At 38.4% G+C, this 144,179-nt stretch overlaps 1 protein-coding gene across 1 annotated transcript; it reads left to right on the plus strand.

The window, feature by feature from the left end:
- Nucleotides 1-18,193: 18,193 nt before the first annotated feature.
- CD109 (CD109 molecule) lies at nucleotides 18,194-105,976 on the plus strand. Its single transcript, XM_085316050.1, has 33 exons — nucleotides 18,194-18,349; nucleotides 18,773-18,933; nucleotides 37,953-37,981; nucleotides 42,421-42,651; nucleotides 42,801-42,926; nucleotides 52,711-52,750; nucleotides 53,680-53,764; nucleotides 56,034-56,130; nucleotides 57,185-57,320; nucleotides 58,202-58,311; nucleotides 59,939-60,178; nucleotides 60,579-60,680; nucleotides 60,776-60,838; nucleotides 62,925-63,098; nucleotides 65,853-66,005; nucleotides 66,752-66,826; nucleotides 67,251-67,311; nucleotides 67,773-67,908; nucleotides 68,755-68,872; nucleotides 71,593-71,706; nucleotides 72,743-72,961; nucleotides 75,172-75,316; nucleotides 76,655-76,831; nucleotides 81,757-81,838; nucleotides 83,043-83,271; nucleotides 83,807-83,972; nucleotides 85,116-85,306; nucleotides 88,123-88,278; nucleotides 88,357-88,422; nucleotides 95,586-95,722; nucleotides 99,848-100,004; nucleotides 100,427-100,529; nucleotides 102,133-105,976. Exons 1-33 carry the CDS (start codon nucleotides 18,264-18,266, stop codon nucleotides 102,321-102,323), a joined length of 4,356 nt encoding a protein of 1,451 aa, XP_085172176.1. The 5' UTR covers nucleotides 18,194-18,263; the 3' UTR covers nucleotides 102,324-105,976.
- The last annotated feature ends 38,203 nt before the right edge of the window (nucleotides 105,977-144,179 follow it).

The following is a 144,179-nucleotide window of genomic DNA, read 5'->3' on the forward strand; positions in this document are numbered from 1 at the left end:
GTGCTGCTTCTGCGGTAGCTGTTGGTGAATGTTTGGCTATGTTTTGTCTTTYGAATTTGCCTTTAATAAAAACGCCTATTGCTGCTTGAAGCAAAGGAGCAGCGATACAAAAAAGCATCAGGGAGGCCAATGTGAAGGATTCCTCTGTGCAGTGTCATGTTCTTATGGTATAAAGGCTTCACATGATCATATGTGTGCATGATCCGCCATATGATTATCCTATRAAGCGTTGCTTTATCTCGGCGAATGCCTGAGAGCTTCTCGGTGGCTGCAGACTGTGGAATCCTCTCTMAATTAGGGAAAACTCAAGTATTGTGCAAGTGTTTGGTTTCTCTGTAACTAAAAATCCTGATTTGTGTGGACAGCATCATAATTGTAATGTCTTAAGAGAAGAACCTTTTCTTCTCTGAAGAGAGGACTTTTCCTCTCTGAATTTCTGAAGTGGTGGTTTTTGRCCTGTTTTGAATTCTCATGAGTATTCCAGTAACATTTTTTTCAGTTCTTGTACATGAAATATAAGCTGACTCACAACAAGCAGTTAAAGTTGCCTTTACAAACTTCCATATTCATTAAGACTGTCCATGACTTCAGGTTGTTACCTGATGGAATTATGGAGATGCACGTCATGCATGTATTTCAGACGTGTGTGTGTGTATGTATGTATGTATGTATGTATATATATGTTTCATGCATCATGCATATACTTCAGAGCTATGTTGAACTTGCTGTGTATGTGCTACATTGCTGATGTGCACGTGCACAGTAAACTTGGCATCTTTGGTATACATTGAATTGAACATGTTTGCAGATCAAGTAGGTGTGGGAGGAAAGTTGGACACTGTCAGAGTCATGAGGCTTTAATAGGCTTTAAGTGGCCTCCACCCATACTCCTTGCCTGTGGGTCCAGGAGCCCATTTAAGCTCAGCTGTGGGCCTTGAGGCCCTGCTCTAGCCATGTCAGAGGTGTACTGTTCTCCAGTTCAGCCACAGCTATGGCTTGCTATGGACCCAGCTGAACTGARCACTGACCAGCTTGACCTCTGATCTGTTTTGTCACTGTGGGACCTTCCCAGCAATCACTAGGCCTAATCCTGACCTGTGCACTGATTTCCCAGCTAGCCTTAGACCTGCCTCATCACTGTGAACTTGCCGAATGATCTTGACTTTTGCTTTCTGACATATATCACTGCAGTAATGAGAGAATACAAAACTGTTATTTTTTTAGATTTCTGTTGAAAGAGCCATTGCAGAATAGCCAAGAACTGCAAAGACAAAGTGTGAGTCTTTGAATCTATGAATCTATATGTTAATTCAGTGAGACTAACCATGGCCTACTTTCTTTCATGAGTTTCAAAAATAGAGCCCCAGTATCCTATCTCTGCTTCATCATAAATTCTCCATRCCTGTACTTCTGTACTCCAAAAAGTACATGCTAGTGTTCAAGGTAGAGTAAAGAATGCGTCATGTATGTTCCTCATACCTTATCTGGCCTATTCGGTGCGAAAGATCCTCCTGCTTGACTTTCTCAGTGCAAAAGTCCTCCAATATCCTTCAAGATCACCTTGATGTCATTATGAAGAAAAACATAGCTGCCAGCTTTAAAACCTGTATGTACAAGAAGTTCCAGTCTGTCTTAGTTTAATCATGGAAGAAATCCATGAACCCATTTCTCCTCCCTTAGAAAGTTATTTTGCAAATGGAAAGAAATGTCAATTGGTCATTTTTTTTAATATTTCTAATCTTACCTCCTTATTTGGATATGCAGTTCCAATGAAAGATCAGATTATTTTTCCTGAGAGTTTGTTTGAAGGGCTTTTTTTATCTCTTTCAGATTAGCTCTTGAATATTGAGCTTCATATTTTTATGCTTCTTTTCACCCTATGATGGCTGGTTATATAGATAAAGGGTAAGCTTCCTATATAGATATAGGAAAGACTGAGAGAGCTGGGACTCTTTAGCCTGGAAAAGATAAGAGTGAGGGCTCAAGGAGGATGGGGCTGGACTCTTTTCAGGGGTGCCCAGTGACAGGATGAGAGGCAGTGGGCACAAACTGAAACACAGGAAGGTCCAACTGAACATAAGGAAACCCTTTTTTCTTGTGAGCACTGGAACAGGTTGCCCAGAGGTGTCGTGGAGTCTCCATCCTTGAAGATATTCAAAAAGCCATCTAGACGGGGTCTTGTGCAACATACTTTAGGTGACTCTGCTTGAGCAGGGGAGTTGAGCTAGATAATCTCCAGAGGTTCCTTCCAACCTCAGCCGTTCTGTGATTGTATGATAAAAGGAGGCTGTTCAGTGAGTTGCTCGTTGTCTCTGTGCTTTGTACATAAAGGCTTAATTCACGCATCCAGTGCAAATGAGTGTTAGGTCATACATATTTCAAAGGTAACACATATTTATGCCAGAAAGGTAAAAAAAAAAAAAGGTTTATCTTAATGAAGGCTAATTTGAGAGTCCATTTTCCTTTTACATGTAATTGTATTTACAGTTGGGTAAACAGCATGGTTCCTGCTCAGCCAAAAGTCTAAGTAAAATGTGACAAAGTCTTTGAGACTGTGTACTATTTAGGAACTTGTTATTTCATTTTAAATGAATTTGGGCAGGTTTTTATAGAGAGCTGTTCTTTCTTCACACATTAAATATGCCTGTCTCATATGATTTCAGTCTTTCACAATTTGAAGATGATCTGGCTGGCTATGTCACAAGACAGCAATGGCATCAGTCAAGCTAATATGCACCTTCATCCTCAGTAGCTGCAACAAAGCCATTTTGTTAAATGAATGCAGGGATGTTAAAATGATGCAGAATGACAACTGTTACAGGACAAATGGTGTTAGAGAATCAAAAGATAATAGATGCAGACAGCTTGAGTTGTATCAAAACAGGACTGAAGTATTTGAATATCCATGTAAGGGACAGGAGAGAAAGTCTGGAAAAGAAAAAAAGACAGATTGAAAGAATGACTTTCTGACTGCCATTACTTAAAAGCAGTGCCTAAGGGAGACAAGGAGCCTGCCTTAGAAAGCAACTCCTTCTTTAGTTCCAGCCTTCAATGCTGAATTACTCTTTGCCACTGGCAGTTTTATGCATCTAAAGRCTTATGTGATTAATCATCTCTAACTTTCTATGCAATGCAGGGCATAAAACCTGACCTGCTTCTGCAGGATGTACTCTGCCAGCTGCTCTGTATTCTGTTTTTATTGGAAACTGAGATGGAAAATTATTTAACAATCCAAATGYTGTTTTTTTAATAGCAGATTTTGTGTCTGTAAGGTTGTAAAATAAGTTAGGAAAAAGCAACAAGGCTTGAGAGCAGGACATGAGTATCATTATTATTCTATTATTATTATTATTATCTATTTATTTTAGAATAAATGAATAAACAAGAAAAAATATTCTTGGAATCAGAAGACAGCAGGAAAAAGATCCTTTCCTTRAAATGTTCTCTCATCCTTCTATGAGAACTAGAAGAAAATTTAATATTTGCAGAAGAAACTTCTGGAGACAGCAAAGAATATTTTAATAATGCTTTTATATGCTTTTTTAGAACATCCATCCTAAATGAAGTATCAGAAGGATGAGACCCAAAATAGCCCCTATACTGCAGACAGGACTAGTACTCCCTTGGGATGTTCTGTATGAGATGGTGTCTGCCACTGATTTTCAGTGAGTGCTAGTAGCAAAAAGCTAGAAGCAATATTGCAAATTCTTGCTGAAAAAGGTACTTTTTGCAGGTGCAGTCTTTCTGTGTTGGCTGCTTAACATTTGAAGCAGCTGTCAACAAAGTAAAACTTTACAACAAAGCAAAACTTTGTACTACTTGTACTACATTAAAACCTGGTGTTCTGTGCATTGCAATTTTATTGCCTCTACATGCCGAAAATGTATTGCTCCTCATAAGGGTAAAAATCTGCTGCCTAGCTTTCGGTTAAATGACAATATTATAGCTCCTTTTAAGATTGTTGTTCTTTTCTTTATAATCACACTTGCTCTGTCTGTCCCCATGCACCTTTTGAACGTTTGGCCTATGTCAGTCAAAGGTAACAACAGGGTAGAGGTCTTAATTAAAGTTTYACAGGCTCTTACATATGAACCTACATCTGTTCTCCTGTGCACTTGTCAAAGCTGGAGTGCTGAGTCATTTTGATAATCCCATTGGTCATCCTTCAAAAATTTCTACTTTACTAAATGCCTGTGTCATCAAAGAGATGTGTAAATAACTGTCTGGAAAATTTGTCACATTGGAAAAAGAATTTAAAAGAAGAAGAATTTAAAAGATTCTGACAGCATTTTTAGCTGCATCATTTTGCATAAGGTAGATACACTGAATTTGCAAATAGCAATACAGTGACTATAGCTGTGTTCCAGTGGCATAGTATTAAATTGATCTGAACATGAAAAGCGAACCAGGATTTCTGTTCTGATTTTGAAATTTAGCCCAAGAATGCCTTACATGAATGAACTCACCTAAGGCATTCTTGGGCTAAATCTAGAAGTCTGTTTTATAACCAAAATTACAGGATGAATATAATTTGCTTTATTCCAACAAAACACACATTAAACACATTTTGCAGCATTTGTGAAAAAATGGCAATTTTTTAATACTACTTGAAGACTTTAGGTTTGTATTTCATATGTGCTACAGATACTGGTACAGTGAACTAACAGCATACAAAGAAAGAAGTTTGTGGGAATTCAGGATAGGACTAATGGGCTGAAGAGCATCATAGATATCACCATTTCCATTCACAGGTTGAACCTCAAGCTCTCAGTGGCCTCCCTTCATCATAACACAGGAAAGACAGGAGACTTTAGTGATTGAAGCTGCAAAGCTTTTGTTAGGCTTCCTTTTTTTTACCRCTCCTTTATTCATTTCTTCTCCCCAGACATGTTGTATCTTAAATCTATGTACGATCTTGCTACTAGACAACACCAGCAAACCTGTAAATCATCCCTTTCCTGCAGTAGCAAGGAGTGTGGATTTTTCTGCCCTGCCGCCTCTTTCTCTGGTCTTGTGGACACTCACAGGTGAGTGAGTGAAAATTCCTTGCTTAGAGACACTGCACCTAAGCAACTTGCTTGGAGGCTGCAGCAATAGAGTCACAAGATGACACACATACATACAGACTTAGGAGTGTGACCTAGTCTGTCAAGTCTGACCTTGACCACAATATATAAGAACATAATCCCTCATTCCCTGTGGTTAACTTTGTGTTTAGCTGTAGGTAAACATGTTTGGTTTGCCTGAATCCAGCTTACCACTCAATACACTTTCCTCTGCCACGCTTTGTGTTTTGTTGCTACTTGTGTTGTAATCCTGATGTGAAGGATTTGAAGTATTTTCTGTCTTTATTTCTTTTTATATATAAAAAGAATGGTTCTTTGTATTTAACCACTTAAGCCCTGATTACCTTACCTTTAGTCCTGGATGCAGCTGTGCTCTGTCTTGAGCTGAGGAGGTTAGTGATAGCACTGCTCAGCAGCATGCTTCCCTTGTCATCTGGTTCCACAGCATGAGAAAGGAGGACAACAAAGGTTTGCCTTCCTTCCCTAAATTCTCCCTCTCATATTTGACATAATGAAGCTAAAAAGCCATGCTGTGGCATGTCTCCTGTAGAACAGCAGATGGCCCTCTTTCCTCTGAAGTCTAGCTGGGAGAAGAGACACCAGATGGTGCCTGTCTCTTAAGAGAAACCCAGAAGAAAGACAGGAAGAAAGCCAGGGAGAATTATCAGTAGTGCTGAGTCACAGCATCTCTTCATGGAGCAAGACAATGTCTGTTGTGTCAGGTTAGGAAGCTTTATGAGGCTACAACAAAACATTTGCCTGTTTTTGGGTTCCCACATCTTTTTCCAGTCTTTTGCTATCAATATTACAAGATGCCTGTACTTAAGTATGCCCTTTGAAATAACCTGACTTTTGAAGTCTTGCTTTATCAAGATAAACAAAAGAAAGGAACAGACAAATATAGCTCAGACTTGCGAGAATCAACTAGTTATTTTTAGGTAACTAGAAGTAATGTAAGCAGATTTCAGTGAGAGATGATGGAAATATCTGCTTTTAAATTTGTTTGAGTTTCCTTATATTCAGATAAATACAGTATTTTTATGCTATAAATGCCTAACGAGGATATTTGTTTTAGATAATATAGAAAATAGAAGAAAACAAAGTCAAGATATCAGGTCCTTAAGACAAGAAGAGCAGGTCTGAAATATATCTCTCCAAGCAAAAGATTTCTCAGGTTTCCCACAAAAGAGAATGTTACAGTCAGTCAAAAGGGAAAAGATTTAGGATTGCTTGAGCTGTGCAGTGCTTCTACTACAAAAGAGAATACCAAATCATTACTAAATCATGCATAAGATGATGCTGACCAAAACAGAATTAGTTTATATGACTCTGGCAGTACAATGTGTTTTCATCTGTCTGGAAATTCTCTGTCTGCTGCAAATGCTTCAGGGCTCTTGTCACCATGGATATTTTTGCCTGGGGTTTTGTGATGGGGAGGGAGACATACATCATGTCCGCTCTTCTTATCGTTTTGTTAGCAGAGACACTCCATGCAGTTCAATTTTTGGCATTGGCCATAACAACAGAAAAATTKGGACTTTCCATAAGTCAGCAACACTATTTTCCTATGGAGGAAAGGAAGTGCATATTGCATCCTCTTTGAAGTGTTCTTCTGGATTTTGCGGCAACAGTAAGCTAGTTTCCGACCAGTGACTTAAGCCTTACATTGTCTAAATTTTAGTGGTGTTGTTGCCAGTGGAATTCACAGCCCCAGTTGAAAGTACAGGCAATCTCAGTGTCTAGAGTCCTTTAAAATGTACAAAAGAATTAGAAGCAATTCAGAAAATTCTGAGTATGCTGAGCCATGGGCCCATCTAGATTAGCCAAAAGGAAATGTTGGAGTCTTAGATTTGTTTCTGTTCTCAGAGTTCACAATCATGATCTCTATAAGAGGAAATAGAAACTTAAAGGTATTCTTCCCAAATGCAGTGGGGGTGACAGTGTTGCATTTCCTATTAAAGAGCTCCCCTGAGTTTGGGATATTCATCTGTGCGTGGAAAGAAAGATTCATATTTCTTCTCTGTTGGTGGAATTTGATTCTACCTCTGAAGTGACTGCTGAACCTCAGGCAAGACAATGTATTGGGGTTTTGTGGAGTTCTCTTTTTAGCTTTAGTTGCTTCCTGGTATATAGAAGCCTTGAATGTCCTTAGGAAGAGGAATAAATTCCCCATCAGCTCAGCCCCGCGATGGGTTCTGTATCTGCTAGATGAGTGGCTTTAAATGCTGAGCTGTGGATATATGACTACCAAAAGATATGCAAAAGCTCACYAAGAAGAGCAATTCTATAGTCAATTATAAAATCGTAGGAATGGTTATACTGAGTCAGACCAATGGCCTGATTTCCTCAGTATCCTGTCTCTCACAGCAGTCAATAGCAAATGCTGGGGACCAAACACAGGGTGATACTTCCTCTGAACAGTCTCTGCATGTTTGAATAAACTGTTTAGTGGCTAGGCCCTTCCTGAACTGGAAGTGGTACCTCTTTAATAGTGCTTGATAGATTTTTCTTTCATGAATTTACCTCATTCATTTTTAAACCCAAGTAAAATTCAGTATCCATGTGTCTTATGACAAGGAGTTCCACAGCTTAATTGCATCTATGGGAAAGGGCATGCTATTTTGTTAGACATGCTCTGAAAAGAAATGCTTGTTCTCTGAAACCTTTGGAAAAATTACCTCTTCTTGTGCACATGCCTAGCCCTAAAAATGCTAGCTTTTAAAACATTCTACTCATGAGAGTCAGATGCTGAAATAGTAGGCATTTACAGATTTGGGGTGGATTTTATGAATTCCAGTGGTATGCATAAATATTGGACTTATGCTTGCAGCCGCATGTCTGTGAAACAGACAGCTGCTCTGTCTTGTGAAACCATGTCCTTGTACCTGCCTGGTGCCAAGTTAGAATGATTCTTTTATAAGTTATTATGCCATGATGTGGTGCATTATAATACTTCAGTATTGATGCTATTCAGGTCTGTGGCAAAACAAAATAAATCTGAGTTATCCTGTCATAAAAAAATGGAAAGATGAGGATAAAAGGGGCAGGTATCCCCTATGGTATCTCAATAGTTTTGTTCTGTTCTTGCTAGGAAAGTCTTAAGGGAACTCAATGGGTAACCAAACTTGCCAAAGCCTGAAAATGCCCACAAACATGCTGCAGATGTCACTTAAATATTTTATAGCTTCTTTTTTTCAGATGTAGACTCTATAATGAAGGCTGATGATAAAACTTTTTAATGTGTTTCCAGTGGAGCAGAAACAAGTGCTGGTATATACAACACTGGCATTATACATAATAGCTGAGAGATCCTGAAAACCCTTTTTCTGTTGTCAGTAACTAAGCAAATAATGTTTCCAGAAATTTCAGAAAGCTGGATGATACTTGTCCCACAGGACATGATGGAGTGCTTTGTTATGCTCAAGGAACACAAAACGCCAAATGAGAGAAGAATCCATAAATTAAGTACTTAATAACTGATAGTTTCTTGGATAATGGTGAATCCAGGAGACTTGAAAATGTGTGTGATGATGTGGGATCCCTTAGACTGGTTAAGGAAATAGAGAATGGCTTTTCTAGTTTTTACCAGCAAGAAGACTGCAGATTCTCAGAACAAGTTTGGTTGTCTAGATGTGCCTAGCAATGAGAAATCAAGCTTTTTTTCCAACAATAAAGAATTTTCTCCTTTGGCGTTTATTTGCAGACAGAAATATGTTAAATTTTGAAAGAATGTCTTTTTGCTAAAGCAATTTGTCAGATCATGACTCCAATTTGTCATAATGTGCTCCAAAATTATGCCTGAATTAATGGTGTTAATAATACTTTCATAGTAGAATCATCCCCCTATTTCTTTTGTAAATATTGGCAGCTCTCCCCATTTTACATTTGGGGAAGCAGCCACAAAGAAATCTTATACTTGTGAGAGATTTGGGAATAAAATACAATAGGACTATTCCAAAAAAAAGAACAAAAAGAGGAAAAAAGATGGGTCCCACTCAGTCAGCTCCTAAAAACCTGAACTTAGTAGCTCCTAAAAATCTGAACTTAGTTGTATAGCAATGGTCATACTATCTCAGTTGAGTCATATGTGATGAACAGCTTGTATGTAGCTTGTTGTGTGTGCTGCATGGTGAGTGCTGCAGGAGTTGCTAGATAATGCAAGTCTGTGCGTGTGGGAAGAAGACAGCCCACAGAAGTGCAACACCAGTGGGGTCTCTGGCACACTCTACAAGTCTAGCTTCACCCTGGTATGGAGTGGTGGAGAGCCTGCAAAGCCGCTGTCATTTCTCTCCTGCAAACTGGTCCCTTGTTTTCTCTCTCTACAGGACATATCTGTGGGACATCTCTCCAGGATATTCTGCAGTTGTTAATCTCATGAAGATTTCAGTGTATATCTTATGGTTGTCACTCTCTCCATCTCARGATTTTGTAAGTAATATAAATGTTTACATTCAGACTTAAATATTCTCAGTCCTCTAAGCTCAGTAGTCCAACACTCACCTCATGAATTCTGAATCTCTTCCTGAGTTTTATTTTTTTTTTCTTATTCTAAAGTTCAGGTAGATTCAGACAAACTATTCTTTTTAACAATCACAGAAAGGTACATCTATACCTTGCTTGTGATCCATGCCAGAGAGTAAGCCTTGGACGTTGGTTCAGTTGTTACTAACACTTCCACCTTGCTCAGTATCACGCTCAGAACAGTCATGCCCACACTGAGTATCAATTGGATTGATGGCCTGATGCCTATCACATAATTCTTTGTACCTGCTCCCTCAGAGTTCTTTATAGTGTGCAACATATATCATGTGTCCAAGCAGGCAAATCATCTGCCCCATGCACCACAGATGGCCATGCCATTGCAGTGGGTCTACTTTTTGCTATGCATCTGAAGTTAAGATAACTTTTCAGAAGGCATAGAGCCATATTTGGGGCTCTCTCATTGGAACTGATCTCTGCCCTGCAGAAGTGGCTTATCATTCTGAGAACACATTGCTGTCAAGAAGAGCCGGAGGTCACCCTGTGAAGTTTGAGAAACTCCTGCCAGTGGATCAGCTAGCAGCTTTTTGTGGTGAGTAAGTCTACTGTGCGCATACTGAGTGTAAAGGACTGCCATACTGCATCTGCTCTTTCTGTGTGATCTGCACACAGACATACACCCTTGAGCCATGAGATCCTTTCTCATTCAGGGTACCCTACCTTCAAAGAGGCCACTGATAAAAACTGAATCCCTCTGTCCTGCCCCCTTAGGCAATTTAGAAATCCTTTGGGGAGAGTAAGCCAGCGTGCTCTTCTCTACAGAAGACATCAGAACAAAAGGAGTCAGGGTTCTGATCTGTATTATAACTGATGCCTCTTACTGCTGCTAGAAGGTCAATCACTTTCTTATGAGAGTTCACACATGCTTCAGTGCAAGGCTGTTTGTTTGGGACAGTTCCTCACCTCACCCAGACAAACCATCATCTGATCCAGGGATCTGGCTACTTAGTAGTCACTTAAAGTCACATTATGTTGTTTATGCTTTGGAAACATTACTGAATGTTTGTTTATTTATTGTGTACTGCTTTGAGTTTTCCTATGTTTTCTCTCCAATGCTTACTGTCATATAGATAAATATTATGTTTTCATGCTATCTTTGCTTCATAAAACCTTAAAAGAAGCTAGGATACTACATATGTAATACTATGTGTACATAGTCTKACTATGATACTGCTTATGCCAGTRCTCTTCTTGAAAAGCTCCAGGGAAGCTGTAGAAGCTAGTCCAAGAGAAGTGTAAGAGCATAAGCAGGCCTGTAACGTTTTTGATGAAGTAAATTAAAAGACTCAATAAATGAGTGGCATTTCAGTTACACAATATTGTTTCTACTGTATGAAAGTTAGTATTTTTGTATTGTAACTGGAAGTACTTTATATTTGTTTTGGTAATGTTGGCCATTATTAGATTTATCCCATAAAGACAGCCTGTCTTTGACTGCTGAGCCCTCTCATGTAGATTTACAAGACTTACTTGACTATAAGAAAAGTAATAAAGAATAGGATGATAGTAGTTTTCTTGTTTATGATATACAGCACTGTTACTGTAAATCTTTTTTTCCTGGAATATAATAGTACACTTTAGTGCCTCCAGATACATGAGTGAAGCTTTCATAAATTTAATATGCACTGTTTTCTTCTCCCTTCCTCCAGTTTGGATTACGCTGTTAAATAATTAATTCTAAGCAGCATATAGCAATGGAAAACGGTGTTTTTATTTCATGTGATAATCTGGAAAGGGGAAGTCTGTATTGTGTTTTGAATTCTTAAAAATCTAAATTCCTAGGTGCAGATGTGTATGCCAAGCCCAAAATCTTTTGAAATGGATTATTTGCTTCGAGAGTTCATTAAAGTAAGGATTTCTATTATCAGCTTTTGGGCTTCTGGTATCCAGAGCCAAAACAGTAATATCATGGTATATACACATGACTCTGTGCTTCCTTATCACTAATTCTCATTTTGATTGTATTTCACACTGGTGCATAATGCAGAAAAACTGATTATCCTACAGTCAAAATGTCTGGTCACTAGAGAAGGGGAGAAGAAAAGGCAATAATAGCTACTGCAATCATTCGAATAGCAACCTGGTCATTATTTACACGATTTTAATTAAGATGAAAATATATAACCATTGCAACAAAGCAGAAGTAAATGAAGTGCAGTCAGAAAATTATAACAACTCCATTTCAGAAATAGTAAGGAACATAACTGCAAACTCTTGAGCTCTGTATCATTGAATCACATAAAGCCTGATTAAAGCCCAAGTAACTTGGTCTGACCTCATGGCTCACCATACTTTGAACAGGAGGTTGGATTAGATGCTCTCCTGAGGTCTCTTCCAACATGAATTTTCCTGTGATCCTGTAACCCCTTTCAGGAGGAAAAAAATCCTGTGCACTAGATATTTTTAATKTTTTTTTTTWAATATCAGAAGTAAACTATTGCTAAGAAAAAATGAGAAGAAAAGAAGAAACTCCCAGAAGTGTTGTTAGTGGTCAGAAAAAATCATAGGGTGAATCTTTAGCCTAGAAGCATGACTAGGAGGCCTCACAGTAGTCCAATATAGAACACATTTCAGTGGTATTACAACAGTTTCCAAACATTCTGTTCCTACAGTAAGTTTTGGAAAGATGTAGCTGTTGGGTCCACACCCTCTTCATTTGAATAAACATGACTGCTGCTTTGGGTCGTTGGCAATGGAACAAGAAGTTGCCTTTTGAATGCTGTGAATGAATTTCCTATAGTTGGACTAAGTTTATTTAGACATTGGCTTATATGGCGATTTGAAACATGAGACCTTTACTCAGGTCCTTAATCATCAAGATCTGACTCCTCTTTTCCTGTTGGCAGTATGTGGTGAGAGCTAGTCCTCAGGGAGAGACAACTGGTATTTACCAGTGTCTAAAATAAAATAAACGGCAAGTTTTATAAATAGTTTGAGTGTGTGTTTTTTTCTTAAATAAATCTTTAATCAAATTCTCTCTGTAGAACTCATTTTAGCCACTACAGAAACTGATTCGGGAAGAGACAATTTGAGTAATAGGAGGTTGACTGTCATGTGATTGTCAAGATGGATGGTATCTTTACTTTAAACAATTGTTGCTTCTTGATGCCATGGTAGAGATGATTGGAAAGTGAAGAGCTTTTTTCTCCTCAAAAGGTTTCCATTTTATTAAAAACAAGCAAACAAACAAACAAACCAGCCTTAAACACAGTCAGAATTTTATCTGTTTCAATTTCCAATTTGCAGCCAGAAAATTTGTTTTTCAGCTTTAAAAAAAGACGAAAGAAAAGAAAAAGAACTTTGTCTTGCAAAGGGATCATCTCCTGAAAAGTCTTCCATTTTAACAACTACTTCTAATTTTGTCTTCCTCTTTAATTTTTACTGTTATTGTTTACTGTTATTGTTGACCTCTCCCGGAGATGCTGAGATGGAGGAAACTGGTACTGAAATAGTATGTTCTCCACCATTGTCAAGTTCTTTTTTTTTCTCTCTTGCCAATTCTATTTAATTTCCTTGGGAGCAGACCCCTGCTCAGTGTTTTCTAGGAAACATTCCTCTCTGTGTATGATTTTGGCCCTTTGGCTCAACCGGTACCTAACATTTTTTGTTGTATTTCTTGTAGATCACATAGTCTGTTCTTATGTGTATCATGCAACATCATAGAATTTCAGCAAGTTGTACCTCTATTTAGCCTAGTTATTTGTTCAGACTTTCAAAAAGACATTCAGGTTTGATAGGAACACATAAAAAGAAGAAGCTACTGCTTCCACTGGTAGTGTGTTCCCATGGCTAATCTATCTCACTGTTAATAGTGTGTCTTATTTTTAACTTGAATTTGCTTGGCTTTAACTTCTGACCTTCGTTCTTTTTACACTTTTCTCCACTAGATTAGTACCTGTTATTTTCTTCCTATGGAAGTGTTCCTACCTGTCAGGAAGTCCCTTTTCAGTCTTCTCTCTGATAAATTAAAATATGGATCTCTCTAGTCCATTGGTTTAAGACATTGTTTCCATGTCTTGAATTACTTTTGCGCAAGATGTGGGAAATGAAGTCTGTCTACCCTATGAGTTGGTTTCGGATTAGTCTACTTTGAAAGGAAAGCTGTCAGTCGCTATATGGATAGACTAATTTATAAAACAAGCTGCTGTACTAACATCCCTTTTTTGGATAGCTGAATTTAGTAAATAACTATTATAGAAGTACATATGCCTTAAAAAAGGCAGTTTTTATGTACCTAATTGAAAGTGGAGTTATAACATATGAATGTACTTTAGAAAGCAGTAATATACTGCTTCATTACATTATGGAAACACTGGTTTTAGAAATTCTTTTTTTAAACACTATAATTTAAATTTACAGTTTAATTGTAGGCTATAGTTTAACATAATTGAATCCTTAGGGAATTTTACCTTCTTTAAAATGAGGCAGTGTTAACACACACTACATTGTTTAATAAAAATGAGTTTTTCTTGGCTGATTCAGCAGTATTTACAATGAAGGAGGAGTGGGCCTGACCTTTAGAAACTCTCAAAGAGCAAAGGGAATGAGAGGTGCTAAAATAAGAATGTTAGTGCAATTTGGTAAATGGGATTTCATGGCATACAAATGTAACAAGTACTKCCCAGGAAAAAAAGATTTTTGAGGACACCTTGATATCATTTGTAAGCTTTTAYTTTCTCTCACTTTCATAAAACCTGCATGGTTGTACAGGTTTTAACATATCCCCACTGTATGACTGAACATTTTACAGAGCAAAATACTAAAATGAAATAAAATGAAGACATAACTTTACTTTGCAATAAAAACACATTATATGAATCTGCTTCCTAAAACATATTCTACTCATATGTACCAGATAAGATACAGTATACCATGTACAGTAAAGCTCTTGCTGGAATTAGACAACCCAACCATAAATTATTTTGTGTGAAAGATTTTGTCCATTTGACATGATTTTCAAAGTTTCTGTTTTAAGGGGAAACATATTCCAAAAATGCTTATTAAAAATCAACAATTATTTTAATGATTTTAATTTTGTAGAACTCATATTGCCCCAAGTCCTGTTATAATATTAATGTTTTTCCAGGCAACTAGAACCTTCTCTATTTTCCAGGATTTATTAAAACTCAACACAAATAGTTCAGATAGTGCCTTCTAATATTCTTGAGTAGAAGATGGAGGATCCTGCAGATTTTAAAATGTTCAGTTTTAACAGCTGTAGTGTAGCAAATTGCTTTTGATGTTTTGGTGCTCAGCCGTATGACCTGGTATAATTTAACTTTGAAGAAAACTCCAGAAGAAAGGTTAAAATTTTCTTTTTCAAGAGTAGTATCTACCTTTCTTTGATGACTTTCTCTTGTAACGGTAAATAATCATTTGTAAATTTTCTCATTAGACTTCCACATTTCCTGTAATATTATTCCTTTAATTCCCCTTTTGGAACCTCATTTCTAAAAGTGAATCTCTCAAAACCTTGTGAAGTCTTAACCATGACATCCTTACACATTTGATACACTTCCTGAAAGAAAGAGTTTTACTTTCTCTAGGCATCTCAGAGCAGACGCTTACTGTAGTGCAATAAAAAAATACATACACAGCTTTTATTACACTAAATTTTCAGAGACATAAGTTAAAATTAAAATTGTATATAGGCATTTTAATAATAAAAAGTTGAATATATATATTTTTACGCTTTAATAACAAAGAAAAAGTTTCTGTCTTATTCAGACACTATTATTGCTTACTTGTTCTCATGCCAACCTTTGAACAGACAGAAACAAAATCTGATACCTTCAAACAGACCCTGATCCAAAGCTTGTCAAAATAATGTCTATCTTTGGGTTTGATTCTTTGATTTCTCAATTAGGACAATTCAGGTCATTATCTCAAATGCTCTGAAGATCAACAACATGTATTTCAGCTACCTGCCTCGAATCCCTTTGTAATTATCTAATAGACTAATATAAATTGKTACTTTTAGGTGGGATTCACTTGATTAATTTAGAGGGCCACTGTTGAATGCCTGCTTGTTCAAATGTAGATATCTTAATGAGTCATGTGGCTCTTATCTGAAAAGTGCCTATTTCTCTCCCTTGTCTATCCAATGAATTTAAATAACTAGTTATAGGTGATAGCAGAGTCCCCATTTGGCCAGGTGAAATCTATTCATTATGTCTAGAGTGACAGTTTAAGTTGGAAGAAAACTTGCAAATAACTGTGTTTATCAAGAGAGATGATTTCAACTGCTAGGGAAAAAAATGTCTTAATTTTAATGCAGACGAGTTTCTCATGAAACTCCACCCAATGGCTCAGGGCAAGTTTCACTCAGAGGCATTCCCTCTGTCAGCATAAAGTGTTTCGATGCATTCCATCATCAGAACCAGCATCTGAAGTGTTATTATTGAACATTTCTGTGACAGCTTTATATCCTATGTTCCTTTAAGTATTTGCAAGCAAATGCAAATTCTTCAGACTTACATCTAAGCAAGGAATCTGCCCTCCTAATACCACAGAATGATCTTCCATCTACCTATTTTTAGTATTCATTATAATTCTTGGCCATTTACTCCGAGTAATAAAGCAGATTTTTGCTTATTTCCTAGTTCCATGAGTTGCTGAATCACAGTTTCTTCTAGGACCTTATCCAAAGCCTAYTGAGATTAATTAAAGATTTACCCATCACCTAAGTGAGCTTTGTTGCAGGCCTTGAGTTCAGTGATGCATAAGGCAACTGGCTAAGCTTTTCAAAAGACAGAATATTGGCCGGGAGGGACTACTGTGGTCTTCCAGTTCAAATAGCTGCATAACATAGCTCTTCAGATATCCCTGAATTTGACTCATTTTATAGAAACATCCTTTATTTGCACCAGAGTCCAGCTGAATCCTGCTGAATCCAGCTGAATGCCTGACCAGCCCAATTTACCTTTTAATGCTGAAAGCAGGACAAGGCATTGACCATTCAAGTCTCACTGAGGTAACTGTTGTTGAGATTTTCCCCGATATTTTAACTACTGTAGTGATTTGGTTTGCACATTTACCATACAGTACTATTTTATTTGTGTGATGTTAGAGAAAAGTAAACCTTGCTGCKCCTGTGTTCTTAGGACTGGGTGTTGATTGACTCCGCTGTCAAGCTGCTTCTCCTTGGCACAGTTTTGGCCTGCTCAGCTCTCTTGAACAATTCCTGGAGTGGTTTGGGAATTAGCATGGTCTGTGGTCCTAACCAGTAGGAAGTTTGTAGGTGGCCACCTCAATTTTGAAGGCTGAGAGAGCTGACTGGTACTGACAGGCATGGTACAGTGTCAGCTAGCTTCTGTGTCAGAGGCTGGAAGAATGTGTTCCAGGACCCAAGTAGCTTTATCAACCAAGCCTTGGGTGTTTGAGATGGGGCACTAGTTTCTTACAGGCAGTGAGTTAAGGGCTTATGAATAGCAACAGCAAAACATCTTCCCAATTTCCATTTGCCTCAGCTCACATCTTTTCTAGGTGAGGGGCTGCCAAGACTGACTTTCCAGGTGTCACCTGTGGTTGCTGTAATCTCACCTCTTCCCTCAACCTATCCTCCTTCCTGTGACTACAAAGACTGGCACRCTAGAGAGAATCAGCAGAGCTACTAAAACTTATAAAAGCAAATTTAAAAGAAATGAAAACATGGCATGAGTACTTAGGATACTGGTAGAACATGGTATTTTATGCACACTTGCTGTTCATGACTGACTTCCATAAGAACAAAACATGATCAAGAAATATTTAGGGCTRTAATTGTGACAATTTTTTATGTTTACTTAACAGAATGTAGAATACGCTACTTCAGCATTTCTAAAGAGACTGACCTCAAGTACTGGCAGGAATTTCTAAATGTATTAGACTTGTGCAGGGTTGGAAGGATTCAGGTTAATCAAAATGCTGTTAAATGTGCCTGGTCTACAGAGCTACACTGTGTATGCTGAGAGGAATCTCACCCAAGCTGTTTTATTGCACTTTTTGGGAGTCTGAGTGCATATACGTGTATGACCTTATTTTCCACATTTTGGGCATAAAAGTCGTTCCAGACAGAGTTACATTACCGATTGGTTCACGCTGAAGTAGCTAAGAGACTCCTGGAGTTTCTGCCAGTGCTTGTTGTCCTATTTGCCGCTTGCCTCCAGCCCTGACTGAGCGCCGTGCCAGCTATCTCAGGCTCAACAAGCCTCTCCAAGTCTCTGTAACACAAAGCCGCACTATAAGCCGGCAGTTTCCAAAAACAGCCATGAAGTTGCCACTCTGCTCGATACTAAGGACACAAAACACTGCTCTCCGGTGCTTATTTTTATGAATTGGCATACACGTGAGAATCCCATCTGCCTGAAGACGTCGGGCTCCGGGGCTGCTGCGCAGCGGCCGGCGGAGGGCAGAAACGCGCCCGTGGACGTGGGTATCCATCTCTGTCCGTGTAATACTGCGTACTCGCCCAGCTGCCCCACGCCTCTCCCTGCCCAGGCCGGCGTCGGGAACGCCCCTGCGGGATGCTCCCGCGGCCGCCGCCGGAGCGTGACTCACGCTCGGGGCCGGCTGCCTTCGCCTTCCCTCCCCCGCTCGGGAAAGCGCCTCGCAGCGCCGCCGCCGCCGAGCGGGCACGGCGGAGCCCCCGCGGGCGCGGAGCAGCGCGCACGGAGCGCCATGGTGCCGGGCCGCGGCGCCCCCGGCCGCCTCCTCTTCCTCCTCCAACTCCTCCTCCTCCTCCTGTGCAGCTCCGCGGCAGCCGGGTATGTGGCGCCAGGGACGGGGTGCGGGCGGGCGGTGCCGTGGGGCGCCGCGCTTCCCCCGCCGGCGCGGAGCCTGCGCGGGGCAGCCCGCGGCCTCCCGGCGCCCKAGCGCTTCCCCGAAGGCTTCTGTGTCCGTGTCCGTGCCCGCCCGCGGTTTCTGCCTGCCAGCGTTCAGCTAGGCTGTGCGTGGGCACCCGCTTCCCGGTCAGGAGAGCGCGCTGAGCGTTGCTTCCCTCCAGTTTTCCTGGGTGCTCTCAGTGGTGCTTGATGAGCATCACCTCCCGCCTTCAAAATGCCGTTAGGGGAGTGCAGATGAGCTTCAGCATATATATTATATGTTATTACTTGTACATTGCTACTTTTTTTTTGATTATATTTCTCTCCCTGACCCTTTTTTTTCTTCTGCCTGTCTGTATTTTCTAGACCTACATTTCTGGTGATGGTTCCCTGGAACATCAGGCCTGGGGCAAACGTGACTATTGGGGTAGCTCTGCTGCCAGACAGCCCAGCACAGGTCACCGTAAGGGGAGAAGTGATCAAAGATAACAAGACCCTTTTGAGCAGGGAAATGGTCTTTGAGAAAGGTAAGATAATTGCATTGCCCTTGAAAGATTTAGGTTTGCCCCCTCCTGCAAAAGTTTTWCTTGCTCCCAAAATATCATTGCTATTAAACTATGTTAAAAAAAAAAAAAACTTTGTTTTACTGAGAGTCAGGTTTGGAAGAATAATCTTGGACTCTGCTTGTTCTGTGTATGGGTGGACTGTTGGGCTGGATAGTGAGTGGTTTGCTTGTCGGTGTTGATAACTCCTTGCAAACTCTAAAAATAATCCAGCATTAGTGAAGTATGATGTGATACGGGAATTCTGAGGAGCCTAAAAGTACTCTGGACAAGGGAATGGGGCCACTGAGAAAGAAGCAGATGGTTACTCTTGAAGGCTTATTCTTAAGATTCAGGGTCTAAGCAAGAGAGAAAATCATGAAAGCAACAAGTTGACAAAGCATTTAGTCCCAGCTGCTTCTTATGCCCTCGGAAAGGCAGTACTCGAGGCCAGACAAAAGCGGAGCTCACCRTATGAGACACTGTTTCTTGCAAGTTCTGTGCACATGAGGAAGCAGAAAGTTTTAAGGATCAAGAACTGAATCTTGAAACAGGTTGAGGATTGAAACTGTAGATGGAAGAGCAGCCTGATTAATTTATGCCCGTTGAACACTGAAATAGCTTGATCACTCCTCAGCTCCTTTTCATAAAGGCCAGTGGAGAGCAGAAGTCTAGATGTGCTTTACTGTCTCTGTCCCATCTGAGAATTCCCCTTATGGGAAAGAAAAGCCTTTGTATGAATAATCCTTTCATATGCTTTCAGACTGCATAACAGGCAGATATGAAGCAATATAAATGAGTTTTGTCTAGTTTGTTCTAGTTTTGTATGAAGTAGAGAATCCTAATGGGAGCAGTGTGAGATCTTAGAAATTTCTACCCTACTGTATTGAATTTCTTCCTTATTGCTGTTGACTGATATTTCTATTAATATAAATGCCTTATTTGGAAGGCTCATACCTTCATTTCAAAGTCTTCAGGAAAGCCCACCTTTCTCCACTATCTGCATAGGAGACTGAAGCTTTGAGTGTGATGGAGTACGTTTGACCATACCAGAAGTGTCAGGGCCCCATGATGCAAAAAAGGCGTATCAGATCTAAACTCTTCTTGACATTTCACATTTTCTGAAGAAGTTTTCCAAAACCGTGTACTGGCAGGTTTTACTTCAAGTTRGGTATTATTCATCCAGCCTAGTTCTACCTGAATCAGGTATGTGTTCTCCTGTAGCCAATGTCGAAGCATAAAGCTGTGATAGATTTCCKGTTGTGCCCTGGGTAATTTAGACAAAAATATCTAAGTGTTCATTTCAATTTCACATCAAATTTATCCTGTTCATTYTACAGTGTCCAAATCTGATACCAGTGATTGTGGTGATGACATACTGCATCCCACATTTAGATTTTACTTATTGAAAAATGCAGGCCAAGCCTATTAGGTTAGACATAGTGAAGGATTCAGTAGTGGAGAAGGAACATTTTTCATCTGTGAAAAWAATAACACGCATGCATTATACTGTTACTACTGAACTTGTCCCAAAGATAAGCTATTACGTACATACTTTTCATCACCTTTAATGTCAGTACTAGATCAAACACTACATCTAAGTCAAGCTGATCAAAGCTGTGCTCATGTTAAAGAAAGGTGCAACTCTGTATTTAGCTGACAGAAACAGCCTAAAGTTTCTTCATGTGGCTTCTCCCTGTGTGCAACATCATTTCCATACTGTTTGTCCAGAAGTTGCCTGCTACAAAATTGTGTTGTTGTCCACCATTGGTTCTAGATCTCTTCGTCCATTAGATGTAAGGCAAAAAGACCTCTGTTGGTTTTAATTGTCCTTATCTCCATTTCTTGACAATGAAGTGCAAGATCTTAGCCGATAAAAAGGATTTGAGCCCATCCACCTCCACCTGATTGTGCAGATACCAAAGGCCTTGTTACTAGCTGCTCATGAAATTTCCAAGCCAGGGCAGCTGATTTTCCAGCATTATCTTATTTTAGAATATAACTCTTGTTCCCTTCAGCTATATTAACTGAATTTCTTACTTAAAAAAAAAAATCTCTGTGAATTTCAACCCAATAAAGAGGCAGCCCGTGCTGAAAAAATTATTAGTATCACAGTCATTTGAATCATACAATAATGATTTATGGTGGGATACTTGTTTGGATAAGGACACTTAATTTCATCTGAGAAATTTAGGAAAAGTATAGTTTAATTTGAAAGCTCAATCAAGGAAAAGTATAAATATAGAAGTAAAGATTTAGGTAGYTGCAGCTTAAGATATGGGTTTTTTTCTTACCTTCAGCTGTGACCTTGACTAAATTATTGGTAGTGTAGACAAGTCTATTATTTGAAATTTATTGATCATTTAAGGGTACAAATATTTAGTCAGTAATGGTATAGATGTGACACATAGAAAATTATGCCTTTTTAATAGTTAAACAGAAAGTCTAATCATAGAATAGTAAGGTTGGAAGTGACCTCTGGAGATCATCTAGTCCAACCCTCAGCATAGCCCAYACGGGGACTGAACCCGTGACCTTGGCATTAGCAGCACCACGCTCTAACCAGCTGTGCAAAGTATTGACATAACAGACAGAGCATGCAGAAAAAAGCTTGAGATAGGTATATTACATTTTTTATCAACTGCTTTACACACAGTTTGCCAGAGGCTGAATCCTTTTAAGTTCACAATTCCTCTTCAAAACTTTTCTGACTTTGTTTAGAAAAAGAAAATAACTCATAATTATTTAAAAAGGAAAAAGCTATCTTCTTGTCTTTGACTAGTCTGGCTTTTACTTCCTGCTTCTATTTTGCTTAACATCAAGTCCAGTGAGCCTTGCATGAGCTTCCAYCTATCTGTTGTTGCCCTTTTAAATATTAAAAAGCAGATAGGCAACTGGTAATTTCAAGCATGTGAAAATATGCAGGCATAGATGCCCATACAGCTTATGGAATGATGCTTAACACCAGGAATTGCTAATGTCAGAGAGAATCATGGGTGATCTGGAACAGGCACAGCCACTTACCGAACGGACATGAAAGAAGGGGAAATGCTATAATGCATCGCTTAAATTGTGTGTATTCAATCTTAATCTTGAATTTTCAGTTTACCTTTTATATAAACATACGAATTTTCCATGCTTTTTTACTTGATAAATGAAACAGCAAAAAAGAAATTGGTACTSAGTATGCAGTGTATTACGTCTTGTAAAAATCTTAAAATTTAGTATGTGGCCATCCATTTTTTAAAGGCAAGTAATCTAATTTTTTAGGTATTTACTTTCTGTGAGCAAATATGTAGCAAAAGTGGTAAGGGCCAGGAGCAAGGAAAGTGCTCTGTAGCTGAGAATGTAGAGTGAAGGAATATGTCCTAGGAAGCTACATGAATGAGTCAGTTATGAAGAGTTACTTACAGAGAAAACAATTCGTTAGATTAAGACTCTAAAGTCTTTAAACTGTTTTATAAAGAAAAAAAATCTATGGTAAAATACATAACAACACAGTTGTAGCTATGATTGGCTAAAGATTTAAATGAAGCAAGGTTTAGGRAGGTTTTACTAGGCCAACTGTTGGCAGTTGAAGAGGAAAAAAATCCCCACATGCTTCTTTAGGCATGCAGACTCATCTTTGCATTATGGCACCAATGCATGGAGTAGAGCCCTGGAAGTGTTGCATTCTCTCTCTTTTGGGCCCATTAGGTTACCCAGGGTGGCAGATACACTGGTATTGATGTTCCTGTGGTGCACGTAAATTTGGTAAGTTTTGTTGCCACAAGTCTGTGCAAAGCAGRTATTGCGGGAAGCAGGGTGTAACTGAAGTCATTGGTTATGCTAAATACCCAGAGAGTTGGAACTGTTTGCTCGCCTTGATTAGGGTGCGACGTTCACTGGCTGCGTTGCTTAAGCTGGCTCATTTGTGCTCTGGATTTTTCCTTGCATTGTGACAGCAAAAGCATGCAGGTAATAAACTGYGTCATGAAACTGATCTGCCTGAGAAATCATGTTTTTATTTTGTTCCATTTCTTTTTTAAGCAGCCAAGTTTCCTGATTTGGTGTGCAAACATTTGTTATGGTACAACTGAAAAGGTGTGGAGTTGGGAATTGGATGCTGAGGGTGGATGACAGGCTGAATACACCATATTTATTAATGCTTTTTAATCTTGCAGGCTCAGTTCAGTAGTGTACCTAGGCATGAGAATTATTGCATACCTGTTGAACAAAGTGCATCTGCAATTGCTTAAAGTTCAGTGTGCGCTCTGTTTCTTTGGCAGCARCTTAGCATGCTACATGTGCATGTCTATAAATCTGTGAGTTGGCAACCATAAGAGGATCTTGTTGAATTAGAGGCACAGTTATTTTTTCTTTATATAACATAATTGCRTTATACAAGAGCTATTTGCCTTTTAATGGTTGATAATAGTTGATAAAATGTTCAGCATTTGAAAATAGCTATACACAGAATTCGGAGTTCTGAGTGATTTTTGGGGAAAGAGACAGTAACAGTGTAGCACGGTCTACATCTTTCTCTTGCTTTTCATAGGACAGAGAGAACAAAAATACATTTATTTAGAAGATGTGAGTCTGTATTCTCTGGATCAAGTGAGGAAAATAGTGCATGYGTGCACATGTGTGCGCACATTTAAACGAGTGCTGATATTCTGACCTTAAATTAACATATCAGAATCCAAATATACTCTAGCAAGGGAGATTGCACTACATTTAATCTCATTAACTTAATTGCTGTACCAAAAGATTGATTTTACACAAGCAGAACCACTGAACTTCCATTAGGAAGATAACCCTGCTACACGTAAACTTTGTGAGCGGACACAGCAAAGAAAATGTCAGTGAGCTACCAGGAGAGAATAGTTGCCATTATCTGCAGCAGACCCCAGGAAAAATAAAAGCAATAACTGAAGCTGTATCCATACACTATATCAAACCATGACACATTTTCTGTGAAGCTGCAATATCAGATAAATCCTCACTCCGATTGAAAATGACTGCAGAAGATTGTAACGGCTTACGCACAATTTGAGCTGTTGGGTTTTCTGGTCAACAAGTGAAAATGATGGGAATAACAGAAAGGAAAATTAAATTTTATGGATGAATGGTTTGATTTTCAGTGATTACTGTGTAGGGTGACTCTCATTATGCATTTCAGGCCAGTGATGGATCAGTAAAAATCTGGTATGAGTTGACAAGAAGAACAATGAAGGGAACAAATAAAATCATCATGAACTAAAGTATTAGAGACCCTCCTCTGCCTCTAAAGGACAGAGAGAGTATGTGAAGTACATGTGTAAAAACTAGCTGTTAACCTGGGCTGCTAATTTAAGTGTCATAAGGAAAGCATGAGTTCACACAGTGCCATTAGATCCGAAGTCAGATCAAAAAATGTGGAGTGCCTTGTGAAGATGGGAGTACTGCTCCCGTAGGGAGCTGACGGTCACTGTGGTRGTTGTGTGCTAGAAAACCACCACTTCGGCCTCTTCAGCCAGGCAAAGTTTATAATAAAGTTGCCCACAAATGCAGTTCTTAGGAAAAAATATGCCAATAGCCACGTGAATTAGCTGTATAGCACATAATATTTGCAAATAGTGCTTCTATAAATTACAACATAGCAGTTGGGGGRAAAAAAAAGGATTTTTTGCAGGGTTTGCTACACAAACATTGCTGTTTGTGTTGGTATATAAGTGAGCCTTCTACTTTAATCCAGAGAAATTCTGACCAGCTTGTTTTCCTTATTGGCACTTAACATGGAAAAGCATGTAGCATGTATGATGAGCAAATTAGATTTAAAAAATGCTTTAACCTGTAACAAGGTGTCATCACTTACCTGATTGCACAAGTTGTTTTGATTCTTACAGTAAGATTTAGTCAGTTTCTTGTATTTAAGGAACAATTTAATGTATTTAAGGCACACTGAAATTAGAGCTACTTTGTGAACTGAAGAATATAGTTTAAAATAGGCTTCCATAGTTTGSGTTCCCTGTAAATGATCTGTAAGTTTTAACAGATCTACACTGCTTTTCTTATATATTCTAGAGTTGAACAAACTCATTTGTTAATAGAGGTARCTTAGCCAGAGCATGGCAAAATACTCAGCTAAGATTTATGAAACATGACAGAGTTTGAGAGAATGTCTGTCAAGTTCAGGCATGTAGTGATCATCCATATAAACACTGGAAAATCTGCTTTCACCAAAAGGGAAAATTTGCTTTAAGCAGAAGGTGTGTTTTGCATACTTAGTAGTATGGTTCTGCCACATCAGTATGTGAAACACTGAAAAACACAAAGAATAGGAAGTTGTGAGGTAACAGCTAAATTAGAATGAACAGTGCAAATACGCCTGTCACTTTTATTAACGTTAATTTGCCTCTGTTCCTTATTTCTGAATAAAGTGACTGACTCATTGCTGGCTACAAAATCTATCCTGAAACTTTGAGTGAAGTGAAGGATTTTGCTGACAGCTGAGTAGAGCAGCTCCTTTTACCCCAGTTTTGTGTGACTGACTAAAAAGCAAAACAGCAGGGAGCAGAAGTATCATGTCTCCATGTGTACAACCTCTACCTTCAAACACAGGCAAAACTATTCCTCTTGAAAAAGAATTTGTTACGTGGTCAACATAGGCAGATAACCTATCCAAAATCAGAGCACAGGAGAAGTTTTGGGGAGAGGAGTACTGGGACTGGATTTGGAGACAAGGGAGCTGTTAGAGGAAAGGGCTCTCTATTACAGACTTTCATATTGCTGGAACAGATGAAAGAAGAAATACAGGTTTCTRTGACTGTTGTTGAGTCCATACTGTTGGTAACAGGCCATTAAGTAGATTGCAGATAAATGGAAGTGACATACCTACCCTGTACTCCAGCTATATGTTATTAATTGGATGGTGTTTGAGACTTAAGGGGGAAGAGTCAGGGTAGTGTATGACTTGCACACTTACACATGCCTCTGTACAAGAGGTCATTCTGGTCTCCACATTTTTCACTAGTATCCAGCTGAAGAACAAGTGTTACAGGCTRTTTCAAAGAACCTTAGAAAGTGAACAAGATGGAAAAACTGTGTCATACCAGAAATCATGGCAGAGTGCAATTCTTACAGGGAAATGAATATTACACAAACCTGTGTGAGGGGCTTCCCATTGCTGCTGTGAACTGAGAGGGCTGGAAGATTGGGAAAACGCAAATAAAAAGGGTTTAATGATGACAGGATTTGTAGACAGAGATGAGGTAGGTTGTGGTTATATCTTAATTTTTTAATAGGGCTTTTGATACTGTATGGCATGACATTTTCGTAAAACAGCAAGGGAAATATGGAGAACATGAAACTGTCATTAAATAAATTTGTAACATGTTGGAAAATATTATTCACAAAGCAGATCTAAATGGTTCACACTCAAACTGAAAGTGTTTTTTCCTGGAACTGTACTGTTCAGTATTACTAGCATGGATGAAAAAATGGTATATTTATTAAATTTGTGAAGGGGTTGCAAGGATGCTGGGAAACAGAATTAGAGAAATGATTTGGATGATTCAGGTGACCCTGGGGTGATTCTGTAGGGCAAAATGCACAGTTCTACACTTTGTAAGGAATAAAGGAGCATAAAATTATTTGATAAGAAACATAACTAGGCAGCAGTACTGCAGAACAGGATCTTGGCGTATTAAAGGGACCACAAGATGAAATATTGCAAGTGGTATGGTGTTCAAAAAGAAAACAAATGCTGTACTGGAATGTATAAACAGAAATATTTTCTGTAAAATATAAGGAAGTATTCCAGAAGTCTTCAGAACTCTAGGCATGCTGTGGAATATTGTGTCTGATTTTGGTCACTCCTCAAAGAGGATGTGAACCAACCTGAGAAATTCTAGGGAAGAGCAGAGAAAAAGATCAGAGATCTCTCAGGAGACACTCTTCCGATGTCTCTCCTTGACTGCTGTTGGAGACAGGTCTTTAGGCTAAATGAGCTTTTGATTTGACCTTGAGAGTCTTTGTTTATATTCTGGAAATCTTTGAGGGAAGATCTGGAAATTTTGGAGGAACTGGGGTCAAGTCTCTGCAGAAGAATGCTATATACTTGGTATACAAAAGGTAGCTTTAAAGAGGAACGGGTAAGAGCTGAGAGTGGATCTCAAAATCAGTGTAAGACAGTGTACTTAATGACATCTACTTTCAGGGAACCCAAACTGGAACTGAAGATTACAGAATTACTATTGGAGGGAGGAAACAATTGGAAAATTAATGGTTCTGCAGTCATACATAAGTGACTTGTTTTTGCGAAAATCTTATGACTATCTACATTGGCATTGCTGATTTTCTCTGCTGTTTTTGGCTATTTGTGAAGGGAGATACGAGATCCCATCCACAGAGATTGAATAACACATGGCAAGAGGGAATGCCAGTTCATCTAGATTCACTGCAGTCTAGACAAGTATTTGTGCAGAAAAATGTGGACTACAGTGACTGTCTCCTTGCCCCTTCCTTCTCCAGTTTCCTGGAGGTGCAGCTGTGAGGCCCAGGTGCTTGTTTTATGTAGTTATGGAATTACATTGCCTTTGTTTACTGATGAAGGAAGTGTTTGGTAATATTTTTATGTGTATATAAACAATTCTGAGATCTCAGAAAAATTATGTGGCTTTGTCATCATAGACTTCAACTATTTTCCAGAAAATGGAAGAAAACTGGTACAAAAACCATCTTCTTTCAGTGCCTCTAAGAGGAAACTTAAATAATACCTGAATGCCATCTTCTCAGTGAATGCTTTTATAAGGTGATTTAAATTTGTAATTTTGCTCCAATTGTAGACACCCTCCATGGTATTACTATCRCTAGATCTCTGACATAAACAGGTTTATCCACCTTTTGTCCAAGTATCATTTCCCTCTTAATTAATTGGGGACAATAACCGCAGCTGCAGGAAAGCATAGTTACAGTGGTTTTGTCTATGTTCTCCATTCAGTTGTCCATAAAATAATGATGGCCTACAGTGCCTTGAAAGCAAGGTTTACAGACAAATGCTTGTGAGTTTGTATGTTTATATATAGTCACTGAGTGAAAAATAGGTGAATGGAATGAATTTCCAATTTAATTGTGTAAAGGCTTAGGTCTAAGATTATTCTAAATTGTCTACATAGTTTCATAGACTGGATTGAAAATCAAGAGAGTTTTCTCTGTTGTATTCAAACCTTGTATTCCTAACAGTTGTAATTTTATATTTTATAGGAATAGAGTTGTGTTAGCTGGATATGGTAAATAGTGATAGGCTGTGACAGGCAATGTGCTTGACAAAAAGTCCATGGACAGGTCTTAGAGGCTTATTTCAGGAGTAAGTTGGAARGAGCTTGCACTTGTATTTAAGTGCCTGGGACAGTAGTTGTASGTGAAGCTGTAAAGAAGTTTTATGACCAAAGAGCCAATTTAATTCTAGAAATATGAAGCTGTTCTGTTTTCCTACCCAGCATGCAGTATCTCACATAAACTGGAGAGGATTTTAGTATTGTGTTCTTGCAACTGACTGCTCTCTGACCGCTCAGCCGAGAATGGTAATCATGTGGTCATAGACTTAGTTGTTTTGCTTTAGAAAACTGAGCTGAGAGTTAAATGTCTGAATTATGACCTAAGTCTGAAAAAAAAATCAAAGCACCCACCAACCCCTAAAAAACATTGTGGCCAGAAGAGCAGAAAAATTGTTGTTTGCCTGTGAAATGGGATTCTGGAGCAAGGGAGGTATACAAGTGAAGGGTTGCCCAATATCTACTGTGTTTGCCTATTTGAGGGAGATGGGACATTGTGGATTTCCTCAGGGGTGGATCCAGCAGTGATGGTGAGAGGAGAAGAGCTAAACTGGTAAATGGGACAAGCAGGGAGATGATGAGCAGTGCAGTATCACAAATCCTCTGCCACATGAAGTAGCATATGAAAGGCATAGGCAATTCTATTGCATGGGGCTGAGAAAAGGAAGGGCAGTACCCCCTTTTCTGTTATTTTCTTCATACCTTCTGGTAAATCTATGCCCATTCTTTTCTGGCTGTGAATGTTTATTGTTGTGCTTTCTAAACTTGGAATGGAGTAAAAGTGCAAGAGAGGAGAAAAAGAGCTTATTTGGACTTAGCTGGAGAAGAATTTTTGTCATACTTGTCCTGATTGGCAGAAAAATCTATCCATCTACTCTGCATAGAAAATGTAAGCTAAAATTTACTATCTACTGGAAAATTTGGTAAAACTTGGCTCTGATCACCGAAACATCTGTGGATGTAGCCTTTCTTCCATCTTCCAGAGATACAGTGCCAGACCTCTTGACTGGACCTTCAGATTATAAAGTCCRGTTTGGCTCATTCCTTCTGTCCGTTTACCCTTTCTCAGCAAACAGAGCTGCTGCTGTGTCTCTCTCCCTTTTTAATTACTGAGTGGTTTGAGTCTCCAAAATTGCAAAAAACCAGACTTAAAAGGATAAAGCAACAGTGGAAATGGGGAGTAGGTAGTAATGGGTGGCTGTGAAAGGCAGGGGTCATAGTGCTCTGATAGACATAGCTCTCTRATAGGAGAGGTTTAAGAGGCTTTGTGGAGCGAGTATTTACTCCTTTACTCCAGGCCTGCTGGCCTCATTTAGCTTTGGATGACAGCCTGTATCCTGATGTCAGATAGCAATCCATATTTTGTGTGTTTGATTGCTCTATTGCATCTCCTGGTAACAACTGGTCCAAACTTAATGGCAGTGGCTCACATTGTATCTTTGGGGTTTTTTGCGTAAGTAATTGGTGATGATTTGGGTGCTAATTTRGAATAATAGTATAAGACATTTAAAGAAAACTGCTAGCTCAACAGATCGAATATTTCTGTAGGCCTTCTTTTATGAAGGAAAGTTATTTTTCTCTCCTGGGACAGTTTAACCCTTTATATTTATTTAGGCTGTGAAAATCTTACAGATGTTGTATTTGGCTATGTCACAGTAATTAACAAGGACTTTTTTTTTTGAGCATGCAGAAATAGTGTATGTTTCAATTAAGAAAAAAAATCTGGAAGTACATTGAAGAACAATTTTTTTTTACTTCCCTAATATTAAAATCTTTTGAAATAGGCTCCTCRGCAGAAAAWATTCCATTTACCACTGTAAAGAAAATACTTTCCTGTAAACACTTCTTAAACATGGATATGTGAATGCAGCTGCCAGAAGCAAGACATGACGTCACTTCAGTAAATCAGTCTGAAGTGGTTCCAGTTATTTCCAATTTTTCCTTTCTCTAACAGGATTAAGAACAAATGAGGACATAGGTAGAAAAGGTTAAGTGAAAAAGTGTGTTTGTGGAGACGTCTGCCAGATAAGCTTCAGTATAGAATTAAGATCTAAGTTTATTTAAAATTAGTTACTGGCTTAACTGCTGTTGTACTGATTTATATTGGCACAAGTTCTAGCTTACGGTGCCAGGTCACAAAGTCATATTTCTATCCTTTTAAGGGAGTAGAAGCTGAAACTAGTGTGCTTATATTTGCTTAGATGTAATTAGTTAATTTATAAGATACCCAATCTAAGAAATTCCAGTTCTGTAGAAATACTATTTTTTTTCAATACTTATTTTAATCCCTGATTAGGTATAACTGCTTGGCTGTCTGCCTTGACCTTATTTCTCCTGATGACACTATGTGGCCCTTACAATGGACCATGCCATTCGGACAGAAAAAAGATATGYGTTTGGAGATCCTTGGCGTGCTGTAGGGCGTAGGGACTCAGACTACAAGTTCTGTGAGGCCATATGAGGAAAATGGTTTTGTCTTGAGATTATTTGAAATGAAAAACTGAAAACATGGATTGATCATCTTCTTTTGAAAAATCACTCTGAAGGAATATTTGCAGCTATGTCTGCTGCTAATATCTGCAGCTTAAAAATAAATGACAGAAGTTCCTGGGTTTTGGTAGGGCCAAAAAAAGGGGGAAGAACATATGATGATGTCCTTTGTGCAGCCCTACATAAGAAAAGATTAATGATTTTGGCTTTGTAGTTTTTTTCCCTCCTATTTCCTCTAACAATAATAAGACGACTGTTAGTCTTCCAAAAAATGGTAGAGTGGCAAAGTAGCTTAAAATGATAATTTAATTTCCCACTGCCATTTATACTGGTGACATCTCACTACCATACCAGAAGGCTTTCATCCTTCTTCTGCAGTTATATTGTCAATGTCAAGGACTCTGAGGAAAAGGAAGCAGGAGAATGTGGGTTTTGTTTCCTTTGTACTGTATTAATTAAGTGGAGTAGTTATTCAATAAGTACAGTACAATCTTCAGGAATTCTGCTGAGTGAAGCGTCTTTGAGAGTGGTGACAAGAGCTGTTCTTGAAGTRTCATGTGATTTTGGAATTTTTTTTCTTACTTTCCTCAAGGTCAGYCTGGAATAGACCACTGATTGATTTTATGTATTTTTTTTTCCTGCCTCCTCCTACAGCCAGGGCATGGCTCCCATCTGGGAGTTTTAATAGCACAAACCCTTGCCCTCACCTGGTTTTTCTACTCTCTGGCATATTGCAGTTGTGCCCCTTAGTCCTCTGGGTAGAGAGCACTGGCATGTAACGAGTTGGGAGGAAGTGTTTTGTTGTCTGTGGTGCTTGGTACATGCAGAGTGTTTTCTCTAGGCTCCTTTCTAAACCTGACTTCTGTAGCCTGGAACTGATTCCCTCTAGTTATTGGGAGTGGTGTTTAACAACTGAGGTGATCCTCTGCAAGTCTTAAGCGCTGTAAGAGGGAGGCAGCTTTTGTGCTCTATGAAGACAGTGCACTTGGCTGATGTCTCGTGCACAAGTGTTGCACAATATATTGGGGTAGAAGAGTCCAGCGGCGCTGTAAGAGAGGTACCAGGAGAGCAATGTYGCATGTTAGTTGTTGGACTGAGGATAATTTCTCATAAATGTGATGTTACTATACTATTAAATATAACTTTAGTTCACCAAATGGCAGAAAAAATGTAGATTTCAGCGATTCAGATCTTTTGCCTACTGCTCTCATTTGCGAATGTCCTTAGCCATCTCTGGGTGTAAATGAGTGGAGCTCAAGGGGATTGCAGCTCAGAAGTCTGTGAGAACATGGGAAAAACTGGCATGATAAGGAAACTCACAACACCTGAGAGTTTTGGATCTGCCCATGCTGCTTAACTCCTAACCAAATAATTATGTAGTGATATGAATGGAAACTCGCAATGTCCCAGGGTCTGGTTTATGATTTTCACTGTCTGGGAATGAGGCAGGCCTCCTGGCTTATCAAGGGAGCTAAGGAGGCTCTACCTCCCTTGCTAGCACCACTGCATGGGGTAGATGCTTTTTGAGTTACACGGAGGGGAAGTGCCTGTGATTTACCTGTCTCTCCTCAGTCTCTGACTGCTTCTCCATCTGCATCATGGCTCTTTCTGGCTCAGACCTAATGTTAGGTCTCTTAGGTACATGGAAAAAACTCACTCTTTCTGCAGTCATCCTATCTACACCACTGCTAGCAGCGCATGACCTATGTGCAAGTGGTTGCCAGAACCCCATTTGCTCAGGGATCATGTCATTAATTTTATGCTGAAAATAGCTGCTGTAACCAGTCACAGTCAGGAGCTAGACTCTCATGCTTGTTAACGTCAATGTGTCTGAAATGGTGCTGCCTATAACTTCACATGTTTTAGCTTTTTTTCTTCCATTTAAGTAAGGCTCTCCTGAGCTTTCTGATTCTAACTCTGATAGTAACATCATACTTTGTGTTTAGGATGCAGTGTATGAAATGTGGGTATAACAATAAGGCTTATTTAAAGTTTGAGAAGCTCTTCCAGATTTTTTTTTTGTTCTGCATGATAGGTATCAAAATAGGTGGATATAGGGAGGTGCTGGAAAATCATTCTTCTGATTAGAAAAGTTGGAAAGTGCCTGCTCCTGTGCTGTGTAAGGTTGCTTTTAAAGTTATTACACTGCTGGGCTGCACAGATACACAGAATGCTGGGCCGCAGATTTCAGTGCTCTGCCTTGACCTKGGAGTGTGCTAGAGCATTTACATTAGTGTGGGTAATGATGGAAATARAAACCCAGTGATGTGGGCTTTGGCATGAATACTGGATTTGTGTATGGGGTCTCCCAACCTACTGAAGCCTGTTCTGCTGCTATAGCCGTTGCTATAATTATCTGTGCTGGGTAGATTAAAGCTGATACAGCAATACTTATTCATGTGGGTATAGAGTCAGACATATGTAGTAAATAAAACTAAATTTCTCCTTTGTTAATAAACAATTACCAGCAGTGCTAAAGGGATTTTTTTTTCTTTTCTGTTCTTTTCTGATGAGACTRTGTCATCGACTGTGGCCATACAAAACTCAGCTTCACCACAGCCTTGTTCACACACTTTATCATGCAGAGGGATAGGAACTAGAGAAGAGTTGCACGCTCAGTATACCACTGGACAAAATTTCAGGAGGCAACTTTATCCTGTTTCTATATTGCTAGTTATCCTACATGCAGCCTCCTTTATCAGTGAAATATCATAGTCCCTTAAAAAAAWTCTTCCTAATTAACAATAAATCTATTTCTTCCTAACTGATGAGAAACAGATTTTCTATAGATAAAATCAGTAGGATTATTTGCACACAGAGTTCTTTTTTTGTAGATGTTGGGAATAAATGTCAGTAAGTCAAGAGAGGGGTTTACATTACCAAAAAATGGGTATTCTGTAAGTCTCTAAAATTCCTCTTCTGTAGTTGGCAGTGCTCCAGYTGTTTCATGTGCCAAACAAGCTTAGCAGATCTTGGGGCTCCCTGCCATTGTGCACTAGGCCAGAACGTCCTCCCTGCTTGCTAGTGAGAAAAGAAGTGTGTATTTTGCCTGAGACTTCTGTCTGGACAACCTCAAAGGCCTGTGTTCACAGTCTACAACTGCATGGGCTTCTTGTCAGGTGAAGAGAACAAATACAGAGGGAMGACAGAAAAAAATCGTGGCTCTAATGGTAGCATAAACATGTTATGGAAAGAACTGTGTTGCCTAGTACCACATTCTACCCATCCTACTAAAGCTTCTGAAGACCAGAATGAAGTATTGAAGTGTGCTACCCACAACCTCATTTTCAGGATGTGAGTCATTTGGTTTAACCCAGGTTATAATTTGAATAGATGCTGCATGCTGGATGAGACTTTCCCTTTGACTCTCTAAAGGCAGGCAAGATGTACTGGTTTCAGTTCATGGGTACTTCCTTCTATTTTTTTCAAAGGCCAGTTATTTGCTTCATCGTTGAAAATGTTTATGTCCAGGCTCAACAAAGAGAACATTACTTTTTTTCAGTAAAAAAAAAAAAAAGAGGAGGCCAGTCTTGAAATTCTTCCAGGAAAGAAAAGATCCCTCCAAGTCAGTAGCAGATTTGTCACAGTAAAATTTTCAGAATAAAACCATGTATTTTAAGAGAGGGGAAACGATAACACAATAGATAACAAAATAGATAAAATAGATGTGAAAAATAGATAACAAAATAGATAACAAAAGATAACACTTCTGTTTAGAATATATATGTTTATGGCCACCGCTATAAACCCATCATTTTTAGGAGACATAAAAGGTAAAATTGAAAGGAATTTGCAAAACAATTCTGTAGATGCACATGAAAAGGGAATCCTGCTGTCTCTGTACTACTGATAAAAAAAATTTATAGTGCTAGTTGCAGAARTTATTTAAATGCATTTTTGTCATTAAAGCTATCAATTATATGTGAATAACTCATGCACCGTAGATTTTATGAGCAAGTAGATGCCAGTTTACTCCAATGTCAGCAAAAAAGCCCCTAAAAAACAAAAGAATCAGTTGGTAGAACTGAGTTATGAGAGGTCATGATACTGAGAGAGATGTCACCATTAAAATCAGCAAAAGAAAGCRCAGTGCATAATTAAAATAAAGCTATGGCACTTAATGATTACAAGATGTAATGGAATCAGGAGTCTAACAGCAGATTATGAAAATATATATGGCCCTATTATCTATAATAGTTAAAATAATAACTTACATTAGCTCATATGCACTAATATGCTATGTACTTGCTCACATGATGATGTAATGCTGTGAGAAGAGTTAATTCCATTGCTTGGAGGTGGTAAATTCTCCACATGGCTTTGAAAATTTAGACCTTTATCTGAGTTGCAGACTCCATATGAAACCACAAGTAAGCAAGATAGACGATTGAATGGACTGTCAAGATGTTTCACTGCATGTGAATGTAAAAGAAAATGTGCAGTGAGGAAACAGTGTTTTGGGTGCTACAGCTGCATTTACTTTTATTAGGCTTTTTCTTAATCTGAGAGTGGTATTTAGTCTTGAATCGTCTTGCTTGCTGTTTGTACTGTGACGTGGTGGTAATTTTGGATGTATAACAGTTACTTTTGGAGAATCCAGTATTAATATATGTCTTAGGAATTATGAAAGAGAACAGTTGCCTATGATTTGAGATTTCAAGAAATAAATTGTACTGAATTAAGATAATAGATTGCATTAAGAAAATATGCAGACCACATCATTGGTTTTTCTGCCATTGGGAGAAGAATCTTCAAGAGGAAAACACGGATATCTGCTTCCAGCAATGAAGTAATACTACTGTGGCCCTACCTGGTGTCCATACTTTTACAGCCCTGAAAAAGTCATCACACATCTGCCATCAACTGTGTAAGGAATGAAGTGCAGATTACATGTACCTGGCTAAGAGCAGACTAAGCACCAACAYGCAGGAAAGAAACAGCTTTAGCTGTCATAGAGTTAATAACTCAACATAGATCTGTTGCTCACATTGCTGGATTTATTTTGTGTTTGTCCCCGTAGCAGTGGAAGCATCAGGTAGGAGGTTGCCTCTAGAGGGAATGAACAGGATTAAGGAACTTTTTTGTCTGTTTGTCTCTCTTTAATAGCAAGTGGTTTAAAGCCCTTTCATTTTTTATTCCTTCTGGAAAATTGTTAGCTTGCTAAAAATAATTACAAAAAGTAGTCACCTGCTAAACCGAAGGTTAATAGAAAATATCCTGTGTTTGTCTTGCACATAAAGGAATTGCAGAATCAGCTTCTTTGCAGAAACAAGGGAATCCTTTGACTTTGGGCAGCTGTATCGGAGAGGTGATTCACTCTGCGGKAGCACAGTGCCAGATCTTATCCTCCTTGTTCAGTTAGCTCCCAGCTGGGACTCCATTGACACCTGGACACCATTATTTAAGCATTGCATTTCAGATTYTCTGGGCTGTACTGGCCTTCGGCAGTCTTGGGATTGTAGTGATTGTTGGAGAACTGCTGAACGTAGTAGCCCAGTAGAAGTGAGGCTGCTGCAGCTGCGTGCCTCCAGGTRCAACAAGTAGCAAGGCTGAGCAGGCATTCCTGGTAGGTGCATAAGCAAACACACCGATGTGATGCACACTGGCCACATAGGTCAACACAAACAGAAACACTGCTCATGCAAACAGCACCAGTGGCCTCATCCTGTTCCCCTCTATGGCTGATTGGGATGAAAGTCTGTTAATAGGAATATGTCTATATATACAATCTGGATCCCTCCATTAGCTTGGTCTATCCAGTAAACAGCCTTGGATCCCTGGTCTCCCAGCTGCTGACACCTGGGCATGTGAGCCCCTGAGACCCACAGCCCCACTCCAGCTGTGGGTATAGACCCCCTCGCACATACCAACACATGCACAATCACATACGCTTGTCTGTGCATACATAGAGAYGCCCTGACCCTATGGTCTCTTTTTGAGTTGGTCTGGACTCCCTGGTCCCTCCAATATCTGACTGTTCCAGGTGCCTCACTCTGCTTTGCAAATAACTTGCTGCCTGGCCACTTCACCTGCTCACTGGCTAGTTTGGCTTGGTGTTTGCTAGTGATCACAYACTGGCACATGCATCCCTGTGCATGCACTCCGGTCTCTCCAGTTGCAACACCCAGGTACCTGGGCCCTGTGACCCGTATCCTGCTCCAGCTGCTGGCGCTCAGACCTCCAGATACACACACAGCAGAGAGCCACTCTGGCAGAAGAATAGTTGGAAGTGGACTTTAATAAGAAAGCAGGACAGACTGTGGTGGTCAGGCGCAGGGCATGGCCAGACAGGTGGACTGACCAGCTCCTGTTCACACACCACCRGCCCCTTTTATCCCCCCTGCTTGTGTTTCCCCACATTTGTTCCTCCCCAAACCTCCTTGACTCCTCTCTCTTCCCACCTCTGGTTCCCTCCCTAAAAATCCCATAACAAGTCTTGCAAAATCACAAGATCCTCTTCCCTKCATCCCATAACGGGCCCCAAGCACCAAGGCAGTGACTCCCTCAGTCTGTGAGGTGGCTGGAGAGCCTCTCCCCTTGACTCACGGTGATGCTCTACTGGGACAGCCCTGAGGACTGGATTGGAGTTTGTGTCTCCACCTGGGTTACTGGGGACTCCCTGCCGTTGTGCCCCTGGGCTCCTGTCACTGTTCCTCTGGGCTCCTTGGTGTGCATGGAGATGAGCATTTACGGGCTGATGGCTCCTCTGTGATGGCCTGTGAGGAGCCTGTTCCCCTGCCTGCTGTTGCTCTTCTGCTCTCCTTTGTGCATGCAGATGAGAGGTTAATCACACAACGTAACAATGATTGACAGTGGTCTTGACAGGATTTTGGAGGTATCAAGAGAATGAGATGTTGAATGAAATATAAATACAGCATTTTGTTATTGACTGACACAACAGTTGCTCAAGGCTTTTCAAATCTATCTGTTTTTCAGTTTAATCTCCAGGCTGTGCCTGGCTACAGTCAGCTGTYTGATAAGCATGTGCTTGCTGGCCAGACGGTCATAGCAGTCACATGTATATTGGCTGGACTATCAGCATGCACTGAGCTCCGCAGTAGCCACAGCAAGTGATTTTAGTTACCAAATGGGTATGATAAGCGTTACGGGAATGGAAGAGCAGAGCTGCTTTTTTAACTGTCCTGTAAATGTTGAAACTTCTGATAAACTCTTACAAGGTTTCTGACAGTATGGTATTTCTTCTTGTCTTTTATTTAGATTCCTTTGGGACTCTTGTTCTTCCAGTAGTAAGTATTTTTTTTCCCTTTCCTACTTCTCAGAAGATGCTGACTGTCTGTAACTTTTCATCGGCTTGTGCTGATGACATGCTGATGACATGTATTTTGTATGTAATACGTGTTATTTTCACTTTTGTAGATGAATGTATTTGTTGACCAATAAACCAAGGMGTTTTCAGATCAAGTGCTCTGCAGCTTGTTACAAATAATTACAAGATTTAGGAGCTGACTTCCAGCATCAGCACAAACTGTCTTAAAACTCAAAAATAGAACTTTGTTTTCTGTTATTTTTGACTAGCTAATACAGACATCTCTATTTTAAATGCACTATGCATCTAACTGGAGCTGAAAGAATAATACAAAATAATAATCCACATTTGAGATCAAAATAAAAAAATCTTCTTTAACATTTGGAAATGCACATTCAGTAAAAATGGATAATATACTAATCAGTCAATAGAAATATATATTACAGAATTGTGCATTTAGGATGAATCCTGAAATTATATAATCCAGGATGTTCAACCTAGAAGCTGAATTTAAAGAATTGTGTATTGCTGTCAAGGAAAAATGTTTTACTAAATTCTTTTTTTTTTAAACAACTGTAAGCCTGAATATCTATTAAGTCCAGTAAGTTTAAATTCTGATCTCAAATAATCTGCATATCTGATGAAATCATTTGGAAATACTTGATAGGTGGATAATTAATCACAATGAGCAGTTCAGTGTTATACAGATTCTTAGCTTGAAACATACCTATCTAAATTGTCAAGTAGCAAACACAGAAATTTCCATTTAAAAAGTTAAATAGTAAGTATCTTGCTGTAATTTGGCCAGGTGACACTTAAAGTGTCGTTATATCTCACTATCTTTCTACAAAATGAAATCTCATTACCACTCTTAGCCACTGTGATTTCCAAACTGAAAAACTTTGTATTTTAGAAGACTTTTTTGAATTTAATAAATAAAATTGGGATCTAATACCAAACTCAAATCCTAACGTGCCCACCGTCTTACTGCTGCCCTGATAAAGCAGTTGAAGATTTTCCCAGTAAATTCCTTGGGGACTCTTTTGAAGTTTATTGAATGCTGAGGGTGTGTTCTGGGGATTACACAGGAGTGGTCAARCATTATTTAGACCTCATGGTCTCCAACCAGCCTGTCAGTTTGTGGGGAGCCATTACAATTTGGTATAACTTAAGGTACACCTATGCATGTTCCAGGGATTGAATTTATATATTTGGCAGCCTCAGGAGTTGGGAGATTTAAAAAACGTTTCTGGGCCCTTGCAAAATCTCTAAAAGTTGGGAATATATGTTCTGGAGTGAATCATCTCATGTAACTTTACTATATAGAAGTTAGGKGTCTAGTCAAGAGTTACTGGTCTAGATTCCCTCCGTAAACAACAGAGAGAAGAGGGAGAGGATGGGTTTTCACCCCAGGTTAGGGTGAATCACCTTCTGGATTTCTCTTTCTTCTGGCTGCAGAGGAAATCCAGACAACTAGTGAAAACTAGATAYCGTAGTGTTCAGCAGCTGGAATTGGGTGAGGTGAATTCCTCCCTCTCTCACTGCTGTCTGAAACTGTGAAAACTAACTCTTCTTTTAATGGGAAGGTGTTTTTTTCATTAGTGTAGCTATGATACACTTACATACTGCCCAGAGTACAATTGGCTGGTAACATAACGTGGGTAATGAGTTACCAGTTTCGGCTGTCATATTTTCCAAAGGAAATAGTAGCTTCCTTGTCTGAAGCACTCGTGGCAATAACTGATGTGGTTAGCAGAAGCGCCTGAGATGGCATTTTTCTGTGTTACATTAGGAGCACCAAAATGAGGATAATTATGCCATTYGCTAATAAATAAATTTTCAGAATACATATCTTCACAATAAATTCCCAGTAGCTACTGTTGCTCATTTTTTGCTTGAGAAATGTTCTTTTTTAGAGAAGGAGTTGATGGGTTTGGGGTAAATAGTTAGTTTAATACTGACCTTCTAGAAGCACTGTTAGTCTCTGTTAGCATAGAAATGTAAAACGAGATTTGATTACACTTTAGCTGTCCTAATACGCTGTCATGACAATGCAAAGTTGATTGCTTCTGGCATTTACATTGAGAAAGAAAACAAGCAGTTTTGTCACTGAATTATAGGAAGCGAAGATCTTTGGGGAGAAATATTAAAATATCAACAAATAAAAAATTAAAGGAGCAACTGCTATTATCTGCCACTCTTCATGATAGAAAAATGTGATGTAAAAATATATGAGATCTGTAAATAGCAATTACAGTCTTTTAAGTAAGAAATCAAAGACAGTCCTTGCAAATATGTTAAAGTTGTGCTTTAAGAACAGTATTTACTGCTACGATAATACAAAATCCCATTTTATTCACAACTTTGCCTCCCTTTTAAAGGGAATACAACCTATTTGTTAAATAATATTCTTAAATCAATTATTTTTGAGCTAACTTTTGATAGATACTGTAAATAAGGCTGTTCTCCTATTTAATATATTCCAAAATATTTGGCCTCAGAGTATGAGACTGTTGAAATATGTGAATCGTATATTCTTGGCAATTTGTATACAAAAACCTACAGCTGAAGAAGATGCAAAATTAAATTCAGTGTGGTGTTTTGCACCTAGAAGTTACTTGTGTAAGTCCAGATTTTAAAGGGGACCTTTTATTTCTGTGTCATCGTATGCCTGTTCATGGGTGAAGAAGAGACTGTTTATTTTTGCTCTTCTTGATTTTCTTTCTGACTTGTTTTTAAAAACAGACAAACAAAAAGGAGAATTGAGTTGTTCCTGATTCCCCTCTATACACAGAAGGAAACATATTTGGTATAGACATCTGTATTTACCTCATTTGTCATTGTATGACACTTTTCCATGATTGGAAAATTCCATTAACTCGTTATATGATCTTAAAACAAATTTTAAAAGCAAAGCAGAATTTCAATACAGACCTTGTGAGGATATTTTTGAAATTCTGTGCCTTATGAGTTGCCAGATGTAATTTTCATTACTAGTGCAAAAGGAGTGCTTATTCTCCATATGTTATGCTGAAAAATGTAAGCCTCTGTCTGTTTTACTTGTCTTGACATTGAGCAGTTTTATTCCAGGTTTACACTGTTCTAACTACAAACAGAAACATGTGACTTTTAAGCTTTGTAGCAGTGCTACTTATGGGAACCAGTTTTGTATTTTATTAAACCCTTTCCTTCTTCAAAGAGATATCCCTAAGCTGATGGCATTACAGAAGCTAGAATTTGGACTGGAATGTTTCTGGGGTTATGCACTGTCTGTGTGATGTTGTCTGTCAAGGTGAACTTTCCCTGTGTACTGTAACATCTCTGCTTAGAGCCTTCAGATCCGCTGTAACGGGGATTCTTCGCACCTAACTTTGGGAAATGAATGGATGCATCCAAATTATGAGCTCCAGATCTCCTTTACTCACCGGAGAGGGAAATACTTGTACCTGGTCATTCTGATCTTACATGATCCTGTCTAAGAGATGGCAAATGTCTATCTGTTCATGGACCTTAGTAGGAGCATCTAATACGCATCCTAAATAAAGCATCTCAGTTAATCATATACAAACATCTATCATTCTTTTTTTCTTTAGCATTTGGGGAAAAATAATTATTTTTCTTACTAGATGAGTTGTAGTAGGTGTTGTAAGTATGACTCATGAAACCACTGAAATGAGAAAAAATCGTTCAGATTTTATTGAAAAGCAATGTCTACCTCCTGAGGATGTTTTCCTATGAATTTAGTTTTTCTACCCAAAAGGACAGGATGCTAAAGCTGCTAAAAAGAAATGCAAGATAGAATGTGTCTTGTTGCTCTCTGGATCATCTTGAACACACGTAGGTTCTTCAGTTCTTTTCTTTCCTAGAAAATTCATTATTAGAAAATGACAAAGTCTGAAAAAAAAATAGCCCCCAAAATCAAAACCAGGAAGTTTCTAAATAACTTAAGAAAGAAGAGAGGGAGCATAGTATCTATGTGTATGTGAATGGTATCTGAATACATAGCTACTTATGTTATTGCAAGTAGTTGTTGGGTAATTGTTGTATTGGTAATTGTAGTATGGGGTATTGCTGTATAGGTAATTGGTGAAATGACACTTCAGAGTCAGCTCAGTAAAGCTGCAGAGCTGTTTCTACAGATACAGTTGAAGAATTTGGTTTCTTATGGAGTGGGTCATTAATGTGTGAAAATACAGCTTTGGTTGCTACCAAAGCACAATCTAAATACAGGGTTGTTCTTTGAAGAAGTTCACACTGAAAGTCTTACCCTTACACTAAAATCTTCTTTCTGTTTTTGAGAATTTACATAATTTGACAAGTTTAGGAATGGTCAGAGATCTTTATGGCAAATGTTTTTGGAATAATAACCTCTTCAATAATACTTTAGACAGTAACAGTGAGTCACTATTGTCTTTTTAGCTGCCTTTGAACAGTGCTTCTGGCGATTATGAATTACTGGTGGAAGGCCATGCTGAGGGCCAGCGCGTCTTCTCTAACCGTACCAGCTTGACATACTTGTCAAAGAGCATCTCTGTATTCATCCAGACTGATAAATCTACRTATAAACCAGGACAAGATGTGATGTTTCGGATTGTCACAGTCTATCCYGATCTCAAACCTTACAAAGCCTCTCTGAATATATTTATCCGAGTAAGTATCTGCAGGAACCTAGTTACGTGTTGGAACTTGATGTATGTTCCAGCTTTACATGCCAAATAAAGATCTTTTGAATTACTATCTAAATCTTGCCATAATAAGGCCATTCACATTTAACATGCAGCCTTACTTCACTCTTCTAGGACCCTCGGAAGAATTTGATTCAGCAGTGGTTGCTGGAGGAGGGTGATCTGGGTGTGGTTTCCAAAAAATTTCAATTGTCCATGAACCCTCCACTAGGAGACTGGTCCATAGAAGTGGAAGTGGATGTGAGTATTAACATTGCCAGTTTATAGAGATTTCCCCCCCACCCCCAGTCAATGTTCTCTACAATTGTGAATAAAACTGAGTTGAGATGTGCTTTGGTGAAGCAAAACCAGAAGTTATTAAGGGCCAAGAGATTAGAAAATCCTTCCTGCACCCCAAACCCAAGGAAACTAAGCAAAACTCATAAGGTTTTCAATACTGTATGGTTTTATAAGAAAAAAATGTAAAAGCATACATATTTTATCCTGAGATCTAGGTATTGATTCGAAAATGTGAATATTATTTAAAAAGTGAGAGTTTTAAATACTAATATAAAAGATCTTATGGAATATTAGAAATATTTTTTTTTAAAATCCTTTTTAAGTAAGACACTGTTGGTTTGTGTTTGCTAAGTGAATATTCAGAAATTCTTTGTGCCCTGGTATGTGGTCAGTCAGTGTCCCAAGGGATGTGGAACCACATAACTGTCATTTGTAGATGTTTGTCTAGTTTTAGCGGTGTTTCAGCAATTCACAATGACTGAAGCATTACTGAGAGCAAATGAATTATGCAAAATGAAATGAATAATATACCAGAAATATTGCATAACAAAATTGATGTGATTTACTTTGTGTGTTGCTCTTGATACTTTTGGGTTTTATCAGTCCACCATGTTTTATCAGTACACCATTTAATGTATGCATTCATGGTGTACTGTGAAATAGGTTGTAAAAATAGTTRGAGTTTTAGTAGTTCAAGGCTGTGTGTTGCTCTAAGTGCCTATAATTTGAGAACTGCATTTCTGAATTGGCTTGCAATGGCCATTCAGAGGCATTTGGCAAGTACCAGCAGGACTGATTTATGTCCTAACAAGATGGGCAGCTGTTGGGGCAGAAGAAGAAAAGCTGGTTTGAACTTGGGGCTCATATGTAACCTCCTGTCCCTGTGCTGCTGTTCAACGGCTTCTCAGTCCTGCTGAGACAGCTGTAATGAGGCAAAGATGCAAACTGCATCAGGGAAGTGACCCAGATTTAAAAGCATCTCTATGTTTTCTTTGGCTAACCCAGCCCAGGTTACTGATGGGATTCACAGGACGGCCTCATTCATAGCTGCGTACACACATTTCAGGGAGCAGTGAAGTGTGACTCAGAAAGGCTGGTAACAGCAGTGGGCTTCTTCAGCAGCTTTCTTGACAGAGAAAAAAATGTTTGTGAAGTTCTGTGTGGATTTCCTGCTAAGTCATGAATAATCCTGAAGTCAGGTGGACACTGCTCAAGGAACTGCAGCAGCTGTTTTCAGGATTTGACTCATTCTCTCTTGGAAGAAAACAAACAAAAAATTGGGAAAAAATATTATAAAATTAAAAAGTGTGTTAGATTTCATCTGGGCTAATGACACAACTGTGAGACAACAGACAAGTGAAGTGTGAATTGAAATCTTAGTAGATCATAGGAGTAGTAGTCTAAATTTTAGCCGTCCAATATGTAGTATGAAGGGTTAGTGAATGTCAGTGAGCCCGGAGAAGAGATGACAGGGTGAGAATGTCTTCTAAGTCATGAGTAGCTAGGAGAAGGTAAGCAGGGAACATTTAGTTCACTCTCTTTCCCCGTGCAAAGCCTAGAAGGGCACCAGGTGAAGCAACTAAAAGGCAATTTCAAAACAATGAAAACAGCATGAACAAACTACCCAGGACRTAACCAGAGGGTGCTGTGAATCCTGAAAGTTCAGAAGGGATCAGAAAGTGACTGGACAAATTCATAGAAATAAAATCCATTAAAAACTGTTAAATCGAAAGCACTGGTTCTGGAGGCCCCTGTGTCACAGGTGGGCAGAGGCTGGGAGAATATCGTGGAGAGCACAGGATCACTACCTGCTAGCCCTGTTTGATACAAGTCGCTAGGTGTTCAGTCTTGACCATTGCCAAAAACTGGATATTGGCCTAGGTTCATGTTAAATCTACTGTGGTCAAGCCATTCCTAGACTGTCTTTATTTTATTTCAATTAAATTGTCTTCCTTACTACTAAATTTTTAAAGCTTAGGGATTTGCTATAGTGCTTAGGGTGGCCTTGAATGAAACATTTGGGGTCCTTAATAGAGCTACRAATACTCCAGCAGCATGAAGAATACCCGGGACAAACAGTATACTGCTATCAAATTGGATATCTTCCTCTATTCACCATTGTTACAGGAAACAATTTCAGCAGACAGGTGCTATAAAACATTTTTGGTACATTTAACAAGAACACTCTCTTGGGACAAGGTAAACTTGGATAGAAGAGAGATAAATTTCTTTTTTTTCTGTTGACAAAGGGAGTGGTTAATATTTGGATGTTTAATAAATGGAAAAAAATTGAAGTAAATAAATAGAAATCAAATGAGAAAGTCTAAAGTCTTGAATATTTTTAGAAAATGTAAGGATCCCAGGGAAAACATGATGGTTAATAAAAGTATGAATGATTTCCTTAAATTTGCTGGTAACAAAAGAAATTCCAGCAGTGGCAGAACCCAGTAACATGAGGAAACAGCAATTATGTGGCAGAGAGAGAAGCATTTAATAGATATGTTGGTTCTACGCATTCAGAATGTGTATGAGATTTTAGAAGACAAGCAGAAGAAGAATATGTTCTTAACAGAAAGGAGTAGGTGAGGTAACCTGGGAAACTACAGATCTGTCATCTGGCATGAGTCCTGAGAAAAATAGTGACAAAGATGATTTGGGATTCAGCTGCTAAAGAATTAAATTCTTTAAGGCTATTATGGATTTGATTAATAAGGTAGCTTCACTGRTGTAACAGATTTTTGCAAGGGATTTGATTATAGTAAATTTTAATGAAAAATACTGATGTAAGATACATAAAGTCTGCCAAAGAAGATAYGGATTTATTATTGGGTGATCATCACTCACTCAGGGTGCTTTTCTAATATAAACTGATGACAGAATTTAGAGAGTCTAAGAAGGCGGCTTCATGATGCATAAAGGGAGACTGTGGATGTTTCATTTATTGACTAGGGATCAGAAGAATCAAAAGATTACTTGATTACAGTGTGTGAATGCCATTGCAGGTTTTAAAAGGCTTTTTAAACTAGTGGAGGAAGATAGAGTATGAACCAGTTACTGGAAACTAAAGTCAAACAAATTTACTTTGGCTTATGGAAGTCTTTCATCAGTGAAACTCTCAGTCTGTGGAACAAGCTACAAATGGAAGTGAGAACTTCTCTATTACCTGATTTTTTTAGCACTGAGAATGGTTGCATTTCTGGAAGATTCAACTGAATACTACAGTAACCAAACCTGTGGTAAAAGGAGATCAGGGTAAATGCACACTTCAGTCATTAAGCTCTATGAACTGAAAATTGAAGTAGARGGGAGAAGGACCAGTATATTACCCCCACAAAACTCTGTAGGCTTTAAGCCCCCGCACCCCCCCCCGCCCCAAAAAAAGTTTTTTCTCACTGTGTATATCCTGTGGGAATATAACAGCAACCCAAATCCCCACACCTAGAAGCTTACATTGCTTTCTTTCAGATTATTTTCCTGCCAAAATTCATATTTGCTTTACTTCAATTTTCAAATTCTAAATTAAAAGAATATAATGGCATAGTGATCTGTACAATTTCTCTGTGTGATAGCCTGCACCTACACATTACAAAACTGTCTTACATAAAACTGTCTTGGAAAGGCTGTGATGTGTACAGAGTATGTTAAATAATTTTAGAGATACTGTGTTATACTAAATTTGTTTAATGAGTTATCTCACTATTCTTTTTCTGGTAACATGTTAAACTATTGGATTAGTGAAAAATGTAATAAACCTTGCAGAAAAAGGAAAAGAACAACTTAGCTGATGGGAAATTCTCTATAGTTCTGTTAATTAGAAGTGAGCTTCTGCCCTGAAGTACGGGGAGTCATATCGAGTGGGATTCAGTTGGAGATTTACAGCATGTACATGTCTGTATGTAAGTTACACTAAGCATTTAAGTTTCCACAGTGGTTGATGGAAATCTACTCAGTGGTCACTGAAAGCTGACGAGTAACTGAGATCACTCAGTGGATATTTCTAGCTATTGCCTGGATATTCTTAGCTGTTCTGAACCTGCCATTCAAGGGATCTACAAGTTTTCCTGTTTCATATAAAGTTGTATAGATTCACTAGTCCATTCCTGGTAACAAAAGTCCTTGAGAGCTTCCATTTAGCGCTAAGGAACGCGTAGGATGTGTCTGTGTTGCGGTTCAGTGGGGCTCAGTACTTTTGTAGATACAGCTGTCTAACCTTAGCTAGTATTGCTAGCCCTGGGACCGCAGTATCCCTAACCAGCAAAGCTTTTGAATCTACTTAGGACTTCAGGAACACCTTCAGGTAGCAAACTGAGCCTGATCTCTGCATGACTTGGCTATCCTGATGTCAGAGCCTGAGCTTTTCGTTTTAAAGTGTCTTACGTCCAAACTTCCACCTGAGGTTTCACTCTTGTCTTTAAAGTGTCGTTGCTAAGTCAGTAAATAACACTTGCCTCCCACTCATTACAGATTAGTTCCCTAGTGTGCAGAATCTGAATTCCTGGAAATACTGCTGCTGAACCTCATTTTAAACCAGGTTCTGACTGCTTGCTGCTATTAACCATCCTGTAGTACCTTTTTTATAAGGGTCCGGGTGTTAGTACAGCTGTTCCAAGAAAACTCAACACAAGTCATTACAGTCGGCTTCCCAAGTCTCCATCTTTTATTTTAATTGGATAACTTTATTTCCTGCTATGGAGCCTGCTGCTGAAAGGCTTTTAGTTGCTGAACTTTATTAGTAGGCATTTTTCTTCAAAAGTTGTTCTTGTGTATAAGACATTTTATAACCTAATTGGTGGAAGCTGTTATTTGGAAATTTATGATGAAATGTTGGAGATTAATGAAGTTTCAGCTGGAATGAGGGTTTTTGAAAATATTTTTGAAAAACTATTATTTTTTTAAAAAACTTCAGTTATAAAACAACTTTTAAAATCAACTTGGATTGATTATATCCTGTACACTTTAATTTTTTAACTTTCTGGGTTTTATATATGTTCTATTGCATTTGTAGTGATCTGTTATGTCTTACTGTTGGATCAACTACAGATTTCACATTTGCTCAAATGATTTTGAGGTTATATCATTACTTTAAAAAGTTTCRTCCTCTTTCAAAATTAGTCTATAAATAAAATTTCTATGATTTTCTGTGTATTCAGTAGTTCTTAAATGAGCACTGATATTTAATCAGGAACTGATAGTGTGAATACTGGTGACATTAATAGAATCATAGAATATCATCATAGAAAGGGACCTCTGGAGATCATCTAGTCCAACCCTCAAGTGAGTGGCCTGTATGGGGGTCGAACCCACGACCTTGGCGTTATTAGCACCACGCTCTAACCAACAGAGTTAGTAGGACTCTACTTAGTTTTTGGATTTGAACAGAAGTGTGGGAATTCATGCAGAATTTTTTTTGGAAGTTGTTTAATGCATAAGACAGTAAAGCATGAAAATCAAGTGATCATGAGATGTTTTTATGATTTTAATTCTGTCTAGATAAAAATCTATTTAGTCAGCTACAAAGCAAATATTGCTAACGTTGACCAGGAGATGGCAGTATAATCACAAAAAAAAAAAAAAAAAAAAAAAAAAAAAAAAAAAAGAGAGAGAGAGAGAGAGAGAGAGAGAGAGAGAGAGAGAAAAGAGCCAGCATTTTGCTTTTTCAGGGCAAAGTCAGTAAGAACACACCTGTAGTCTTTAGTCTTTCCTGATGTAACTTGTGACTCATGGGTCAAAAATAGATTAAAAAAAAAAAAAAGGATATGGGCCACATTAGTTTCAGAGACTTTCGATTGCCAAGAGGAAGTAAAAATTTGGAGAAAAATTGCTTTACCTTTCTTGTTATCTAATCCAAATGACTTCAGATGGAACAAGTTCATCACAGGAAAGCAAAATCTGGACCTCAGTTGTTAGTGATCCTTGTATGTCAGGGTCTACAGCATCTAAGATGCAAATGCAGAGAGAGTCTATCATCCTCATGATCTCAGAGTATTTATATACATCTCCTTTTGGCACTAATTTTTTGATTGATGGATTTACTCTGGGCAACATGCACAGAATGTGATGGACATTTTGTGGTTTAAGCAGTGCAGATTTAGAGCAAAGTGACAGTAGTCTGGAAGGATGAGTATGTTTAAGAAGCAGGAGGAGGCATGGAAGAGTAAACTATAATAGCATAAAGCAGCACTGGAAACAAATGGAATAAACATCGCACTGTTTTCCTGTCCGAGTCCAAAAATGTTGTCTCTCTTGGATTGTGTTTATAATTAAACACTTGTCTCAGGAGCCACCACTTCTGGAAACTGGTTTAACAACTTAAACTCCAAAGTATTTGAACAATGTTTACCAGAGAGACAGCCCTGCCCTGAGGAAGTAAAATGATGTGAAGTGATTGAAGTGCTATTACTTAGCCTATTTGGAACCAATTTGGCTGAAAAGTGTGCATTAGTGAGAAATTTGGCTTGGCGGGCAGATCATCTAGWTGACTAGGGTCTTTTCCTTGCCCTGTACTATGAATCTGTGATTTTGCTTCTGTCATAAAAGCTGTCTTTTTAGAGGGGTTGGAGTTAAGAGCTCTAATCTCACTTTAATCTCTTTTTTTATCTACTGCTTACACTTCTCTTAGCTTTTTTGACTTACATGCTAGTGTGAAAGAAAAGCTCATTTTTATGGGAGGTGCCTTTTTATCCTACTTCCTGGAGTAATGCTCTGCTCATGAGCCTAGCAGCAAGAGTGACCATATATATGTATGTATGTATGTGTGTATATGTGTGTGTGTGTATATATATATATATATTTGGTGTTGGAAGTAGAGAATGTAAAGAACCAGACATGAGATAAATTCTCTGCATGTCATTTTCCTAAGAATCTGATTGTGAACTGCATGTTAGTAGTGTAGCATTTTGCATTGTAAGGACTATAATCTGCACTAATGTAAAGACAGSTGAATATGCATGTATATTTTCAAATGTGGGAATATAAATATGGTAGCTATTTTGGTGACCAGTGAGTTAATCATGAAATTATTAGCTGATAATTGAGGCAATCTGATTTTTACTTTGATAGAAATCTTCTAGGAAAAGTATAGACATACATTATAAGAAACTTCGTTTTTTGATGTTATTTAGCAAAGTCAGCTAAGAGAAATCAGTTACAATTTGTTGCCATCCTGAATCCAGGTCTGAAAGTTTCACCCACAGGAATTCTCGGAACATACTCTAATCCTCTCGGGCCACACTCACCTCCATTGAAAAGTCTTGACAGGATAAAGTCTGCTGATAAGTGAGGCTACAGAATTCATTTACCTCTTTCAGAGAAGGACTAACTCCATAAAGTGATATATTTCAGACTAGTATGGACTATCTTTTACAATATCCAAATGCCTTTATTGTCATTTACTTCTTCTGCAAGGTGTTTCTCAGAGGATGTCCTTGGAGGACCATGAGGTTTCAGACTCTAGGAACATAAAGCAGTTTTCTCACACACTGCCTGATAAACTTTAGTATASCATGTTTGGCCTTTTTTGCCCCATACTTCAAACCCTGTTCATTGAGGAACCGCAGTGTATTTAGTAGCTTGTAGGGGCTGCATTGTTCTTTGATACAATCACAGGAAAAATCAGATTTTTGAGCACCACATCAGCATAACTTCATCATGCAGTYGAACAGCAGCTAGTGATATTAACCTTTTAAAATAGACAGCTCCCAGTGACAGATTTTTGTCCATCTTGATCTTTCTTGTTTCCTAGAGAGTCTTAAGCAAAGAGACAAAATAAACTTTCAAAATTAGCCACTCCCTTYCTGTCCATTGGGAACTGGTTTCTTAAACCATTCCAGTCCAGATGAGCTCAGATTTTCCCCTTTGAGCAAGTAAATAATGGGGAATGAGCCCTTTCGTTCGCCTTCTGTTCCTGTCATGCCTGAGATTTGMGATTCTTTTTGGCTGCTTCTCCTCTGTGGCCTGACGTCCTGCACAGCAGGGAAGTAGTCTTTGTACTGGAACATCCACTCTGAGCTCGGAAGCTGCTGTGATCGCTGGGACCGTTGCTCCATCCAGTCTAGCCTCCGTTCCTTCCTCAGGTTCACCAAATGGGAGGGCTGGGGATTCCGTTCAAGTTGGCTGCATCCGAACTAGGCACAAAACTGTTTTGGACTGAGTCACGAGATCTGGGACAAGGCAGTACATTCTCTTACATAATTCTATTTTTCATTATTTTAAAGCCAAACCCTTAAAGTTTATACCAGATCCTTATATTATTTTACATTTTTGGATGGATGCTGGCATGAAAATTTCATAGGTAACATCCTGAAATTCTTTTTCCTCAGGTAGGACTAATTAGAAGTAATTCTATTCATATACAGTAATTTACTTTCCTTCAAGAACATCATCTATTTATTGCACAGGAAATATTAAATGATTAGTAAGACCCAGGGTACAAGATGTATTGTGCTAGCAACTATTTTAGTCTTTATGTGTTTAACTGATATATTGTTTATCAGAAAAGAATGTATTAATGTGTCAGGTGTGGTTAAATGAGGAGCAATCTGAGCTATTAGTGATGAACAAATCTTTATGAAAGAGTATTTGATCATTGTTTCAAATACAGTTATGGTGTAGGTCAAGTAGGTCAGCTCCAATTCAGAGTTCCAGTTCCAGGTACTACTGGTGAATCACCTCATGCCATTACCCTGCTGATGAGAGCTTTTGGCGTGATGTGGTAAAAGATCATTGAACCTTCAAGAGTTATATATCCTCAGACAAATGCCTTACATGTTTGGTGAGAATTACTCTCACTTTAGCAAAGAGGAACAATAGAGTAAGAAAATAAAAAGCAAAGATTATGTGGGTGAGTAATATGACTGCTTGCGTCAACTGTCATTTTACCTAAGAACAAAAATACCTGCTGAATTTTAAATGGTAAAGAGAGTGAAGAAACTTTAATTTCTCAACAATGTGCTGTTGTTAGCCTAATGTGTCACATCTCAAAAATATGCCGGAATATGTGAATATGATATTAGATATTCTCCTGAAGAAAATCAGAGAGTAAGCAAAAAAATAGAAAAATAAGAAAATAGAGACCATGGCCAACTCTAGTATATTTTATAGCTGTTTATTCTTAACATTGATTTTTAACTAACAAATATAAAAAAAAAGGAAGCTACAACCATAGGTTATCTCTGCTGAAGTTAGTATACACTGGAGTTCATAATAAAATCTTACCTGTTTTTGAGTAAATGAAGAGAGTTAAGATTTTACATGTTTTGCATTGGTCTCATCTTCTACAAAAGGCATTGTATGTAGGGACTTCACTTTTGTTTAGGGACACCTGAGTTAATTTTAAATGAGCTTGCCAAGATACTACTGGTAGTTCAGCCATGGTTCACCATGATTACTGTGAATACTTAGGCTGGTTAGTTTTAAGCTAGTCTGCATGTTTACTTTTTATATAGAAATCCGCCTTATGTAGATTGTCTTGCAGATTGTGGGCAGAAACTCCCTGAGGCCTTTATGTACACTTGGACTCTGCTGTGTATCAGGTTCCAGATCCTAYGCTCTCCCATGGTGCGAATACACACTACTGGCTCTCATAGGAGCCACGTGTAATAATAATGGCTGAGTCATGATTTACATTTACACGTTATTCCAGCATTATAATTTAACCTAAAYATGCATGCAGCTGAGCCTAAAAGATATGTTAACTTGCTAATCTAACCACAATTTTATGTACCTTCTTATATATTTTTTTCAATAGGGTCAAGTTCATTATCAAAGATTTAAAGTGATGGAATATGGTAAGTTYTGCCTAAGTGCATTTAGTAGTAACCAAACTGTAGAATTTTAGATGTGACAAAAACATTAATATCAGGTGCTATATCCATTGACACGTTCATTTAAATAAAAATAACAAAGTGATTCTAGTGTCAGTAAAATACTGAACCCGGGGTTATTCCTTGTGGTTCATCTTAGCGAAGCAAAACTGGTTTCCCTGGTCTGCATCTATAGTTCAGTGGAGAAAGAAAGGCTCCTCTAGGAAGTCAGGTGCAAGAGCCTGACAGAGGTGATCTGAAATACATGTTTGAAGAACCTAGCATTTCCATAAATTTAGAGCTGAGAGTGACTGGCTTCCCTTGGCTAACATGAACCTTTTCAGTACTCCTGGAAACTCTTAACTTTCCCGTCTTCTGCTTCTCTGAGACTGACTCTCTGTCCTGAGAAGAACATCATCATTTTATCAGTAACCCTGTTTATCTTTGACTGTTACAATGACCTACTACTATAGTGTCTGAATGTCATGCAATCTTTAAAATACTTATCTTAAGCATATGAGATATAGTTACTGTCCCTGATTTCCCAGGATTATGCAGGCAGTGTGTTCATTCCAAAATGTCTGCATAATGTCTGATCCTGAAGCTTACCAATGCTTGTATAAAAGCTGAATAGGCTAAAATTTTCTTTTTCCCTTGCCAGTTTGGCTTGAGACATTTTTATGATTCAATAATACAGGCTTTTTTTGCAGGCAGCTCTTGTATTGCTTGGTATTTCCTTTCAACAGGCGGTCTTGGTCTTACGTGTGCACTGGGTTGGGTTAAAAGCATATCTTACCTTACATTCTTTAGGAAACTGCTAGTCTTCACTGTATCACAGTGAACTACCTATATTACTTAAAAAAATTAGATATTCTTTCTTTTGTGAATTTAATATTTTTCATAATTTTTTTCAGTTTTACCAAAATTTGATGTCATGATAGAAACATCGTTATACTACTCTTTGAGAGAGGAAGACATAACTGGTGTTGTCACTGCAAAGTAAGTAAATCACTGATACCAATGTCACCCTCACTCTTAAGATAATTGTATCTCAGTAGGTGTCAAGACAAAAATTTGGGTTTAGAATGCTAAAAAGGGCTTTCTAATCTAAGTTAGCTACCTGACTTCCATTTCTAGTTAGTTGATCTTCTTATAACATTGTTAGATCTTCAACAAACTTTTAATTACAACTTTTTACTTGGGTAGAGGTATTTCTAGACTATGATCAAGTTATTTTTATTGTCTTAGTCATAGTGTCATGATTTTTTGCTTATAATTTTAAGCATTTTTTTCTTCTTAATCTTTAATGATGTTCTCCAGTCTGTCAAGTCAATGTTTGTAGTTAGAGTAACTATATTTTATTAGACCAACTGAAAAATTATGGACACTTCTAGGCATATGCTTCTTGTTCCAATTTAGCCACATTCTTCCTATCCTAATAGAGTTTAAGAAAGAAGTATAGACTTCTGCCTAACAAAAACACTATGCCTGATAAATATTGAGAAATTCAGAAGAGACTTTACTGTAGACTACCATATGAATAAAATTTTATTTTTCAACTAAACAAGTACTTAGACAAAAAACTCGGTATACATTAATCTCAAATGAAAATTAATTTTGTTTTGGAAAGATGAGAGATGAACAAAGCAACTTGAAAAATTCATCCAAGATAACCTGGAAAAAAAGATCTTTTTATGGTAGTTTAGTTCTGTAAAAATGCTTACTTTTCTAAACACTTCATTTGTAAGTGAAAAGCAGAAATGATTGATTTAGAAGCTAGTTAAATGATGTGTTCAGACTTAAATGAAAAAGCTTCCTGTCCCTTCCATTGGGCAATTTTACCTGACAATATAAACAGTCTAGATTTGTACAGTTTTTAAAAGAGGGTACTCTTTTCCTAATTTTTTCTTCACATTCTGCTTTGCATTTGGAGTCTAGTRTATGTCAGTGTGCATTTGGTTTCTATTGTTGTTAGCTGTTTTGGTCTTCTGGAGGTTACCTGTCACCTTCCTAGAGCGCTAGTAAGACATTTGAAAATTTATCTATCTGCTGCAATAAATACAGACTTGGATGGAAGTGAATTCACTGAGACTGAGTAGCAGCAGTGCCAAAGTTTTACTGATACGCCATGATTTTTTTATAAGGAGTAATTCCGTCGCTGGTGACTGTTTTTACAGATACGGTATCTCGGTACACAAAGAGTTTACATGTCCTTTAGGCTGTAGAGGTCATACAACCTTTCCGTTTTTCATGTCTGGCATATTATTAGATTGAGGCAAGATAAGTATAGGGATGCCACTCAGTGACACCTGCATTTCAAGGGTAATGGTAGCTTATTATTGTGATTAGGTCCTCTCAGAAAGACTACAGTCTAGATGCAAAACAATGTTTTTGAAAAAATTTTTTTTCCCTTTCTCTGTCTCTTCTAAAAGGTCTGAATCTGGTAATTTAATAGCTTCTCTTGCATACAACCTGGAGACATTTGTGTAAAATTTTAATTTTATTACCTCACTGACTGGATGCAGCTTACTAATGGCATTCTGAGAACTGAATATGTTACCGTTTTCAGATTTACCAGAGTTAGAAGCTTTGTTTGCCACATAAGAATACTATGATTTGTTTTGCACTATGATTATTAAATAATTTGAAGATAAGTGTCTCAGGATTTCTCATTTTGTATTAGCAGCATTTGAGAAGCGTAACACTTTCACTTCCTACATCCCATTTTATTTCTGGTGCCTATTGATTATTATACTGCATTGATATTCTATTCAATAACTTGCTTCCAGCTGACATTTTTTCTTTTATTGTGAATCCGATATCCTTAATTACAGTGAAATAACAAAATGAAATATCTGACAATGTTGTTTTTTTCTCTGTATCTCTTTTCAGAAAGTGAAAGCCATTCCAGAATAGCTGTGCCAAAGTAACTCTTATTCTGACACAAGAATATTGTATTCCAGCTTAGTTAAATGTGGTTAATTTACCTGCATTGCACAGCTCTTTAATAGTAGTAGATTTCTATAATTCCTGTTAAGGAAAGGGCAGCACTTGTATTCTGTGTATACTCTCCATTTTGGGGGCTGCTGTCTACAGTGTCAAAAAGCTGGTCCCTGCTGAAGGCTTCATGTTTCAAAGTGCACATGTATTCTAGTCATATTTGAGACCAAGGAAAAAACATTTTATCAGAATCTTTTGCCTTGGAGAATCTTAAGGCAGCCAGGCCCTTGAAGCAGTGGATTGTTTGACTGTGGTTGACATGTTTCAGGTATACATATGGAAAGCCAGTGAAGGGAACTGTAACAGTCACTTGCCTTTCTGTCTCTTACTGGACAAACAAGAAAAACGTAACAAAAACAATGGAGGTGAGTTTTTTTTTTTAACAGCTTATAGTGATGTAGAGCCTAAGGCAATGTCTGCTTTTGTAGGTTAAATGTGCCTGGAACTGTTCTCAAGCGCTGCGTTCAGCTGGCGTAGTATATGGAGGGACTTGCATGAAGAGTATTAAACGCTCTTGTTTTCCAGAGCAAAACGGCTGCATTCAAACTGCCTGATACTTGGCTTTGTCCTCTGTTGAACTGTGCCTGGAAGTTGTTTCGGAGAGTGCTAGTTGGCCCCAGTGAAAAAACGTTCCAGGAACAATCCTACCAGTATAGGTGATAGCATTCCAGCACCCAGGAATGTTCCCTGGCTCTGTATATACCGCTGTACTCATAGCCTTACATTATAAGGCCAGAAGAGACCTATAAAATTGTCTAGGTAGAACACTAACTTAGTAGAGACTGAAGAGTTTTGCCTACTAATTAAATAGTAATTGTTCACAGTAATTACTGGGCTAGGCATGTGCTAGAGCATGACATTTAAAAAAGCATGCAGTTTTGATTTAAAGACTTAAAGTGATGATAGATTCCTGGCATCCTTTTGCAAAATCAGGTCTTTTGGTATTAAATTGTGGACTGCATTTAAAAAAGCTACAATTCCTGTTAAACAGTGTCTGGTGTTTTCTTTTGGCTGACTTCAGGCCTTCGGCAGCACTTAGCCTACAGAAAGCATGAGCTTTGGGAATTTAGATAGAGTTTAGCTCCCAGGGACCTGTTGATTTTATTTTTCTGTGCAACATAGATACTAGTGCTCTGGCACTGTAGATCTGAGTAATTACATAAAAACAACAGATAATTTTCTCTTTCTAAACAGTAATGAACTTTTAATTGATTTAATAAGAGTGATTACTAAACTGGATTTAATGAGAATGATTACTAAAAGCAAATATTAAAGTTTAGCATTCAGAATTTTCTGGTGTTGACACTCCAGAATTCACATGARGAGAACTGCAGAACTCAATTAGAAATAATTTGCTGTAAGTAAAAAGATGTACTTGATTTTGGTGGTTTGATAAACATTTTTTTTTCTGCATTGCAGATTAACGGATCTGTGAATGTTACATGTAGCAAACTTATGTTGCAAGACTTGTATGCTGATCAGTCATGGCACCACCATGACACTGATTACAGAGAGCCGATAGAAATTACAGCTGTAGTTACTGAGTCGCTTACAGGTATGTTGCTGTGTGATGTCTTCCTTGAGAGATCTATGGAGTAGGCCATCTTGTAAGAGTTTAGTGGGCTCTTATAATATACAGAAAGGCTTAGAAATACCAGGAAAAGTATTGTGTGCTGAAGGATATATTAACCTTTTGTATACATTTATCTCAACTGTTACTTATCTTGATATTAAAGAGTTTAACCAGCTGTTAATTTAGCTGAGTACAGTTCTATGCTAAATGATTTATTAAATAACCAAGAGATTTGTTCAGATGGAGGCTGATGGCCAATAAGTGATCACTTCTGCTGAGAAGAGCAGGCATAAAGAATTACTAGCATTGATAGGAGTCTTACAAACTTGAGTCTGATCATAAACTTGCATTACTTGTTTGTAAACCACATTAATAGAAGAGTTCGCTGATCACATGTCATTCGTTGTCTTTTTCACTGTCTTTTGGACAGGCAGATTTGCAAACTGAGCCTTTCTGGGGTTCATGTGACTTTTCAATTTACATATTAGAAAAAAAGATAAAGTTGTATGCWTTTCTGCCAGTCCTAGAAACTGGGTTTCAGCAGACTTTCTGTAGAGATCCCATTAAGRTAAAGCTGTCTGACTTGGGATTCTTAAGTTCTTTTCTTTTGTCAGGTGTATGATACTCTGACACAGTCTGTGTGGAGTAGAGTGTTGTGCAGTGTATTTATCTAGTATAGGGTGGAGGCAGTATGTATGCCACCTCTGTACTGATACTTAGCTGGAGCGGTAGAGAGCAATAGAAGTAGAAACAGTGCAAAGTATGATAGAATTGTCTGAAGAATATAGGCAGAAAAGAATATTGCTGCTAAAGAAATGTATGTGTAAAACCATGTTATCTAAACACATTCAATTATCCAACAGGAATCTCCCAAAATTCAAGTGTCATCATATTTCCAAAGCAAAGTGACTATTTTATTGAATTTATGGACTACTCTAGAGTAATAAAACCTTCTCTGAACTTCATAGCTACTGTGAGTGCTTTTATTTCATTATGATTTGTATGTAAACAAATGGGAGGTTTTTTTCCTATACTTTTGCTTAGATACCAAAATTTGCCTCAGATTTTTAAGTGTAATTTATAGATTTATAGATGTGTTTTCAAATCATCTCTTTTTCATGATGCATTTTGGTAAATACTAAACTTAGTGGCACTTGCACTAGAAAAGAATAACATGTCAGGAAATGCTGTAGCCTTGGCAGGATATATCTGAATGTAGTTTGTCAACATTCTCAAGGAAGAGAAATCTTTTCAGTTTCTGCTACTGCTTTAGAGTTATGTTACTAAACAATGTTGCAAAACTGAGTACAATTCATTAAACCACATTGCCCTCAATTGAAAGTGTCTCCTTCAGGCATTTTGTTGTCTTTCTTGTCCCACCGGTAGTCCTGCCACAGAAGTATTACATGTTCTTTGTGCTGTCCTGGTCTACATTCAATATTTCTACATTTAACAGAGGTTTCATATTGCATCACTGCATTTTGTTCATTTGAAAAAGGAAATAGACCTCACAGTTCTTGAAGACAAYCAGAGTCTTCACTGCATAGAAAGCAGACCTAAATATCAAAATGAAAAACTGAAGAGGCAATTCAGAGTAGATTGGCTCAAGCCATACCTTTCTCTTGGCCTGATCATTTGGGTCTTTGGATTTGGCCCTTTTTCTTTCCAGCATCTCAGTGTGACTTTAGCTTTGATCTACTTCCTTCTTGTCTTCCAAAGATGAGCCTGTAGGGAACTGAGGCATTTAGCAAAGCTGTATCTGAAATGGAAGAAACGAATGTCAGTTTTGTTCCCAGAGGAGCATGAAGGACAGTTTCTGCTGTTATTATTAACTGGAGGTCTGTATATGCTSTACCTGAAGAGCACAGAAAAATAATGGTAGAGTAAGAGAAGTAATGAGGTGACAGACTTTTCGGTCGAGAAAGAAAAGGGAAGCATTTATTTGATGTTTACAAATGTAGCAGTTGATTTTTTTGGACTGTGTAAAGCAAAAGGATTATACTATGAAGAAGAATCTGCTTGAGTGGGGGAATAAAAGTTGATGCAATTCCTAGTGCTGATTGATAGATTTTGGAGTGAAAAAGTCACAGACTGTGTCCATTTGGGGCCTGAGTTCAGTCTTTTCTTTTGCAGTCCTTTTGATGAATCTGTAAAGACATCTGACTCAGTATCATCTCTGCTTGTCTAACATGTTAACCTACACATGTTGTAATGTTAGGCTAATGTTAAGTTGTCAGGGCAAGAAATAACAAGTGATAAAATTAAATATTCAAGCTGTAGGTAGTATATGCATATTTTACCTGAGAGAAAAGCATTTTCATCAGAAGAGTTGTAACTGGAAGAGCTGAAAGGCAGGTCACCTTTTCCATTCCATTTGTTTTTTTTTCCCTTCTCTTTATTCCCTGGAATTATTGTGGCAAGTTTTGTTCTTGGATGGCTTGCCTACTTGTAGTGCTCTCAAGGGATTAAGAATAAAGATATGTGAGAAATCTGAGGATACCCTTGTTTTCTTGACATGATGTCGTAAGTGCAAATATGTATTATTCATCATGGATTGAAGTTTTATCCTATTTAATGGATATTTTCTTTCTTGTTTTTAGCTAAAGGTGGCACGTTCTGATAGCAACCAGCTGACCACTGAAGAGAGACAGAATCTTGTCACAGTCACTGCCCAACAGTCAGACCTGGTTTTTGACCACTCTTCACTTTCTTACCTTGAAAACGAGGCAACAGAGGAGAGTAATAAGACGGTCCATGTCCTGAATTACACTGTCCCGGAAAATGGAATTATTGATATTGAGGTTCCAATTCTGGCTAGCACAAAAAATCTGAGAGTTCAGGTATTGTCTGTAATATGCTACTTTGGAACAATGATACACCAGACTGAGCAGGCTGTGACTGCGATCAATGTGATACACTGTTCCTGCTATCTGCAACAGCTGACAGAATCACCTATTATTATTTATCTTACTTCCTATTTGTTTTGCAAACAGAGCTGGGAACAAAGTGTCAGGCCCTGTGAGACACAGTGCTTTTAAAATCTGAATGTCATCTAAACAATTGCACCAAGATAGTGGATGGGGGGGAAAGAAACAGATACTCAGAGCAGTGAAGTGTTTCTGTGCTGACATTAAGGTTACGGTACTGTGCTGCTTTCAAACAGCAATGTGAATGTGAACATCTCAGATTTTACAGTTTGGTTAAGAACTTTTTTTTTTTTTTTTTTTTTTTTTCTTACAGGCAGAGTTCCTCAGTAGTAAGACCGACGTAGGTGTTTATGATGTGTTCAGCTCACCCAGCCAGACTTATCTCCAGATTAAAATGAACAGCCAGGATGTAAAGGTAACAGTCTGAGATGGAACTTGCCAAGGTGAGAACAGTTCAAGTTACTCATCGTGTTCCCATACTCATCCATATCAATCCTACTGTTTGCCTAGGCTGGGAAACCTTTTCAGCTGAGTATTGCAAGCAACAAGCCAGTAAAAGAGTTTCATTATCTGGTRAGTTATTGATTTTACGTATGTTTACAATTCAAGATGATTTTTACCAACCTCATAGATACTGAAGTGAATGGAATATGATTGAAAATTAGATAAACTCAGCATTTCTCCTCTGCTTTGATATACGGCCCATACTCCACTTTGCTGCTAGGATGATCTTTGTTCAAAAGAGTGGCTCCATCAGCTAGCTCTAGCAATGCTTTCTAGAAGTGTCTGTTTTGGGTATTGGGTTATCTCTGATTATGGATGTGTAAAGCAAGGTGAAACTATAACAGTACTCCTGTCGTTGTCTCTTAACTGCGTAGAAAGCCTTATGGGATGGGAAAAGGGGCAGAAGTGGCTGGGAGCAGCCCAAGCAGGGGTTTGCCAGCATGTTCTGGGGGTGCAGATGGAAGCAGATGGTTGTTGAAGGCTCTCTGCAGATTGAGGGACTGATAGGGATGAAAGTCTGTGCTGTGAACACAGGATGAGGAGAAGATTTGCCTGATGAGAAAACAAATGGTCCAGTGGGCAGAGTTGCAATGTTAAGGAAACTGCATTTTATATGCAGTAGGAAGCATTTTTTAATAAATGGCTTAGGTAATGACTGTGATTTTATCATTAGTTTTCCTGAATTGTATCTTACAGGATTTGGATTGAAGGGTTTATTACACCATTGCCAGTTTCCCATCCCATCCTTAACACATGCATATCTTGTGGACAGTCTAAATCATAATGATCATGATAATTGCAATTGTTCTTTATCAAATAGTAAGCAGAGTAAGCAATATAATATCTTTAGAACAATATAAAATGAGGGCATTCATGTGCATTTTCTAAAGGAGAAAAATGCTTTAGAAGATTGAAAAAAATGAAATTTGGAGGCATACCTTTTATTTTAGGAATGACATGAATATCTGATCTATTCTTCTTTGGTTGTCTGAGGTGAGAGATTTGCAGCTCTTTTAGCTCTTAAATGAAGATCTTAAATTAAGGCATCCACAAAACAGCTTTTCCTACCAAATTAATTACTTAAGTGGTTTATATTAAATAGTTTTTTTTTTGAAAATGCTAGTCAAAAATATGGAAAGTTACAACCCTCTCCCATATACTAGTGTGCTTATGTGATTATATATCTGTATATATGTGAATTTATAATTTCTGCCATGTTACTATCAACATTTCTATTGACCTAGATGTTGTAAATAAACAGTGCCCTTTCCACATCTTATTGTTTGAGTCAAATAATTCCTTTCTTAGTTAATTTTTTTTTTCTTTATAGATATATTAGTTAGGTGTTATTTCTCTATAAATATATGAAGCTAAATATGGAAGTAATAAAGAGTTCTGGCAGAAATTCTGGCAGAACATGTAGGCGTAAACTGGCTTTGTAGTTTTTAGCCACTGAAGGAAAGAGGTTATGATCAAGGTTGTTGGTGAAAAAATCAATTTGGAAACTTAAGAGGAACAATTACGTGCCTGCAGTCAAAAGCAGAGAACTACCCTCCATGGTTCTCTTCACTGATAAGTGATATGGTCCAACTGGAACAGATTTAAAATGAAAAGAAAATGATGCTGTGGGCCTGAAATCTGCACTGTAGGTGTTTTGAGAGAGCTTCACACTAGCACTGATCTAATCTGGTTAACCAAATGCCTGTAACCAGCTGGAGCATATTAGTGGGCCCCAGGTCACACTCTTCATGATGTGAACTAAAGTGTGGTAAGTACGAATGTTTTGGAGATTTGCTTCAAAATTGTATACCTGATCCAAATTCAAATGCTGCTGTGGATGACCCATATGACCAGCCATTTTGTTCTTGCATTTCTATATTCTCATAGCTCATATTGTACCGTGTCCTCATCCCTGTAATTCTTCACTTGTCTGTAGCGATATAGGAATTAAAGCATGGAAAATATCTATTTCTAGTATTTAAATATTACATTCTCTCCTTGCTTGATACCCAGTCTCACAGATGTAACCCTTGAGTTTTTTTGAAAATGTTACAGCTATATGACTTTTCTTTTAACACTTGCTTTTAGAAGGAGTTGCAATGCTTATCGCATATTGAGTTACCAATAGGTTGTGTGATTCACTTTTCCCTTTCAGGTGATATCTAAGGAACAAATTATGGCTTCTGGCACAAAGGTTTCCACAACGTTCACTTTAACAGCAGAAAACTCCTGGGCTCCCTTGGCGTACATACTTGTATTCTATGTTGATGAACTTGGAGTAATTGTAAATGATGCTCTCACTATCCCTGTTCAGCCTGTTTTGGACAAGGTAATTATATTGAACTTGAGTCTGAGATTGTGTTTTTGTGTGTTTCTTGCCTGCTAGGCAGTAGTTTGGATCATAGGATTGTAAATACAAAATCATTCTCATTGTGGATCTAGTCTGAGATTTGTATGAGTCCGTGAAAAGATTTTTTTAATAATACCAGTACAGCTAGAGTTCAGCTATAAATGTAGGGCTATTTCATATCTGAAAGAAATTTCTACTAGACCTAGGCGCTCTACATAAACAGATAAAAAATGTCCTCTCATATTGGTTTAGTCAATTACTAAGCCAAAGACTGCTCTAACCAATGTAGGGGAAGGATATTCACAAGTGCTATAGGTATGGAACTGTAAAGTTTAAGAAGACCTTACTCTAATCAGAGAGTGGTCATGTAGTATGAGGTATGACCAAAGAGAGCCCAAAACAGAGCAGAACTGGCATTTTCTGCTCAGTCTTTCTGAGGAGACTTTGCAAAAGGGCCTTCTTTCAGTAASCCGTGAGTTATCCTAGTTTTCTTTATGGAAGCACAGAGGCAGCTTTTTTGGCTGTGTGGTCAGTGAACATGCTCAATATTTCATGTGGCCATGAGCCCTTTAGCTCAAAAAGGCTTGAAAAGGAGTGGGAAAACTACTGTTGCAGCAATTATTTGATTTCCTCGTTTACTTATCAGGATGAGATTTTGTCCTTTAAGCAAATAAAAGGCTAACTTTGACTTTTTACAGGTAAGACCACCCAAAGACTCATGAAGGGTTCAAATTCTTCTTCTGTGGAAGCTTAACATTTCTTTTAGAACCATACATCAGTGGGGAGGCTAATTCATGTGTGCAGAGTGGTTATTTGTTCTCCATTCCTTTCATAATTTGTCCATTCTCAGGATGTGAGTGTTGCTATCACAGAATAAGGAAGTGGAGAAGCAGTAGGGTTAYAGAGCTGCAGGGACACGTTTGGTGGTTATTTAGCAGTGTCTGAAGAATCTAAATAAACTAAAAACAGATATGGTAACTTYGTTTAAGTGTGGGAGTTTTAGGATAGAGACATAAAGATATTTGTAACAGCAAAGCATAGCAGTTTGATTCACCCTTCTGGAAACAAATGGAAATCTTTCCACTGATTGCATTGTTCAAAATTAAGATTACAGTATATTATTCAGCAAAGCGATAAGGTCTGATCTTGAAAATATGAGTTTGATTAAATGTAGTTCATGGATGAAAAACACCACCATAATTTTCTTGGAAAATTGAGAGGATAAATTATAGGATAAATATCAACTTTACTGTATTTGCTACGATGATTACATAATGAAAAAATGTGAGMTAAGGAAAGAACTGTTCTCAAAGTCTTCAAAATTTCAAAGTGTTTACAAAAATGAAATGCGTTGGTAAAATGAAAAATGCAGAGCTGCAGTGTCCCAATGTCCTTTACACAGAACCAAACCTTTTCACTGCCCGTTTGATGTCCCATTTAGAGTGAAGCACATGGTGCTAATCCCATTTATGGTGCCAATATTTGGTGTATTTGCTGTTGCTCTAGAATTTTCATACTGAATGTGTCAGGAAGAAAAAAAAAACTCCTTACATGGATTTTTCGGARGAAGGATAAGACTGAGCTGTAGACTGAGACACCTAAATATGTATGTTTACGTGAAAGGACCTAACCATTCAGTTGCTGAAGCAAAGGCATCTAGTGTTCTCTGAAATGCCACAGGGCATTTAAAATATTATCATGGGACCAGTTGGTGTTTCACAGGTACTGTGGGAGACCTGTGGACTTCTAGAGAGGGAGCTGAGGGTCAGAGAGCATCCTGTGGGTCACCTCAAATGGTTTCAGGTGCTTTTCAGATGACCGAGTCTCATCCCTGATGCCTGTATGTGAGCTATGTGTCTAAACTCCCTTTATGGAGATTCAGGGGCCCAAACAGAGGAGTTTAGTATAGTTTTAAGGATATTCTGCCTGAATTCCACTGTAGATGTCTTGTATATCTTTGAAGATCTSAAATGGTAATAAATGCCAGTGTCTATGTAACTGAATCCTCTCCTCAGCTGATACAGTCAGTATGACCTGTAGAACTATTTTCTTCACCTTCCTTTGGATTTCTGCTTCATGGTGAGCTGAGCTGCTGTCTAGTCTCCATTCTCTCTTTTGAATTTTTTGTGTGTACTGGAAGCTTTAACACTGAACTTTAAATGTAAATGGCTAAATGTAGGTGTCTTTAGTGTGGAGCTGGATTCCATCTCAAGGCTTATAGTAGCATTTTTTTTTTTTGCTGAAGGAAAGAATAAAATTATTCATCTTAAACTGAAATTCTATATGGTCATCTGACACAGTAGCGAGGAAAAGCATTAGCTGGAATCTTTGAGGGCTGGAGTTTTCCCCCAAAATGCCTTTCTCAAAATTCATTATATGCTTTCTTCTACACTAATCAACAGAGAAAGCATTTCTTTTACTACCCTTAGCTATAGAAATTGGTATATGTTGTGGCTGAAGAAGTTGCTGGTTCTATTCTAAGTGTTCATTGAAATGACTTTGGATGCTGATCCAAACTTCCCACCAATCTAAGGAATTGAACAAGACAACAAAACGAGTGTCACAGTAATTTTCAAGAGGTCCTAGGCAGAGGTCTTAAGAAATGTCATGTTTGCTTGCAAATCCGGAGTCTTTAACTATAGCTGATTAAGTTAAAAATGCTTCCTCAGTTGTAGGCTGACTGTAAGTATCATGGTTTAATTTAAACCAGTACCATTTTCTGCTTTTTTCCAGATTAAAATCTCTTGGAGCAAAGATAAGGTGAAGCCATCTGAGAAAGTCTCCCTTAAAATCAGTACAACRGAACCAAGATCAGTAATTGGACTTGCAGTTGTTGATAAAAGTACAAAACTTCTAGGAGAAAATAGCGACATAACGGAGGATTCTGTAAGAAAATGAGAAAAAGTGTTTTCAATATTTTGTGATGAAAGATGTATGTTTATGAAAATGCTACCATACAGATGCTGAATGAGTGATTCTTTGGGGATGATTTGTAGTCCTTAATTGTACAAATATTTTTTTCTTCTGCAAGTAGTTTATCAGAACAAATGGAAAAGACTGTAAGACTTTCAAGGTAGTATTTTTAATTCCAATTAATACTTCATTGTTTTTCAATTCATTTATTCAGCAGACTGCTCAGTTTCCAGTTGGCAGTTTCTTCTTTCAAGAAAGAAAAAAAGTCAAGAAAGCTACCTAATGATTTGTGCTTTATGCACTTTAAAATCAATAAAATAATACAAAGAACTGTATATTTTTGAGAATAAAATAGTTTGTCTTTTGTATTCTGTTTGCTTGCAGGAACTCTAATGCACCAACAGGTCAAAAGATTTGACAATACGCATCATTCCTAAAGTGCCAGATAACATACTAGTTTAAGTGCCGTGGAATAGCAGTGGACTGTAGGCTTCTGTTTTAGTCTTTTCTAGTCTTAGTCACACTTCCATTAATCATGAAACCATTATTAGCCTAATCCCACTCACCCTGTCACAGATTTTATTCTCTCTCTTACATCAGAGCTCACAGAGCTGCTTCCTGAGGTACAACTCTATTACGTTAGCATCTGTAATAGTAAAAGTTCTGAAAAATGTGAGTATGTGTTCACTCTTTGGATTATTTTGTTTCTCTTGCCCTAGGTATTCCACGAACTCCATTTGTACAACACAGCACAGTACTTTCCCCTAATCAGAGGTTCTTTTGGTGTCTTTCAGGTATTTTTTCCCTTTTTTTAATTACAAGCTGAGTTTTTTACTGCTTAGTGATCATCACTTCTAGGAAGAAAAGTGTGTCTTTTAAGGTTTGGGATTGTAAACAATGTACCATTTTCACGGTTTATATTGGTTTTGAATTATGAAATTTATCAGCATATAAATGTTCCAAATATGTATGTATTTTTGTAACTGTGAATTACTTTTGTTCTTGATAGCATATTCTCTTTTAAAAGTTTTTTGACATTAAGGAAATATTCAGATTCAAATAGTCTGTGTTTTGTTGGTTCCTGTGTACTACTTCCTTAAGGTTTATAATCGCTTTATTATGGAGACTTTATTTTCTTAAAACGAAAGAAAAAATAGATAAGCTCTGTTGATGTCCTGAATGTCCTGTATTGAGATATACTGTATAAATTTTATCCAGAAATGCAGCCTTTGGGTATCAACTGATGCAATTCTTGAGGAGGATAAAGAACATTTTCTTTGTAAGTAATAAAAATAAATGTAGCCAAGTCTAATTTACTCTGTGGGAAGGCTGTCTACGGGTTAGGCTCCCTATTAGCAGTTCTTACCATAGGACAGACAGACTGCATTCAAGACATGCAGAACTTGTAGTATTTTAAAACCTTCCTTTTTGCTACTGTTGTGAGTGTCAGTACCCATGAAAGGCCTAAGGGTGAATGAGTTTCTGTTTGATTTGGTTTGATATATGGGGCAGTGGTTGGTCAGTTGGATGTAAGTAGCCGTATCATACCAGTTTCATGAATACTCCAGAGAGGCTACGTAGAAGCTTCAGGTTCTGGTGAAACTTCTTAGTTTATAATGTCACAGAGTATTGTTACCGTATGTATTGCAAAGCTATAGATTATGCTTCAGACACTGTATTACTCTGTTTTTTTAAAACCTATTTTTTTTTGTAGAAAGGATAATAATTTTTATTTTGTAGATGGTGGAATGATACCCATCGAGGATGGTTTTGGTGATGATGTATTGGTAACTAGAGAAGGAGCTCCTGATTTCAGCACTCCTTATGTGAGGACACATTTTCCAGAGACTTGGCTTTGGATTGACACCAATACTAGGTATATATATAATATATAATATATAATATATATATATATAAATATATATATTATATTATATTATATTATATTATATAAAATAAAAGCAAATGGAAACTGATTTACACTTGCCTATTTTATTTTGTAGATTTCAGTAGTACTATGCTGAACTGAGGAAGAACTCTGCTTTAAAAAGTATTATTATTTATATTATACTACCACCTAGAGGCCACAAATGAGATTGGAGGCTSACCAAATTGGGTATTTTAAAACTGCACAAAAAGGGACAGTGCTTGACTGAAGGCCTTGCAGTTTCAGTAGATGCTAGATAAAAATGCTGGAAACAAAAGAAACTATTTTCCCTTTACAGATAGGGGACAAACTCATARAGACGCTCAATCTTCTTTCTCTAGAGTACATGAGAAGATTGCAATTAGTCCAGAAAGTGAAATCTATTCTTGTCTGCACCTAATTAGGGGAGCAGTTCAAACGGTTRACTGGATGGTGAAATCTGAGCTGGGTTGTGAAGCAAAATGTTGTATTCATTCATGGCTGAGGAGTTAGGGAAACAGCCATCATCTGGGATTGTTTCACAGGGTCTTTAAAAGTGTATTAGATGTAATACAAAGTAGTTAAATGTAATTACCTTGAATTTATTTAATTTAAATTAATTTGACTTTATTTTAATCATTTTGATCCCATCACAAATATTTTTAAGTCATCAGGAAAAGAAAAACAAATAATCAGCAGCTTTTCTTGCCAAAAGTTTGGACTTTATTTTTTTGATGTATTTTAAACATTTTTGTTCACTTACTGATGTCTTTAAGTGGATGCTTTTGAACATCTGTTATGTCCTTCTGCCATCAGATCTGACCTGGATACCACGATGGAAGTTACTGTACCTGACACTRTCACATCCTGGGTAGCCAGTGCTTTTGTGATTTCTGAAAACAGTGGGCTTGGATTGACAACTGCTCTAGCTGAGGTAACATAGAAGTAGACCGTTCTACTTTAAACTTCTGGTAACACTGTTATCCAATATTTGAAGTTGTACTTTAGCTGTAGCAGTGGCTGCCTCCTTATACAAATAAAGTGATGGAGAGGTCAGTTTCGTTCAAGCTGTAAAGAAAACATCCCACTGAAGTCATCTGTGGTGCTGTATGTGCTTCCCCTTCATGGACTTTCAGACATTGMGTAGATACTTGAGTGCCTGCTTTAGTTAAAGTGGTTGTGCTCCGATGTGTGACCACATCAGTCTTCTTATGTAGAAAGCGGGAATTGCTGTCTGAGGACCGTGTATTTCCCTGGTTTGTTCCTGCCAAGAAGATTTTCCGTGAGTTGGATAGTGCATGCTGGGGGAGTGCACAGACTAGCTGGGAAGAGGTGGCTGGGACAGAAGCATGTTGTCTGCAGGAAAGATCATGCCACTGTGTTGCTATTCTGAAACCTAGGAGGRAGGATGGGAGAATTGCTTAAAGACTGAATTCTGGCCTTGCATTCATTTGATTAGCAAAAAGTCTTAGACTAAACATATTCACTTTCTGAATAACAGTCTGAGTAACAGAGTGGACCCTGAGGTCCAGTGGTGGGATGAGGTACCTCTAGCTGCCAAGTGCCTGCCTCCTGCAGCTTTTTTATGCTTCCAAGCGTGCAAAGAAGAGTATAGCAATTCGTAAACTCCCTCTATTCACGGGGAGAGCTACCTTCAGAGAGTTATCCAACCTCTTTAAAATAGGAAGTACTTTCTTAAGGCTTATTTAAGTCATATTTTAGATGTGTTGAATAATCCTGTGAAGGTAGCTATGTCCTTCCATTCATTATGTAAAGAGTCTGCAGAAACTACATTCCTAACAGACAACTCCAGTTAAGTGCCTAAAGTTAGATAGGGTGAAACTGTACAGTACTAAGTTGCAGATTACCAACTTGATGCTTAGACTAATCAGAACACAGGTTAGAGACAGTCCTTTACCTGTTGAAGTTCTCATACCCTCATATCCTTGGGGAGGGGCAACTTTTGGAATCCAAACCCAGATTTAGATCCAAATTTCGTAGTTGGCTGCTACACCAGACACAGAACATGTGCTTTGAACATCATGATCATGACTCCACTACAAAATTTGGAATCTGATCTGTTTTTTGTGGTAAGGCTCCTTTGAGACTGGAATCATGATTTTTGTTTCTTTCGCGTAGTTTGGCAGAAATAGGACAAAAAGAGGAGCAGTTTTCTGATTCAAAATGTAAGAAAATATATACTTGGCCCCTCAGACTCAAATTTGAGTAGGCTGCAARTAGAACAGATGTTGAGGTTATTCCTTAACTATAATCACCCACATGCTCTGTTCAGTACATCACTCACTGGTCTCTTTAGATTGTACTCAGAGTTCCATATGGCTGAAACATGCTAATCAGTGCCATACAGAAAAGCAAATAAAAGAAATGCCTGAAAATTGTAGTGGAGAAATAAATGTGACATTTGCATGTTTATTGTCATTTACTGCTTTGTATCTTGCGTTTGTATGATTTCTACTCTGGAGAATTATTTTACCCTATTGTGTTTTATTCTAATACACTAGGATATTCCTGAATATAAAACTTCAGTATTGCAAAAAATTTAGAGAGAAGCAAAACAGAGGAAGACAGAAAATAGTTATGTAGAGAAAATAATGACCAASAACTAACAAAAAAATTCTCCATCAAAACTTCTTTAATGGGAAAAAGACTTTTTGACTAACTGAAGTCTTGAGAAAACTCAAAGTTGAGYTAGAGTTTTAAAAAGAAAATTTTGGAATATTTGATAGCTAGAAAGAAATCTGAGAGTTTTTTGGATCTGAAATTCAAAACACAGAGATGAATTTTKTGATGAAAACAAAATTAAAATCATTTTTAGTTGACATTTCACTAATAAAAGGTATCGTGCCTCAACCACCCTTATTATACAGTGTTCATAAGCAGCATAATTTTGATTCCATTCAGATTGATGAGAGATTACCACTGACTTCTTAKAACCAAGACTTCATCCAAAAGCCTCTGTTTGCAGATAAAAGTAACTACTTGCTGGTGAATTTCTTCAGTTTTTCTTTTAATTAAAAAAGGATATATTTTTAGAAATATAATGAAGAACTTACAACAAAGTTAATATTACAAAATAACATCACACTACTGCACATGTAGTTGTTAGTGAATTACAGAATTTAGGAGAGTTAGTTATTTTGTATTCTAACACACATTTTTTTCTTAACGTGGTGATAGGTCASTGGACAGATAGATTCATAATCATCCAACACTTAGGCATTCAAAAGYCGAAGTATTTGAATGTGCCAGGAAAGCACAGTTGCCTTCCTGGGATCTCAGATGGCTCAGCAGGACAGATCACAGCTTTCAAAACTGCCAGCTGATAGAGTCTTAAGTCCCAATTTAGGTGCTTCTGTCAGAAAATCAAATCATGTCATAGGTGTCAGGAGTTCAGCAGCTCTCATCTGAATAGTTCTACAGAGTTCTCACAAAGATGCTAATATCCAGTAGCATTTTYGGTGTCTGCCTCAGCCTTATAGTATTACATTTTGTTAATTATAAAGTCCAAGTAAACATACTGTCTCATCTAAGTATAAAAGTGAGACAGTATGATCAGAAAACACATTATATGGTCATTTTCCTAGCTAGCGTCTGTGCTTGAGTTCACTATTGTGTACTGATTTTGTTTTGCAGCTAGAAGCTTTTCAACCTTTCTTCATTTTCCTGAACATCCCATATGCTGTCACCAGAGGAGAGCAGTTCATTTTGGAAGTGAACATCTTTAACTATTTGAAAGAAGAAGCTGAAGTAAAKATTTACTAAGCCTTTCTGATGAGTATTTTTTACTACAATTATAGGATGAAATTAGCCAGCAGTTCTGGAGTCAGTCTGGATTGAATAAGCAACTCATTTTAATGGTTGGAAACACTTGTTTCGAAAGTTTAAATCATTGCACTGATTGATTGAATGCCAGATCCTGGTATCCTCTGAATTAGATAAATTCACTTCAGAATTAAAACACCCAAGTGCCTGAGCTTAGGTGCCTGGCACTGACTGAAATGTCCTAGGATATTCTGCCAACATTATACCTGCCATATTGGAAAGCATTGGTCTGCCACTGGTTCTCTGTATCTGTGAGCCCTGTGAAGATGCCCTGGATACCTCAAGTCAGCTAAAGCTATRTGTGGGGACCTGAATTGGTCCCTGGATCTCCACTGACCATGATGGAGGTTTAGACATTCAGCTCATACCTAGACATTTAGGAGATGCTTAGGAAATACCTAAGTTCAGATACCTTAACCTCCATCTGAGTCAGTTCCTGGGTTAGATGAATCAATGCTGAGATCTGATCTGGCAAATAGAACATTTTTGAGCTTCCATTCATTAAATGGTAATTCCTCTCAAGTGTTGAGATCTCCAAAAACTTTCCAGTAGATAGAAATGAGTTTTTTTCATCACTTCTTCAGATAAGAAAACCCAGTTCATAACAAAACATATTTATTTTCTTTTGCTTTACTTTGTTATATTTCTGGGTCTACGTTTTGTTCCTCCAACTGTTTTTCTTTTTTTTTTCAGTTAGCTCTACATCATTCTTTTCTGTAGTCCTCCCATCTACAATTTCCCTCCCATTTCTCTTTCCCTTTTTGTCCCCATTTCATTTCTCTGTACTTGAATGTTATCAGACACTKCAGAGTTTACACAGCCAATGCAGATCACATTTCTCCTGAGAACATTAATGTTTTCTTCAGTGAGCTATTTCTCTATACACACAAAAAGTGGCAGCTTATGAATAGTCAATATTCACACTTTGTAACGGTATTAYGAACATTACGGTATTTTACAGGTTACTGTGATCTTGGACGTGAACGATGCTTTTGAAATTACTCTAACATCCAATGAAATAAATTCYACAGCAAATCAGCAGTCTATGTTTGTACCAAGTGAAGGTGGGAAAACGGTTCAATTCCCAATCAAGCCAAAACAGCTGGGAGAGATTCCTATCAAAGTGACAGCAATATCATCTGCTGCTTCTGATGCTATCATTCAGAGAGTTTTAGTAAAGGTAAATAATCAGCAACTTGGCTTGTTACAGAGATAAATTACTCCTTAAAGAAAAGTACACTARAAAGTCAAACCAATAGGATATTTACTTACCTACCTCTTATTCTGTAAAGTTGCTTCAGATCAGGTGAATTCAAATAAAAATGACCCTTTAAAAATAATTCCTTCTTTTAAATTGTGTAGATCCTCTTTCAAGAATGAAAACATAGATCCATTCTGGAATTGATCATGTGTCAAATACTTCTGAAAGCAAGTTGAAACCTGTTGTTGTATCAGTGAATCCCTGGTGTTACAGCTGGCTTAATAATCCATGTAGAGTGGACCAAATAACTGTATTATGGATAAGTGTGATCAGTTTAGCTGTACACCTGGCTTTAGTTCAATGATTGTTTTATGTGAACGTAKGTATTCTGCTAGTGGTGGGAATTTAGCCCCCAAACGTCTTGATAAACCAGAAGCTTAYGGATGAAGCTTGCCTAACTTTGGACACCTAAAAGTCTGAGTCAGGCTGGGCTCCCTTTCAGTTGACAGTGACAAACACTTCCACAGTTTATCCTGAAGTAGATATTTCAGATCATAAAATCACAGAATGGTTGAGGCTGAAAGTGATCTGTAGAGATGATCCAGTCCAATCCCTCTGCTCAATGCAGGGTCAACTGGAGTAGGTTGCTCAAGACCATATTCATTTGGATTTTGAGTATCTCCAAGGGTGGAGACTCTACAACCTCTCTGAGCAACCTGTTCCAGTGTTGAGACACCTTCACAGTAAAAAAGGTTTTTCTTATTGTTTAAATGGAATTTTCCTTGTTTCAACTCATGCTCATTGYGCATTTCCCTGGGTACCCTGGAGAAGAGTCTGGCTCCACCTTCCCTGCAAGCTCCCATCAGGTATCTATGTAGACTGATGGGATCCCTCCTGAGACTTCTCTTCTCCAGGCTCAGCAGTCCCAGCGCTCTCAGCTCCTCCTCATGGGAGAGAGATGCTCCAATCCCTTYATCATCTTTGTGGCCCTTCCCTGGTTTTCCTCCAGGATATCTGCATCTCTCTTTTACTGGGGAGTCCAACACTGGATACAGCATTCCTGGTGTGACTCTACCAGTTCTCTGCCTAATGCAGCCCAAGATGCTGTTGGCCTTCTTTGCCCCAAGGGCGTATTGCTGGCTCATGGTCAAGTTGTCCTSMAGGAAGGACCCCCAGGTCCTTCTCTGCAAAGCTGTTCTCCGGCTGGYTGCCTTTGCAATCCTGTATTGTTGCATGGGATTATTCTTCCCCAGGGGCAGGCATTTCCCTTTGTGAACTTCATGAGAATCCTGTTTGACCATTTCTCCAAGAAGACAGGAAAAATGAAACATGTTCTTGAGGTGCTGATTTCTCTCCTTTATGAAACAGTCTCATAAATTTCACTCTCCACCCAATAAGGTGAAGGCACAGCAGCCTAGGCCTTTTCTGGCTTGAGGAACTGGCTTTCATCTTCACAGCTCAGTCCAGTTGGATTCTGCAAAGTAGGTGGTTTTCTGTCTATGTTCTGGGAGAATTTAGAGGCATTTTTGAGCCTGCTGGAAAACTGTCCTTTTCTATCATGGCACTATTATGAAACTCAAAACACTGACTCAAAACCACTATCCTGCAAGACTGGGAGCTGTTTTTGGGTGTTGCACACATTACCCTTTCTGTTGAAGTTGCGTCATTGCGCAGAAAAGAATTAAAATTGTTTGGACTAAGGTCTAGGCTGARGGAACAAACTCACTTATTTCCTCTGCTTCAAGGACAGTTTTCTTTTTCAAAGGGATTTTACATGCAAGAAGGAATTAAATCTTTACAGTGATGTACCTAACAAGTCCTCCTTGTGCAACTAGCTTTAGTTAGCAGCCAGCATGAAAGACAGCGCCTTCAGCCTCCTGCACCCCTGCGACATGGAACACATTGGAATCAGAGACWCCCTCATTGACTTTATGAATGTATTTTTTCTCAAGACAATTAAAACACTGTCTTGAGAAGCAAATAGTAGCTGTAGATATTTTTCATAAAACATATATGTGTCAGCTCAGATGGGCCAATAACTCAGCTTCTTCTGTGTTAGCTGCTAGCACAAAACATCCAATAGTGCTTTAGATCCCTCAAAACAGCAAGCAACTGTTTGCATTTTGGAGAATGCCCTAAAAGAAGCAACTGTTGGAGATTACAATAATCCTCTCTGTTTATTTTGATAGGCTGAAGGATTGGAACAGACTTATTCTCAGACACTTCTTTTGGATTTGACTGGGAATAAACCACAAACATTGTCAAAAACTTTGGATTTCACTTTTCCTTCTGATGTAGTAAGCGGTAGTGAGAGAGTGCAGGTTGCTGTTATTGGTAAGGATTGTTTCATCTGTTTCTATTTTTATTATTTGCTGGGAAGCTATGTTGTCTGCTGCTGTATATTTTTGAAGTAAAGTTTGCTGCCTGCTAGACTTCTGTTGAACTCAGTATCTGAGATACGGCATGAAGGTACAGTAGGCCACTACAGCTGCTTTTGAGAGTCTAAGGTGTCTTTATTCCACACAGATGTGGAAGGATTGGTCTCCACTGGCAGTGTGGCATACATGGTATTCTGTTTAAGTAACTGCATTTTCCTCAAATTTAACATTTGTTCATAATGCAGCTGCTGGCAGCTTCTGCATCGCAGTCATAAGTGAATTTTAAAGGATGGAGCAGCTACCAGCTCACCAGCTGTCCCAGTGTCATTTGCTCCTGCTGCCCTGCTTTTTGTTATCACCTTGTTTCAGAGCGGATGCTCCCCCTCCAGAGCGGAGATGGCAGAAAGTTGTATGCCATCAGCTTCCAACTTAAGTCAGCAGCTTAAACTGGTATATCAGGCCATGACTAGACTGCTAAGGTCTGGGCATTCTGTGCTTCTGCTGTCATTTCATAGAAAATAGTAACTTCTGACAAGCAGAGCAGGCAGGTTGGTGTGTGATATCCTGAGCTACCATAATAGGATTTRCCAGAGCTTCTCACATAGCCCATGCAGAAAATTTTTGCTGCATATAGCTATTTATTTATACTTGGAGAACTGCATTAATTTTGATTTTCCTGTTACATTAATGGGTGAATCGCTCATTAATTCAAAATCATTTGTCATCATGCATTGAACTAAACATAGGAAAACTTTGTGGATGAAATGTGTTATTCCTTTGTTTCAGAATCAAGGTTCTCTTGAATATTCTGGTTGTTGACTATTCTTTTTCAGAGTTAAGAGAATATCATATTTTAGTAAGGAAAGTCCTTCATGGTTTTCTAGTGTCCTGYTTAATTCTTCTTGTTTGCAGAATAAAACCTAAAACCTGTTTTAGGACTGACTGTTGCTTTATGACTCCCAGGCTTTAATAACTGTGGGTGAGACAAGAAATGCAGGAAGCTTCTAATACATACAATTATTGAAATATTTTCCTAGAGAGACTATTTTTTGACTTTTTAAAATGCTGGCTGTTTGAAATTATCCTGTTGTTGTAAAGGTCAGAGAAAGTCTGTGGGGAGACTTGTCAGTGGGCAAAGAGCTGATAAGATTAAATTTGCATGCTTAATGTATTTTTCTGTATGATTAGTGGTGTTTAGTRCAAGCATTGTACCATTTTCTCCCAGTTAGATGACATCAGCTTTGATGTATTAGGCATGCGTTTATTTGTACTAAACTTTAATTTTATTTTTCAGGTGATATACTTGGGCCTTCTATCAATGGTTTGGAATCACTGATTAAGATGCCTTACGGCTGCGGTGAACAGAATATGATCAACTTTGCTCCAAATGTTTATGTTTTGCAATACCTGACTAAGACCAGGCAGCTGAGAGAAGATATTAAATCAAAAGCGGTATCATTTATGAGAAAAGGTCTGTATGCTTAAAAGAAAGGTGTTAGATTTTTAAGAACTCATGTTAGTAAAAGATATTTGTGACTTTGCATTTTGTATTTGAAATRTTGTTCTGTTGGTGTCCTGAGAACTGGAAGAAAAGCCCATTTTCCTGTAGCTCTTTCATCTGGGCTGGCAGAATTAAAGAGCAAGCGATTTTATTTCTAAAGGTAAGTTTGTTCAGTAAAAACAAGCATTTTTTATTTAGTTACTTTGCATAGGAAAACTGCATTTTACAAGATAAATCTTAATATATTCCTTGGAGATTGTTCTCTCTTCTTTGATTAAACTGTGTGAACGAACATTTCTGACCTCTGCGTGAAGCACAGAGGTTAAAGGTTAGTCAGTGGACAGRGTGAACCATATTAATTCCATGCTTATATCTGTCTTCAGTGACACCATCCCCATCCTGCCATATCCTTGTAGAACATATGCAGGTGTCTTTGCTCTTGTCACTGCTGTTTGGCCACCCAAGGTTTAGACTTGGTCGGAAGTGAACTCTGTGCTGGAAATTAAGAACTGGAAAATTTTGATTGAAAATTGTTGTATTTTTAAACTAGAAATATTCCAGGGTATCACAAAGCATGCAGAATCTATATCCTGCACTATCCTTCCTTGTGCCTTTGGATCAGATGGTATGTAACTGTCATGAACCGCAGTTGCCACCTGGTAGTCTACATGCCGAATCTGGTTGTAAGATTGCAATGAGATCATCCTCATCTGAGCTACACCCCTACTACTGGACCATTATGCCATTTTCAAATTTTATTTAYTATATGCAAGACTTTGATTTTTTTGACCCTTTTTTTTAAACATGTCAATATTTTCCTTGAAAAAGWTACTGCCCAAAATAACATTCTCTTTCATCAAGCACCCAATTTTTTGTTGAAAGCAGTTAAATGAATTTTTTAAAATCATTCCTACTACACATTTTATTTGAAAAGTAAGAGGGGGAAAAAAGACATTTATTATGTGAACTAAAGTTTATAAGCAATATGCCCTTCTTTGAAAACTGAGTAGTGCTACCAGAAGTTTTCCAGAGATTTATTAAAGTTGTTTTAAAGTGAATCAGAATTGTAGGGTTRAATATCACTTATATTTAAAGCATTGTGTTACTTAACTTGTTTCTGGGATTTTGAATTTAGATACATGTTTTTAACACTGCAATAGTTAAAAGAGTAAATATTGCAAAGTATTTTTAACCATAAGATGAAAAAGAACTGCCACCTAAAAAAAATCGGTGGTATTTGCTTTATTCTTCCAATGATTTCAGTTGTTGCATTGACTTTTTAAAAATGTAATTTTAACATTGAGATTCATATAGAGCACAGCAGTTTGTGCAGAAGGTTGCAAGAAAGCACCCTTGTTTCCAGTCCTAGGAGTGCACGCTTCTGTGAATATCATCATTACATACTGCAGCATTACATACTTACAGTTCCCCAGTAGCTGTTGAATTTGCTGCATCAGCTGTCAGAGGCTTCAACCCAGACAGACCCTCTGTCAGCAGATGCAGCAGGTCTCAGGCTCCAGGGAGTGCTTGGGGCCTCTCCATGAGGCCTGGGCTGACAGTCAGCCCTCCTGCAGAAGGTGGGCTGTTGTTGACCAGTTGTGTCATCAGGTAAAGGAGTTACGGGAGGAAGTCAGTGGGCTGTGTAGCAGCCGTGARGATGAGGAGATAGACAAAGGAGACCATACTGCTCCAGAAGTCCCAGTCCTCCACAGCAGAGGAGTTGCTGGAGGGCTCTGTGCTGAGTGAAACAGCTCATCACTACACTGTAGAAGAAGGCTGGAAACTGGTCACATCTCATGGGAGGAGAAAGGCTCTTACTTCTCCTGAGGACTTGCAATGGAGAAACAAGTTCAGTGCCCTCCAGGCTGAGGAGGAGCTGGACATGGCTTCAAGGGGAGCAGCTGGGCCAACAGACCTTGTGCCTTGGGAATAACSAGAAGAAGCAGCAAGTGTTTGTGGGTGACTTCATGCTGCAGGGGATGGAGGCACCTATCTGCTGACTTGACTTTTTGTCTAGAGAGTTTGCTGCCTGCCAGGGGCTTAAATACGAGATGTTCATCAACAGACTGCCAAAGCTTGTCTATGCATTCGGCTATTACCCTCTGCTGCTCTTCTCTGTAGGCACTAATGATACCAAGGGCAAATTGGAAGCTATCAAACAAGATTTCAGAGCTTTGGGGATGGTAATCAAGGGTCTGGGAGCCCATGTCATTTTCTCCTCAGTCCTGCTGGTGAGGGGAAAGAATGGGAGGAGGAGCAGACAGATTTTCTAAGTCAACAACTAGCTGTGTTGCTGGTGTTGGCAACAAGGTTTTGGTTTCTACAATCATGGAAAATCACTCTGTTTGAAGATCAGCAACTGATGGGAAGGAGTGGAATCCACCTCACTAAATGGGACACGCATGTCTTTACCAACAGGTTGGTCAGCCTAGTTTACCTAGAGCAAAGACGAAGCAAAACAAAAGTTGCTTTTTAAAAGATTCCTGAAGTTGGGAATCTTGAAGTACCATCTTGAAACTGCTTCTTTGGAAATAAAATAGTCCTGGTTGATGTGAAAACTTTGGTGTTTAAACCCTGGCAGGCAATGAGGTTGAACACTATTTTCAGGCTATTTGAAATGTGAGCCCCATTAGTCTTTCACGTTACTGAAGTCCTTTCCATACTGATACACTCTTCTCTTACCCCTCCTCAGCTAGTCATCTGTATGGATGTCTTTTGAGTTTCAGCCAGTCCTCTGGGAATGCTGGTGTACMTATTAATAACAGGATCCTTCTTCTCCTTGCCTTTCTAGTTGTACGTGTTGACATTTGAAGTATCATTTTTCACTTCTGATTGAGTGTCCRTTGGAAGGAGCATGGTGGTGCACACCCTTCAGATCGATTGTTTCAGGATTTCTGCAGACTATCCTGAGTTAGATACACTCATGTTTGAGGATTTTTGTGTGACAGCAATAGAGTTGGCATTAAAAAGAAAGCRGACTGTAAGAAATAACTGAGTGATCATTCAGTTTTCCCTCTGGTTCCACTCATCTTCAGATCTTTCCCAAACTTAGTAAATTCTAAGATATATTTATCTCTGCGTAATGACTGCTCAGCAATCTTTTTTAGTAGGTTGTTGGGCTTARTTCAGTGCTTCTGCATTACCAATGGGGTGGTGGTAATAATCCTTATTTCTGTGTACTGTCTTTTCCGTGARGAAGCAGAAGACCTCAGCTTTCAGGCTTTTTGTAGTCAGATACTTTTGAAACAGTCCATTTGTACATATACATATATTTGTATTGTTCACAGAACATTATTTTGAGGCTAAACTCAAAATGGTGACTTTTGCTTTCTTTCTTGAGAAGCACCACTTGCCTAATTTTTTCTTTTTAACTCCTACTTAACCGTGCTTTGCTTTTCAAGCTCATTAACTGAGACTAGAGATTTCTGCATATGAGAAAGGTTGACCAGTTTTAATGATGTAATTAACCACTGCAGTTATGCTAATAGATTAAAAAACAACTATATGTATGTGGAAGTTGTAATTTCAAACTCTTCTAAAGAGACAGAAATTAAGCTGGATACTGCTGGGATAAGTGTTTGTACAGGTAGCTGCACTGGTATGATGTAGCATACATAACTTTCTATTATAGAGAGACTATGACCAAAAGTTCCTCTTGCATAGTAAGGTCATTTGTGCCTCKGTAAGTAAGGCTGTGATTCATATACCAAGTATCTATACTGAGGGTACTATGTAAACACTTGAGAAATCACGTATCAGTGAATGTGAGGAAAACATTGTAGGAGAACTGTTTTGAGCGCTGGATGGGCCTCAAGGGCCCTATTTCTAAAGATATTCTGACATTAGCTATTATTCATTTCTGTAGGATTTAATGATGTTAATATATTTTTTAAAAAAACCTTGCCTAATACTTTTCCTTCTGCCTAAGTAGTTCAGTACTCTGTATCAGGTGTTAGACTAATGAATATGCTTTCTTWATTAAAATAACCAAAATAACAAAGACAAGAAAAAAATAAGGGAAAAAAGACTAAATATCTCTTCAAATGATAGAAATAAATATCATTACTCTTCTGGGTGCACAAGTGGCAAGCAAAATCAATCAAAATGTAGGGGAAAGAAKGTTTTAGGTGAGACTGCAGTGAGAAGCATATCTTAGGTATTCAACATTACTGAATATCAGTTCTGCACTGAAGTAAACTATTGAGTAAGGATGCTATTAGAGGTTGTGAGCAGATAGTAAGCCCTTGTGGTGCTTTTATTATAGATGTTCAGCAGTCGGGAAAGCACTGCATTTGTTTTAGATACTGAAAAATCTTTGGACACCTTTTAACCAGGTCCCTTTCTGGTAACTCCTTTCAGAACAGCTTCTCCAGTGTGGTTTCTCTGATAGCTAGTCCTTTGATTTGGCAGGTTGCTGAAAGGGGCTATTTTTTTCAGCAGCAATTGTAAGTTTGCTGCATCCTTTGCCTTTTCCGTTGGAAAATATTTCATTTTTTGCTTCTTTCTCCTTCTGTTGCTTGGGAAGATAGGAGATTTCTGCAAGCGTGTGACTTAAGCTCTTGAAAGCAACAACAAAGTATTGAACTGTAGGCTGTTATCTGGTTTGCACTCACTGCTGTGCTGCTGGAGCCACTGAGCTATGTGGGAATGTGTGTCTGTATGCTRCATTGTCGTATCTGGATTTTTTGCAGATAAATCCTTCATGTTACCGCTACTCACTTTTTTGTAGTCTTTTGCAGAGTTTTGTATGTTCCTACACATTCGGAAGATATTTTATGAAATTTGAGCTTAAGTTCTACTRTTCTTCTCAGAATTAGAAATGTCATCTGAAAGCTTCAACTAGAACCCATGTAAGAGGAATGTGTTCACTACCTGTCTCTGCTTTTTCACTTCAGGCTATCAAAGAGAGCTTCTTTTCCAGAGAGATGATGGCTCTTTTAGTGCCTTTGGAAATGAAGATTCCTCTGGGAGCACATGGTAAGTAGTTTTGCCAGATTCACTTTGGAATTCGAGCATTTTAAATATTTTCCCTGAAACTAAAATCTTTGTGAAGCTGGTAAAAATTTCCAGCCATATTAGCCTCTCGACTGTTTTTCATTAGGTCTTTAGGACAACTTTTAAGGTCATTCTATTAGATAACATGCTGTCAAACCCATTATTAGGATGAGACTTTTTAATTTTGTAAAGCATGACTAATGAGTTATTTTAGCCATGGCAATCTTTGAGCGAAATGCTTTAAGATATTGTGCCATTGGAGAGGATAGCTCACCAGTACAGAGAGTACCTAGAATTCCCTTGGAAAAAAAAATGAGTTAAGACTAGTTAGGATTTGGCTGCTTGCTACAATGAAAAGGGTGAAAACTTGTTAACTGCACAAAGCAGAATTGGATTGGGTATTTAAATCACCATTGCAGTAATCCAGAGCTGATGAGTGGTTGAAACACACTTCAGTTTATACTCTGGTGCTACTTATGTGGATTAAAACAGTGCCCAGGAGTTTAAACGTACTTACATATTTCGATATACATTACTGGCTTTAAATAGGACCGTGTCAATTACTGTCACTGATCCAGTCACTACTTCAGTGAGCATCTTTCATTGACCTCAGTGGGATTTGCCTTGGACTCAGTATTAATAGACTGAAAAAAAAGATAATTTATCTATACTATCAATCCTGGTACTTAAATAGTGCAGTGACAGGTTACATGAATATGYGTTTGGCAAAGAAGGGAGTCAAGGCAGAACTTGAGATTATCAATGAATATGRGAACAAGGGTGATGTGGTTATATGGAGAGTGGTGCTAGGTAACAACAGACTCAAAACTGTGTTACTTTGTAAATTGTATTTGTGCCACTTTAGTCATGCAGCAAAAAGCATGAGAACAACATTTGAATAAAGATAAATATTTATGGACAGACTTGGAGCCTACAGTGTGTACTTACTTTTGAAATATTACAACTGAAAATGAATGATCTTTAGGAATAAGGAAATAACTTCTTTTTTTTTTGCAGATTAAGATTAATCTACTTTCTTTTCTGAGTGAGACATGTGTTTTCCTTTGTKCTTAGAAGATGTATGTGTAGAACACTTATGGCATCATTACATTCTTAAATCATGTTAAACAGAGGACACTGTAATATGTTGTTAATTTTTTTGTATTCAATTAACCTTTTCCCCAAGGTTAACAGCTTTTGTATTAAGATGTTTCCTTCAAGCTCGTCCATTCATAGATATCGACCCAAATGTACTCGTGGATACAGCTAATTGGATTGTCCAGCATCAGAAAATAAATGGAGAATTTCAGGAGCCTGGCAAATTGATACAGAGTGACCTTCAAGGAGGCAACAGTAATCCAGTCGCTCTGACAGCTTACATCATGTCATCCCTCCTAGGGTTCCCCGATAAACAGGTATTGGAATTCATGAGTAGCATTTATAGTTACTGGAATACTTCATAAGTTGTCATACTACCTGGCAAACACTTTACAGTTTAAGAAAATAGAGGAACTTTTGAATAGAGCCAAAATTTAACCTGATTTGGTTAAACTTCCCTATACTTTGGTCTATCTACTTTAGACAACAAAGAGTTGTGCTTGGAGGCCCTCCAGTTTTATGTACTTTTGCAAAAGCTAAAAGCAGTTGTTTTTAGCAAAAGCATTGTCATAGCTTTAGTCCAAGAATTTGGAAACCAATTTATGGGGGGAACTGTCCGCAGAGATGCCAAGTTATTCCGACTGGTTTCAGGCAGATTACTCACATTCTTATGAGACAGGGCCAGATCGAACTGTTTGCCTTTGAGGTTCTGTCTGTGACTCTGAAAGACATTTTCAGTATTTCTTGGTTGTTGCTAGAAAACAGTAATATTCTGTTCTGTTTTCTTTTAAATTACACTATTACAATATATATTTACAATATATATGTTCTTCATATGATTTTCATTTACAGCATATTGATGTGATCAAGCGTGCTACAAACTTTCTAGAAGATAAATTAGAGGAAGGCATTTCGGATAATTATACTTTGGCACTTGTGTCATATGCATTGTCATGGGCAAAAAGTACAAAAGCGAAGGAAGCCCTGAGTATATTAAACCAGAGAGCAGAACACCAAGGTATTGCACAACAATCTTACAGAGCTGTATAGATGGATTTTCTTTGATTTTAAAAATAGATATCATACATCATACCTATTTATCAAAATAGAGACAAAGACAATCTTGCTTCTGAATTCAAATGTGTTTTGACATGCTATATTGAATAGGCTAGGAACTTCTGAGAAAACCCTAGCAAGAAGTGTCCATAAATGAGTGACAATTCACAGCAAAAGCTGGGGCTTTCCGTCTTACAGTTTTCCTGATGTGAGTACCATGATGGTATTAGAAAACATTACTTTTCTGGTTTTCCGTGATAATGTGTGTGCTTTTAAAATCAGGCTAGTTAGACAGATGAGGTCARCTCTTCCAAAGGGTTCTCTTAGGTCAGGAAAGTGATGGGGGTAATGAATGGTAATCAGTATCAGAATAGTATCAGAGTGGTATCAGAAGGACTGTACTTTATGTAAGCTTATTCAAAGGTCTATTAGATTTTCTTTAGTGACCCATATTGTGATATTTAACCTCTTTACCTCTTTTGAGTTCAGCACAGCTAAGTTTTGCTCCCTAATTTAGGAAAAAAGAAAAAAACCAAACAGATCACATGGAATATAAGAAGTCCAAATTTTTGGTTACAATATAACCATCCTCTTGAAAAATCTGAAGCAATTTATTTTCTAGCCTCGAACTCAAGCTTTTCCAATGTCCCTCTGCGCTTACTGAATTGGGCTTTTTGGACAGTCACTTTTGGGAAGGGAGGATTCAAACCYCACTAAAGAATGAGCCTAGCATGCAGTCTTGTTGTCTGTATTTTCTTCTCTAGTCCTGGAGAGAAAAGAGTACCCCAGCAAAGAGTTAGCTTTTTCACAAGAGCTTATTTGTATGAGCACTTCAGATGGAAACAAAAGGGTCAATACAAGGTTCGCTGAAGTCAAAGAGAGTCACTATTTGGACTCCAGCTTTCTTTTTATCTAGATTCAGCCACTTGTGAGGAAGGACTTAAGTCAGTCCTTTACTGACAATGCACCTAAACATTAAATTAAGTTTAAAGAAACTTGCTAGATCTCATAGTTAAGCATAAATGAAGAGGTTTCCCTTAAGTTTTTCCTGGAGGTCCAAAGGCTTTAGTCTGTGGATCTGATGTTGTTACTGATTGTTTTTCAGGGGAATTTCGTTTCTGGATAACTCCTGCTTCTGAAATTTCTGATTCATGGCAGCCACGGTCCATTGATATTGAACTTGCAGCGTATGCTCTGCTCTCACAYTTTCATCAAGACAGATTAGCAGAGGGGATCCCTATTATGAAATGGTTAAGTCAACAAAGGAATCACCTTGGAGGGTTTTCATCTACTCAGGTAATATTATGTCTGAAGAGGCTTTGTTATACTTTTCAAATGAGCACTAGATCTTATGAAAAAAAAAATAATTAGAAAGAGCATTTATTTTTACATAAGAAATACTGAGTTTTGTTTTTCTCTAACAGCCCTGGTTAAATGCATGCTTGCATTCTTGCAGGACTGGCATCTTAAACATGGACTAAAATTTATAGTAAGTTGACAGGTATATAATAGTTGAAGAAAGAACTAGAGAGTCATCTTGGTTACTTAAAATATTATAAAGAAAAGAAGATGTAAAAGTAAGACGAAGAGATCCCTGTGGAAAAACAGTTAATCAAATTTTCCAAGCAAGTGCGATAAATATCTGTGCTTATTTTCCTTCCAGTGAGAGAAACGTCTTTCTATTCTTTCCATATGTGGGTCCCTGAACTCCTAAAATGCTATTAGCTGAGATAAGAAAGTGGAGTAGGTTTTGGAGGAACAGCCTACCCTAGTGTCTTTGTTGGCAGTTGGTCTTAACTAAATATGTACTATGTACTATTATTACGTAAACTTTTGATGGGCCATGAAATTTGGAAGATCTTCATTATCTCCAGGAGGTTTCCTTATTATTGAAACCACATCATGTAAGCTGTGCTGGCATCCAAGAAATTTATATAGTGCTTTGGATTTCATTAGTTTAAGCTAACTTTTAAATTAACTGCAAATGCTGGTCACAATAAAATGTCACATCTCATCATACTGCTTGGTACCAAGCTATACAGGCTATTCTTCATTATTTTCAAATGCTGACATTAAACTAAGAGAGCTTAGTTCTATGAAATAAAGTGCAATTTAGGAATCAGCATAGTCTCACTGAGATTATAATATTTTCCTAATTTGTTAATTCTTATTTATTATTTGCAAGGCCTGACTGAAGCACTAATTGGGTTGAAAAGGATTTTCTCTTTATTCTTCAGAAAATGTCTTTACTTGAAAGTTTGAAAATCTGCCAGTGCACCATTTACCTGAAGGGTGAAGTTCATAAATGAATTTAATCCTTTTATTCATCTGTAGTCTAAACTATTTTGATTTCAAAATTACTCCAAATATCTCTGAGGATGCCCTTTTTTTTTTTTTTTTTTTTTTTTTTTTTTTTTTGCATGCTGCATTTTTTTTTTTTTTTTTTAAATTTGGGGAAATGACCACATACTTTTTGTCAAGTTCTAGGATTGCTTTGAGAAAATACTTGGAGTGTTTTCTTGCATGAGTTCATTATATTAGAAACTTTATATGTTGTTAAACAGTAGGGAGAAAAGTAATCAGTGGCATGTGTGATATTTTCTATGCTAGGGTACAGTAACTCATTGCAATTTGTATATCTAGTAGAGTTTCCTATGAGTTTGCAGTCAGAATATTTTACTTTAAAATACTTTCCATGTTTATGCCTCAAATATACATATTTCATATATGTAGGTATACACACATCCAGAAAAATAACACATATATATATGAATGCAGATTTAAATAGTAGGGAAGAACTGCTTATAGATGGGCTTACAGGTGTGGCTTAGGACCGTATTCCGTAACTTTTCATGTTGCATATTTGATATAACATTGTCATGGGCAGCTGTGTTCTTTATGCTTCAGCAATTAACATTCCCAGATGGAAAAACCTTGGATATGCCTTCTGCTATAAAGCATGCCAAAGGGCACATTTATCTTTTCTGTAGGTGGTTCTTGGCCCTCTTGTTTTTCGCCTGTATTTCTGGCAGAGTCATATAAGCCTAAGATGAGGATAAGCCCCAAAGTCATGTTCAACAAGGGCAAGTAGGATTTCTATACATTTTGAACTATGGCTGAATTTAGGGAGATAAATCTAAACTATGAAAAGTGTGACTGTACAGATTTGGAAAAGGCACTTCAAGATATTCCTTGGACTCTGCAGCTTTGGTAAATGCAGTCTTATTTCTGTTATCAGATGATTAAAATTGGATTCTCTGACAAGAACTTATAGCTCTTTAGATCTCTAAGATAGAACAGATCTATAGATCTGAAAGATCACTGTGGTTTCTTTCACTCCAGCGTGAAAGAAGTTTTGAAATTTGGGCTTCCAAGTMAAGATCTTTAGCAGGAACTGACATGCGAATTGGCTGAGTAGGGCAGAATGTTTGTTTTGTCATTGACTTCTGTAAAGGAGTCAGCATCTGTAAGTATGAGAATAAGACTTGTAAGAGCAAATATTGGCCTACTGCTGAAAAGTCTGCCAGTTTCTCCAAATCATTAAATCTTCCTGCAGTCCATTAGCTACATCTATTCTGTCATATCATGGTAAGCATGAGTTGAGAAGATCCCAGCCACACTGGTTCAGTGTACCAGGAACTTTGGTATTGTTGCTGATCATCTGCTGTCGGTGGATTTTAAGAAATCAGTGAAACAGGTCATCTTGGAATGGCACAGGAAAGTGAGCGGTTTCTAATCATTCAGAGCCTGGTTTCTACTCATTTAGAATGAACAGGCAGCGGTATGGCATAGTCACCACGTCATAGCTGATGAACATTTTCTGTCACCTTAGAATCTTGTTACCAGAAATGACCTAAGAATGAGTAAATCACCCCTATATACCAAGCCTGCAAGGCCCATTTCTTCACTATCATGGGTAGAATAAATGGAAAATGAAATACATGAACAAAAAAAAAAAAAATCTTGGGAAGCATTATAGAGAGAGAATTACTTCATTTTTCTAGCTTATTTAAACAAATTCAGCATGAGTGTTTAGACAAACTGTAGCAGGGATTGCCTGTTATCCAGGGCAGAGTTGTATTTAATACAGAAACACTTATTTCTCTCAACAGGACACTGTAGTGGCTCTGCAAGCCTTGAGCCTATTTGCATCTCTTACTACTGCCAGCAAGACCGAAATTGATGTTACTGTAAGAGCACCTACTTTGAACGTTCCAGCAACATTTTCAATCGATACTCAAAACCGTTTTCTACTTCAGACCAAGGAGGTACTGTAGAAAGYGAGTAAAGTCTGCTGCCTGGAAGTATTTTGAACTTACTGTTTAATTCATCTGTCTCTCTTTCAGATTGCCCCTGTGCAGCCAATGACAGTTACAGTTTCAGCAGAGGGAATTGGATTTGCTGTCTTTCAGGTATGCAGTGGAGTTATTCTTTTTAAAGATATGTTCTCTATAAAGAAGATATATTTTAATATGAAGCTTTATGAAACAGATTAATAAGAACAATCCTCTGTAATGCCTTAAATCAATAACAAAGTACTTCACTAATTGAAAAAAAATATGAACTTTTGTGTAAATGTACAGATTTCGTATTCACATGATTGTGTATCTTAAGTGATCCAACCTTTTAAGTACTGTTGGCTGGTTGACAGTTCTGGGGCACTTCAGTGGGTCAGTCATATCAAAACAAGCCCATCCTCCTGGAGAAATGTAATGGCAGGTGCAAGGCAAATACTGCTTGGGATCAGCCAAAGTGTGGGAATRGGAAGACTGAAAGGGTATAGTGATCCCCACTCTGCCAGTCCTGTGTGTCAGTGGTAAAAATTCCAACAACTTTATTTAAGTTTAAACAAATTAGGCTGTGATCAATACATGTTGTGTTTGAAATCAGCAATCAGAAAGCCCTTTTATGCTTTTCAACTTCTAGCTTTCCCCAGTAACAGAGATTATGTCCTGAAAAAAGCCTTCCTTCAAGATTTTCAGCAACACTGAGAAATAGTGTATGAGAAGAAGACARTATTGGATCTGATTTGATATGACCACCAGTGGGTCTCTCTTGTGTTCTGGCCTGTTGATAATAGTGGTTTAGAACCAAACGGATGAAAGAAAAGATACTTGAAAAGCTAGAGCAACAGATAATATGGAAATACTGCTAAACACGAGAGACTAATTTTTGTTTTCCTACAAGTATATAGATAAACTGATAGTTGYTGAGTCCATCAAAAAATTGGTAGAGTTCCTAGTAGATGCCTGCTAGTCATACTAAGTCATGAACTTAAGCTACCTTAATGAACTCAAAGTCTTTAAGCCAGATCAGATTCAGTCTCAAGTTGCTTCTAATCTGACCTTTGCTTCAGTGTTCTTGCACATCTGGAGAACAAAAAAGCACACTGATAGCTTAATAAATACCCTCTTGGACAAGAATCTTTAGAAAGAAACTTTGACATCTGCCTATTAGCAGTGAAGAGCATCTACAGATGCACCTCATTCRTTCAGCACCAGTCTGCAAAACCCACAGTGACATAACGTTACCGTTGTTTATTCATTCCCAGAAGTGTAAATGATATTTACAGCAAAATTCAGATGTTTCAGAGTATATTTTAGTTTCAGACCTCTTGGCCAATACAGCCATGAACACCTCAGTAAGACTGCATTTACACATCTGTCATTTCAAGTGTGTGCGTGTGTGTGTGTGTGTGTGTGTGTGTGTGTGTAATGTAGCAGGGTAGGGTTCCAGAACAGTTAAAACTGCTTAAACTTAATCATTATTGAAAAATACTCCCCGATTTTAAGTCAACTAATTTGTCAGGAGAACAGATCAGAAACTTTTCAGGAAATTGTTTCATGTTGAAAGATGCTGATTTATTGAAGTGAATGATGCTGATTTATTGAGATGATTGCCTTCTGTGGAAGTGTGTTGATTTCAGTTAAACTTCTGCCAACRGGTGAATTTCCTATCCGAATCAGCATGTCTGGTGAAGACCAAGCAACACTTGCACACAGAATAGCCAGTACTTAACTCAGTGTTTAGAGGGCTCCTCAGGGATGTATGGCAGCCTGGTTTAGGTTCCTGGTTTGTTACACAGTTCTAACATGCTACCAGATGACTGGTGTTCAGAAACCAATGCCAGGTTATGTACTTAATTTAAGTCACTATGCTGTTGTGTTTTCTTCTACAGCTTTTAGGCAGAGATGCTGTGACTTCTTTCCAAATATTATAAACACACTGGAGTAGTTTCTCCAAAAACTTTTCTTAGATGGGACCAACTCTTTCCTTTTGCTTCCTTTGGCAGGTCTGCTATCTTAAAGAAAGAGCACTGGTGCCATTTGAATGAGATTTTTCTTTTTCACAGACACAAGCTAGATCTGGGTCTCATTTAATAAATCAGATAGCATATGACATTGCAAGCACATTTCTTCAGCTGGGTTTCATTGTCTTAGACCTGCCAAAGTACAGTGGTGAAATTCAGTGTTCTGGGATTTGACTTTCTGGCTAAATGTAGCATGTCAAAACAGTAATTCATTTAAATATCACAAAACACAAGATTCAGTCCATTAATGGAAAAGCCTTTCCCAACAGAATGGATTCTTAAAAAAATTATTTTTTGTGAAAAGCCTTACTGCCTGTATGTGCAAGTTGGCTGTGTGTTCACTCGCAATCCTGCAGGATCTCATAAAATATATTTTKGACAATGTACCTGCAAGAGCAGATATTTGTTTGTAGTTCTTTGGTCCTGCTGTCAACAAAGTCTCCTAGCTCATCCCTTTATTATGGGAGCAGATACTGTGGATATCTTAAGGCACTGATTCTGCAAGGGGAAGGAGAGCATGGTTATAGGGATAGGGTATATGAAAGGCACCCTCTAGACAAAGGAATGGAAGAAGTCATCTTCTCTAGGTGGCCGGCTGGAAGTCTTGGAAGAAACATCTCTTAACTGGCTGAACCACTGTGGGCTGGGCTTGACAAGTGCCTCAAGAATTTGGCATGGCCTATGTCCTCTGGGACAAAGGAGGGTGCTACTGAAATTGAGGGCTAGCAGTGATGAGAGGGCTGACAGGATCAAGGAGGATGGCTGTGGACAAAGCAGGTTGGTGGGCAAGATCTCTTGGATCTCCTGATTGCGTATAGAAGGCTTTCTGGAGAGAGCTCTATTTCCCACTTTCTCTGCTTCAGGACGGGAATTGTTGGCTGACATCACTCTCCTCTCTGCCGTCCTTTTTCAGAATAGACGCAGTTCATATGTTGGGTGATAGATAAATGAACAGTTCTCAATTGATAGAGGAAAAGAGTGGGCATTTTTTCACTAGACTTAGATAAAGGATTGAGTTAGCGTGACAGTACTGAAAAAGATATATTGTGAAATGGATATATATTTTTCCATTGCAGTTTGAGTGGATATGAACTAGTTCATTTTTTCATCTAATGCTGTTGACTGGATCTGGTACTGTTACAGGCATCTTTTTAATGTAGAAGATTAGCTTTTAAGTTCCTCTTGAGCTTCTTACSAGAACTGGTTGCAATATGACAAGACTGGACCAGTTTTGCCTTCAACTTTGGCAACAACATCTTAAAAAGATTAGGAAGAAATGCAATTGCTTGTTAATTTAATGCTAGTTCCTGTATAACAGCCTTCCTGTCCCCAAGTTAACTGTGTATCAAAGAAGGAAGTTTTAATTAAAATCTTTACATTGTGAAAAAAGATTTCTCCTTTATTGCCATGAGAAATCAGGAAAGGAGAACCTGAAYTTAACAACAGTAACTTATTCCATGAAAATACTATCTGATTGACCTATTTGATCTGTAGTTTCAGATGTGGTACGTTGGCAGTAAATTCTCATTTGTTTGCTTTTTCTGGCAAAAGTTCAAATAGCTTTGTTTTTCTGATGGCAAATTGTGGAGGCACTGCCAGCTTACCTTTACCAGACTTTCTGCAAGYCTTTAATTGGCAGACCTCTAGATTTGCTTGGTACCACCTTCTGCAGCACAATTATGTTGGGTAAGCCCTCACTAGACACCACTGTTGTTCTGAGAGTCTCTACAAAATTGRCTCCATACTCCCATACAGCAAGCTAAATTCAGGAACACTGAGCAGGGTGGTGGGAGTTACGTACCTGCAGATTGAAACACAGGCCACAATTTTCATATTAAGGAGGCAGAGACATGGCAGGAAAAGTGGAATCAGAAATTAAAACACTGTTTGCACTGACTTGCTAGCACGTAACTTGCCCCCCTGCCCCAGCTGTACCTTTAAATTTGAACTGACAGTTTGCCTTTTGCTGCCAGGCACTGTTCTAAAGGGATTGTGATTTTCTGGAAACATCCTCCATTCCCTTTTCATTAGCCAAGCAAAGTACATACTGGGGTCTTGCTGAGGGGGTGATTTGAGCTACTCTCTTATTATTTTCCTACTAAAGCCAAAGAAGATATTTTTTTCCCTCTCAGTATTCTATCTTGATGACTATGGGAACAGATAACGATTGAGTTTGTTTATGAAAACTGTATGAAAACTTACTATTCCATTGGTGAAAATCAYGATTTTGTCAAACAAATGTCAACTGATCTCTGATAGTAAATATTTTCTTAGTTTATTGTATTTGTTTTTGTCATTCTAAAATTTTGAAAGTTGAGCTTTCTGATTAGTCTCACTGATGTACTGAGTCCATAGCTCAGTCTCTTGTCCTCTGTCAGAAGTATTGTCCTGGTATCTTTGCACCACATTTTAGCAAAGGGATACTGCATTTACTACCAGTATCGCATGGAGTGTTAATCAGYCTAAGGCATCTGACAGAATTTTTTCTTGCAGTCAGATTTCATTCTCAGTGTCTTTTGTTGTTACAAAACCACAAGAATGTGAGAACAAACATACTGGGACAACAGATATAATTTCTTATTCTATATCCTGYAGTGGCCAATAGAGAAAGCCCCAAAGAAGGCTACAAGAAATGAACAAGCCTGAAGTGACACCTCACTGAAGTACCCTCCTGCCCTTCACCAGTCTGTGACACAGGGCCACAAGGTCATCTCTGGCTTAATGGATTTTTCCTTGATAGAATTTTCTTCCACGAATATGTCACTTTTTGATTTTTTTCTTAGCTTTTAACAATGACAGCTTCTTGTGGCAAGTAATTCTACAGCTAATGGTGCATTGCATGAAGAAGAACTACCTCTTGTTCATTTTGAATCTGGTCCCCTTGTTCATGTATTTGGAGAGAAGGCCTGAGAGAGACTGTGTTGGGTCAGAGTAAAGCTCAGTCTAGCCTAGTGTTCTGATCCAGCAATAGCCAGAAGTGGATGCTCAGAGAGTGTAAAAACAAGATAAACATAGATAGTATTTTCCCTGACTGACCTTTCCAATTCCTATCATTTATTATCCAAGATCTTCAGCTGGGGATTGTTTCTGTGTACGTAGCAAATCTCAGTTGATTTCCATGAAGTTACATATTTTAACCTTGAACTCATGTTCACTTTTAGCATCTGAGGGTAGGAATTCTACAGTGTAATCCTGCATTTCATGAAAAACTGTTTCCTGTTCATCTTTTCCATACAAGTCATCATTCTCCTATTTTACTTACTGTATCACTACTGTATCATTCTTGCCATTACTGAATCTTTTTTCCAACTTACCTCTTTATGTCTGAAAATTTTTAATCTATTTTACCATTTCTTAAATGGAAGCTATTCTCTGCCTTTGATTATCTCAGTCAACTTTGTYTGTGCCCATTCTGATTCTACCATATCTTTTTTGAAGTGGAGGATAGAAACTGCACCTTAGCTTAATGCAGTTTCATTATGGTGTTTCTACCTRTCTGTTCCCTTCTTAGTCGCTCTCAGCATTTTATTTGATTTTATGATCACTGCTGAATATGCAATATGAATATGCAATATGCTGAATATGATATTTTCATAGGGCAACAGCTCCAAAATCTCATTTTTGAATTGTAGTAGTCAATTTAAACCCCATTATTCTGCAACTCTTTTCAGTAATCCTCATCTTTGCTACCTCAAGTAAATTAGACTATCAGCAAACCTTACCTTGTCAGTACTTACCCTGTGTTCTACGTCATTTATGGATATGTTTAACAGTGGATATGTTTAACATCTATGGATAAATTTATCAAGTGTCACCTAGCACAGATTCTTTTAGGACTCCAATCCTTTCATATATGAATATTTTCTCCTACCCTCTGCTCCTGACTTTTAGCATTCCTTTACTCCTTGATAGCTTATTTTCTTCCAGAACCTTTGGTTAACAATCTTGCCAAACAGCTTCATGCCTGTTGAACAGCAGAGAGCTTATGCTAGGCAGAACTCCCTTGTCCATGTATTCGTTTACTTAGTTCAGTTAACTTTGGTAGATAAACAACAGGCTATTCTCCAGTATATCATATTTACTCATATGTACACTGTTTTGACTTATTATTGAATTGCCACTATGTTTTCTGGTACAGATACYGAGTTTACTTGATATCAACAGTTCTCTAGACCGCAAATTCTTTTAAAATTTGATATCAGATCTGCCATCTTCCAGTCTGATACCAAGGCATTTTTTAATGAAACAGTGCAGGTAATAGTTAAGCTATTTCCTTACCCCAGCAGGTTCAGTTCTGTAGGCAGTGTAGTCTTTTTTTGTAACTTTCTGATTTTCTATTTTGGGTATTAATATATGTGTATTCATTGGTTACTCAATTCCAAATCCAGCATTTCCACTTTGGCTGTCGACATTGGTAGTTTCATAGGATATCGAGATAATCAAGTTATCKCCTAATTATTCAGACCACCTTTAAGGACGTCTAGTTTTACCAGTCTTCTGAAATAAGATGTATTTCAAACATCTTCTGCACATCTACACTAAAAGAGTAGGAAGCCATTTAAACTGTGCCTAGCAGATAAACCTATTTTATATCAACGTTACTGTCCTCTACTGGACATCGTGTCATACATCTTTACTTATCATACATCCTCACTKAGCAGAGCTTGGCATTTGTTGAACAGAAAGGGTGAGAGCTCTGTCCTCAACGCAATCTAAGGACTATAGCTTTGTCTTTGCACAAATGAACCAGAGGATGAAACTACTTACTTAGCGCATAGCAACTGTATTGTTTTGGGCTTGGAGCAATGTGTGATTCCTCATCTGTTTTGAATGTATTTTCTGTATACGCTGTGTATTTGCTCTTGCATTGCTTTCATATTCAGTCTTTCTTTTTAACTCGGTGGGTATCACTCTCTGAAGACTTCCTTTCTTCATCCTGTTTTATGCTGACAGGAAGTAGCTGCACATATTTTAAACCAGCAGGAAGCAACGAGGAAGAAAATTTCTGGATATCCTAGAGCTCCCTCATGTTTGCCTGAGCTGTGTCTTGCTAATTGCATTGGTGCTGCTACATTACAAAGTGCTCAGAAAGCACATTTTTTTCTGAGACTTCCCATGACTGTCATGTGTCCAGCTGTCAGAAACAAGGGCATTGTATTCTTCTCGTGCTCATTTTCTGGAGTTCTACTGTTACGAGCTTAATGTTCTTGACCATGTAGTTTTGCTTTACTTATGTCATCTAATGACTCTATTTGTAATCTACAGCTCAGTGCTATTTACAACACAAAACACACTGATCAGAGGCTCAAATCTGTCCAAAACCAAGAAGCGTTTGACTTGACTGTTGATGTAAAGGATAACAAAGATGATATAAACCATTTGACTGTGAATGTATGCACAAGGTATGTAATTCAACTGGGGCATCTCATGCATCTCTTTGTCTGTGGAGGATTTATATATATAAAGACAAGCTAAATTTTCCATTTGTTTGTATAGATTTACTAAAGTACTGGATATAAACATATAACTAAATAGAGCAAAATAATTATTTCTTAAAAGCAGCAAAAATTAAACTAAGAAGCAATTCATAGGTCAGTAAATACTATAGTTAGAGTTTGATGGCTCTGAATAGATCTCTTCTGCAAAGTTGTCACTGGTCAGTCTTATTTTGTATTGTCATGCATTAAGGATGGTGATTCCTGAGATGTTAGAGGTATATGGAAGAATTTGTGTGAAATACAAAGCTTAGATGCCTCTTTGGTGCCAGTGCTTCTTGGTTATATGGTGAACAGTAGGCAGACTAGAAAATCCAACCAGTGTCTTCCACATTATGAATTCTGCCCATTACTTACCTTCCATGCTTTGCTTTTTATCTAGAAGTATTTTTTTTTTTTTTGTAATGGAAGCAAATTCTGAAGTAGAAGTAATAATTCTTCTGTTATCTCTGTCATCCCTGGGTCAAAATCCATGTCTACATGATGACATACTCAGTTGAGATTTGTGTTACTCCTCCATTTACATTTATATCTTACGTTTATAATTTCAGTAATAAAATGTAAGTACCATTCTAGAGTTGAAAGAGGTGATGAGTTTTCAGGTCAATATAATTCTATTATTACTGCTGAATAAGGGAAGAGGGGTGCATCTGGGAAAATTTTTCTTGCTCAGTAAACACTTAGTAAGAACTGAGCTGAGATTGTTGAAGCATCATTTCAGAGACCACAGAACAGCCATCAGATGATAGGACAAGTAGAATTTGGATCACCTATAAACAACTGACACTTAAGCGTTCTAGCCTGTATTCTTAAGTCAACTAGCCATTAAATGAGCTTGTTTCTTTAACTGTTTTTCTACCTTCTTTTAACTTAYCATGCTAGTAGATGTCTTTTCTCTTGCAGTTTCCTCAGTTGGCACATTTTGTTGTTAATAAAAAGCAYGCATATTTCACAAAAAAACCTATAGGATGTTGTATCTCTGTACATATATATCTATTTACATTTTTTGTATGTTTTATCTTCTATTATCTAAAAGGATGTTGAGGTGAATACTTTCTTTGTATTTTATGATCTCATCTGTATTTCCCCAATACTGCCTCTTGAAACAGTTTTCTTCTTGTGACATTATAATAAACCATTATAATGTTTACATATGTTTACTTATGCTTGTAAACATAAGATTTGCAAAGTACCACCTGATCTACCATGTTTATTCTTGCATTCCTTTCTTCCACATCCTTTTTTTTGTTATTTATTTAAAGTTTAAATTACTTATGGCTAGGACTATGTATTATGCTCTGCCTAAACACAAGGAAGTTGTGACTGGAGTTGGGGCCTCTAGGTGACACCGTCGTGCAAATAATCAACTATAGTGAATATGATGTCAGAACAATAAGGATTGATTTAATTTGGGAAGTAACCAGCAGGAACAAAGCCAGAGTCCTATTTTCATGCATGTGTTTCTGGTAACCAATTCAGTGATGCAGATGGTGAGCAGGGACACTAGAATACATGAGAGCTCTTAGAATAGAAATAGATTTTTTTTTCTCTCTTTTAAAGTTTTCTATGAAGTGTCAACAGTTTTTTTCTAAGTCTAGCACTAACTCTTGACATGTAAAGGGCTTACATGACTGGCCTGGGATAAGTTTGGATGAGCATCCTCATCTGTTTTTTCTGGCTAACAACTTTGATTCAGGAATAAAGACAAGAATGAATCCACCTCTCTGCTCTGTTGGAAGGCTAATGTTTTAGTTGCAGAGTGTTTAAAAGACAGAGGAAGAACTAAGAGCATTATAAATGCCCCCAGGAGAACATTTGGAATATCAAGATCCATCAACTGTAGCATGGAAAATAGACCAGTATAAATTCTAATAATTCTGTGTTTCTATTCTGAAGACTGAGACTTGGTCTCAGGTTGCTTGGCCTGGCAAACTGGTCATGCTTTTTTTTCCCCCTCAATATATACTATTTAAGAGAAACATTTTTAAATTACTTAATTAATTTAAAGTTAGTCTTTTAATCTTCACAACATGATATGGCTTTTTGGTACGGAAGCCAAAGCAGGTAAATCCAGAAACACTGCCGAAATCTCAACCAGTTTAGCTACCTGTGGGTAGGGATAGTCAGGTAATGGATATTGCAGCTTTGCAGGCTCTTTTTCTATCTCTGATCCATGGAATATTCTGCTTTGTTTCAACCTGCTCGATAGTTAGTGATTGGCAATGGTCATCTTAACTGGGTATAATTTCTGACACTGGAGCATATGCTGTCTCATTGAATTTGAACAGATTCTTGGGCAGAGGAGTGGCTTCACTGTCTGTAAGCACATACTCAGCAGAGTCATTTTCTTCTCTGGTTGGTTTTGTCACCTACATACCATTTCCAGGAATGGGAAAGTGATTGCTGGTGCTTCTAGTCACTCTCTTCTTTATGCATCCTGCATTCATTAGCTTAATGTAGAACCTTTCTCTCATCTTTGCACCATCTATGGGAGGGTCTCATGCAGACCTCATGCTGCTGATGTGCTGAAACATAAAATGCAACTCAAGATACTTTCATTTCTGTTAAGATACAAGTTTCAAGTCTTCTTTCTCTTACTAGCCATTCTCCTCTTTGCATGATTTTTTTAAAGAGACCCCGGAGTTGAAGAGACAGTATGAAGACTCTCTCTTTAGGCCGTCTCTCTTGTTTGTTTAGAAAGACAGATTCGCATAACTTCTAGGGATATATCTTATTCACTTCTTAGAAATACCATACTGTCTGGGTTACCTACTGGTGTTTTGGTTGTACCTCAGGCTCGCTAGACAGCTTTGGTATTTTCCTCCCCTCTCATTGGTAATTATACAGAGATAATTACATCCAGTTCCAATTCAGTTATTTGTTTTCAATAGCAGCAACTCTGGCACAGCACATCATCCAACAGATGGTTTCATTTATTTCTAATCTCATGAGCCAACTGAAGTCAGCAGTTGTGCTGTATTTCTTTCAAAATCATATCTGTGTTCAATCAGCCACGCTGCCAGGCTTAATAGCGTTGCTTTGAAAGCAAGTCTTCCCTTTTTTAAAACCATCCAATTCCACAAAGAAATAGTTTTATTCAATTATTTTCAACTACTGTCAGGCATTCAAAATGCAGATTAGAGACACTGCTATTATAATATAACTATAGTCATTTACTCTCTATGCCAAGTTGGGGAAAAACTCTTCTGCCACCTATTTTATTTAAAACAATACAATCTTTTGCAGGACATATAAGTCTTAATGTGTAGCACAGAAAGCCATAAACATATTTTGATAGTTCTGTTACGTACCATGATATGTTAGGCTTGCTAATAGAGCAAAGCCAGCATCTGATTCTCAAACTGGAGAGAGAGGTGATAATAAGCATTATTTGGGAGACATGAAGGAACTCAACTTATTAAATTTTCTTTTTCCAAAACTGAATGAATAACATGGCTGTGCCTTTTAAAACTGGAGCTTGGAGAAATAATCTAATGACGACTCTGTTAAGGGAACCATCAGTCTGTATCAGGGAAATATGAAAAGGTTTGGGAGACTTTTTGGTCCATCCTCCAAAAATGAATAAAAGCAAAACAAAGAATGCATCCATATGAATGTTGCAGTTCAAGAGTTCCACCACTGGTTTCTGAATTGCTTTCTTTGGAACACACATTTAATTTTGATATTTCTTGCAGGTTTATGATGTAAACCTGCACTTACGGATGCCAATGGAAAGGGTCCTATTAGTGTCAGTGTGATCAGAATTATGCTCTCATATAATTGTTATACTGTAGTTTTTTCAGTGCTAAGCTTACTTTTGCCCATGTTGGTGAAATTGTCAGGCAGAATAATAGAGAAATAAATTATTTTCTCTTTTATCAATAGAAATTTTCTGGATGGCATTTGTTTCCATTTGTTTTTAAGTATTCTTAAGTATTATTCCTTCCACTCTTGAGATTTAATGATCAGTTTATTTGGATAGAGAACTGTTGTATTTCTACTAAAATTTCCTTGTTTCTATGTTTTGAAAAGGTACTTGGCTTCTGGAGCAGCTTCTAGTAGTGGCATGGCTCTTATGGAGGTTGGCTTACTCAGTGGTTTCTCTGTGTCACCAGATTTCGTTCCATTAGACAGAACAGTTAAGAAGATGGAAAAGGACAATGGAAAAGTCAACCTATACTTAGACTCTGTAAGTTGAAAATAGTGAAAAAAAGTGTTTGAAGTGATCCTAATCTCGACTCGGTCATTGTTTGAGCTAATTCCAGAAAGACATAATGATTATGTTCTTTGGGGAGCTCGCCATCTGCTATTCACACTGAGTAAATAGTTCCACTTTTCTTAATGAGGCTGATTGCATAGATACAACTCAGTTATATTTGTAAGAGGCTTCTTGATTGTACCTCTTGTAAAATCATGTACAAGTTGGCAAACTTTTAAAGAAGTCTATGTTCTGGCCGAAGTGACTACAAATGAGATAAGTGTATATATCTGTGTCCAGACTCTAAGCCTTTAGAAATGAGTTGGGTCTACCATCAAGTAACAAGTTCTTCCTTCTTCCATGAAACCATCATCACTAGGGTTCTCAGGATGTTTCTCTTCTTTTTTTTCTAGCTAAATGAAACACAGGTTTGTGTGACTATTCCGGCTGTGAGAGACTTCAAAGTGGCAAATACCCAAGGCGCGTCAGTGACTATAGTGGATTACTATGAACCTAGTAAGTGTCAGTTATTCCAAATGGATCTTGGTCATTAAGAAACATAAAAAGTTTATTTTCATGAATGTAAACAGGACAAATTTTAGTGAAGAGAAAACCTCATTGCACTGAAATTTACTTTTTTGATATCACAGCAACCTTTTTGGACTTTGATGTGCCAAGAATTCTAACAAATTAGTAGTTTTCCCTCTTCTACATTTTTGTAGTTCTAATGGTTTGGTTCCTCAGCTGGTGTGAATTGTCATAACTTAATGTCAGCTGGTATAAATTGGCTTCAATGTCGGCCAAAGGGTTCCCAAAACTACCAAAATGAAGCAGGAACTTCACTGTGGTTCACTTACCAAGTTAATGATTATCTTTCAAGTAGCTTTTCCATCTGTTTCTTGTTTAATTTAAGAGTCCTTCACTGGAGAGAATGCCAGTGTTTTTATTTCAATAGTTATGTAAAAAAGATGTACATAGCAAAAACAATTTCAAAGTGCTTTTTTGGTGTGGARTATGTTTTAGAGAAAGGCAGCAGTGTACAAAGCTCTTGGGCAAAGTGAGAAACAAAGGATTACAAACTGCTGAAGAAAATAGTAGAGAAGTTTTCATTACACTAGCCAGCTGAAACATTAATAAGAATTAGGGCTTGGTTTGAGATAAAGCATAAAAATATTGTATACGTGTTTCTCTTCATGTTGCTTTGTTTTAGTGTAAGATAGAAGACAGCTGAATATGCTGTGACGTGTACTGCTTTAGCTAGATAAAGATCACATTTATTCTTTGCAGGATGAAATGTTTATTGAATTGTAGAAAAAAAACCTAAAATAGTAAATCAGTGAATGTAGCTAAACTGTCTATTAAATAAAACATATTTTAAGTCCTAGAGGTTGGACAATGGGAGCAATTTTTATTTGAGACAGACTCATAACACACAAAATCAGCGGCCAGAATTAATTTCCACATGCTTCAGTGTCTGGGAGAAGAATTCAGGATCTAGCCTTTTATAAGAAAGCTGTTAGATAAGCCAGGTAAAACATCAGGGTTCTTGTATCATGGAGGATCCTCAGCAGGTAGCAGAAAAATTCCTCGTTAAGTATTTGATCAAAATTTCTGAACAGATCAGATCTAACAATTGATTTGTAGTCTGTGAATGTGCACCTTTCTGCAAGCGTTTAAATATCTATATTGAGAAGATTCTGGTGCTTTGTGAAAAGAACAAACCTTAATCTCTAAGTTTAAACACACAATTGAGAAAATCTTTTGTAATATATGACTTAGTCTGTATTTTGTGCAACCTTTAAAAATACTTTCTTTGTGAATCTAATCTGTTTAAAGTCTTCCCCTTTCCAAGATGTACTGCTGTAAGTTACTGTGTTTTTTTAAACATTGGCCAAGCTGTGAGTGTTGAACTTGAAATAAAGGCATAGTTCTCTTTCTGCAGGTTAGATTCCAATAGAAATCATGGTATTTCAGAAGTTTGGTTCAGTACAACTATTTATTTCTAGAAGGCAAGATGAACAGTCTGTACCAAGCTCCTTTTAAAGTACATTATGAGTTTCTAGATTTCAGACAATTCTTGGAATTTCCTTAACTAATATTAACTAACCTTTCTGAACAGGGAGAAGAGCGGTGAGAAGCTACAATTCAGAAGTAATGCAAAGTGTAACCACCTGTGATTTCTGTAAAAGTGACTGCAGTCTTTGCAACAGGGGTAGTTCTCCAGCCTTGCTGCAACACGCATCATTGTCTTCTGTGTTCTCCATGCTATTTGTYGTACACATAAGCTTGCTGTGTGGTTGGGTGCTGTAGGAGGAAACTGCTTATGTTTCGCATCTAAGGTTTCCATAAATTATCCAAAGAAAATTTTATATTCAGATACCAGCTCGTCTTCAGTGATTCCAGTGACCAAACTCCTGCTGTGCTCAGGAGAGCAGGTCTGGCCCATGTGGTAGGTTTCTGGCTGTGCCAGAAAACATTGTAAAGTGTCTGCTGGAAAAACTTTCTGAGTGTTGGTTCCATACTGAAATTATTTTCTGAAGAAGCGTAGTGTAAGAATGTGCTTACACACATTCAGTTTGAGAAAGCCTAACTCCACATTCCCAAGCCTTTTTTCACCTTAGCTGTTTTGCTTATTTTTAGGGGTGTATGTCATTTATAAAATGAATCTGAAAAATTATTTTCTCCTTAATTGGGATGTTAGTAAGCAGAATACTGGGAGCTTGGTATCAGAACTTGTTTCATTCTGTTCTGCAAACACGACACTTTACATTAATTTTGAGTTTCATTGTATGTTCTCATGGGAAATGATATAAAAAATAAAAGGAGCTGGCTTCAGAGCAGATCCAAGAGCCAAAAAGTACTGCATTCACAAACTACTGAACATTCATAAAATTGGCAGTCTTTTTTTTTTTTTTTTTTTTTTTTTTTTTACAATTGCAAAGAGGTCACATGGATTTCTCTCCAGTTCTTAAGTTAATCATGCTTGAAAATAAGGCCTTAGGATGTTTTCATGCATTTTACTATGAAAGGCTTTTAATGTAAATGTATCAACCTTGGAGTCTGTATCGGAGACACCATTCTTACAGAGTTGTTCAGAAATGAACCTAATTCTCTCTCCATTTGAGAGTATTGGTGTCCACTGGCAAGTTGAGGGCCGGGAGGATTTCCTTGATCCTTTTCTGTTTTTTGGAAGTCTTCTAGAAAAGTGATTCTGGGGGATCACTTATGTCTTATGTTTGCAGTATCCTCATGTTAATGATTTAAGTGGCTTAGTCCCTCAACAGCTATCTACATGCTCTCTGCTACTGTGTCAACTGGTCTGGCCCTGAGTGGGTTTGTACGTGTAGCTCCGGTTGTTGATTGGCAGGAGAGGCTTTTAGGAGGTGTGGGCTGCACATGCACGCACTCCAACGAAACAGTTAACATTTTTGCTCAAACTTAAAGCATCTCCTTGTAGGCTTAAGTGCTTTGCTGGATGGAGGACTGGTCTGGGATGGAGGAGAGAGATAGTGAGGCCTTCCTAGACTTGCACACGTTTGGAACCAAACCTGCTCTTTGTTCATGGAGAGAATTAAATACCTCTGTGAATATGGAAGTGTGTAAGCTTAGGAACTCTTCCATCTTGAGTGAACGTAAGAACATGTTTACTGTCTGGMAGGCAATTTATCCTTCTTGAAGACTGCCTGTCATATTTAATATTTACTTCTTTTTGATAAGGAAGCCAAACTGATAACATTCCTAGGTACTAAAATGCAGTTCATTGCAGTCATGCCAGCTAACACTGTTAGAAATTTTAAGGCTATTGTTTCCTTTCTCATTCATATCATTTTGAGGCAGAGTGTGTGCATGTGCACAYGTAATTATTTCCTTGAGCAATTTAAAATTTTTATTCAAATTTTGCTACTGCTTAAAATGTATATTTTTGTATTTTATGCTTACTTATATTTTTGTTCATAAAGGAAACTTGCGCATGGTAAGTTGTAAAGAGGCAAGAACTTCCCGAACTGAGTACTTTTTAAAACTTCTACTAATAATTTTAATAATAATAAAATATGAGGCTTTTAACTACACAACTAGTTTAGGTTAGGTATTTGTTTTACTTTACCTGTATTTAAAGTTTAGAGTATTTTTCACAAACTTGGGATTGTGTTCTGCCTCACTGGCAGAGCTTAGGCCTGATTCTTTGTCGYTGGTTCATGTTTTTCACTTGTCTTTGATGCACATTGGATCTAGCCTCTTGAGTAGTTGATTGGTGCCTTAACATGAGTTCCTCTGCCACTCTGACCCATGTGAAACAGTACTTTATGTATTGAAGTCCAAAGCCCTAGTCMGTCAACAGGGTGCAGAATCTGACCCATTGTCAGTCATGCGCTTCATGAGATGGGTCCAAAGCTAATAGAAACCAAGATACAAAAATGAAATATATCATTGTGTCTCAAATCCTTTATTTCTGTGTGGGACCATGCATTGAATTGTGCCAGATGTAAGATGTGGAAGACATTCACACTCYGTACTAGAATGTGTTTTGCTGTGGGTTTGATTTTTTGGTGAACTGTGAAAACAAGTCTTTTGCCTTTGGGAACAGCAGCCGTGATGTCCAATTTGCCTCCATTTACTTTATCTTTCAAGAGCTCGGAGCTCACGCTTTCAGTTCATACGGTATGGAGAGCTCCTAAGAGGGACGTTGATGTCTGATTACTATTACGAGAAAGAGGCTTATTTTCCAATGGAAATGTACTGAGGTAAACTACTTTGCAGTAGGTAGTAGGAATAAATTTTTAGTTCAACTTTGCAGGCTATCCCAGCTTCCCAAATACCCTCCAGGAAAATGGATTCAAACTGCTCAGCCTAATTTCAGGCAGTGCAGCTTTCATTAGTGTTCCCTTTTATTTTTCAGAGACAAACAACACATGTTTTTAAATGACACTTGGCTGCCTTGCACACCCTACTAAGAAGCATCAATCACAATGCACCATGTCATGGAAATTGTCACAGTCAGTGAACAAACATCCCTTTTTATTTTATTTTTTCTATACAACAGTAATATCATTACAAATATCCAAATGTGCTTCCTTACTAAGCTGTTTTGAAGGAACCATGTACAATGTATAATTTGAAACAAATGTTGACACTAAGTGGCCTTTAACTTCACTACACAATTGCCTTAAAAGATGCCTTCAGTCACTTTGCAGTTATATCTAGTGCTTTTAATGAGTTGCAGAGGATAAATTTTGCATTGTATGTTGGCAGTAAATGGAATGGAGAAAAGGGAATATAATATGACCTAATGATTTTTTGTTTTCCTATTTTGTTTGCTTGTATGTGTTATATAGGAACCTGTGCACAAATGTTCAGCATATATAGTTTTCCATTGCTCTGTAAAGTCTGCTCCTGAGATTAAAGGGGGCATCCTCCCACTGAGGTCAACAGGAAATCTTTCAGATAGGGTAGGATCAAGGTCTTCAAGAAGCTTTAAAGAGTGGTWCTAAAAGCAATCAAGAGCAATCCATTTTTTTTTTATTTTTTTATTTTATTCTTTTCTGATGGAGTCTTCCTGTGCATTGCCTGAATATTTTTATGTGATTGYTATTTGTTTGAAGACTCAGAATTCTTTGGTACTTCCAGTGCCCTTCTCGGTCACATGCCATCACTGTGTAGTCCATGCAGGGCCAGTAAGAATCATTTATTTAAGACTGTGTTTATAAACAAAAATACATTGCATTTTGAAGGTAGTCCCGCAGAATTCTACCTGCACTGTCATCCACGCAATCTCTCCGAAAGTACTGTGTTTGGATGATTGTAGCTAAGGGTGTAATTTGGCCCCTCTGTGCTGAACACTGTTGTTCGTAACAGGGAATGCTTGTCTTGTGATGAGAGCGCTGTGTAATGGGCTTTACAGCACTGCAGAGTTTGCAGGCTGGGCCAGTTCAATAGTCTTTTTGGTTCCTAACATGGNAAATAAACCCACCCCCATTTACTCCACAAGCAAGAGGAGCTTGCTGAGTTGCTCATCAGTGGTGCATGGTAAAAGAGATATAGCCAAATGGTATGTGGGAATTAGAAGAGCCAGGGTCAGACTTCACTTGCCTCTCTTTTGGCTCTAAAATCCCTTTTGAAAATAGGACCTAAGATTCTGACATTATTTTTAATCATTTTTCAAAAAATTATCCTACCAGTATTTCCTCAAATGTGTTGTTCAGGCTGGTATGTATCTTGACAATATTTAGTTTACTAGATTCCTGTAGGAAGCATGGGTATGTGCATGTCTATTACCAAAGCTCCTGTGAGTTACTCTGTGCAATGCAATTAAAAGCATAAAATATCTTCAAAAAGGACCCAAACCAACAATAATATATCATGCTGTGTTTTGCAAAATGGGCAATCACGTTTTTATGAAAGAATATAGTTGGAAGGCGGTTGATGCCTAATTACATGATTTTTCTATCTCAAACACTAAGCAAAGAGGGGGAAATAATGACATTTCAATTGTAATGGCCAACATTTTTCTATTATAACTTTCTTCTACTGTAAATCTTCATGATGTGGACTTCTCTCTGAATATGTAGGAGATTTTGAAATTAAATTGTATCACTAGTAATTTACAGTAACAGCAGTTATGTGATCAGGTTTTTAAGCTGTTACTAGGTTTTCTTCCACTCTGTGTCAAAATATTTGACTTAGTATTGTTTCTTGGTCAGYTTATTGCATTTTTGTGTGCCACTTGGAAATATCATTGCACTAATGCTTTTGTACGTAGTAAAGTCTGACAGTGTGCTGTAGATCAATCCAGTAGTTATTTTTTCTAAATAGTACCTTTTCTTTACAGGTATGTAAAAACGTTAATTGTGTATGTGTTGTATGATACTACATTTGAGTCACCAGARCTCCAGTGTTAATATTTCTCTTTAATTTCATATCATGCATTTTATTTCTGGATTTCTTAGTGATTATCCAAAAGCTTCATCAACCTTTCTCAGATCTTAAGATTTTGTATTATTAATTGATTTTAGGGGTTTTTTAGTATTGGTAAGTTGGGTAGGATAATAATATGAGGAAGAAAATATAAAAATGCTGGCTCAAGGGAAGTGCCTTATAAACAGATGCAATGTACCATACTTTAACTCTCCTCTTAGGTGGCTGTTGCATCTCTTCTTCTTCTATCCTAGGCCTTAAGCAATTCAAACTAAAATTGTTGGTTGCCTTGAGATGTAGTCAGATATCYACTTTGATCCAGATTAGGATCATCAAATATAGTTTCGCTTTTAATCAAATCAGAAATGGTAAAGAAAGAATGTTTTTATGAGCTGTTTGTGAATTAACATGTCAGCTGTGCAATTGCTTATATTTTTAAAGTAATGCAAAAGATTAAGGAACTAGACTGTTTCAYGGGATTTTGAAAAATTTTTATTGATTTATTTTTCTTCAAATAAAGTTTGCAATAGCTATTTTAAAAATCTATTAAAGATGTCTTTTAATAATAACRATTGTCAAGTGTTTACTTGTTTAATGATATGGTCACATGCAGTTGACTCATTTCTGTAGTCTGTGAACCACTGCCCTTCTTACAGGCTGCCTCACCTGTATTTTAAAACTCTTAGCTTGAAATGTGGCAATGGTATTTTCCGTGGTCAGGCTGCTCACCACTGTGGGTGATCTTACAGATCATTGTTTCGGACTCTTCYGCTCAGATCACCACATTTTAAAAGTGTATTGTTTTATTTAGCATAAAGTCGGTGGGAGCTTTGCTAGAAATAATATACATAAGATTATGTGATAAACTTAATTCAGACAGGCCCTTGTGGTCATGGAGAGCCTCAGGAACTTTATAGTTTCTGTGAAGAGGAGCAAGCCTTTCAGATGTGCAGTTTATTGCAATTTGGGACTTGAAGTGGCAGTAAAAGAGCTCTGAGAAATCTTTATGCCAAAATATTTTACAAAAAACTAATTGAGTTAATGTTCAGGCAATTTTCTGCAGGCAAACTGTTAYATTAACTGTGATATTTCATGCTTTTGAAGTTTGGCCTCCATGACTCTACCATTCCCTTATTCTCTTTGTAATTCTCTCGCCATTCTTTCTTCTTGCCCTTGGAAGAGATTCCTGGCCCATCTMAGCTTTTAGTTCAGGTTCCACTCAGCCTTGCTCACCTCCTTTCTGCTGAACACCTAGTCTGTCAGTAATCTTGTGCATAAACTTAGCAGCCATCCTATGCTGATGACTCATAGGTCAACCTCTTTTCTTTAGAGCTCTTGTTGCCTGTCAAGACTAAAATCTTTTTCAGTCTCACTTGTGGATGAATAGCTATCAGCTCAAACTTAGTGTGAATAAAAAATGCCATCGGGAGTAGTCGGCATGGATTTATGAAGGGGAAATCATGCTTAACCAGCCTATTAGTCTTCTGTGATGAAATGAGTGGATGAGGGGAGAGCAGTGGATTTTGTGTTTCTTGACTTTAGCAAGGTTTTCAACACTGCTTCCGATAACATCCTCACAAACAAACTGATGAATACTGGTTAGATAAGTGAGATGTGTTGAAAACTGGATGAACTGCTGTGCTCAAAGGGTTGTCATCAGTGACGTRGAGTCCAGCTGGAGGCCTGTCACYAGTGGTATCCCCGGGGCCAATACTGGAGCCAATACTGTTAAACATCTTTATTAGTGACCTGAATAATGGGTCAGAGTGCACCCTCAACAAGTTTGCAGGTGATACAAACCTGGGGGCAGTGGCTGATACACCAGAGAATTGTGCTGCCATTCAGAGGGACCTTGGCAGACTGGAGAACTGGGCAAACAGGAACCTCATGGTGTTCAACAAATGAAAGTGCAGAGTACTGCACTAAGGGAGGAATAACTCAACTATCTGTAGAACAACTTTGCAGAGAAGGACCTGGGGGTCCTTCCTGGGACACAAAGAGTTGAGCATGAGGCAGTAATGTGTCCTTGTGGCAAAGAAGGCCAACAGCATCTTGGGCTGCATTAAGCAGAAGCACTGCCACCAGCCCAAGGGATGTGACCCTTCCCCTCTGCTCAACACTGGTGGAGTCAAATTAGGAATGCTGTATCCAGTGATGGACACAGGAAAAAGAGAGTTATGGACATTCTGGAAGAAGACCAGGGAAGGGCCACAAAGATGATGAAGGGATTGGAGCATCTCTCTCCCATGAGGAGGAGCTGAGAGCGCTGGGACTGCTGAGCCTGGAGAAGAGAAGTCTCAGGAGGGATCCCATCAGTCTACATAGATACCTGATGGGAGCTTGCAGGGAAGGTGGAGCCAGACTCTTCTCCAGGGTACCCAGGGAAATGCGCAATGAGCATGAGTTGAAACAAGGAAAATTCCATTTAAACAATAAGAAAAACCTTTTTTTACTATGAAGGTGTCTCAGCAGGTTGCTTGGAGAGATTATAGAGTCTCCATCCTTGGAGWCAGTCAAAACCTGACTGGGCGCAGTGCTGGGCAGCCTGCTTTAGGTGACCCTACTTGAGTAGCACTGTTAGACTGGATGATCTCCAGAGGTCCTTTCCAACCTCAACTGTTCTGTGATTGTGTGAAAAGGCATCAATCTCCTATAGTACTCCAATGTGTCTTTTCTGGATGATTGAGGTCCATATCACAGTCCTAGGTGTCATTCAGCTCTTCTAAAGTTCTGTAATTTTGCTATGTAGCATTCCTAAGACACTTGTTTCCTACCAGTTTGCACAACTACATCTTCCCTTCCATCTCTCACTGAAGGGACATCTTTTTCTCTGGCCTTGACAAATAGAGCATGTGCATTTCATATTCTGAAATGCTACCACACATCATTTTTCTTCCTCTTCACTTTGAACATCATCCTTCTTTTGACAGCCTGTTCCTCTCCCTTCCTTTTACCATATATGTGTTGCTCAGTATCTCTTATTCTCACTGAAGAGTAAGATTATGACTTATCTCCACTCGGTTAGTCAAGCCCTATTTGTATGATGACTCATGCTTTTGTCTGGCCTTTGATTCCTTCTACTTTTTCAAACAAGCATCCTTGTTTTCTGCATGATGCCTTGCATGCTCTCATACGTACCCATACCGCTGTCTCACTGTTCTCCTGCAAACACCTCTGAACGCTCTCCTTTGCTATGATTTTCACACAGTGAAGTGTGTGAGCATTGACAAGCCTTACACTCCATGGGAGCTGAGCGCTGTTGTGATGACCATCATTCCCTCACTGTTTCCTTCTGTTCCTCTGTCTGTGCGTATCTACCATTGTTTCTTGCYTTCTGTTAAGATTGCAAGTGTCTTGTGATCTATGTAAAATCTGCCTTTGCCTGTGTCTGTGCAAGTTTATTGCAATAGGGTCTATCACTATATGTTATGCTTCAAATAATATCCTTTTGTGGGGAAATACAATACAGCCTGGGAGTATACATTCAGAAGTAGTATTTTATTTTGATAGATTTTCAAATATGTCAGTTCTGAGATCAAGAATCCACTGAAATAAAATTATGGAATTCATTGGCTCTGAAAAAAAGTCAGTGCTGTCATTTGTTTTGTGTAGGTGTCACTTGTCACCTAGAGCATTTCCTGGCATCTCCAAACCTTGCAGAAAATACACCTATTTCCAGATGGCAGCAAATGATAAAAGAGACAGAGTGTTTCTGTCTTGTTTCTTCTTTTTTTGTCCATGTGTGTTACTGTTCTAAGAACTGCAAATTTGTGGGTTTATGTTTTTTTCTCAGTCTGAGAAGATAATAAAGCAATAAAAATGCTATACTTAATATTATTGCCATATGTTTTAGTTGTGTGTTCTTATCCTTAATGCATAACTTATGCTTATATTTTTTCTAACAGAAAAGAAAAACGCTTCCCAGAGTGCAAGATAGTTTTGTGGTTTTTCTGGTTTCTAAAAATATATTCACTTACACTTAAAAGAACATATGTCCTTACCGCATTTTTCTAGAATTGCAATGCCTAATGTCTGCTGTTTGCTCTTGCCCCTTTCTGCCTCCTTTCTTCTCATTATTAGCACATTAGGGACTGAGGAGTGGTAATCTTTAGTGGCAACAAGGACTGCAGCAGACAGTGGCTGTAGAACATGGGGAATATGCATTTTCTAATAATACAAAAGGGTGGATGCTGTTTGTAGGCTTTGCATGCTCTGCAAATCCTCTTTTTCCTGTTTTCCATTTTGTCGTAATTTTTAGTTTGCTCCTTGTTTATGACACGCTGCTACTGTTCCTGTAAACACCAGGTAGTTTCGAAGGGGGTCAGGACTGAAACCTTAGGAGAATAACTGGAGGTGAATCTTGCTGTACTGTGTAAATAGTTGATGAAGATGGGCTTCTTGAAAGGATGAATCAGAGCACCTAAATTAGTCTCCTGTTTGAATCATGCCCTGTTGAAACTTTGTATTTATCTATTTATTTACTTTTGCTTCTGCTGTAGAGGGACCTAAGGAGACTGGCATCCTAGAGAAGGTGCCTTAATCTCCATCAAAATCAGTAGGTTAGGAAGAGACATGAGAGGTATCAGTAAGGGAAAGAAAGGGTACAAACCACCACTGCACCCTTTGACTTCTCYTGGGAGTTACCAAAGCCCTGGGCACGGTTTAAAAATGCCTGGAAATCTGTCAGAGGCAGACTGGCCTCTGAGTGACCTGTGAGACAAGAAGCTGCTTGAAAGGGTAACCACCTTTGTGGTAAGATGTGATAAGATTTTTCGTTTGTGAAAAGGTGCATTCAAACACAGCGATGAATTGCAGGGTTGATGTTACCACTGGATCTGCTGGGCCTAATTACAGCTGTAGTTAACTAGTTTGGAAGGAAGGTATCAGACTTTGAGCTCAGCTTGAACTGTGAGAGATTAGGAAGAAATCTGATGTGGGATGGATTATTGTATGGCTAGATTTTTGTACCTTTTTTTGGAAGCATCTGCTGGTTCCATTATTGGAAGGAGGCTACTGGATTGGATATATTTCTGCTGTTTTCCATCAAAAAGCAATCTCTACATCTTTTTGATTCAGAGATCTCTGGTGGAATTGCTACCTGCTTAGCACGCTCTCCCAGACTTTGTAATCCTTGAAATAATGGACAGTTCCAATGGAGGAAGGATTACACAGGCCTGGAAGATCTTTTGAAGGGAAGGGAAGGCTACATTGAGTCAAATTCCATGGGGTATATTGGGATCTTACTCAATAAGCTATAAAGGAGACTTAATAGATTTGCAGGCAGCAATACATTAAGAGCAACTTTCAGCACTCTAGAAGGTAGAATTCAAGCTGACCTTGACAAAATGCAGAAATGCTCTAAAAAAATGGTTCCACTTTAACAGGGAAAAGAGCAAAGCTGTGAGCTCAGGAAAGAGTACTGAGCTGCACAAATACATGTTGGAAAATGACTAACAAGGTAGAAATTCTGCAGATGAAAAACTGGAATGCAAGTGGGTAAAACACTGAATGTATGCCAAGATATTGCATTTGACATTTGTCAAGCTATTGCAAAAAAAGCAAACATACTGGATTGTATAAACAAGAGTGCTGTATGTAAAACAATGCCTTCTCCAACCATTGCTGCTATAGTCTCAGACAGAGTAGCTCATATTTGGGCATAGCACTTCAAAAAAAAAGGGACTTCAAATAGAAAAGGCAGCAAGAATAAATTGAACATTGAAGTTTTTGAAAATAGCTTGTAGGTTAAAATAATGTCATAGAAGCCTAAAATACGAGATCTAATTGTTGTAGCTTTACAACTGAAAGAACGCAAAGCCAGGTAATGTGACTTTTAAGCAGTTAAATGCAAATGAGATAGAAAATGCATATACTGCACCAGCTGACTAACAAAGACCCCTATGAGACATTGTGGGAGTTTACAGAGGAGCTGTTGAATATCCTGCATGGGGCTTGGAGACGATTTCTGGATATCCCTGTCATACTTATTTATGTGCTTCTAGAAGCCTATCACTGACTCTGGCTCTGCAAGGCCATAGCAAGCACTTGAATAAACAGTTGCAGAGCAGAATGGGCTTATTTAGGCAGAAAACTTGCTWTGTGTTTATGTTCCTACTGGCAATTTACATGTAGTGTTTCTGCCGTGTGTTTTATGTACTGTTTGTTGCAGTTGGAATCCAATTTTATTTTCTTCATTTGCCTTCAATTTAAATCTTTTATGAAATTCATACCACTGATTCCTTCCAAGCTGACTACAAGCATTGCTTCATAGTTTTATCTTAAATTCAGCACTGAGTTTTCAGTTTTAAATCCATCTCAGTGTGCTTTTTGTTTCCTCCTCTCTTAATGTACTTTCCAAATCAGAAAAGTAGCAAAGGGATAGGATTTCTGTAAGAGTGCAAAGGGCACATTTGGTTGAGGAAAGGTGTTTCTTCACTATTTTGTATGCACCAGATGCATTTCCTTGATCTTCCTCTGTTAAAGTTAACCATGCCCTTAGGTGTTTTCCTGCACTAGAGTTTGTTGCTTTATTTATTTATTTTTTTAAGGGAATGTATTTTTCATACTGTAAGTTACTGTTAGGAGTGCTGTAAATTTACATCTTGTGAAGTAACTGGGAAGCTCTGTGCCATCTCTTCAGGAGACTGCTGTGTCCCCCTCATCTCCCAGAAAGTGGCAGTGTTGGTGCATCRTTGTGTAACAAGTGTGACCATGCAGCTGATGGACAACTAAAATGCAAAAAGACTTGTAGTCTTAGGCACATGTGATCTGAGGTACAAACTGTGTATTCTGAAGCCCTAATGCACGATTTCTTGCCTGAAAAATTATGAACTGTACACATTTTTCCCTATGGCAAATGTCACCTTTCCTTGAATGTGRGAGTGCATTAGAAGAGAATGAGTGTCAGGGAAAATACATGGCAGGTGCTCATGAGAGATGTATAAGTGTATTACAAATATGTAGTTTAGAATATAATATATTTTATACAGTTTTATGCAATATTATCTACCTATATCAACTGATATGCGAACATTAATACACCTAGTATATTAAAATGTATCCTCTAGGTCAACACTTTTATTATTGTTATTAGGAATGCAATAAAACTGATTCCCCATTCATGAAAGTATGGAAGAATAGGGGCAGCCTATCTCACAATATCACAATATCATTCAATATATTTCATTATTAATTAGGAAGAAATTAATATATAACCAAATTTTCAGATAGTTTAAAATTTGTAGGGTGGTAAAAAGCAGTAAGTTAATTTTGCAGCCTGACTAGAGGTACCTGGTGATGTCATCTCCATACTGAGTGACGTGTATTGGAATTTGAGTTTCAATTACATCAAAAATTGTTTTATTTCAAGATATTTTTGTATTAAATGTGAACAAGGACAAAGACRGCATGTATTTAATATGAAAATACCTCTTAAATTGTCTTTGGCTGGTAATCAAAGCATTATATTTAAAATTTTGGGTTTCAGTATTGACATCATTCCCAAGTAAAGACAAGTTGGGGAGAGGAGACAACTAGACTACAGACCTTTCCTAGACATGTGGCTTTAGTGCAGGCTACAAGATAAAATGTAAAAGCAACCACAGCAGACTGGCTTAACTCTGGAGAAACTTGTGTTTAAATGTAAATATTGGTGTAAACATAATCTGTTTTCCTACATAAGGAGCCCTGGAAGTGTCAGGCAGATACATGTGTAAGTGATAGAGAAATGTTGGCTTTTTTTTTTTTTTTTTTTTTTTTTTTTTTCTGATCCATAGGCTCCTTTTAAAATATCTATTGCCATATGGAGAGGAAAAAAACACTTGGTGATGCTTGCTGTCAGACACGAGCATCCAGTTCCTTGGCTGTGGAAACACTTCCATCTGACACTAGCAGGATGGTCATGCTTTCAGGCCAGCCCAGGCCTTAGGCACTGCAAATTTAGGCACGAAAGGATATTAACTTGACTGGAGCAAGGAATGAGAGACCATATCCCTAGTAAAGAGGAACAAAATTATATAAAAAAAGAGAGACYGTTGATTTAATTCGCAGCAGCCGCCTACCAGGGAGACTCAGGATTTCCCTGTGCATTCTTCTGGCTCACATTGATGGAAAGGGAGGAGTGGGTTAAATGACATTTCAGGCAAGTGGATAGGCTCCTTTTTCAGGTGAATGCTTATTAAAATGCTAGATCAAGGGGCAGGCATAGTAATACATGCACATGTGGAAATAATGTACTGAGAAAGCTCTGTGATTTCACAGGGAGAAGAAAGATAGCCAAATCTAGCTCAGTGAGCAAGCAGTTAAGTCACAGACTTCTCCGTACATTGTATTCTAAATTCAGTACGAGAGCATGCATCTGTGAGGTGCCGTGTGATTTTTTTTGCTTTATAGATTTTCATTTCAGGTATGACTTACGTGTCATCACCATAGTGATCATTTAATGATGAATGGGTTGATTCAGCATTAGATGACAGTCAGTATGATTAACATGACTTGTTCCTGTGTGTGATCCTTTCCCTTGGTCAATTATTCACATCTAGCTTAGGACTGTTGCTTCTTCCTGCTTGGTTTTAGTTGATTATCAAAAAAAAAAAAAAAAAAAAAAAAAAAAGTGAACATTATTTATCTTTCACTTGACATTAAAGGTAGTCTGAACATGCCAATGAATTTTTAAAGATGCTTGTAAGGAGTGAGTTTGCCACTGTTACATGTTCTGCTTGCTCCATTTAAAATAGGATGCTACATTTTTCATGATTTCTCCCCCTCTCCATCTGCCATGTTTCCAATACACAGAGACCAGCCTCACCATAGGAAACTTTTATTATAGGGTATAGAAGAGGCAAAGGGAAAAATTCAGTGTGACTTCTTCAGGAGAATGGTCTCAAAATGGTGCCTCTCACTAAAGGAATGGGAAACATTTAACTGTCCAGTGTACAGAAAACAAATACTAATGTTACCAATCTAGCTGTGCCTCAACAATTTCTCTAGTTTCATTCTTTTTTAATTTCTCCATAATGACTTTAATTCTGTACATTTGCAAGAAGTGCTTGAATTGGGATAATGGTACTCTACCTCTGTGTTTCATCTCTTGTCACTCTTTCCAAGCCTGTTTCAGTTCTCTTTTTGAATTCAGCAGTCAGTGAGGTTCCAATTTCCCAYGGACGTTGATAGACAAGATTCAGTCTTAAGAGAGTTCATACATTATTTTCTATGGATAATTTTTAATATATAGCTCTTGAAGATCTGAAGTTAAGAAATCAGTGAATGTAAATGATCAGCTTGATAGTATGCTTATCTTCCTGGAAGAAATCTCTTCCCCTTGCAGCCATTTCAGAGTTGCTCTCCTTCCCTGGTGCAAATCACTTCACTCTGCCTGTTTCCTACTTTTCTGTTTATGGAAGTGCAACCTGCTATTGTCTACTTTCCTCACAGTGATAACTTCTAAAATAAAATTTATTTTCTGCAAAAATTTGATATTTTATTGGGGCCTTGATATGGGGTAAATTCACCTTATAAATAGCAGTATGACAGACAACAGAGCTGTTGCTGACTGAGGTCTCACACTACCCAGTTGGTCAGTCCCAGTACTAAGAAGGGTACCTTCTTTCATATATCATATTTCATATATCATTGGAAGAGCAAGTCTAGGAGGGCTTTACAATAGCTTGTACTATACCCACCTCCCCCATGTAAAGATGATGGAAGCAGGATTGCATGCAATAGTGATCTAGATGTAGGTAAGGGAGAGCTGAGTTTTAAGTTGCTCCTACATCATATGAATGAGGTTGTACCATATATAGGAACAAAGAATATAAGTCTAGATGAAAGTGAAGAATGAAGAAGTTAAATGACTTGCACAAGGTCAAACATAGGAACTTCCTCAAAAATGAAACTAAACCCCAATCTCTGTAGGTTAGTGGAGAGACTCGACAACTTTTGGGGCAGATCTTGCTTGCAGGAAGGTTGTATGTGGCCCACTCCCGTTTTCCCAGAGGCAACAGAGAACAAGCAGTGGGAACTGCAAGCAAAGACAAACACCCCTGGGTCTTGCCCAGCCCCAGCTCTTGGTTGGCTGCTCCAGCCTCCAGCATGAGGCGACCCAGAGAATGGAAGAGGGCCTGCTTGGAGTAAGAGCAGCYTGGCAAGCAGCACTTGCCTTGCACTGTCTAGCCCTGGCACCTGTCTGGGGCAGCTGTCAGCCTCTGCTCCCATCTACCAGCCACTAAACCTCTTTAGTAGTGGGGCACGAGTCGGGCAGTGAAAGAAGGAGAAGTACTGAAAACTGCTTGTGTGGAGAAAGGAAAAGAAAGGTGACAGAGCAAAACTTGCATTCAATAATCTATGTTGGACTATCAGTGRTAGATCAGTGTGTTAATCAATAATTATGCTGTGCTATTTGCAGCAAAAATGACTCTTGAGGCTGAACTGTTTTGCAGGTTACAAAATGTCTTCCTACACATATTCAAGATGCATTTTATTGATGTGAACATGAACCCATTACTTTACATCATGCGCAGTACACATATGACATAGACCACGCTTTGCAGGATGTCGAGGAACAGGACATTCTAGTTCTASTATAAACAAGCCAAGTGACAGCCAACAATGTCAAGCTGCAGTGGAAAAAGGCAAACAATTGACTCATGTATAAACAGAAGTATAACTTGGAAGAGCCATGACATCCTTCCACACTTTAGCTACTGGGAATGCCTGCATACTTTTGTTTAGGTCTGGAAGAGGAAATCTGTGGCCTGACTGTAGAGCTCCCAGAAGCCAGCAGTAAAGATGATCAGAAGTCTAGAAAGTAGGGCTGCCAAGGGAAGGTTAAGTGAACTAGGGTTATTTCAATCCCAGAGGCAAAGGCTGTAGGGTTGTAGGAGAAGTTTCTATATCAACCACATCTAACTAAATCAAAAACTTTTGAAAAGATGAGGGTAACAATTTATCTGCTGTTACTATGACTATTACAATTAGAAGTAAATAGTTAAATTGCAGAGAAAGTTTTGGCTTAAATATTAGCGAGGACTTTCCTAATTCAATAGACACACCATGGGACTGGCTGTTGAGGGAGACAGCCTGCCTCTTCAGCAAGCCACTCCTGAAGAGCAAGTTAGATAAATACCTGCTACACCCGGAAATCTGTACAAGTCTGTCTCAGTGGTGTGGATGGACTAAGCAAGCTCTTGATGTCCTTTCCAGTCCTGCTTTGTTATGAGCTGATGTCTGTAGGCTCTGTGGCAACACCACAGCATGAGGCAGCTTTGATAAATGCCATACTGAGATGTACAAGGCATAACTTTCTTTCTGCTGATGTTAAGGTAAGTACTGAGTAACTGCACTTTCCTTTGAAATCACTGTAGTTACACTAGGCTGATATGGTATAAATGAGAATCTAGCTCCTAACTCCCACCATGAGTTAGAGCTGGTTCTTAAAAGCACAGTGGGACCACATGGACAGCAGACTTCTGACTTATAAAAGACTTCRTAATATCTGGAGAATGATACAATTTTTCTTGAAAATGCCTCACTGTACAGTATAGTGTCTAACATCCTATAAGAAAGGGTATAAAAATACAATGATCTGAACTTCTGAGTCTTTCAAGGCTTTCAAGCCTAGTGAATGTGAGCAGGCAACCTAGCTACAGGTCTGAGTGGCATTCTTCAGCGAGACCTGGACAGGCTGGAGAGCTGGGCGGAGAGGAACCTCCTGAGGTTCAACACGGGCAAGTGCAGAGTCCTGCACCTTGGGAAAAATAACCCTAGKCACCAGGACAAGCTGGGGGCTGACCTGCTGGAGAGCAGCTCTGCCACGAAAGACCTGGGAGKGCTGGTGGATGACAAATGACAAATTGACAAATATATACTGGGTGCTGTTTTCCCAGACTATTCCTAAGGTGAGGCTGAATCTTTTCATATACTTTATAGGTTTCAAARCCCAGTTCCTCATCATATGTTTGTAGATGAATTTCAATTATTTCTTTGTGACTGTGCTTACTATAACTGTTTTGCTAGACAATAGCATGCAGATTCAGGGTATGAGCAAGCTACCCAGGGAGTGTTTCTCTTAGTGGCTATGGCTCTGTGCCAAGCTTTGTTCTCTATATCATATTTCTGCTGAACTTTACTACTTTTTCATCATTTTCTTCACCATGAATAAAATCAGAATGCTAGAGTTTAGAAAACCAGAAAGATGATACTGAATACACTGTATACAAATAACAATACAAATGGAAAGCAAGATTTTATAACCAAAATAATCAGAATACTTTTGATTTTTAGTTACCTTTTTTCAAGGAAAACAGAACACATTTTTTGCTTGTCCAAATAAATGTGGTACAAATGAACTATTTATCACTGAATTAATTGTGTGCTGAAGGCAAATKGTTAGGCAACAGTGGAGATCTACAGCCAATACCTTTAAATTAGATAGCTATTTGTATTTATAGTAATGCTTATATTTACAGATGGGGCTGTCATGGTCACAGTGCTACCTATTATCAGACTTTTTGTTATACTTAGAGTTTTGACATATTTTTAACTGCTGTGGCTGGCTGTGCAATTGGATTTGGAGTCTAGGACTAAGAGGTGACACAAGACCCTGATGTAGGTTTTTAAGTGACTAAATATCTATTATGTGTAATAAACTTTGATGTGCCAGAAAGCACAATGTAATGGATRGTTGTTTCATATATATCAATAAACTGCCTTGTCAGTAAAGGATGTATTAGAAGATTAAGCCTTGAAGGGGTCAACCATGCATCAGACTACTTTAGGACATCTTAGCAAAATAACTCCCAAATCAAGGGATTGCTCACTCTATAATAAGAGAGGTTCATTGCCTGACTTGACTGCTACAAATGACAGCTAACAACAATTGGGCTAATCATTAAAAAAAAAAAAAAAGTCACCTCTTCTGTGAGAGGCCAAGACAATTGCAAGAAGCAGGTTAACGACATGGAAATAAAACAAATAGRGGAATTGCTGTGTTCCTAGTGAGAATTCCAGATAGAGAAAGAGCAAGGATTTATAGATGTTCTGACATCTTTAACCTTTTACCTCTTGAAAATTCTTTGGCACTGCTCTGTGTCTCTTCAAATATCCCATTAGCATCCACAGAAGGAAGTCTTTTCTGGATGTTCAGTGACACTGCTTGCTAAGGCTGCTAGTTGCTAAGGCTTTGTAAATCAGATGACTAAGAATGCATCTGATACTCTACATATGTGTCAAGCAGCAACCAAAGAAATCATACCTGCAAGATTACATGGGAACAGTGATAACTGTAGGGAAAGATTTTTGACCTCCTCTGCAAGTTATTAGTTTCGTATATCCAAGCCTGCATGGCTTGAATAGAAGCACAGCAGTTTGTTATTTTGTGTTCTACTGCTTGCAGCTGCATGTATAAACACTAAAATTTGAAATTCTCCCAAATCTGTGCGGGTGATATGAAATCTCCAGTGATGTAGGCCATGTATCCTGGCTACAGTTCAGCTCAGCATCTCCCAGTGAGTGTTGACGAGGTGTGTAGACTCATCAGTCACTTTGTGTGCTTCCAGTTTTCTGGGGTGCAGATGCCTATGAAAAAAGCCACAAGGCTGGGCCAGGGTAAATACTAGAACTGCTGCCCTTGGGCCATTTTAGCTGTTAACATCTGGGAAACAATTGATTGAATCCATTTGAAAAATCAGGTACTGTGTTATTAAATTTTGTTTCATTTTCTTGGTGAAAACAGTAATTTAAACATTAGCACGAACTGGCACATGCCTTGCATACTTAGAGCACAAACAAATTTTCTTTGGGGGCCACCAACAGCTTTCAGCTGAGGCACCTTGCCAAAGCTCAGCCACCAGCTGCATATGTTTGGATTTGCTAGGCCATCTTCAAGCTCTTCTGTTAAAAGTTTCAGAATCAGAAATGGAGATGAATTTCAGTTCTTGATTTCTGAAAATTCCCAGGTTCCAGGGATCTCTTCCTTTGTAAATGAACTTACTGCTGTTCAGTCACCTAACTAGGGATGTAAGAGTTTACTGGTCAGTTCAGACTGGAAAACTGCACATGCACTATTGGCCTGACTTGGCTAACCTTTAGTGAGACCATCACCATCCACCAACCACACCAAAAAATTCTTTTTAATAATCTTTCTCCTGATACCAACAAACTGCACAATGTCATTCTAGTTCTACTCCTCAGCATGCTGTACTAGGTTTCATCTGCTTTCATTTGAGTGGTCAGTTTCTATACAAGTCTCACCATACATGAAATTAGGCTGAGAAAATAAAGCAGGTAGAAATATCAAGTTATAAATGACTGTGTTGTTAGTTTTTTTGTTTTATTGCTTACAGCAGAGTATACAAAGCTTATGTACTATCATGTTTTATGAAGGAGGCAGCTGCTTAAATAGAAGAGGTTCACATATAAATCAGGATTGAGTATGGCACTTCTTTAGTTTTCATGGGAAACACATATTCATTCACAATCTGTTTTCATTGAATCCTAAAACCAAGCCATCTTATTACAGAGTCCTAAAGCCACAGGAACTTACAAACTTTCTCTTCAAGATTCCAGATGATTTACAAGTGTTTCAGTAAGTCTTGCATAGACTCCCAATACAAAATTAGATTCCTGAATTAAAGAAAGAACATGAAGTTCAGTACCCAAATATCATTTTAACTAGGTTTTATTTTAAATGTAATCGTAAAAAGACTTTATAGTTGGTTTTATAGAAGAATATCAGGTAAAGTATTTCAGATACATTCACTAAAAGATTTTGCAAACAAAAACCAGTTTTCAAAACTTCAAGAAGCAGTTCAGTCCCTAGCTGTCACAAGCAGCAAATTCCCATTTAAAAAAAATCTTCTATAGCTGATTATAACTGACATACTGATTTTCTAAACAGAGTTTCTGAAACCAGACTCCACTCCAAATCAATCTTCTGGTTGGCCTTTCATGTGGTCAGACCTTTTTGCTTTGTAGCATACTTTGTGGAGTCGAAGCTAATTGAATATGATGTCCAGACTCAGCTGAATGTTTCTGGTGTAACTGAAAGCTTGTCAACAGAAAATGTTCTTGTAAGTTAATTAAACAAATGCTTTGTGTTCATTTTCTCAAGGTATGTAAAACTTCAGGAACCCATGCACTATATCCCATTTTAAAAGATGTGGTGGAGGAGCGCTTGTCACTTCAGCACGCTGAAGGCCATCAGGGCTTGGTACACATGCTGTTGTGACTGATTGTATCATTATTTGTTAATTATAGTTAATTGGGACAGCTAAGGAGTCCTGCTCAACGGCCAAGACCTCCACTGTGCCAGGTATTGTTCAAATACAGAGCAAAAATACAGTGCCTACTTCTGAAAACTTGCCTGAAGTAGGGAGGATACAGAAGGGTGCAGACAGATGAAGGAGAATGAGAAAATAGTAAGACAACCGCAAAGCAGAAGGTACACAAATTTTGCTTTGCAGTATGTGTCTCCTATAGTTTGGTATGTAAGAGTGGACCAGATGCTCTCATCTCTTTGAATCCCTATAAAGCTACAAAGCAGCAACAGCCTGCAACGTGCTTTAATTGTGTAATTAAATTTGACTTATGCTGCTTTGCAGAGCGAAAGTAGGGAAAACAACTACAGTGAGACTGATTTGTATGTTAAAGGCATAAAAAGATCATTCAGATCGCTTCAAATACAAACTTTAGTGGTGTCATAATAAATTTTAAAGATCAGAGGAAGAAATGCTGAAATGCTTGCCTTTCAGTCAGCTTTCAACTGCTGAAGTGAAGGCAACTGTGGAGATGACAGATTACCTCTTGGTTTAAATATTAAAAACTTGCCTTCATTTGCTTTTATTACTCCTCCATGTAACAAAACCGTTTTTCTGGAAATATCATTAAAATGAGTTAAAAAGAAATGTTACCCATAAGAGAAGTTTCATAATTGCATTCAATTTTCTCCATGGAAAATAGTAGGTGTTTAATGTAATTGAATGGCAAAGCTCTGCAGATGTGATGATTGTGCCTTAAAAAAAAAAAAAAGAAAAAAAAAGAAAAAAGAAAAAAAAAGAAAACACCCAGATAGAAGTGACACTCCCCTGATTAGCCTTTCTCCTTTTTGGATGACTGCTCCTCCACCTCTATGTGCAGAACTGGTGAGTGGAAAAAACTCATAAGAAACCAAGAAATGAAAGAAATTAGAAACACCCTAAAACTGCTGGCTCCATTTCCTGTTCAGCAAATATTGTGTTCATAAATAGAATGGATTACTGCTGGATTTTGGCACTGCCTTGCCAGGCAGAAGGTAGTTCAGAAACAGAGGAGGGCCAGAAGAATGATGGGGGTCGTGAGGAGGGAGAGAGAATTCCAGATTTAATAACATTGGAAAATTTGAATCAAATGTGAACTTCACTAAAGTTTCCGAGTTTTTGTCCTCAAATCTGGAAATACCAATGTTGAACAGTTTCTCTAGTGGTTTAATATTTTTTGCAGCTTGGGGAGAAATGATAGAGCAGATCAATTCAGAGTCAGCTCCAAAGTGCTCCTCCATTGTAGGTGCACATACTTCTGAATACTGTAAGAAAATCAATAGTTTTAAGCCTCTAAGACCTTGACCTCATTGCAGAGGCTTAGGAAACAAAGTACTTTAGGACTAGGAAACTCTCTGTGTCAGCCAAATATACTGGGAAATGTTTGGGTCTGAATGAAGGCTAATGTATATTCTTGTATAGGTAAGAAGAAGCTTGTAGAAGCTTGAACATTTCAGTAAGTTCAGGTTCAGATTTGATATGAATATTCCAGATTCACTGAGCTGTGATAATTATTCCTAAATGATCTTCCTGACTTGAGTTAATAAAATCATCTTAAATTCAAGACTGGTTTTGGTTTTGAAACATTGTTTCATAGACTGGGGGTGGGAGGTATTTGCATGTTTTTGAACCCTTCTGATAATATTGAAAAAAGATAGTATTTGATACATTTGTCATGGTATTGCCTAGGAGATTTCAGTTATGGTAGGATCTGCTGCTCTTGTTTTGGATTATACGATGTCTAATATGATGGACCCCTAACCACACTTGTTAGGAGAAAGACTGAGTTTCAAGACCTACATCACATGCAGCCTGGATCTCCAAGTAAATATCTAAATGTTGGGCTGTTGCTATCCTCTCATAGACTAATTAAGTTTAGACCAGAAATTCCAACTAAAAATTAAAGAAATTCCTCCCCTGAAATTATTTGAATTTCTGGGCTCTGGATAGAAAACTAAGCCAGACATAATATTATGTGGTTGTCAACAGATTTTTTTTTGCTTTTGTCACTAAAAACCTCAAAGAAATCAAATTCAAGTCTGCACAAATGTTGTAAGATGATTGGAAGATTGAAATTCAGACAAAGTTTTGGATTCTGGTGAGAGGCAATATTGAGACAACTGCTTCAGAAGAAACAGATACTACAAAAATCCCAAGGAGGAACAGCTGGTTTTGACCTAAATAGTATGAATTTATCAGTTCTTAAAATTGCAATTTCTTGGCTCTGAACTCATGAAAAAAAATGAAGAACGCCTTTAATATTAGCAAATGAATACATTGCTATCTGTAGGCAACTCCAGCAGGACTATTGATGAACTGTATGTTAGAAACAGATTTCATCCCTTTGTTGTATCAGTACCATATAATGTCACGATCAGCCTTTCCAAGAGCATGTGTGACATATAGTGTTAAATTAAAGCTTCTAGTCCATGCTAGCTGTCAGTTCCTGCACAACAATATGTTTTCACTCATGCTAGAAGTCCTATAGATCGCATTTCAGCACAGATTCTATAGATTAAGCTAAAGAATTGGAGCAACAAACTGTATCTCCTTGGGCAAGGAAGATTGCCTCACCAGTTCCCATAGGATGAATATAGTTAAAACATGCTGAAAATGTGCTTGACACTCTACACGCTATCCTATAAAATAGTTCTTCTCTTCAGCTGCCTAGGGACTGATGGACTGACCCTGAGAAGGCAGCAAGCAAAAGAAAATAAAACACATTAAAAAAAGCAACAGAAAGCAGTGAATGACAACTGTACTGTGTTAAGGCGTCTCTGTATCTATTGGTTATAGCCATGGTTTATCACTTTGAATCAGATTAACGTTACATGTTTTCTTCCTTCCTTCCTGAACTCATCTGATATGTCATCACTTACCTTGAAAAACAGTGTCTTTACCTCATAGTGTATCAAATGACCAAGCCTATTATTATTTTCCATATTTAAAGAACGTCTAGCAATAAAACTTGCTTAAAATATTAAGTGGTTCCAGCGAGCCTAGTATCAGATCTTCTGCCTTTGCCATTTGGTACGAATAGTGATGTTTCCTCCAGATGACAGTGGATCAAATTGCTGCAGTACTTTGAGATTCAACCAGAATGGTCCTGGGCAGCCTTAACTCCCAAGTATGTCAATAGGATTTGGCAGCATGCAGAACCTGGTAACTTTGGATGCTTCCAGGTGAGGACCTGGCATCATCRGGCTTGTTTGAACTGATCAACCCTGTTTATGGACTCATTTCCTCTCTGAGACAAAGACGACCTGCCATCTAGTTCATGAGCCRTAACTTTCCTTTGTCTCCTTGGCAACACACTGCCACGTACAACAGATTGATAAAACACGTAGTATTTTAATAAATTAAAATAAAAGAAACTTAAGGTTTTCAACTTGGAAAGTCAATGATGCTTTCTCAACTAAATTGGTCAGGTTCCAGAAAAACTTGGAGCTGCCTGGAGGAAACACTGGGTTGGTAGTCTGGTGTGGGACCAAAGATGATGATGCTTTTGTCTCCCTAGCTGTCCTTAATTGATTCACTGCTGCTGGACCAATCTTTAAATTGTTCTTATGTAAAAAAATTACAAGGTCGTCTATTACAGCAATGATAGCAAGTACCTCTAGTTTTTTGAATTGTGAATTTTTCTCCTTCCTTTCTGCATGCTAAGTGCATTTAAAGTTTATATTGATTTTTTTGCAGGAAACATTTAAAATAGTAAATGCAGTAAAATTACCTCCAAGTCAAGAGAATAGTAAGATTTTGTAAGACATATGTAAGGGAAAAGTGTTCACAAGCATGAAGAAAGAGRATAGGCAGAAGATGAAATTTTGGTGCATTGGATTCTATGGGCTTTATTTCATGCGTTTTGAAGAATTTATTAGCTACCACATGTATGAAAAAGCAATATTGTGAAACATTGTTTCTATTCCCTAAGGCTAGTGGACTGCTTTTAATATTATTCCTTCCATCAGTTGGCTGCTAAAAAAAAAAACAACTAAAGAAACAGAGCAAGTAGAAATTCTGAAAATTTTTCAAAACTGAAAATTCAAGAATTCCATATTGGAGGCTATAGGGTAGGTGACATTATTTTGGCACACCTCCTTCACCCCCATAAAATAATCTCATACTGTTCAATTTAAGCAAGCCTCAATTAAATGACAGCAAGTTGTCTTTCTCTAGGCATCATCACAACGAAGACATTATTGCCATCTAACCTGGAGTAATTTCTAGGAAGCACATATCTATTTTCTACAACTTTTTCTTATAGATTTTTTTCCACTCAGTTTTTTACCTACATGACAGCTATTCTCTACCAGGTTTTCGCATATCACTTCCTTTTCAGTTGCATCTTGTTCTTGGGGGCTGCCCTGAGGAGTCCTTGGCAGCTTACTTCCTCCTGTTCCTCTGTCTAGCTTTTTTTTTGACCTCAGCACTGGGGCTTCCACTTCCCTTGAGAGAACTTATGACTACCTTGAAATTACCACTGCTAGGAAATTATTCTTTTTCCTTAAAGGAATGTGTTCTTAAAAATACTACTAACCTTTCGCTGTAGACTCAAGAGATGACTAATGCTTTGGCGTTCTCCCAGGGGGTTCATATTCTCTTTCCATGCAATTCCATTGTGTGGATTTTCTAATCTTGTTAAAATATGATTGGCAAGCATAGCTTTGTTTATCACTTTCGCTGCACTTTTCCTCTGTAAATCATTTTGTTGTTCTGGAAATATTAAGGACTCTGAACAAGGGTAACCAGTGCTTTGGTGATCATTTTCCTTGTTTTCTCTAGGTCCTTTCAGTTACAATTTTTGTCTACCTCATTTTTGCCATCTATGAGGAGGACAGTGCAAACCTTAGCATTTTGBGGTAGACCTCTATAATTATTCTCCAATTTCCTTTTCTTTTATTGATAACAATTGAAGTCATAGAATCATAGAATCAGTAAGGTTGGAAGGGACCTCTGGACATCATCTAGTTCAACCCMCCTGCTCAGCAGGGTCACCTAGAGCATGTTAGACAGGGTTGCATCCAGGCAGGCCTTGAATATCTCCAGAGAAGGAGACTCCACAACCTCTCTGGGCAACCTGTGCCAGGGCTCCRTCAYKCTCACAGGGAAGAAATTCCCCCTCACGTCCAGGTGGAACTTCCTGTGCTTCAATTTCTGCCCATTGCCTCTTGTCCTGTCACATGGGACTACTGAAAAGAGTTTGTGCCYGTCCCCTTGACACCYTCCCTTCAGGTACTTCTACACATTGAKAAGATCCCCCCTCAGTTTTCTCTTCCCCAGGCTGAAGAGGCCCAGCTCTCGCAGCCGTTCCTCATCGGGCAGGTGCTCCAGCCCTCTGACCATCTTTGTAGCCCTACGCTGGACTCTCTCCAGTAGCTCCATGTCTCTCTTGTCCTGGGAAGCCCAGAACTGGACACAGTACTCGAGATGAGGCCTCCTCAGGGCTAAGTAGAGGGGCAGGATCACCTCCMTCGATCTGCTGGCAACAGTCTTCCTAATGCACCCCAGGAGACCATTGGCCTTCCTGGGCCTCTAGGGCACATTCCTGGTAAGTCAATCTACTCTGTTCAGGTTTTAAGGTTTTTGAAAGTATAGACAGTATAAATCTCTGTTCCTTTTCTTCTCCCAGGTGATTTTTTTCTTTTATTTTCTCTTTTTTTKTGTGTGTGTGTGAAGAGGACCAGCTGACTGTTGTGCTTTCACCAGTGTCCTCTGCTGAGCTGCATAAATGCTGACTTGAAAAAGCTCTTGGATACTTCTCTTTCCTAGCACATCTTGTTCTACTGTTCCTACCATTTATTCTAACACCTTTCAGTTATGCAGTACTTTTTTTTATAACACTTATCAGCCTTGAGATTCCATGATGATGACAAGCGATAGCCTATTTTTAAGGAAGAAGTAATCAGAAAATTAATTTCTCAGACTGAAGAAGGTGAAAGCCACAGGCCTTGCTAGCTTTCAGGAGCTGTTGAAGCCACCACAGTGATTTCAAGGCCTGGCTCCTAACAGTGCTGGACTCCTGTAGCTTCYACTGCCTTCATCATAGGCAGAAGGAGGCAATGGGCTGGTCCTGGGCACACCAGGTCTRCTTGGGTAGGGGTGTGAGGGCAGCAGTATGCCTCTCCAAGATCATGAGAGTGTTCATTTTACTCACCCTCTCCCTTCCCCGTTTACTCTCCATGTTGGAAATCTCATCTACACTCACCCTGCTCTGCTCATCAGAAAACTGCTCTTAACATCTATCCTAAATACATAGCTTATGCGTATGTGTGGTGCACCACTGTTTTGCTGGTCTGCAGAAATCAACCAGGAGGACATCTCCAGAAAGAGGTGATCACAAACTATGTGTTTCATTGGCTTTGTCTCTGGGTCTTGGATGCTTAGCTTTTTCAGAACAATTAAACAATACTCTCTGTCATTATTGCTTTTTTCCCCCTTGATTTCCAGCCAGAAGTAGGCCTTCTCTAAAGATGCTACTCTGTCTTGTAGTGTCAGCTCAATGCCATCACCACGGTGAATGCACAACAACACATTTTCTGTGGGAGAGCAGCCCACACATGCGAGCGTGCCTGCTAGTTAAAGTGCCTCAGAGCCAGAGACACACTTGTAATATGCAGATGCTCCATCAATTATTGTTAAGCTTCAGAGATAATGGTGGGTTGATAAATGAGGTCCAGAATATCTCAGGTAGCTTGAAGTGATTCAGTGATCCTACCTGAGAGAGCATTGCCCCACTTTCTGCCATACTGTTGGAGGTGCAAGCAATGCAGACGTGGATAGAAGCCCTTTGGAGATAAAAAAGGAAGGGTATTTTCCACCAGGACCCTGTGGTAGGGCCATTCCCCTCTGTGGTCCAAGATGAACAGGGACTGATCTGCAGGGCACATTGCAGTGTCCTAGGCCACTGAGGCGGTGTCTATATTGTGCTGCTCTGTTTGATCTTCACCTGTTGTGCATGTCTTTCAGTTTGACTAATTTTCCTTTTCCTCAGTCTGATGTCGTTTTTATAGATGAGACATAAATGGAAAGATTCCAACAGACCTATAGCAGCTTTTTCCATTGACATAATGCTTTATGCCTTTAAAACCTTTTCAGATAAATATAATAATTAATACAGATAGTCAGCAAATTAGGAACATAAGGCATTTTTGGAGTATGAGTAAAGACCACCCAGTACATCACATATTTCCCTTGTACATATATTTTCCCTGCACTGTTCTAGCTAATCGCTGCACAAACTGCTGTAGTATTGTAATTGTAATAATTTTATTTGTTATGCCTATATTTCCCACAATCATAATTAAAAAAAAWTGCTGTGTTCTTGAGAGTCGTAGGGAACCTCAGAAATCACAGATAATATACTGGAAAGGGACTCTAACGGATCATTATTTCATGCCATGCCTGACAGATATCTGTTTAATCTGTTCTTAAAAGTTTCACATCAGATATCATGCTTCTTCAGTGTGACAGCTGAACTAACACTGCACTTAAATAACCAAACCCTACCACTAATGTTCTCTAAATATAATTCTTATTCCTAAGAATTCCTATCCTATGGCCCTGTTGAAATCAGTGGAGGAATGAAAGTTCAAACTAAGGGTATATTTTACTGTTCCTGGTAAGAATGTCTCCTTAAAGTTATGTMCCAGAAATCCTATTGGCACAAACAGGAGCTGCACATTCTTGCCTGGGCATTAAGAATCGTGGGGATCACATTATTTTTACCCATTCCAGTAGCAGCAGGAGTAGAAATCTATTTTTCAAAAGCCTTGAGAATCCCCTTCTCCTTTCTTTTGAGGTATATATAGATACTCATAAAATAAAAGAAAGCACTTCCAATGCCGTGGCACCTTTGGTAAATTTAAATATATTAAACTGATCACTTTTTATTTCCTTGACCTCAGCCCCAATASTCAGCTAGAGCAGAAGGGAGGAAATGAGTTCACCCCTTTGTCATCCTCAGAATTTTATGTCCTGCTTTTCCCCACCCACCTCCTCGCAGCCGAGGAATATGATTCTTTCTCAGAACTAATGACTACACATGGCTCAGGGGAAAAATAATTTCCAAGACATTGAGCCCTAATAGAAAATTTCCTGCTATGCCCCTGCTCTTATACTGGTGGGGCTCAGCAAGAGCGTAATGCTAAGGCAGCTCTGCCTGGCTGCCACCAGGAAGGAAAGGACATCTTTTAAAAAGGGTCTGGCTTCCTAAGACTGATCTTAAAAATCTGATCTGGCAGGCAAGCTGTAGAGAGCCCGCATTTGAAATGTTCATGAAGGGAAATGCCTCTTAAGAAGTGGGAGGCTGAACTGAGCATTAGCTGCAGCCTCCAAACAGACCTGAAACATTGCCCTGTGCAGAGCATAGCGCACTCATCRAATCTCCAGCTGACACAGGCTCAAAAGGCAGTTGCAAAGTTCGTATCCAAAAGAAATGGGCATAATCCTTTAGCCATCTGGAAAGTGGAGAAAAGCAAACTTTGCTTAAGTGGTTGCTAATCCTGTTCTGGCTGCTGGGATGCAAACTAGAYACCCAGATTACAAAAGCAAACAACGAAAGTCAGGAACACACCTGTCATGAAATGAGTAGCAACTCCTTCTCTTCCGATTGTGAGACAGAACCAGCCAATATCACCTACCCAGAGCCAACTCCCTGGCATCCCAAAAYGCTACCTAATGCGATTGACAGCTCTGAGACAGCAGAGATCAAGGTTATAACGCAGTCTGTCATTGGCATGTTGACCTCAAGTCATCCCATGATAGATYACTCATGCTGTCAGGGGGCCTTCAGCATGGATGCTCTGTGTATGTGAAAATAAGGCCAAAAGGGCAACATCTGGGTCCATTCTTCATGAGCATCCTACCTTTGGTGAAAGCACAGTGCAGTGACGGGTGCATAGGAGGCGCCTGCAGGCTCCTTGCTTCCTACCATTGGAAAGGGCTAGGGGTGAGGAGTAGCGGGGAAAGGAGTGAGAGATCYCTTGCTTCTTTTTCAAAGGCTTTCAAGGTATTTAGGCTCCTGTCTTTGGCAGAGGGATCTGGGCTGTGACTCCCGTGTGGCTGGAGGAGAATCCTAWAAAACAAGGTGTGGTACCAGAAGCAAAGGAGGGGAAAAAGAATGAACTCTGAAAGCACTGGTGAGATGAGGTGGTTTCCCTCTGAGAAAACTGAAGCCAGATGCCTAAAACCCAATTTTTGCAAGGCTCAGAGCACACAAGACCTTTTCTGGACCTGATCTTAATGTGTATMCAGTCCATATCTGGTGAGGGGTGATAGATCAGTTTAGCACCAGTGGCTGGTGCTCTTTCTGGCTGGCAGAACTACTCTTTGGTGCTCGATCCTGCTAAAATGGTGACCTGAGAAACAGTTTTGCAGCTGATGAGATACATCTACTTAGCCGGGATTTTTCATCAGCAGGGGATTATTTCCAGTGGTGGGAACTGATGTCCRTTGACAAAGCAGATGTCCAACTTTGGGTTGCTGGAAATAGGTGTCTGATTTGAATCTAGCTTAGACAGATTTTTTAGATCAGTAACTAAGTATTTAATTTAAAATTAAATAAAAATTTAAATTCAAAATTAAATAAAAAATGTAAGGCCAATCCTCTTTAGGGACTCTTACTTTAACAAAGAAAAGCAAATTTGCTTTTCCTGCTTGCTTCTTATGTATCTCTAAACAGGACAACTATTTGTAGCATTTTAGGGTTACGGAGGATGAAGTAACAGTGCAAAAATCAGCATTATGTTCYCTTGATTTCCCATCTCTTCCCCATGATGATTTAGGGAGAAACTGTCCTAAGCCCAGTATTAGGGAGGAGTTTGGTCTTTATTTTTTCCTGAATTCAGAAAAGCTTTGTTTCTGCTTGCTTCTGAAGTTGTCCATGTGGATGTTTTTGTGGTGTCAAGGAATTTGCTGCCAATGGGCACCAAGCTTTCAAAGGGGATGAGCCCACAGAAGTTCACTGTTTCCCTTGGACGAAGAAGGAAAACAGTGCACCCACAGTAGCTTCACCTAACCCTATGTACTGCCCATCATGCGGCCTGAAACTGGGCCTACAATGATGGCAAAACAGTGCTGCTCCGAGCCTGCAAAAATAATTAGAATGTGCTGCTGCCATGGGGCCTGGAGCCAAGCAGCAAAGACAGTCTGGGCTTTGTGCCGGCGAGGGTGAGGGCGAGGGCTGCTCCGCGGGCTGGGGCCGCCGGGAGGATGGGCTGAGTGTGGGAGACGCCTGGTGCCTGACCGGGCACCAGGTCTGCACCGGCCCCTCCACCACCGTGGCCCCCACCGCACAAGCGTGGGGACTGGGATGTTTTAACAATGTCACCAAGGGGTTTTGGTCTTCTAAAATTTCAAGAGACCCAAATTGTTATTGTGGCTACTACTACTAACACCAGCAATCACAGCAAGTGCTMACACATAGAATAATTTACCTTGAATTATCAGAACCAGTGAGTAACAGGAAAATGGCAATGTCCCAGTATTGTCACATTTGCTTCAGTTTTGAAATGCATTCAGGACAGATTTGATTTCTGTCTCAGGACAAAGGAATGACGTTTACAAACGCAGTGTCTTAGTATCTGTTAGACCTCCTGCCTGCCTCAGTCCAAGCTTGGCTCTCACAGCTTTTGACTGTCTACCTGCGACAGTGCTGGAGATGTGTTCCTCATTCATTTTTCCCATAGGTCTAGGAATAAAATAACAAATGTAACAAAGGCATCAAAACAAGCCTGGAAAAATATTTGCTGTAGTACAGAAAGCAGGAGACAAGCAGTCTCACAAACCACAACAATTTCTAGGAATATGTACTCAAACCAAATTAAAGATGATAGGCAACCTATGTATTTCTTCCAGATTCACTTCTCTGTAACAGCTGAAGTACCAGCTAGTAATAGGGTAATGCTTATGTTTTTTTTCTAAAACAAGTTTTGTTTGTACTCTCTACTAAACCAGAGAACAGTAACTCTGATACGTAGTGTGATTTATTGCCCCAGCTGTTCTTAAAAAATAAATCAGTCAAATCCATCTGCTGAATAAAACTATTGCTTTAATAAATCTGAAGAATGAGGAAAACCCAAGGAAATGCCTCACCAACGTTTCACAGCCTCCTATCTGAAAAAAGCACTGTTGCATTTACTCTCTGAACAAGTGAACCCATAGCATATATATTTTACAGTTCCAGCATGAATTACATTGTTTCTTCAAAGCTGAGATTCTAATGAAGTAAAGGCAATCAAATACTGGATTACTGGAGTACGCAGTAGGGGCTGGGGGGAATAAAGAGGCAAATTGGAGCCTTCCTGCAAATTTTGGTTCCCAGTGAGCAGCACAACCCTAGCTACAGCTGTGGCCGCATATCTATCCAGGTGCTTGGTCCCTGGTGCATGGTCAGTGCCTCGGTCGGATATCATTACTGGTGTTATTCCTCTGCTAGTCATTTCTCTGTGACAGAGAGGGACTTGTTGTCTTCATACATGTTCAGAAATGACTGCTACCAGCCTGTTCTTCTGTCAGCCCCAAGACACTGCACCAGCACAATAGATCTAGCTGAAATGTATATAAATATCTATACACACACACACACATCCATATATTAATATCACATATATATGTATGTATATACATGCATATTTTATATAGCTACTCCCACTTTAGCRCTGAGGACCCCCAGGCACGGGAGCGGGTGATGCTGCTGCCATCACAGAGGCAGTGAACACCCCGCAGGTGGTAGGTCCACCAGCCTGGTGCCCCATGGCCCTGGAAGTGCTTCTGCCTTTCCCTGACCTGCTCCCTCTTTGCACAGCAAAATGGTGACAAGGAAACAGCTATCCCCAGACCATTCCTGCTGGTGCATGTTGGGGAAACTGGGCCAGGATCCAGGGAGCAGTGACCAAGTGTCTGCTGTTTGCAGAGGTCTTCTGATCCTCCTGTGCAGGCGGCCCTTGCTGCCAGTGCCGCATATCGTGAGGATGCTCCGGCTTTCCGGCTCTGGTGGCAAACAAGACTGTGGAAGTGGCCAGGAGCTTGGGTCTTCCTGCCGRGCCCCCAGTGGCTCAGGAGAGGAGCCATGGCCAGAAGGATGCTTCCAGAGGGAGACAAAAAAGAACCTCTGAAAAGTGTCATATCCATCTCCCCTGGAGATGGAGAACAGCAGACCAGAAGCACAGAATGAAGCAGAAGCGGTGGCTTTGATTATRCAAGGATTCCGAAAGTCAGCACTCAGAGGGAAACCCAGCACCTGGGAGAGGGAAACCTAGCTGTGAGAAGCAGAGCAACAGAAACTTTTAATCTTCTTATGCTTTTCTCAGGCCAAAGAGCCAAGGATCACACAGGGCTGCTGAAGAGCAAAGAAGAGACATCAGTCCCCCTCTCCTCAGGGAAACTGAGTCCTGGGGAAGAGAAGGGAAGTGGGGAGTGGGGAATAGCTGGGCCAGCTGCACTTGGGGCTGGGGGTCCCAGCAGAGCACCTCCGTGAGGGTTTCCCAGCCTCTTGGGGTAAGGGATAGGGTTTGTGCAGCAGAGTGCTAACAGATAGCTCACAAGGATGGACACCAGGGATGGAGCCATTCGGAAAATCTCAGTGCAAAACCCTCCCCCCCCAAATTTTTTTTATTCCCCCCCAAAAGAAAACAGCTACCAGAATTGTTGAAAGTTGAAAATGACTAAAAATTGTGGTTTCTTCTGAAAAAGAAACAAGGGAAAAATTTCCGGTATTCTTTTYGCCTGGTCAAAAATGTACTTTCCATTAGAAAACAAAAAATAATAGATCAGACAATTTCCAACCAGTTTGGGCCTGCTATTCCTGAGAGGACCATAACCACTAGATGTCAGTCTATTGCCATACAATAAAAACAGATGAGCCAGAAATACCATCAGGAGTTTTTTCAGGATGAGGATATTTCCACTGAGCTGTCTTCTGTCAAGACTATTGCCAATAACTCCTTAATTTCTATAAAATTCCTCAGCTTTAGATTTCCAGCGTTTTTCAAAGTGATTGCAACACATTCCATGGAATATGCCAGCCAGATATTTTTCCACTACCGCATCTAACCCTTGACTGACCTTTGGTTCACCAGATTTTTAAAAACTTTTTAACAATGTCTGAATAGCAGACAAGAAGAGTTTAAAAACCTCCCATGCCCTTCAGTTCAATGTATTACTGTTTTTCTAATGGCAGAGGCACAAGAATCTTATTTAATTAACTGTACACAGCAAAAAAATTATTTCTATAATATTTTACACAGCTGAAGTAAATGTATTTCTCCATGAAAACAGCAGATGAAGACAAATGGGGTACTTCATGAAACATGACATAAAAAGCCCCCCGTGATTCTCTTGCTCTCAGGATTAGGTTTTGATTTGCAAGTGTTCCAAGCAAATGCCCCCCCCCCAAAAAAAAAAAAAAAAGATTTGGAGATAACTCATAGAGAAAATGATATTCTTCCCACCACATCTGTGGCAAATGCTCTGATGCTGTAAATTACTTGCCTTTACTTTCATTCCTGAGTTGACGTCCATGGAATTTCTGGCATTCCTCTCATGAGAAAATGTGGCCATCAATATCTAAATGTTGTGCTCTGGGTGGTAGGTTGTTTCAGTATATTCTGCTGCTTGTGTCTCCTTCAGCATTATTTGCATCTTCGGTACTGCTTGTGTTCAAAGAAAAATATGTAATATTTACTTCTGGTGCTGAATGCAACAGCAGAAATTTTTTAAACCTCAGTTCAGAATGGTACTTTTTTACTTTCCTAACAGCAAAATGATAATTTTAGGAGGCCTGTCCACACACTTCCCTTAWTAGAACTGCAATTTCAGAAGGCCAAGACTCCCTTCCACATAGACATATGACAATAACAGCCAGGACAGGTCAGATTTTCAGGATTTTGTGTATGACAACCTARCTTTCCAGAGTAGTACACAGAGGAAACAGGGTAATATTTTAACTCTAAAATCTGCTTGGACATCGTGGTTCAAGCCTTTTCTAGATGGTCAGCTGAGATTCTTCCATACTCAGAAGAAATACTCCATCATACTCCAATACTCACACTACCCCTTAATAGATGTCATAAAAGATTTTTGAAGATGGCTTTTCTTTTTGTGCAGTTAATTTGCACTCAGAATTTGCAGCTGAATTTCTCAGGTTTACCTAACTCTTACCCTTTTCAAGCCTGGATTGTGGGAAAACAGATTCTCACCTTTGAGTTCAAAAAAGTAAAAATGTGTGATTCAGATTTGTGTCTGCAGATTGGACAAAATAGAAAAGAAAAAAGGATCCAGCCAGACATAAAACTTCAAAGTCTYGCCTTCCTTACACAGAACATGAGTGAGAATTGAAAAAGGTACCTCCCCATATCAGATGCCCTCTGTCCTGTCCTGATAGGTGGTGGGTGTCGTGCCATGCTTCATACGGATGGCCTCTGGTGAGATCAAGACACTTTTCCTGTGAACACYGGCCTTATGCTGGGAATGAGAGGAACACATTTGATTATGAATATTGAAGCCTCATCTTCACCCAATACCTTGCTGTGACTCAAATGTGTACAAATGAAACATCTTTCTTATTCCAAGAGAAGAGGCTTGCATAATGGAGAGGTGTAAATACGTAGTTAATAAACTGAGTCTCTTGGTGTTGACTGGAGTTCAGTGCCAAAAAAATTGTCAGTAACAAGACCTAAGATGCCGTACACACATAACTCACTCAGAGGGAGCCTAAAGAAATCAGCAGCAAAAGCTTAGGAGAAAGCTCTAGCTAAACACGTGTTCTAACTTGTAAGCGCTATTTCCAGTCACATTTGGCTTTCATTTAAGAGTCTTGCTTCACACATGGGGTCTGTCTTACAGGTGTAGTGTGTTCCAGACAGCAGAGATCACACAAAATTAGATAAAGCTGCCTATCGAGATATATACACATGGTGTATACTGGAAGATATGATACAACACCTTTGGTCTTCTCTAGCTATTCATAAGTTGGAACATTTACAGAGGCTCACTGGAAATCTGTTGTTTAATTTGCTCTATCCTAACACGTACCTTCAAATCATCAGGGCATTTTTCCTGTAACTGCAGCAGTTTATATGAGCTGTAAGCTCTCAGGTAGGGCTGCTTTGTTTTTCAGCTGGTCTAGGATCGTTGACTGGCTGACATTTGGGGACACTTAATGTTTCCCTCATCCCTGGGAACACACAATAATTAAGCAGTTAAAACAGCACGGGGGACAACCCAACCCTGCCCTACCCCTATGCCCTTATGCTGTTACAAGAGCAATAACWTAAAGGGTCACCAGAAAGCTTTAACTCTTCCTGTGTTACAGTTCAGGCTCCTCTAACACATGGGAAATCATAGTACTTTTGTCTTAAAAGTTTGTACAACAAACTACAAAGCCAYATTTCCTCTTTAGCAAGCCAACAAAGTAAAACTCTGCATGTAAAATTACCTGGGAATGGACTTGGTCAGCACAAGTATTCTGGGCTCTTCCTTTGGCTGTAACTGTGCTGCTGCCTTCTAAATAATTTTCTCTTAGTTTTGGCCCTGTGTCTAGGAAGTACAAAAAAGTTTACTTGGCTCTGAAAATGCCCCTTAATAGCAACAACAATCATAATAGAAAGAAAGAGAGGTGCTTCTTTTTCTTGATCATTCACATGGAAAGAATCTGCTAGCAAATGTGTTGTTAGTAATCCCTCTATATAAGCCATCTTTATGATTAGTTCTGATGCCCTTTACCTTGAGTAGTGTCTTTGAAAAGGTGGGAMGAATTATGTGTTCCCACAGCCCTAGAAACAATGTGATGTGGGTTGGCCTCATGCTCCAGTCATCCCGACATAGGCAGGTTGAAAGAACAAGGAACAGATGAAAAGCAATCTGTGGTCCTTCAAACTGCAAATATAAAGATAGACCAGCATCTTAACCTTGTACAAAAAYGCAGCACATTTTCCAGTCCAAGGATGTAGTCTCCCCAGGTAGCAATTTATTTAAAGGTACTCTGTTCTTGAAGGACTTTTTGGGACAGTCATTGAGAGGCAGAGAAAAGACCAAGAAATCTAAGACAAAGCAAACTTGCAAATTATATGAGTAGATCTCCAAAATGCTAGTATAATGCTTGCAATGACAAAAGTTGTCCAGAAACGGAAAACTAAATATTTTACTGGCCTTGTATTGAGGAAATGTGGATGGTTATAAGGTATAAGAGTGACTAAAAAAAGAGGAGAAAATTCAGTCAATCTAGGGAAGCATTCCTAATGAGGAACATTAATTATGTCTTGTGAAAGAGAAATATCATTTCTATAGCGAAAGCCTATTAACAGCGAACCGTCTCTCTCTAGATTATCAGACAGCACTTGAAAATGCTACTCAGACAATATGAATGAAGACACTAGATCATCACTTAAAGTGCTGATTTACAGAATCCCAGGAATGGTATCTGCCTCCTAAGGGAAGATGGGGAGGAACTCCACTACCCTTTGCRAAGTGGTAAGCTGATGGAGGAAATTAAAACAGGGAACAGGGAGAAGTCAAGAAGGGATGGCTCCCAGACGAGAAGCAGTCAGATCCTCTTTTTGAGGCAAAGTAAGCCTGAGGCAGAGCTATCCCTGAAGCATATGCAGAAGATTGAGTCCCATCCTGAACTGGGACACTTAATCTTCACTTTATTGTATTACATTTTGGGGCGGAATGCTAAAACTTTTTTTGGGCGCTCCAGAAGATCTTTCCSTAGTGTCAGGATCTCATCTCACATGGCTGTCTGAAACATGAGGGGCCATCTGGGGGTGGTAAAATGACCAGACCCCTAAGGGCCTGATGGATGCTGTTGAACAGCTGCAAGTAAATGCTGTTAGTACTCAGACAAGGAAATATGAAGTCTGAGTATGMCAGGTTACACAAAGCCCTGTGAAAGAGAGGAAAAGAGAAGGAAGAAGCCACAACCAGTAGAGCTCCTCAAATCAATTTCAGAAAAAGAGGCACAAAGGAGTCTTCGTAAAATGTAAGGCAGTGACAGAGAGCCGAAAGGTGAGAGACAGGTGGAGACACCAGGACTGTATCACTGAAGAGCTGAGGCAGCTGCTGAAAGAGGTWACAGTTAAGCACTTTATAGGCTTAAGTAGGCTCTAAGTGCCATGCTTGCACTGCTCAATTTGTTCCTGATAAAAGAAGGAGAAGCTGGAAAAGGGGATAGACTGGCAAGTGCCATGGGCCRAGCACCCTTTGAAGGTGCTGGACAGATTAATACTACAAACAGCTCCTGTCTGGGGTTAGAGAAATTCCAGGCCTGCAAGCAGACACTACACCACTAGCAAATACTRCAGACAGTATTTCAGCATTTCAGAATACAGAAATGAGAGAGGTGGGGGAGTGGAAGGGAACATTTTGTGTAAAATTTTAATATACTGCTGAAATATTAATTACAAAGATCTTTAAATCAGTTTACTGAGGAAGGAAGGTAGAAATATCTGGATAGATGTTTAAGAATGAAACAAGTTTATCTACCATGACAGTCTGCCTTTAGACAGTTGCAGAGAATCATGAAAGGGCCTGACTAGGAGAATACGTCTACTGAAGTCAAGCTGAGTGGGAAAACTTACAGGTCTGAATATCAAAGGCTTGTAAGAGTTGACACAAGGTAGAGAGATTTTTTCAAACCTTTTTCTTGCCCTAAGCGATGGCTGACAGACTAAATGATTATACTTGAAGGTATAAATTTGAGTTAATGTTCAGATCAGAGATATGCATGGAATGTGATGCATAATCTTATAATTTTCCATATTAATTATATTGAATAAGAATATATTATCATTCAATAGACAGTAGCCAGGGCAATAAAGAGCCTGAGAATGAGTTCTCCACTGTCMGAGCAATGTTTTGTGCTGTTATCTTTTGCAAATGATACCTCAGGAAACAATTATTCCTTCTGGGATTTTTCATAATAGGAGATTGTGACACAARCTCTAAGAAGGTCACAAAAAGCATTGAATGGGATTACTTTATCCATATGAAAATAACAGCGGATTACTAAAATTCATCATTATTGGCAACCTCAGGGCAAACTGCTACAAGTCAGGGTTTCTGGGACAGTGGAGGTCAGTTTGGACCATGTCTGCTTGCACTTTGCCGAGTTTTCATCGGTACTATTCCTTTCTCACTTTCCAACACATTAAAGCCAACATTTTTCATATTTAGATGGTGAAGTCCACTGAGTTAATTAAATCAGAAGTGAGCAGCATATCAAGTGATTTCACAGAGCATGTGAAGTATGTTTTTTAAGCAATGGGTTATCTCAGTATGCTCTGTTTGGAACATAGAGAAAAAGTGAAAATGCTTTTGTTTTTTCTCTCCTTTTTAGTGTTCATGATGAGTAATGCCCTTCTGGCTGTGCCATCTTTGTCAGGAGAGGTGTGGCAGCTCCCTAAGGGCTTTGTGGCTGACTTGAGAAGTCAGAGCAAAGCAGCCTTAGGGGTCAGACAAATAACTAAATTGGTGGAGCTTAACAAGTTATTACATGTCCAGGGAGCCACAGTAACTCTGTGTGTGTGCTCTGAGCATGTGGCAAACATTAACTTACTGCTACTTGCTATTATCTTGCTGTGATATAGTTTAAATCTCTTTCATTGCAGGCTAAGCTAGCTGCAACATCCAAAATTAAGAGATATCTTTTATACTTACTCTGCTGGGAGACTTACATTAGAAATGTAATGGGAGTTTGCTACAGGGCTATACGGATACGTCAGAGCTGTGAAATGGCTATGAAATATGACTCAAGACAAAATAGCTCTAGTTTCCTCATCAGGATGTTTCAAAGATTTTTTTTACACAGAGGAGAGGATAACCCAGTTTTTAGTTTTGTACAGTTAAGTCTGAAAATAACTGCAATAATGATTTTTGTAGCAAGGACATTTTTCCCTCTAGGAACTGATGAAAGGTGATGTGTTTCACATAGGCTGTTAACAAAACCAAGGAAGGCTGAACTGTTTGCTTTGTACCAGGATAATAGGGTTTGAATCTCAAAAACTTAGATTTGCTCTGGCTTTTTGAAAGTATGTATATAGTAACAAACTGGAAACACAACCAAAATTACTCTTCTTTTCCTTGTCGAGTGCCAACATTTTCACAGTGACATTATTTAATGACTCTTATTGTGCCAGAAATGAAATGAGGAAAGAACAAAGAATGCCTTAGACTGCATTATCTGAGATAGCAAGATGTACAATTTTGAAGAACTGAAGTGTGTTAGTTTTGCTGTTAGATATGTAATGAAATTATATAGCTCACTGATCTCATTAGTTTTTGCATATTCATTAACAAACATGTAGCCACTCCCATTAAGAAAAGCTCCTGAAACACAGGAAGTTCTTATTTTTTTGACTATAAGGAAAAATTTCTTTACTGTGAGAGTGACAGAGCACTGGAACAGGTTGCCTGGAGAGGTTGTGGAGTCTCCTTCTCTGGAGATCTTCAAAACCCCTGCGATCCTGTGCAACACGCTCTAGGTGACCCTGCTTGAGCAGGGAGGTTGGACTAGATGATCCCCAGAGGTCCCTTCCAACCTCAGCCATTCTGTGACTCTGTGTTAAATTTTTAGGCTCTTACCACATGACTACATGAGAATTCAGTGATGTCAAACTATAGCAAGCAGCTAGCTAATTCCCGCAGGTAGCATTAACAGAGAGGAAACTGAACTGCCCACACACACGAGGCAGTTTTTCACAGATTTTCCATCAAATGTTCTGTGAATCTGCTGAAGTTTTAATTTACTTGTTTTAAGCAGCCAAACCTAATATCACAGAAGAGAAGAATTACTTAAAAGATGAGAGAATACACTTGGTGTTTCCTTCAAATTCATGAGTTTCTCCTTGTTTTTTTTTCCAATTTTCCAGCTAAACACAACATAAACTGATATCTGCTCAAGTGTTGTATGCAAAATGTCTTGCATTATCAGGGAGAAATATTTTGTGATGCACAGTAGAAATCTTCTGATTTTCTATTTTTTGTCTTAAATCTAGACTGTCAGTATTGTTTGAGGAATGAAACCAATGCAAGATCATTTTGGAAACCAGTGAGTAATGGTATGAACATAAAGCATCAGAAAGAGAGTGAGAATGGGTGGAGACATCTGAAAATATAGAAAGGGAAATCTTTGAGTATCCACTGTAGTTATGTTTAAAATACACTTTAATCAGCAGTCACTTGGTGATGCTCTTGAGTTGTAATTCAGCTTTGGAAAAAATAATTGGCAGAAGGGAATATATTTCTTAACTGTTCTTCCAGTTTCACCCTCTCTTTCATGTATGCCATTGCCCTTTCCACATCACTTTCAGCTGAATCCTGAATTTGGGACAGGGTCCCATTGACACTCTTGAGCTCTTTCTGCTAGACCTCTCCTGCATAGACTCGATGAGTAAGATTAGCCTCACTGTGAGTTCTTCTGTGCCAGAAATGATCTGCCGAAGAGGTGGGATTCATCTCACTATTTCCAACCATCTAAAAAATATCCACTCAAAATTAGTTGCTCAGACTCTTTTTGTTGTTGCTGGAGAGAGAAAGAGGCCCTCGCAGAGGGTACTTCATCTGAGCCGACCGTAAGCCGGGTCCATGTACAGAGGTTTCTGTGGTATATCACAACTGCGGCAGGAATCCTAGGGGCTAAACCACATTTTGAGGCAAAGCTAAAAAYGGCTGTCAGCTCTGCCCCAATGTTTCTAAAACTTCTTTGCTTCTAAAACTTTCCACCAGTGTCCTGTGGAGGCACTGTGCAGTCAGTCCTCTGAAATTATAGCTGCTGAAGATCTTCCTCAGATGGGTATTATCTTTGGTATGTTGACTCCATGGATTAAACATATGTTTGTAAACAATAAACACCTATGCTTTATGATATGTGTTTTAATGGTGTGTTACAAAGGAAGCTATCTGTGTCATACCAGAAACACTGCTGTAAATAATGATATTTATAAGAAGATAACAGCAAATTATACAACTGATGATTTTGTATTTAATGGGAACACAGTGGGAAGCTGGTAAATTTTAAACAGACTCAGGTATGGAGGTCTTTTTATTGGTAGTGTTCTACTACACTGTCTTTGTAAAATGTATACTTGAAAGTCATGATTTAGATGTTACTTGTTTCTTTTGTCTAGTCTAATCTCATGACTAATGAGATAGTCTTAGAATTTGAGGAAGTTGAATCAGCATTAGTTTTTTTTTTTTTAATTCTGGGTATGTTCATGTTTTTGTCTAGGCATGATTTTTCAGACTTTGTTCAATAGGAATTTAAATGTGATGCAGCAGATCCTGTCTGTAYTGAACACTGCATTTATCTATGTTGCTGTGAGTTTCTCAAGTAGATGTCATTGGAARGTCTTATTATCTGTCATGGGCAGTGGAAATATCAAGAAGGAAAGTCGATTAATGTCAAATCTGATTTTCACACTGATGAAAATCCTTCACATCCTGAAGGTTGCTCAGATGTGGTGAGCTGTATGGGAATATCATGGAAACAGCATGCAGCAACGAAATCAAAAACCCTACTGGTGAATTATTGACAGTCCATCAACTGTTTCTGAGGAATTTTGATCTTATAGGAAAAAAAAAAAAGGATTAGAGGGCAGTTTGCAAGGCAAATGCAACCTCTTGCAGATCAGGGGCTCCACAGCTGAGCTGCTCCTGCCACCAAACTGCCAGTGAGGCTGACCTGAACTTAGACTTCTTCTTTTCTTTTTTCTTTTCTTTCTTTTTTTTTTTTTTTTTTGCAGTCTCCGGTGTATTGATCAATATTGCTGGCAGATTTGCCACTGAAGTATTTTCCATTCCCAGTGCCCTGGCTTGTTCAGAACAGACTGTCCTGCCACTGCTACAAAAGGGCTGCCGCAGTTTTATCCATTTTTCTAGGAACAAAAAGCAAAATGATGAATCTAGCTAGAAATGTTCCTGAGCTTTCAAAAACAAAATGTACATGGGTCAGAGCCCTCAGTCTGTGTGC

The sequence above is a fragment of the Rhea americana genome, unplaced genomic scaffold, assembly GCF_003343005.1.
Source record: "Rhea americana isolate MKP2758 unplaced genomic scaffold, rheAme1 scaffold_45, whole genome shotgun sequence".
Classification (NCBI taxonomy): domain Eukaryota; kingdom Metazoa; phylum Chordata; class Aves; order Rheiformes; family Rheidae; genus Rhea; species Rhea americana.